This window comes from Akebia trifoliata, chromosome 7 (genome assembly GCF_017979445.1).
Source record: "Akebia trifoliata isolate Shusen 1 chromosome 7, ASM1797944v1, whole genome shotgun sequence".
Lineage (NCBI taxonomy): Eukaryota > Viridiplantae > Streptophyta > Magnoliopsida > Ranunculales > Lardizabalaceae > Akebia > Akebia trifoliata.
In genome coordinates this window covers 27,504,992-27,637,139 of record NC_141381.1, presented here as the reverse complement: position 1 = coordinate 27,637,139, position 132,148 = coordinate 27,504,992, and the positions used below count along the sequence as shown (strand labels likewise).

At 34.7% G+C, this 132,148-nt stretch overlaps 3 protein-coding genes, 1 long non-coding RNA gene and 1 pseudogene across 41 annotated transcripts; 4 read left to right on the top strand and 1 right to left on the bottom strand.

Annotated features, from left to right (window-relative positions):
* The first annotated feature begins 29,244 nt into the window (after positions 1 to 29,244).
* On the top strand, positions 29,245 to 35,653 carry LOC147398719 (uncharacterized). Of its 13 annotated transcripts, XM_086447987.1 has the most exons (10): positions 29,245 to 29,580; positions 29,904 to 30,005; positions 30,362 to 30,536; positions 31,792 to 31,887; positions 32,520 to 32,611; positions 32,700 to 32,936; positions 34,372 to 34,443; positions 34,729 to 34,859; positions 35,224 to 35,280; positions 35,362 to 35,653. In XM_086447987.1, exons 3-10 carry the CDS (start codon positions 30,464 to 30,466, stop codon positions 35,411 to 35,413), a joined length of 810 nt encoding a protein of 269 aa, XP_086304113.1. In that variant the 5' UTR covers positions 29,245 to 29,580; positions 29,904 to 30,005; positions 30,362 to 30,463; the 3' UTR covers positions 35,414 to 35,653. The 13 variants fall into 13 exon arrangements, with proteins under 13 accessions (XP_086304113.1, XP_086304112.1, XP_086304111.1 ...); XM_086447986.1 differs by lacking the exon at positions 29,904 to 30,005 and having other exon boundaries at positions 29,246 to 29,580; XM_086447991.1 differs by lacking the exon at positions 30,362 to 30,536 and having other exon boundaries at positions 29,248 to 29,580; positions 31,797 to 31,887.
* A 9,540-nt stretch (positions 35,654 to 45,193) lies between these two features.
* LOC147398718 (uncharacterized) lies at positions 45,194 to 64,715 on the top strand. 3 transcript variants are annotated; one of them, XM_086447982.1, is made up of 4 exons: positions 45,201 to 45,382; positions 61,727 to 61,859; positions 62,007 to 62,054; positions 64,170 to 64,715. In XM_086447982.1, the coding sequence occupies exons 2-4, from the start codon at positions 61,728 to 61,730 to the stop codon at positions 64,512 to 64,514; spliced, it is 525 nt and encodes a 174-aa protein (XP_086304108.1). In that variant the 5' UTR covers positions 45,201 to 45,382; position 61,727; the 3' UTR covers positions 64,515 to 64,715. The 3 variants fall into 3 exon arrangements, with proteins under 3 accessions (XP_086304110.1, XP_086304108.1, XP_086304109.1); XM_086447983.1 differs by lacking the exon at positions 62,007 to 62,054 and having other exon boundaries at positions 45,202 to 45,382; XM_086447984.1 differs by lacking the exons at positions 61,727 to 61,859; positions 62,007 to 62,054; positions 64,170 to 64,715 and adding an exon at positions 56,571 to 57,827 and having other exon boundaries at positions 45,194 to 45,382.
* On the bottom strand, positions 55,162 to 78,736 carry LOC147398717 (uncharacterized). 13 transcript variants are annotated; one of them, XR_015179983.1, is made up of 5 exons: positions 78,599 to 78,736; positions 74,292 to 74,366; positions 64,870 to 64,944; positions 58,608 to 58,740; positions 55,162 to 55,514 (listed from the first exon to the last, which is right to left on the bottom strand). It is a non-coding gene; the product is annotated as an uncharacterized LOC147398717 (long non-coding RNA). The 13 variants fall into 13 exon arrangements; XR_015179982.1 differs by lacking the exon at positions 55,162 to 55,514 and having other exon boundaries at positions 58,265 to 58,740; XR_015179984.1 differs by lacking the exons at positions 55,162 to 55,514; positions 58,608 to 58,740 and adding an exon at positions 59,431 to 60,631.
* A 9,032-nt stretch (positions 78,737 to 87,768) lies between these two features.
* Positions 87,769 to 114,047, top strand: LOC147398716 (brefeldin A-inhibited guanine nucleotide-exchange protein 5-like). Of its 11 annotated transcripts, none has more exons than XM_086447979.1 (12): positions 87,769 to 88,400; positions 93,653 to 93,774; positions 95,101 to 95,202; positions 106,834 to 107,177; positions 108,308 to 108,474; positions 108,556 to 108,872; positions 108,966 to 109,144; positions 110,964 to 111,080; positions 111,442 to 111,578; positions 111,677 to 112,007; positions 113,085 to 113,180; positions 113,596 to 114,047. In XM_086447979.1, exons 3-12 carry the CDS (start codon positions 95,136 to 95,138, stop codon positions 113,656 to 113,658), a joined length of 1,818 nt encoding a protein of 605 aa, XP_086304105.1. In that variant the 5' UTR covers positions 87,769 to 88,400; positions 93,653 to 93,774; positions 95,101 to 95,135; the 3' UTR covers positions 113,659 to 114,047. The 11 variants fall into 11 exon arrangements, with proteins under 11 accessions (XP_086304105.1, XP_086304106.1, XP_086304098.1 ...); XM_086447980.1 differs by lacking the exon at positions 87,769 to 88,400 and adding an exon at positions 90,402 to 90,539; XM_086447970.1 differs by lacking the exons at positions 87,769 to 88,400; positions 93,653 to 93,774; positions 95,101 to 95,202 and adding exons at positions 105,300 to 105,400; positions 105,501 to 105,605; positions 105,680 to 105,733.
* Positions 114,048 to 116,835: 2,788 nt separating this feature from the next.
* Positions 116,836 to 130,064, top strand: LOC147398715 (eukaryotic translation initiation factor 3 subunit A-like; annotated as a pseudogene). The gene is made up of 14 exons (XR_015179980.1): positions 116,836 to 116,975; positions 122,152 to 122,250; positions 122,705 to 123,186; positions 124,363 to 124,578; positions 124,678 to 125,046; positions 125,136 to 125,165; positions 125,375 to 125,601; positions 125,715 to 125,876; positions 127,316 to 127,537; positions 127,626 to 127,832; positions 127,940 to 128,146; positions 128,518 to 128,598; positions 129,044 to 129,245; positions 129,397 to 130,064. The product of XR_015179980.1 is annotated as a eukaryotic translation initiation factor 3 subunit A-like (transcript).
* Positions 130,065 to 132,148: the final 2,084 nt, after the last annotated feature.

The window sequence follows — 132,148 nt, the reverse complement described above, 5'->3', positions numbered from 1 at the left end:
GCTAAGATAAATCTAGTGCGCTGATGTTGGATTTCTTAGGTCATGTCTTTATTTATCTTTTCAAGTGTATTCTTATTATTCTCTTCATCTATCAAAGTTAACATCCACTCATCTTCTATCACTGTTACATATTATTTTTTCACATCATGTTATTTCGTATTAAGGTCAAGAGTGGATTGAAAGGTGTTTTTGGGTGTGCATGTTCAGTTTGGATTCCAAGTAAGAGAAATACACAATGTGGGTATTTCACGTATAACATGGTTATTAGATAATATTTTTTCTTGACCTACATGTTATTATGTACTTGTCGCATGAGGCATGTAAGATATTGTAAGGTTGGGAGAGAGTTGTTCTCTAATACGTGTGTTGGCATATGAGTGGTGTGTTGGTTGTGTGTGTTGGTGATTCCTTGTCATGGTGCAATGAATGCATGAAATCAAGTTGGATTCGAAGTGAGAGAAATGCATAATGTGTGTGTTTTCACATCCAACTTAAATTTCATAAATAATATCTTTATTAGCAACTATCACAATTTTAAGAAATTTTTCGAGTTCAATTTCATAAATAATATTTTTATTGACAATCATCTCAATTTTATAAAATTTAACTTGAACATGTGCACCTAGGCACATTATCTTATGTCATATATCATATGGGGGAGAGCAAGATTTTAACAACAATAAGATGGGGGAGGGACAATACAAAGGGGCAAGGGGGGAGAGAGAGCCATGCCCATGGCTTACCTATATTTGTACTCTTGGCCATGCCAATGGCCGAGCGGATGCCCAAATGAATGGCCTGGTCCATGACTTGCCCTTATCCATGATAATGACCGTGTCCAATGGCCGAGTGATTGGCATGCCCTTATCTGTGCATATGGTCGTGCCCATGGCCTGCCCAATGGCCAAGAGGATGTTAATAATATATGATATTAAAGATTTTTTTAAATAAAAAATTAGAATTTTTAACTTTTTTAATTATTTTTAATTAATTTCATTAAAAATTATGAATCCTAATTTTCGGATGACTGACTCTTCTAATCCAATCCATATAATGTCCTTTTCAGGAGCTAGAGGAAATGCCTCCCAGGTACACTAATTAGTAGGTATGAGAGGATTAATGTCGGATCCCTAAGGACAAATTATTGATTTATCCATTCAACGCAATTTAAATGAAGGACTCTCTTTAAAAAAATATATTATTTTTTGCTATAGAATAAGAAATCTTTTTTATTCTTTTTTTTTCCCTCTATACATCCATACTTATATGGATAGAATTCTTATCATGATTCGTGAATTAATGACTAATAATATATATTATATATAGAGAATGTCTAATTTTTTTTTGTAATCGAAAAAAATGGATCGAAATATTTGTTGATACAACGAGTATTTTAGTAAATATTGAAGTGTTAAGTATTACATAAAAAAAAAAACTAAAAAATGAAGAAAAATCACAAAAAATTGTCCAATAAATTATGCTAAAATTTTGGGGGAAAATGGAATATTTATATTATATAATTAATAATTTTATATTCATTAAAATTAATAGAAAATTTCCCAAAATTTTTTTTTGTAGTGTCTTATAAAATTTGCTGAAACTATGGACCAAAAATTGGAATATTTGATTATAAAAATAATTAATAATTAATTTTTATATTAATTAAAAATATCATAAATCTCTCAAAAAAATTTAGAATGACCACGCAAATGTCTACATATTATAACAGCGTGAACATAAATATTTAATAATCAAATTTAGTTAAATTGGAACGGTGTTGGAGAATGGCTTTTACTTTGTTGACATTTACGTGGCCGTTCACAAATTTTTTGAGAGATTGTGATATTTTTTTCTCTGATGAATATTTGAGATACCCAGTGTTTTCAAACTGGTGACATGCCCCTTTAGCCTTGTTCTCCTTCTATAGACTAACAATAATAACCTAAATGCTATCATTTTAAACCTAGAATCAAAAACCCTGTTTTTCTTCCAAATAAAAGACATTTTCAACCTTTTCAATCTCTATATCAAATTATATTTAATCTAGTAAAAGAATTCATTTTTTGAACATCGCCTTAATCCCTTTAGAAATTCTATAATTTTCTATGAAAAAATCACATCATTGTTTACTTCAAGAATCCTATCTCGTTTTTAAAATTTTAAAAGATAGGAGTAAATTAATTTTACAGCTAAAGACTCAAACAAATTTTTTCCCTATGATATTTAAGATGACTAATTTTGAGAAGATAATTAACTTTCAAGACCGTATGGGGACGTTAGCATTCTCCAACACTTTTATTTTAATAATATCCCTACCTATTTTGTCTTTTAGTGAAAAAGACATAGGTATATTAGTCTTTTTACATAATAAATGCTTATTTACGTAATAAATACTTGCCTCTCACATAAAGAGATCATCCTCGCCAAAAATGAGTTCATTCTGAAACTTCTAACCTCAGTTTACATATTGAAGAGTCCTGGACCGTCAATTTTTACCGTTATTATGTAAATCTCTTTTGATAGGGTTAGAAGTTTTGAAATGAGCTGATTTTTAATGATGATGATCTCTAGGGTGAGGAGATCATCATCACTAAAAATCAGCCAAATATATATATATAGATATAAGAGTTGCTATTGTCACACCAACTTTTACTAATGCCACACTAGTTCCCATGTAAAGCACCAAAAAATTGATACAGTTGGTGTGGCATTAGTAAAAGTTGGTGTGGCAATAGTGTGTACAAATATATACTATGGTGAGGGGATCATCCTCACAAAAAATCAGCCCATTTCGAAATCTTTTTTTCATATAGGACAAAATGTTGTCCTATATATATGAGTAGCGTCCGATTATCAAAGTCCTAGTACAAGTGTTTTGTCCTACATGAGTTAAAAGTTTCATAATGAGTTGATTTTCCGTAAGGATTGTCTCTATGGTGAGAGTATCATCCTCACAAAAAATCATTTAATTATAAAATTTATATCCCTAATTTACAAGTTGAAGAATTGTAGATTGTTTGGTTTTTATTGTTAGTTTGTAACTATTTTTCATGGGCTTAGAAGTTTAGAAATGAGCTGATGTCGTAGAGATTATCCTCATAAAAAATTAAATTATTCCGAAACTTTAACCTATATAAGACAAAATTTAGTCTAGGGCTTTGATTAGGAATTTGGCTGTTGGACCCGAAACTATATATATTATATTTTCTCCTCAAAATGGGTCATATGCAACCTTTTTAACCTTACCTTATTGTTTTTCCTTCCTAAAAGAAAATCCACTTGAGATTCCCAAGAATAGCCAAAAACTTTTGACAAAAGAAACGTTGGAAAATGCTTGCGAAGTGTAAGTCTTGAGGAGAAAATTAGTCACGGTAGCAAGATTGATAAAGAAAGGTAAGGACGATAAGTCTACAAGATAAATCTCTTTTTTTAATGCTTGAAGAAGTTGACGTCGATGATACGTGAACTTGGCCAATTTTAGTGATGGTTTGTCACATATTCAATCTATCACTTACTATCCTAACCGGGGTGGAATTCATGAATCTATTATTATTATTATTATTTTTTAATTCTTCATTATCGAACCAAATTTTACTAAGAGCACCCCAATTTATATAACTTCAGCCGAGAGTTAACACACAACTCAGGGTGCTCTAAGTAAAAGTGGTGTGGCAATCAACTTTTCGTTTGTTAATTTGGTGTGTAAGTCCATTGAGGAGCGAGAAAATGACTTATTTGAATTTCAATCACATCTATTAAGCCAAAGGAGGCCTATCATGTGGTACCACTCAACATGTCCAAGATCAAAGGCACATGTTAATGATCAAGGGGAAAAGTTTCCTCTTGTTTGAATCATGGTTTAAAATCTCCTTTTGAGGCGATGATTGATCAAGAGAGACGAACATTTCTAAAATATTTGGTTTTTCATTCCATTTTCGACTGAAATCAGAATATTTTATTGAAACATGTTGGAATAGTACAAAAGTTTGAACCATAAGATCAATTTCTTATGTACAATCAAACAAGGGGTGGCAATGGGTCGGATCACGTTGTGTTTGTGTCATGTTAAGGTAAGGGTGTTGAAAATTTATCCAACCCAGATCCAACCCATTTAATAATCATGTCAAAAACTTAAATTCAAACTAAACACATTTATTAAATAGTTAGTCTGACTTGACCTAGGGCTGTCAACGGATAGGTATCCGATCGGGTAATGCTATATCTGAATTTGAATCTGAAAAAATTTAGTGATATCCGAATTCGAATTCGAATTCGAATCTAATCTAATATCACTGACCAATATTCGAATTCGAATTCGAAAAACATATCGAATATCCGATAATATCTGATACGATAAAAATCCTGCGAAAATTAGATTTAGTCTCTACCAACTTTTTCAGTCTGTAAAAAACCCTTTTTGGAATCCAAAACATCATTGAGTCGCATACAAACCCTTATTGAGAGAGAGAGAGAGAGAGAGAGAGAGAGAGAGAGAGAGAGAGAGAGAGAGAGAGAGAGAGAAAGAGAGGGAGATGAAGTATCTACCTGGAATCATAGACGCTCGGTAGATGGAGTAGAAGGTGGTTATGGAGTTCACCGGCCGGAGAAGATGGTGGTCATGGAGTTCGCATAGTGAAAAAAAAAGGGTTTGACTTTGAGAGAGAGAGAGAGGAAGGAAGTATCACCTGGATGTGCTAACCGGTCGGAGAAAATGGTGGTAATGGAGATCGTCCAGTCGAAATCACGAAAATCAAAACGGAGGTCTGGTTCTTGCGTTTGAGTTTAGAGAAGAAAAAGGTTTAAAGTTAAACTTCATTTTATAACACGAAGACATAAGACTATATATATATATATATATATTGATATAGATGAGTTTTGTTATATAACATGAATATATAACATACGTATTTAAATCGGAGCGGATATTATCGAATCAGATTTCGTAACATTCGAATCCGTATCCGAAACTCATTCGAATGTTATAATAACATCTGAATCCGCTATCTGAAAATTTCGGATAATATCTGATTTTTTGAATTCGAATTTGGATTTCGACTATCCATTGACACCCCTAACTTGACCTATGTAACCTGTTTAGTACAATTCTAATCTTAAGTGAAAAAAATAAGTTCATTCCACCATCAAATTTTTTTTCCAACATTCTTAGAATTTTGGATACCATAAGATATTGCCGTTAGGAAACTTTCCATACTAATTTGGCAAGGAAAGTTCAGTACAATATGGACGAACTATTTAAAACATAGATGAACCATTTAATTAGTTCATTCCACCACCCAAAAAAAAAAGTCTATCAAGTAAATCCCTCTTTTCTAATCAGTCTCTGAACCCACTCTAAACATTTCTCACGATTGAAATGTCGAAATTGCACTAACCATTTTCATCTCAAAAAAATGGATTTGCCACATCCCGATCAAGTTTTGGAGATTAATTCCATTCCAATGAAAATGATTTGAGAAGGAAGGAGAAGTCATTTTCAAGCATTTTGAAGATGTATGTAAAAAAAAAAAAACTAGGATTTTTTACATACATTTACTTTGTTCTTTTATCCAAATCGACCAAGGATGATTCTTTTTGTTTGAAATCATTTACACTTGTTGTTATGTTAAGTTTTCAGTTGATATTTCAATGTATTTTAGTTGGAAAAACTAGAAAAAAAATGAAATGAGGTAAATTTTACAGTGCCAAAATCGACAATTTTTAAGTTCAATATTTTTATTGTCGAGGATGATATATTTTTTTTAATTACTATGTGCCTCAGCAATTTTATTTATTGTCGACCTCACCGGTTTTAATTATTGTAGACCTCAACACTGCAAAATTTATCCAATTTCATTTTCTCGAGTTTTTCAACAAAAATACATAGAAAGATTGACTTGAAACTTGACATAACGACTTATGTAGATGATTTCAAACCAAAGAAACCATCTTTGATTGATTTTAATCCAAAAAAGAAGTAAAGGAATTGAAAAACCTTAGCTTCATTTTTTGTTATAAATAGTCGAAATAAAAAAAAAACAAATACATTTAAAAGTTCAAAATAAGAAGTAGATCATTTTCATTCATCAATCATGATAAAAAAAATCATCAAAAATTCTTGGAATCATTGTTGGAAAACCTAAGTATATGAAGAAAAAGAAAAATGGGTAGTTTCAGTATTTCAAAAATATTACGACCTACAAGAACTATGGATTTTTCCCTCTAGATACACAACTACACATCCCTATAAAACATGTGCAGTTGTGTATCCCGAGGGAAAAAATCTACGATTCTTGCACCTTCAGTGAGTTTTGAGTTACCACATTAAGTTGAGTTTTACAGAATCAGCACTCTTGGTGAAAATTGCATTAAAAAGCATTTTTCGGTCCGTGTTTGAATTTTGTAAGGGGACTTTTCTATACATACGTAGTAAACAAACAAAATGCAGATAGGCTAAAAGAGTGTGCCACATGGCATACAAAAATGGGGATTGCGTTGGTAAAAGCTACTCAACATCAGGTGTTGGTAAGAACTGTGATAATCATAGATCATTTGCCTTGGGACACATAAGAAAAATATTTATGATTTTATGTATCTCTAGGCAAATAATCTAGGATTCTATGATGGGAATGTAGTTTGTCAGAAGGGATGTCATATTATCACGACTCGTTGGGTAAAGCTACCTACACAAGTTGTTCGGTAACAATAAATTTTTTGGCACATACTTTTGCTTGGAGCCACGAGGTGGAGATGTAAAGAAAAGAATTGAGTAAGACTATTTTACTAACTTCGTAAGATTTTAAAACTTACTAAGGGTCATTGAGCTCACCTTGTGGTATTCAAAAACATGATCCGATGCCACAAAGATGTGGAGGACAAAATTCTACGAATTTAAAAAAAAACATTACTTAAAAAAAAATATTCTTCGCTGTTAAATTTTATTTTAAAATTTTGGAGTTTAACAGCCGTCCAAGTTCACAATATGGATCAAGCCCAAAATAAAATTTTCTGAATTATTTATTTATTTATTTTTTTATCAGAGTTTTTCCATGTAATCTAGAGGGATGTGTTGTTGGATTGCAATATGGTTATCCATTTAGCTCAACGACTCTGTAAAATTTGAAATTTTATTAAGTTAGTAAGACTAACCTTACTCAGCCAAGTAGAGATTTTGTGTCAATCTTAATTATATGATTCATTGTAGAGTCGTGTTGGAGTGATCTCAAGATTGGACCTCATATCGCACATCTTGACATGAAAGTGGTTAGGAACCATATATGTTTTTTCACTTGTATCTATGGTTCCTGTACACTTTCACATCAGGGTGTGCGATTTGAGGTCCAAGCTTGAGGTCACTTCAGCATTATTTTTCGTGATATTCTGGCTTGAAAATCATTAGTCTAACTATATATATGAGTCACTATAAAGTGACGTGCTAAATTGACATGGCATGTGCACAGATCATAGATATTTTTCTTTGGGATACACAAGGAAAAATCTTTGGTCTGTGCACATGCCACGTAAATCGCATCAGTTTATCACTAGTCTAATTAATTATACTAATATATATATATAGATATATATTTTTTAGTTTTTATTTTTTTTATTTTTTATGGGTATGCTGGACTTGAATTTACGACCTCAAATGTGTTTTGCAATGTGTCAGACACACTGAGCTAAGGGTTTAAGTGCAAAGCATAAAAACTTACTCTCCATAGTTTGATCAAATGGGCCGGTTGGACCAACGTTGTCTTCGACTATGTTCACTCTTAAACTGTTCATTGGCTGTTCGCACGAGAATGTGCTGATGTACACACTCTACGACCAACACAGATTTTGTATTTGGGAATATTCAAATGGTTTAGAAGTTATAGTAAATATTAGAGAAAGCATGTTGTAGTTATTAAAGAGCCTCCACATGACATTCAATTTAACCACAAAACTCAACAAGTGACCAAACAAGATGTAGCATATAGTTTTGAACTTTCAGATTGCGATAATACATGAGGCGATAAAAATCCAATCACTAAACGTGTAGATATGTTAGCAATCATTCCATCTTTCATCGATATGAGTCTGTTTCTTGATTTCCTTCCCACTACATGAAGTAAGGAGAAGGATAGGATTTGGGGCATGAGGCTGTAGTTAATCAATAATTTTTCCTAGGGATAGTTTTCATAGAGAATCCTTAGAGAACATCTTTCCATCTCAGACAAAAGTTTGCTAAATTGAACTAGCGAAAGAAGAACACAGAACTGTCGAATAATCAATTATAAATCATATAGTTGACAATAAACAAAATTTAGAAGAAATTGTAGATGATTTACCTGTTTTTGTTAGATTTGTAGGTAACGAAGAATCACCAAATTCTCCTTCCATACCAACTCAATCTTTGCCAAACAGAGAAATCAAACACCACTCTCAAATTTCATATAAAATAAATTTTTTTTACTGAAATTACACAAAGAACTGATATAAAAGCAAGAAAAACAATAATATGTCAATGGCATTTACTATCAGAAATCTAATTCTTCATCAAATCTTACACTAAGGTTTGAAAGAGATCTTCTCCACACTTTATTGCAAATTACCTTATGTCTTCATTTCTCTCTATTGGATTAAGTACAAAATGAGAAATTTTAGTCATTTCAATGATTTGCAACAGGGAAGATGCAAGATTAGTCCACACACAAAAAATCATGGTTTAGCTTATTAATTTGGATATTGTGGAGGCTATTTTTCTGCAAAACGACACTTGGCAATCTCAAGGAACTTAGGCCGAAGGAACGAATTACATGAAAACCTGACTGAGCATCCGAATTAATAGTGAAGCTGATCAACATTTAACCGAGCTTCAATGGTGTGAAGTTTGATACAAATTCCAAGAAATATGGAGTATGGAGTATAACTGCTTTCGTGGAAATCAAGGCGAATCCCTAAACGGGCGTAACCGCTCGAACAAGAATCATGGAGAAAATTCGAAAGAATCTAAGGGAAAAACCGCCTATAAATATAAAGGTACAACATGCCGAAAAGATATGAGATTTCTCTTTAAAAAATACCCTATCCTACTTCTTATACTAAATCCTAACTTAGGTGTCGGAGTGGTGTTGTTACAGGCCCATCTAGGAGCATAGGAAGGCAAAAAACCTTAACTAAGGAGAATCACAAGATAATGCAAATTTCTGCATCTACAAATATCAATAGATAAAGAAATGGAAAATAGGGAAAGAAAGTGTATGAAGATATTCAACATCAAAGTTAGCTTACTCCCTTCAAAAGGTACTTGAAATTCTTGTCCCCCCCCCCAAAAAAAAAAAAAAAACCAATTTGTATGTAATCTTCTACCTGCAGACATCTCCATTGACATAGTATTCTTCCAATGAGGAAAAGAGATACACAACTTGATAAATCCTATAAATTCATACTCTCATTAAAATGTGCAAAATTTTCTACAAAAAATAAAATCTTAATAACGTACACATCATCAAACATTGAAAGAAATGTTGGATGAAAGTATATTCTGGCTACACGATGTATTTGAGGGTTGTTCACGACTTCCGTAGTATTTATGGAAGAGTTATACATTAAGAGATTTGCAAGTGCATCTTGCTTTAGCTACCTAGCAGTAATTCTATGAGTTACACCTTCAATCTCATTATCTTAACTAACTAAAAAGACCTGAAGTATCATGTAGTGGGGGTTCAAAGAAAGTAATTAACATAAAATAAGTGCATGGCTATGAAGTTCAGATTGGAAATAATTCTATGGCTAAACAATATTTAAGATCAATGTACCCATTTAACCTGCAACAATGCCATTACCATATTAACATAAAATAAGTAACAACTATTTAAATAATTGATCTAAATTATTTGAATGTTCGATCTCAACAATTTGAATTGTCAATTTTGAGAATTTGATTTTGACATTTTATAGAAGTGAGTATTAAGAAATAAAACAATTTACTAATTGGATTATTAAGTGATGTAGGGAGAATAACAATATTCTAATTACTACATTGATTCTCAAAAGAATACCGAATAATAGGGCATCAAAAACTTGTTGATTCACACAAAATACCAAATAATTGAAAAATAAAGAGAAAACTCTCGAAAAATATAAATTTTATTAATCCAAAGTTGTTATTCATATTCGAGCTACAATACTATTTATAGAAAAAAAATCTCATATTCCTAAAAAACGCGAAAATAGCCAAGGTAAGAAAAAAAAATACCAAAAATAGTAAAAATGAATTAAGCATGGAAATAAAACTACTTAACCCTACAAATATGGCAGAATCAACAGTGCATGATTTCGACTTCCAAAACAAAAGTGAGTAACACATTAAAAGTTACCTAAAATAGCAAAAACGCCTAAAAAATAGGCTAAACAAATGAATCGGGCTTAAAAATGAAAACTCAATTGTGAAAGAAATTGATCTTGAAGATCTTGACATTTCCATTCAAGAATGGATCTTCTCGAATGATTCTGAATCTGTCAACCCTTCGAATCCGTGGGCCTAGGCTTTATGCTTGGACACTTGACGATCCAAATGTTACATGAATTCTTCTGTTATGATCTCTCCATCATTATGCTACTGTCCAAAAATTAGGGTGTAGTTAGAAAGAAGTTGGATCCATTAAATAATTTTCCTTCTTTCATAACATGATGGTAAATTAATTTCATTAAAGCTTCTTATCCTTTCTCTCATGGTTGAGGTTACATGTCAAAGCAGATAAAATCTTAAGATTGAAATTTAGGGTAATTTTTTTTTATTGCAAAGATTGAAAATGACTGATTTTTGAAAGAAAAGTCAGGAGATTTTTTTTACTAACTAATTGAAGAAGAGGCCATTTAGGTTACTTTTCATTTATCTATTAGAGAAGACAGATCTCACGTAAAGGAGTATCTCTATTTATTTTTTATTTTTTATTTTTTTTAAGAAGAGGTTATTTTAGTGAATATCATGTTACTAGAAGTTTTTTTTTTTTTTTTTCCAACATCTTATTTTAGTGAATACATGTAAGTGTGAACACGGAAGTGAAAGCATCTTATTTTAGTGTTTAGTGAACGCAGCTGGTCAAAGTGTTGGTGCATTGGTTAATGTTGACTTGACCTGTGAACGGTATAAACTTACATGCCCAAGCCCCAATAATTACGTCGCGCGACTTAGATGCCCAGATGCCCTGGGACCATTTCATGACTTGATAAGTAAGGAAATTTTCTTACCAAAGAAAATTTCCTCACTTCAAAGGTAAAGGGCATTTAAATAAAGTAAGACTAGCCTTACTAGTTTAGTAAGAATTTTCTTACTAAAGGGTATTGAGAAAATCACGGGGCACCAAAAAAAAAAAAAAACACCATCCAACATCACGAGCTTGTGGAGGAAGAAATTCTAAGAGTTTTTAAAGAAAAATTTAGAAGAAAAATTCTTCATTTTGAATTTTAATTTTAAATTTCGATAATTGTCCATTTTCAAAATCTTGGGTCTAAGCTTGAAAAAAGATGAATTTATTTTTGAATTTTATTTTATTTTTCAATTCAAGTTTTTTTCGTGAAACCTAGAAGGTTGTGGTATTGATGTGCCGATGCGATGGTCCATGTGAACCCAATAACCCTTAGTAAGGTTTCAAATCTTACTTAATTGGTTAGGATAGCATAAGTTCTCACTCACAGATTTGGTTGAGTAACAGACTTAATAAAGCAAGGGGATTTTTGTTTATTTTTTGCTAAATGCAACAAGTCTACTTGGTGAAAAAAGGAAGAATTGTTGGTTGTCTTTGTGCCCATGTTCACTTGATGATTGATATTGTTTTTGTGTGCTATCATGATTGATCGATCATCGTTACTTTCTTTTTCATTATCCTAATTGATTGCCTATCTAATATGTTATTATCCTGATTGATATATATCTTTGATGTGTGTGCATTAATCTTGATTGATGTTATGGATATTATTATGCTTTGTGATTATATTTTACTGATATTCATACTTTGGTGATGTGATGTGGCCCATTTATTCGAAAAAAACGCCCTGGGCACACCCCATCCTATTTTGCGCACACTACTAGCACATTTAAATTACTTTATATTACACGCTTGCATGTCCCTTATAGCCAACGTGGCATTAGTGTATGACTCGGTCTCCTTGTGAGATACGACGTCAAACATGAAAATTACAACTCCAGTCACGCACTTTTATGGTATATAAAACTGGGGTATCAGTACCGTTCGATCAGGTGACACTGAAAAGTATATCGATGCATCCATGCTGGAGTGACCTGAGCCTTTGTCCTATTGTAAGCCGCAAAGTCACATGTCCGGATTACCAATGTAGTACTAATATGTGGTCGGTTCCCTTGTGGGATACTAAACCATTTATGAAAATTACAACTCTAGACTCGTATTTATACGGCATATCAAAGCTAATCTAAGTTACACCAATTGCATTTTTTGGTCAAAATCAGTGCCTAAGCGAGATCCTGCCCCACTGTACCTCATATACTAAGGGGATAAATGACGTCTATTTTCGTCATACAAAAAATATTCGATCCTAGGGTCAAATTAATTTGTCTGATCAAAGGTTCAATCCTAATCAGGGTAAACATGTGACAAACCTTTCTCACCTTCTTGGTCACTATAGACTTATAATGCATTTAGATTCGATATTTTCCACCAGACTTGGGCTAATTTATATAAGAAATTTTAATTATGTGATTAAGAGTCAAACCTTTAGAGTCAATGGTTAATCTTAGTCTACTTCCAATCAGGTAATAATTACTCATAAACGTTCTACACCACTATATGTACCACGTTGGATCCGTGAAAAAAGTCATCTTTCTAGAGTACTATTGTCAAGTCCAAGTAATCAACCCTTGCCACAAGAAGAAACAAGTACCATAGATGATTTTGAAATCTTTTCAAGTACAAATTATTACTTTTGTTTAAACACAAATTAAAGTCTTGAAGACTGAAAAAAAAGATAAAGCTATAGAACCTCAAGCTGTGTTTGACCTCTTCGAAGACCAAGAAGATGATCAATTACATATCGACCCTGTCTTAACTCATCGAATAACTTAAGTTGAAACTGTCTTGAAGAATATCAAAGACCCGGACAATCTTGCTCTTAGAATAGGGGCAATGACGCTATTTCCCACGGTCCGTCTGTCAAAGAAGTGCTAGACATGGAGAAGTTTGATATGATTGGATGCCCTAGGACTCACTTGAAAGTATATGTCAGCATCATGCAATCTCAGGGTTTGAGTGAAGAACATATGGCCCAACTTTTTCAAAGAACCCTTACAGGCATTGTCATATGCTGGCCAATGTCATTGGACTTATCTCAGGTAAGAACATGACATGAATTGATAAAGGAGTTTATTGATCGATATTCATTCAACACGGATATTGAACTCACAAGAAGATATTTAGAAACTACCAAATAGAAGTCCGAGGAAACTTTCATTGAGTTCATTGTTCGATGGAGAGTTAAAACCGCTCAATTGTGGGATCGACCTCAAGAGAAGGAACAAGTCAAGATCATCCTCAGGAATCTCACTCCAAACTATGTCAAGTACTTGATCCCTTAGTACCTTCCTATTTTTCAGTCCCTCATTGAGACTGGAAATCAAGTTGAGGATGCCTATTCTTCAGGATTTTTTGGTAACTCGTCTGAATCAAAACTCAAATATTTCAAACCCAGTGTCAATTCCTTACAAGTGGCCAACACCTTTTTCGCACTAGCTCCTCAAGCCACTCAGTCCGCACAAGTGAAGCCTAGGAAACGATTCTCCAATCTTGGAATGTCCCTTAATATTGTCTGTCAAAAATTGATGAAAAGAGGATTGCTGACACCATTACAACTTTAGCCTTTACTTAATTCTCTCCCTCAAAACTTGGATAATGGGCAATTCTGTGAATTCCATCAAATGCCTGATCATGTTTTTGACAAGTGTATTACTCTCCGCCATACTATTCAAGACTTGATTGAACAAGAAAAAGTCACCATACCCGCTCCTACCGTGCCCAATGTTAAAACTAACATTTTGCCTATATTTCAAAATTAACCCCCTCCTGCTCTAAACCTAATATACATATCCAAAGCCGAATCAATTGACCTAATTTTCTTCATTCACTCAATTGGTTTTAACAGTGCATCCTCCCCATGCTAGAATGAGCCCACCTACCCTAAGGCAGTGCCAAAACTAAAGAATAGAGAGATTATTGAAACAACGGATTGTCCAGCATATGACAGGCTTGAATCAGAATATGAAGAGATAGTAAAAATAAACAAGTTCAACTCACGCATCAAAGATATCCAAAGTGGCATAGACCCTAGAATTGTATCCCTCCATTTAGAGTGATGTCCTCGCTTTAAATTTTCTTTTTTAGATTCAGTTGCGTCAGTATTTGAGTTCAGTTAGTCATTTCGATATGTTAAGTTTTTTTAATTTTGGATTTTAATCAAGTTTGTCAGTTTATGTTTTTTTTTTATTCCAATAAATAAATAAGCTTTTGATTATCATGCGCGCAATAATGATGTGAACATAAAATTTGACATGAGGAATGACTTAAGGCTCACTAATCAAGCTTGATAAATATTGGAATTAAAGAGTACACTCAAAAAGTGCAAATGGGTACTACATTATCCTTAGGGGAATATGAGAGAATAATAAACTTACTTGAAAAATTCAACAACGTTCCTGCATGGTCTCATGAGGATATATTGATAGATTACACCAAAATAGATCAAGACATGAAGTTAAGGGTGATTTTCAAAGTCAAAGTTTATCGATAAAGAATGATACAATTGAAACCATTGACAAAGATGTTAAGACGCACAAGAAGATCCATCATACTTCTCATTTAAGTTAGGAAAGTTGTCATTCGTAAAAGAATAAGAGATAATTTGAAGTTCTGAAAGTGTTGAACGAGTCAATGTCAAATACAAAGAACTCAATCACATTCAATTTCGTAGAAGAAGGTTGAAGAATATTCATTCTCAAAAGAAGATCCTACTCGACAAAGCAATCAAGACATCGAATTCCTAAAACCTTGACTAAATCAATTAGTATTTCATCGAAGGAGGCCTCCTTTAGTCGAACTATTTTCCTGTTTTACCAAGAAAAAGATAACCTTTTTAGTCCTGGGAGGGAAATCTTTATATAAACTACGTTTTGACTTGATCCCAAAAAATAAAAGAAATATTTGACGTACGTAGGCAACCTGAGAACTTACTTTAGGCCCAATCATGCAAAAAAATGTATTCTCTTAAAAAACGTGTCATCCAAAAGGAAAATCCCCTATTAAAAGATTCAAAAGAAGTAACAGCAAACTAGGGGCATTAAAAGAAAGAGTCAAAAAAATTGACAGAAAAGAAAAGAACGCCAAACTAGGGGTATTAAAAAAAAAAGAATCAAAAGAATTTACAAAAAGGAAAAAAAATATCAAACTAGGGGCATTACAAAAAAAAAATCAGACTAGGGGTATTTTGGAAAAGTTGAGCCTTATACATTTTCTTTTTAAACCATGTCCTAAGCCCACCTATTAAGTCTTCCTGAATGCAAATTGACTCGGTTAAGGTGCATGGAACTAAGAAGTTGTCGAGTTGAATATTCAAAATCATCAAAAAAAAAAAAAAAAGCCTGCTAAGTTGAAAACTTGAAAGGGCGACTTAGGCAAAAGTTATGGTATAACCATAAAAAAAAAAGCTCACTAAGTTGAAAATTCAAAAGAGCGACTTGGGCAAAAGTTAGGGCATAACCATAAAAAAGAAAGCCTGCTAGGTTGAAAATCTAAAATGTGATCAAGGCAAAAATTAAGGCATCTTTAGAAAAAGAAAAGCAAAATCCACTAGGTTGAAAAGCTGAAAAGGCGACTTAGGCAAAAATTAGGGTATCAAAAAAGGAAAATAAAAATCACATTGAGAAGAAAAATTTAGAAGGAAGTGCAGAAAATTATTTAAGCTTCAACATTCGTTTTTCAACTAAAGGCTCACATTTGATGAAGATAATGTTGAAGTAGATGAAACTCAGAAGTCATCTTAAGCATATTAAATCTTTAAGAGTATGTTTGATTATCCAAGTGTTCGGTAAAAGAAAATAGAACAATCGACCACTTTGAAGAGAAATATCTTCTATTCTAATAATTATTAAGATTTTAAATTCATCTCAAGCATTTCTCAAAAGAAATTTGAAAGAAAATGATCAAATTCTTTATTGCACATATGATAATCTTAAGAGGCTTGAAAATTTAAATGAATGTCAATTCTTCTATCTATCATTTATCAGAGTCCATAGTTTCTCGTCCATATTTTCAAACAACAATCCATTCTATTAATTTCGTAGTCAAGTTCTAATTAAAGCAAACCTTGAAACTAGGGGTATTTTTGAAAGTCATTATGATTCCAAAGTTTCCTTCTTAATCGCATGATAAAAAAAAATTTACTCAAAAATTTAAAAGTCCAGCAAAAGCCAATAATACATGTGAATCCAGATGCATGATAAGACAATAACGACCCAATCTCTCAATCTTTGAGCTCGATAATACCGAGTCTTTAACTAACCCAAGCTTGAGAAGCGTGGCCCCGATAAGTTCAAGTCTGAGAAGCTAGACTCTGACTGTTTTGCATCATGGAATGAGTAGGATTTTTTAAGTTCTTACAAATCTTAGCCAGAAAAGTGTGACTCTAATAAGTTCGAGTCCAAGAAACGAGACTTCAACTTGAATAGGATTTTTTACGTTCCTATAAACCTTAGCTCGAGAAGCGTGACTCCAATGAGTTCGAGTCCGAGAAACGAGACTCCAACTTGAATATGATTTTTTAAGTTCTTACAAACTTTAGCCTGAGAAATGTGACTCTAATAAGTTTAAATTCGAGAAACGAGATTCCAACTTGAATATGATTTTTTAAGTTCCTACAAACCTTAACCCGAGAAGCGTGGCTCAAATGAGTTCGATTCCGAGAAACAAGACTCCAATTTAAATAGGATTTTTTAAGTTCCTACAAATCTTAGATCGAGAAGTGTGGCTCCAATCAGTTCGAGTCTGAGAAACGAGACTCCAACTTGAGTAGGATTTTTTAAGTTCCTACAAACCTTAGCCCGAGAAGCGTGGTTCCAATGAGTTCGAGTCCGAGAAACGAGACTCCAACTTAAATAGGATTTTTTAAGTTCCTACAAACTTTAGCCTGAGAAGCGTGGCTCCAACGAGTTTGAGTCCAAGAAATGAGACTCCAACTTGAATATGATTTTTTAAATTCCTACAATCTAAGCTCGAGAAAAGTGGTTCTAATAAGTTCGAGTCCGAGAAATGAGACTTACTCTTTTTAATCATATAATATGAGTTTAGGTAGGATTTTAATAAGTTCCTACAAATTCAAGCCTGAGAAACGTGACTCCAATAATTCGAGTCAGACTCTAACTTAAATAGGATTTTTTAAGTTCCTGCAAACCTTAGAATGAGAAGCGTGGCTCCAATAAGTTCGAGTCCGATAAACGAGACTCAAATTTTTTTGAACTCTAAAAAAGAATTTGGATAGGATTTCATGAAGTTCCTACATCAACTGATTCTGATAATGTTATGACTCCAATTATTTCGTTGTTTAAATTTGTCATAATTCAATATTGTGTGATTGTCTTCATTGCGTATGTGTATTTTAATTTGAATATTCATTGTCAACGAGAGAAGATCTCTTGGACCTGACATTTGTGGTTATCGATGAGAGTTTATTCTCAATGATCCGATAGAATACTCAATAGGCGTCATCCATTGTACACACGTGCACTTTTGCATTAGTCAGGGTAAATTTTCAAAATTCAAGGATTTGACATCGTCAGTGAGAGTTCAGGCTTAAGGACTTGACAAACTTTTAGTTCGGAGAGAGTTTTACCCTCAAAGATCATAACGCCTCAACGAATTGCTAAATCAGATTGCAAAATGGATTGTCACTAGCTTCAGCATTCAGATATTGTACTATCTACCAAAGTAGATTTGCTATCTAGTTTGCTTCAACCTTTTACCAAAGAGGGGCATTTGTAGACATCCCATTTTTGCACTTGCTTGATTAATCAACTCGTCAACCCGATTGCGACAGTTCCTAATGATGGATGAATATTCCAATGTTTTTTATTTGTTACTTGATATATTTCAGAAATTCAGATAAGGTATCTCAAGCAAGCAAAACTTTAGAAACCACGTTACGCTAGGAAAATATGACCAAAAACATAGAAATCGTCATTTTCAGACAAAAAGAAGATTTACGAGAAAAATCACTAAAAAATGGTTAAATTACCAAAATACCCCTAACATCAAAACATCCTTAAACCTACATTACACTTAGGAAAACCCTTTTCAACACATAAAATAATAAATTAAAATCAAATAAATCGTTTAGCCAATTTTCATAAAATTCAACAAAATTATGAAAACGTCCTCATAGGATCCACGATCATTTCATGCCAAAAACCTATAAGTGACAAATCGATACTCTCATTGAATTCCTTACGAAAACTGATTCCAAAACGTTAAAAATCAACCTCTCAACGCAAAATCCCTCTTTAAGGGTAAAACGATAATTTTTGAAATCTTAAAAATTTTAAAATTTGAAATTAATAATTAAAATATTAATTAACGTAAAGTGAAATATTAATAAATCAAATTAAAATTTTTAAACAAAGAAAATCAATTAATCAAGTCCACGGGTCAAATTTTAAGTAATGGCCCATTTATTTAAGTGGGGCCCACATAATATTTATAAAAGACCCCTCCACCGGGGGTTCCAAAGAATTAAAAATATAATTAGGGGGTTTTTCCAAAAACTAAAAAATTATTTCATTGTACGTAAGATTCAAAATCCTAATTAAACAACTTAACTTTATCTTGAAGAAATCTAGTCAAATTGAAAAACTCCTAAAAAGCTCTATAAAAAGGAGCCTCCACAACCTAATCTCGCAGGTCAAGAAAAATCCTACGAAAGAGAGGCAAAAAACTCTCCCTTAGCCTTCCCAAAAATAAATCTGAAGCCCCAAGTCTCTACCCAACACACAAACCCCATTTTTTACTCAAAAAACACACAAAAATCCTCAAAAAACACCCATAAACCATCCAAAACACCTAGAAAAGTCAAAAAAAAATCAGATCTCAGAGGAGAATACCTCATCTTGGAGATTTAAAGTGAATCTAGTGACAGAGACAAGACAGGAAGACTCACACAAAGAACGTTCTCCACCAATTCTAAGGAAATCGACCGTCACAATCACCTAGGTAAAAGGTATATTTTTTATTTTAATATTTTTTAGGTCATTTTTGCAATGTAAAATTTTTGAAAAAGTAAAGATCGGCGTTCGTTAAGCGAGATTGGTGCCTAACACCTTCCAATCCCGTAACATGATCGTCGGACCCGTTCTTTTTGTAGATCAGTATTTCTTTATCTATTTTGAGTCATGTTTTGATTCCTAGACTGTAAAAATAGGTGGCTACTCCCGAACACAAAAAAGTGGATCCGCACCCACGATATAAACTTACATGCCCAAGCCCCAATAATTACGTTGCGCGCATTAAGGATTTTTTGAACCAATGGTTTAAATCCTTTTTGAGCCCATAGGCCCCTTGCGCGTACGTAGACTTATCCAAGTCTTTCTCTCATATTTACTTAACTATCTGTTTGGATTGAGAGAAAAGAAGGGAAGGGAAGAGAAAATATGCAATTTTATCTTCCTTTCTCCTATTTGGATTGTTAAGTGGGGAGAGAAGAGAAGAAAAATGGAGGGAAGAGAAGGGAAAAAACATAAAATTTTGTTATCTCCAAAAATGGAGAGACGATGAGGGAAGAGAAGAAAACAAATTTTTCTTTCCAAATTTGTCCTCATCATTTTCAAAATTTCCAAAGAAACGTGATATTGGCAGGCCAACTACTACTAGTTACACCCCAAGTAAACAAACAAATTAATCTGATTTCAGAAACCAGAGGTGTAGAACAAAGAAGTCGAACTCAAGTAGGAGACGACCTGAGGTATCCTCTCTTTCTCTCTCATTCTTCTGATTTTCTTCAAGAAACCCTCTTCAATGATACACACCTTTCTCTTCTTCTTTTTTCAAAAACCCTAAAAAATAAATTTATTATGATTTTAGAAATCCTAGAGGTGTAGAACGGAGGAGACGACCTGAGGTATCCTTTCTTTTTCATTCTTCTGGTTTTCTTCAAGAAACCATCTTCAATGGCAAACACATTTCTCTTCTTCTTCTTTTTACAAAAATCCTCACACGCTTTATTTATTTATTTATTTTTTGTAACATTGGGAAGTCATCATCTTCAATTTACAAAAATATTTTTGCTGAAGAATAATTATAATTTTAACACTGCAATCCTCCTGGGATTGACCCTATTCTTTGTGATGCGTTCTAAGGATGCATGTTCAACCTGTCAAGCACAGAATTGAAATCCATGGGTTGTCCACTCTCCTCCATCATGCGAATCACACTCGCAGCATAGTCCCTCGAATACCCCACTCACAACTTTTTTAATAAACTCATCATACGGATGGTTGCGTTTCTCCTGTAGATGGCTCAGTTGACGGATCGGTTGTTGATCTTGAAGAGATGATACATTGGGATTCCAATTTCAAAACCCTCAGCCTTTAGATCTACAACCGATCTCATCGACCTCTCATTCACAAGCTCGCTCGATACATTACTCGAGCACCTAGACGCCATAACCAAATTAGAGCCATTAGAACATGAGATCATACTACTTGAATCTTCCGAAATCACCAAAGAAACCATATTCTCAGACGTAATCACGATACCACGATGACTTTTAACAGGAATACTTGGAGAAAAAATATGTATTTCTCCAGAATACATCTTTCTCCTTTGTGCTCAAAGTCATGGGAGAAACTAGAGGAGTTGCAGAGGTCAGGATTGAACTTGACCTCAACGGAGAGGGATTGAAGCAAAAAAAAAAAAAAAAAAAATTTTAAAACACCATTACCACACATAACAGCTCTTATTAAAAAAAAAAATTTATTTATTTTGGTTGTTACAAACAGCACACCAATTTTCTTTTTCTTTTTGTTTTTTGTTTTTGTTTTTTTTTATTGTCAATGGACAGAGCAACGCCCACCCACCCCCCCCACCCACCCACCCAAAAAAAAAAAATCTTAAAATTGCCCAAAGGATAGATACTCCCAATAAAAACAAATATATATATATTTTACAATACTGTCAACGGACAGATCGACACATAAAAGTAAAAAAGAAAAACAAACTTCATAATCCAACAATTATTATCCCATCTTCAATAAAACCATCTTGAATTATTTACGGTCATTCCAAATGACCCTTGATTGAATCATAAAAAAAGTGTGCCAAGACAAAATATTCAAAAGCCAAACAAATGATCAATAATTGAACCAAAAAGAATAATAGAAACAAAAAAAAAATCAGATAAACAAACAACCAAAAATAAACTAAAAACTAGGTCGCTCTGGCAATGCTTCACGTACTTGGCATTTTTCAAGTCTGATCCTCATATGTCCCCAACGGAGTCGCCACTGAAAGTGCCCCCTGAAAGCGCCCTCGATCCGCAGGGTGCGCGGATCCGCTTTTGACCCTTGAGGTTTGGGAGTCGCCACCTAGTTATTGTGGTCTAGGAACCAAACTGACTCTAACATGGATAAAAAGAACTAATCTACCATAAAAAAATCTGAATTCGGGGATCATGTTACGGGGTTGGAAGGTGTTAGGCACCAACCCCGCCCGGCCAAAGCCGGTCTCTACTAACTTCCCAAATATATCACATTGTTAAAAACCTAGATAAAAATAAAAAAATTACATACCTTTCTGATAGCAAGGATTTTGTTCCCTCAGATCTGACAAAAAGAGCTGCTTGTACTGTACTCCCTTGCTTCGTTCTGTCTCCGGATTTGACTTCGGATCTCCTAGATCAAGGTATCTCCTTATTTTTGGATCTGAACTCTTCAAGTTTGTTACGGATTTGGAGGTGTTTTTAGAGGGATTTTAGGTGTTTTCTAGACTAAAATTGAAGGAGGGATGTTAGGTAAGGAGTTGGGGCTCCAAAACTAGGGTTTATGAGGGGCTAGGGGAGCTTCTAGACCTACTTCTCTTAGGGTTTATGATTTGATACGAAAATAGGGTGTGAGCACCTCTATTTATAGATGTTTTTTAGGGTTGATTTGGATAGAGTTAGTGTTTAATTAGAGATCTTTCAATTAGAGTTGTGTTTTAATTAAAATTGTTTTAGGTAGAATTTTGTTTTAATTAGAATTGTTTTAGGTAGAATTGTGTTTTAATTAGAATTGTTTTAGGTAGAATTGTTTTTAAGTTAGAATTGTTTTAGGTGGAATTGTTTTTAAGTTAGAACTCTATTAGATAGAGTTATTATTTAATTAGAATTCTATTATGACTTTTGGTCTTATTTGATTGACCTTTAATGTTTTGACTTTAGTCTTAATTAATTGACTTTAATTTTGACTTCAGTTTCACTTGATTGACTTTAATACCTTGACTTCAGTCTTGCTTGATTTACTTTTAATTTTTGGAGAACCCCCCTCCATTATTTTTTTAATTCTTTGGCCCCCCAAACGGAGGGGTTCTTAAAGAAATATCCCACGAACCCTCAACAATTTTGCCTGAGAGTCCGATTAATCGATTTTTTAGGTTCAAAATTTTAAATTAATTTCATTAATGTTTCACTTTAATTATTTAATATTTTATTTATTAATTTCGAATTTTTTAATTATAAAAATTATGAAATTACCGTTTTGCCCTCGAAGAGGACTTTTCACGTTTTAAGTCGATTTTTAATGTTCTAGGATGTTTTAGAATCGATTTTTCGTAAGGAATTCAATGAGAATGTTGGTTTATGTCATTTATGAAAATTTTTATGTGAAATGATTGTGAACTTTATGAGGGGCATTTTCGTAATTTTGTCAAATTCTGTTAAAACTGGTGAAATGATTTATTTGGTTCCGATTTGTCATTTTATGTGTTCGAATGGGTTTTCCTAAGCGTAACGTAGGCTCTAGGGTTGTTTTGAGGTTAGGGGTATTTTGATAATTTGGTAATTTTTTAATGATTTTTATCGTGAAGTTTCTTTTTGGTCTGCAAGATGATGATTTCTATGTTTCTGGGGTCGTATTTTCCTAGCGTAGTGTGGTTTCTAAGGTTTTGTCAATTCGAGATACCTCATCCGGATTTCTGAAACACATCTGGTAACAAAATAAAGTAATGGAAATAACATCCATCATTGGGAATCATTGCGATCGGGTTGACGAGTTGATTAATCAGGCGGATGCAAAAATAGGGTGTCTACACTCCCGATCTGCGGGGTGCGCGGATCCACTTTTGACCTTTGAGGTATAGGAGTCGCCACCTAGTTATTACGGTCTAGGAACCGAACACTGACTCTAAAAGGTAAATAATACTAATCTACAAAAGAAAAATACGGGTCCGGGGATCACGTTACGGGGTTGGAAGGTGTTAGGCACCAACCCCACCCGGTAAACGCCGATCTCTACTAATTCTCAAAAATGATTACATTGCTAAAAAGACCTAAATAAAAAAAATAAAAAGAAATTTACCTTCACGAACGCAATGATTTTGTTCCCTCAAATCTGATAGAACAGCTCCTCGTACAACACTCCTTGCTTCGTTCTGTTATCGGATTCGCTACAAATTTCCGAGATGAAATATCTCCTTATATCTAAATTTTTCTGATTTGTTTATGGATTTCTAGGTATTTTTTAAGGGCGTCTCGGTGTTTTTTGAGCTAAAGTTCAGGTATGGATGTTAGGTAAGGAGTTGGGACTTCAAAATTAGGATTTATGGGAGGCTAGGGAAGCTTTTTGACCTACTTTTCTTATGATTTATTTTTCATACGAAAATAGGTTATAGAGACCCCTATTTATAAATTTTTTTAAGTGCTTTTTAGATAGAGTTAGTGTTTAATTAGAATTGTTTTAAATAGAGTTAGTGTTTAATTAGAATTATTTTAAATAGAGTTATTATTTAATTAGAATTCTATTAAATAGAGTTAATGTTTAATTAGAATTCTATTAGGATTTTGACTTTTAGTCTCACTTGATTGACTTTAAGATTGACTTTAGTCTTACTTGATTGATTTTAAGATTTTGACTTTAGTCTTACTGACTTTAATTTTAATTAAGATTTTAATTTATATTAATTAATACTTTAATTATTAATTAAAAAAATTTTAATTATTAAAATTGTAAAATTATCGTTTGACCCTTGGAGATGATTTTTTGCGTTTTAAGTCGTTTTTCGATGTTCCAGAATGTTTTGAAATTGATTTTTCATTAATGAGAATATTGGTTTTTATCATTTATGAAATTTTTTGTGCAAAATGATCGTGAACTTTATGAGGGGCATTTTCATAATTTTGTCAAATTTTGTGAAAGTTGGCGAAATTATTTATTTGATTTCGATTTGTTATTTTATGTGTTTGAAAGAGTTTTCCTAAGCGTAATGTAGGCTCTAAGGATGTTTTGATGTGATGGGTATTTTGGTAATTTGATCATTTTTTAGTGATTTTTATCGTAAAACTTCTTTTTGCCTGCAAGATGATGATTTATATATTTTTGGAATTATATTTTCCTAGCATAACGTGGTTTCTACAGTTTTATTAGTTTGAGATACCTCATCTGAATTTCTGAAACATATCTAGTAACAAATAAAGCATTGGAATAATCTTCCATCATTGGGAATCATTGCAATCGAGTTGACGAGTTGATTAATCAGGCGAATTTAAAAATGTGGTGTCTACACTAATTGCCTCCAGAAAATTATTGTTTTTATTTGTGTTCTATGTATTGAAGAATACATTTATTTTGTTGAAACCACTCTCCTATGTTAGTGTAAATTATGTTTATGTCAATGTTTGGACCGTTAATTATTTTTAATTGTCGGGGATTGTTTGTGTTAAATAAAAATAGCTAGTAGAGAGCCATGAACATGATAGAAATAGGCGTTGCGACCAACTATATCAACATTATTCAGGACTAGAAGGTGGCATGTGCAAACACACGTCTCTAAAGGGCTTATTTGTAATTAAAAATGTCAATTAAAGAGTGGTTTTGAAGATTACATAGTAAAAAGGATAACTTTTTTAATTTTGAAAACTAACCGACGTGATTTTAGAGACATGGGATTGCAATTTTCTAGGATTTTGACCAAAGTGATCTTGATTATATTAAGTTTAAATGTTAAGGTGGGAGCATTTTTGGAATCCAAATTTTGGTGTGTCGAACCACTTCTACTCTGCTTTCTCTCATGTCTGTGATCCAAATTTTGGTGTTGAACGACTTCTACTCCACCTTCTCTCATTATAATAATATAAAGATGTGTATGTCGGAGTTGTAACTACTGATAGAACAATTAGTCGTGAGACGAGAGAGTTTACAATTACGATGAGTTTGCATCTGGACTTCACCTCGGTATGAATGAACTAACTAGTCATAACAAGGAGAGATCCGTTGATGCATGTTATATGCATATGATGTAAAAACTATAGAATGTGTAAACTCAAGACTGGACCTTGGACCAATACATTAGATTTCTACAGATATTAAGATAAGTAGGATCCAGATATAATGTAGAGAGAATTACCAAAATGGCACAGTAAAATTGAAAACTTACCAAAATGGCACACTATTCATTTTAATTCTGACAACATTAAATTACCATTTTTTGGGATTAGATTTTTTTATTAAAAAAATAAAATTTGTGAAATGAATGGTAAAAAAAATCCTAAAAATCCTATTCTATACAATAGTGAATACTTTTCCTGTTTTAGTTTCAGTAAAACAGTTAAAAAAATATCTATTTAATAAGATAATTAATTTTTTTCCACTTCAGCAAAAATATTTTAATTCCGAAAACAGTAAGTTACCGGTTTCAGAATTAAAATGTAAAATGAACATTGTGCCGTTTTGGTAATTTTTCAATTTTCAGTACATGTTTTGGTAAATTACCCTAGAATGTATGTAACTGTAATGAAACTTTACTAAGAACACTCCCAAGATTTCGAGACCACTTCCTTAATTTATATTCAATTATTCAAACAGATGGAGAAAATTGCTAATGATGTGACCCTCAAAATAACTGCCAGGTAAATAAAGTTTAAAAAAAAAAAATTTAATTGAATTTTGAGCTATTAAACTAAGGGAAAATTCTACAAGATTACAATATGATCAACCATTCTTTATGGAGCTGAATGTTGAGCAATCGAGAAACATCATATATATATAATGAGCACAAAAGAGACAAGAATATAAAATCGAATTAGAAAAAAAAAATCCATCTTCAAATTTCTAAATAAGAAGAAGAATTAAAACATAGATTTGAGTTAGCGTTTTGGAGAAACCTGATAAACGGTCGCAGCGAGGACAGCTAAGATGAAGAAGAAGGAGATTAACCATAGAATCAGTTCCCACGACATGATAATGTCCGATCAACAAAGCACACCAGCATCATTTGGTCTCTAAATAAATCAGAGAAACTCAAAACGTCTCATTTGATCTAATCGATTGAAACACAGTAATGGCGGGTCTATTACAGTGTCGTGGCAACTTGTGAGAAAACTGTTAGAGCAAAAAAGTGATGCGTGGCACAATTTTTCGGTCCCACTGCCTCATGAATGTCTGGGCCCAGCAGAGGGTTTATAATGCCACACCACTTCTATTTCTATAACATCCCAACCAATGAATGAATACCGATGACAGGTCGGGTCAATATAAAAGCCTAAGGATATGATTGATTCCGCATGAAAGATAAGGTGAAAAATCAATTTTCATGAAAAATTACATTTTTCATGTGTGTTAATTGCGTTTTTCCATGAAAATTGATTTTCTACCCCAATAAAAAAGTCCATTAAAACATGAATTTCACTTTCCCACTCATATGGGTGGAAAAATGACATCAACTCATATTTTTTATCCTCAAAATATCATCTTCTTCTTCCCCACTAATATCTTCTTCTTTCCTACCACCACCACCACCACCATAGCCATCATTGCATTAACCTTGCTATCATCATCACTGTCGCTGTCATCACCATCTTCGCCCACCTTATCTTTCTCTTCGTCTTCTTATTATTCTCCGTCTTCTTCCCTCACCTCTGCCGCCAGCACCACCATGTTCTCCCTCCTTCTTCCTTAGCATCTTCTTCTTCACTTACCTCCATCGCCACTACCACCACGTCCTCCCCCCTCATCTTCTTTCTCCTCCTCTCCTTCTTTTTCTTTATCTGTCTTAGACAATTTTCTCATGATTTTATCCAAATAAAATCAAATAATGAAATTTAATTTTCCAACCCTCCCTATATTTTCCACCATTATTTTTTCATGGATTTCAAATCCTATGGAAAGCCACTTTCTATGCAATCAAACATACCTTAAGGTGAAAATTCCAAATGAGACTTTTTTCAAGAGGGAACTTCCACAGTGGAGAATGTCCCAATTCTTAATTTTTATATTTTTTTTAAGATAGGGGAGGAGGGGAACTTCTAAAGCAAGAGTCACTTTTTTTTTTTGTGATGTAGACATGACCTTGGATGTTTTGATCAGTAACATTAGAGAAAATCCCTTATGTTTTTAAACTGATGACATGCCTCTTTGATCTAAGTCTTCTTTGAGAGAGTAACATAAATTTTCTGAACACTCTCATCATTGACAAAATTCTTGATTTTTCTCCCAAAAATCAATCATATTTAAGATTTTCAACCTCTATATGTAATTGTTTATTTATGTTCATCTTTTCTCGTTATTAAGATTTGCAAGTTGAACTATGTAGATTTTTTTTTTCTTTTAAAGTTAAAAAATGAAAATGCGGGCAAAGGGTTTGCTGGTAAGGAATTAGGTAACTGATTTTGGGAGCTTAACTTTGTACTCCAAATTTTCTAGCTAGTTCTTAGGGTTGAAAAAGAAAAATTAGTAAGGTTCAATAATGTTAAAAACTTAGTTGAAGATGATTGATTTTGGGAAGAAAATTAAGGGGACCTCCAGAGAAGAGGAGAGCATTTAGGTCATTTATGTAATTTTCTTTGAAAAGGCCTAGGTCCAGGGGCATGACTTGTCATCAGTTTAAAATATAGGGGTATTTTTAGGTTGATCAAAATGTGGAGGGCCGAATGTTTAAGGTCATCTTTTAATCTGAGGGGGCACTTCCACTATGAGAACCTTTTAAGTCTTATGTACTTTATTTTATTTTTCTTTAAGAGGTTTTTTTGAAAGACTTTCCAACAGAGGAGGTTAATTGTAATTGTATTTGATTGTTGAGGGATCTCCTTACATCGTCGGAGTGATGAGTTTTGGTTTGAGAATCATTTTGCTTACTTAATTTGTAAGATTTCAAATCTTACTAATGGTCTTGAACTAAATTGGAATACCAAATTGGCAATCCAATACCACAACCCTCTAGATTTCATGGAAAATTTCTTATAAAAGATAAATGTTCCTTACTCGATGTCCAATGGCTGTTGGAGACTAGAATTTTCCTTTAAATACACTTGTAAAACATTGCAAAATCTTTACATCAATTTGAGCTATGCTTTGTTATTATTTAAGTATTTTAATCTAAAAATCTCTTAGGATATATTTTTCATGTTTTAGTCGTTCATTGGACACTGAGTATTATAGGTGGTTGGACATTAAAAATCCGTTAAATAATTACAAGTTACGCTTTCGGTTACTAAATCACTCCAGTGCAGACACTTGCTTTAGGAAAATGCCAATCACGTACAGGACAGAGCGCGCATCAAACATATTATTGGGATGGGAATCAAAGCACTTCACTCATCACACTCATATCACATAAATAATTAAAGAATTATCCCAACCTGAGGAGAAGGAGAGCTACTACAAACCCATAACCGAATGCAGTCATAATGATAGCAAGCCCAATGGTAGATTTGAGGATTATAACCTTACCCAAAAAGTTGCAATCCTTGATGAAGATCACTATCAGTATCAGTACTACTACTACGCAAACAAAAGATGCACACAATGAAACAGTGCAAACTGTGTAGACAAACTTCATTGTTCCATTGTTTGTTTTGTTGATGCTCAGTTGAAAAAAACCAAATGTCCACTACGTGAAAATCCCAACTTTTTCTAAAAAAATTTGTTGGGCCAGGCCCGTCGAATTTTAAACCCGAAATTCCGCGGCCTGTGGACCACATTTTCGGTCCATCACACTCACTCTCTACCTCTCTCTCTCACTGTTTCTCTTTCTTTCTGCCTCTCTTACTGTTTCTCTCCGTCTCTCTCTCACAGTCGATCGATCGACTTCTTACTCTCTGCCTCTCTTTCTTACTGTTTCTCTCTCTCACATACACTCAATCGATCGACCTCTCCATTACTGTCTCCCTCGATCTCATCTCTAGATCGATCTCATCTCTGGAGTATGGATTGATGTCATCGCTCAATAGCTTGATATCTCCATTTGTGATCTATTTGTCTATTTTGATCTAGTTGTTTCTGTTAATGTGTCTAGTGTGAATTGACCGTGTACCAGGCGTTGGGTCGTTTGATTTACTTTTGGTTTGGTGAGTTTTGTTAATCGATTTGTAGATAAGTTGGTGATTTGGTTGCATTTGATGTTTTTATTTGGTTTTTGTGTGAATCAAGTTGGAAAAAAGGGAAATTGTGTTAATTTGCTTTGTTTTAGTTGGTTTTTTCTGGGATTTGTTTGTGCATTGAGTTGTTCTTGCTGTTCTTAGTGATATTTTTGACGATCTATTACTTGATAAGTGATTTTTCACTGTTTTGTCTCTTTTTTAAAGGATCTGAACTCCTGAAGATGACATTTCCTCGTTTTTTATTTGGTTTTTTGTGTGCTCATTTTGTTCTTTTTTATCTCAATTTCCAGTAAATCAAGTGGAGAGAGAGTGATTTTTCCTTGTTATCTCATGTTGTCTGGCTTCACTTGTTTTCAATTGCGGTCTTTTCTCCAAATCAAATTGGAACCAAGGTGATCATCCTAAAAAACTTCATTTTTCTGCAAATGTGTCTCTTACCTTTCACATTTATGGCTTGTTTGGTTGTTTGAATCGGTTAATTTTAAAGGTGTCTCCAAATGTGTCTCTTACCTTTCACATTTTTTTTGCAAATGTGTTTCTTACCTTCTAAACATTTTAACCAGTAGAAAACCTGAGTTCTGATTTTTTTCCTACTGATGTTATTATCAATATATCTGATTTCAGTTACATTTTGAAACATCACAATAATTTGTATTTCAGAAAAATTTGTTTAAGGTTCTGATATTCTGCCGACATAATAGAAGAAAAAATTAGTCTATTTTCTATTTTTCTTATATTTTGTTTGTAGTCTTTTGTGGACTTGTGTAAATATTTCACAATGGAGAATGGCGACCACTCAGTGAAGAAGGGGTACAAGTTGTGGAAGCTCTGACTAGAAACATTAGTCACAATGTGCATTACACTGAGTGCGGGAGCCAGTCCATTGATATTTTTAAGCAAATGTTGCTATTCTCCTCATAAGGGTATAGTTTGTGGTTCACTTCTTTTCCATTATTTTTCCCATTTGACCTCTGAATCACTTCAGTTAACATGCTTGCTATCTTCCAATCATATATTTATATCCTTTAGTCAATTGATTATTGATGAGACTAGGTTGTATTTTGAACTTCGACTTGTGTTTTGGTGACACTATGTTATTTCTTCATTTATAACTTCAGTTAACATTCATTTTTTCTGCTTAGTCTACTATAAGGATGCAGTTAGATTCATTTTCCCTGCTTTCCGGAATTTAGCTAGATTCTTGCCAATGTTCAAAATAAGTTCTTCTTCCTCTTAGATTTTTTTTTTCATTTCTGAGAAAATGAAATGTTGAACCTGTTTTCAACAGATGACATGCCCTTGACCTTGGTCTTCAATGGAAAGACCTAAGAAGAAATAACCTCAACATGGATAAATGTGTTCCCGATTGAGTGGATCATTTTTTTTACTGGTTTTGGTCAATTGGAACGAATTTTAGTAACGTTGCTGCATGATGTGTGTTTCTTGTTAGTTAACGAATTTGATAGATGTGAAATTAATCTTGGTCAAGCCAAGGTTTTTCTACTCAATATATTAGGATTGATTGTGGGACCATGGGGCAGTGCCAATGGTACCCAGCTCATACATAGCAGCCCCTGGGCCCTTTTTTGGGACCTTGTGAGATTTTGATTGGGCCCTTTGTTTTGGGCCTTGCTCTGCCATGTGCGTCTTTGATTGGGTCCCACATCTTAGTTGGCTAAAGTTCTAAGTCAGGTATGACTGTTTTGGCCCTTTGGGAGATGTAGACCAAGGAACTGCCGCCAAGGAAAATATTCTCCTCAAATAATGACCCACAACGTCATGGATTTATGGCAAATCTTAATTAATCTGAAATTAAGTAACAATGCCCTTTATCGAGGGAAGTATGGTGGCAAAAGAGCTAGAATTCATATTATTTCTTTAAATATACCATACCAACTCAACATTTAGATAAATTTTAAAATAACAGAAACTATTAATTATAGAACAAATAACAACTTTCATTTCCTCTGATCTCACTACATATTCTGCAACCACAAGTCCTTTTTGTCATGTAACGTTGTGAACCATGAGTATTGCCTTGTCAGAAGTTATTGTTCATTAGTAAAATTATTTAGCTAAAAGTCTTCATTAACTGGACTAAAGATATTCATCAATGTTGCTTTTGAGTATCTTAGCCAATTTTGCACTCTTTGATTCTTGAATTCTTGATTATACAAGGAAAGTCGATGTGTATAGCTTTGGGAGCTCATGACAGCTCTACTTCCATTTCAAGGGATGACACCTGTGCAGGCTGCATTTGCTGTGTCAGAGAAGGTTGGTTATTTGATACTTCTCTAGTTATTTTTGGCATATTAACATTTCAGATAATTTTCAGTAACTCCTATCATTTTATATTAGATGATTTGTTTATTCTTTATATATATATCGCCTTGGGATTTTACGAAAGTAAAGTTGTTTTAGAATTAAGTGTTTAGAAAAGGTTCCTAGAGAGAAAGCTAATTTGATTGTATGATTCAAACTATCGATTTGGCTGATTGTCACAAAAATGAGATAGACTTATTTGCATGCTTATGAAGAATTTTTGTATGTCTTTCTAATATTGAAAGAGGGGCCACTTTGGCTTGAAGCCGAAAGTTGTTCTTATTTGATTTTAGACATTTAGTAAGTTCTCCTAGAGTCCCCTTTTAGAAAAATCTAGTCATGGAAGTCCAGGGCCTATTTTGTCTTTTAGTCAGCCTGACACAACCCACTCCTTCATCCCTGCTTGGGACCGGCAATACTAAGTAGCTTGCATAGGTGGAGGATGTTTTGACATAGCTCACCTAAGTGTAAAACTCTTGATCGATGACAAATGCAACACGCCCATCTTATATTTTTCATTTCAAATGGTTACTTTTTTTCATAATAAGTTAAAGACGCATATTAGTTACTTCTTTGGCTTTCAGAACAACTTGATGAGGAAGAATTTGGGGGGGATTCGGCAAACTTGGAATATGATGAAGATTCTATAAATCATGCTGCAGAACTCGGCCTGATGGTTGGTAATTGGATTATTATAAGATCAAATAGTGACACTTTTTACACATAAACCTTGTTTAAATCTTTATGGATGGTGGGTGTGATAGGAGGAAAGTGAAGAAGCAAGGATATTATTTTTTCAGCTACCCACTTCTCTGCCATTGGTTAAGCGATCTGCTAGTGCAAAGGGGAAAGAAATAGCTGAAAGTTTGAGCCCACCAAGAAGAGCGGGTACCGCAGAGAAGGGGTGCAGTTTGGAAGAGTTGCCGGCTGGCTTTGTGGGAAAAATGCTGGTGCACAAGAGTGGTGCCATAAAGCTGAAGCTTGGACAGACCCTTTATGATGTGAGTACATATCATAATTTCTAGGTTGCTTTGTTTCTCTTGGCTTTCTATCAGAGTAGTGTTAACCAACCAACTACTCCAAAAGACCGATCTATTGGAGATGGGGAGAACTATGAATATAAGAGGGTCATGGGGCTTAACTATACACTCAAAACTCCCCCTCAACCATAAGGGTGGAAAAAATCGAACCAGTGAGCTATATGAGCCTAGAGCTCTCATACCTTGTTAAGCAACCAACTATTCCAAAAGACCGATCTATTGGAGAGGGGGAAAACTATGAATATAAGAGGGTCACGGGGCTTAAATGGGGTATGACACACCCGAGAGTGGACAAAAATATACACTTAAAATGTAGGTCATGTCAATGAAAATGAAACATAAAATACATGCTAAAAACTAGAAAACTTAAATCAGTTTATTTGAGAGTAATGCATTGTTGTTTTACTGACATCACCTATGCCCTAACCACTAATGATGTCTTGGATTCACAAATCAAATCTTTAGGGCCAACTGACAATCTGGACGTAGAATGTGACTAGGGGTGACAGTGAAGGGCTGGTACTTCTATTTTCCTCAATTGGTTAAAGACTTATGGTCAAGTTTTAAATCTTATTTCGAGGTAATGTTTCAATTTGGAGAAAAACTGAAACTTTTCAAGACACCCCAAATGGTTTAGTTAGTGAAACTTATAGCTTTAGAAGAATCTGTCATTGGTTTAGATGCTAATCTGTTCCAATCCCCTTGGAATATATTGTTGTTTTTCTTCATTCAACTCTAGAGCCATTGATATTGAGAGAGATTAAATTGGGGCCTCTTGATGCTACAAAGTCAATATCAGTGTATCATAGTGGCCTGATCCTTGGGTTGCAGCAGATATACTTGATCGATGATGGCAGTTTTGAGTTAAAAAAATTGAGTAAGAAGATTTATCCACAAGGGGTTGGATTTAGAAGATTGTGATAAAACCAATTGGGCAAATCAATGGCATTATTAAGAATCAATCCCTCAAAATGGAATGTTTGACTAAAGCTAAATTAGAGATGTCAACTCAGATTTGTCACGAGGATAACTTGTACCACCTCTCCACGTAGAAACTAGTGAAGAACTGCATTTCTATCTTTCCAAGACAAATAAAGATGGATGGGTTTACATACTGAAAATTTATATTCTGTAGTTCAATGGTAAACTAGAATGAAATCCAATTCTTTAGCATGGCTTGGTAGTGTTCCACCTGGTTACTCTGGAATTTATGTTCTATTGACATAAGATCTGTTTTAGTTGGCTCAGCTTAGACTCTCATTTGTGTAGAACTTTGGAATGAAGAAAGATGATACTTGTGTTAGCCTGCACAAGTGTTGTTTTCAAGGAGGTGTGTTTTTTTTATTATCAAGTATCTTTTTTTCTTTTTCTCTTATACTTTTTCTTGTTATTGCAGTATATCTCTTTGTTATTCATTGGGATGTTGGTCGTGATCTCTGTCCGGGGCTTCTTAACAAATCTAATGAAGGTAGACTTGGTTTTTCTGCTGCTTCATTGATTTTATTTATTTCTGTGAATTAGAAGAGTTTTCTTAAGATACAATACCCCATTTTACTCTGTTTTTTAAAGAAGGCTCATTCATCCTATTTGAAATATTAGAAAGAAGAATCACGGGGCAAAAATTATTTTTGAAAAGTTACTTGGTAGGAATTTTAAAAGAGTTTTTTTCCGTGAATTCGATTGTTCTATGTTTTACCTCACAATTATTATTTATATGCAGTTTTTATTTATTTATTGATATGTTTGTATGCAGTTCTTCTTTGCAGTTTGCAGGGTTGGGAGTGGGTCCTCTACCAATGTTGTACTTTTTCTGTCTGAAATAATGGGAATGTATTTTGTATCTTCGATTCTATTGATAAGGAAAAGCTTGGCAAATAATTACAGGTAATCTTCCATATTTTTGTTATTTGTACATCCATGTGTATTATGATAAGTTCAATGATTTAGCTGGCATGATTTTAAAACCTAGGTTTTCGGATCTTCTTAATACTCACCGAGACCTCTTCATGTATCGGACAAGTTAAAACACTTCCAAACCAATTCAAATCATGGCTTTCAATCACAGTTTGTTGTCTTGTTCACGAATAATACATGGAAATGAAGTATAGAAATTTAGTTATTTTTCTCAAAAATTTGCACGTGGATGGCATATATATAATCATGTTTTATGTGCAACTATTGAATTTCATTTTCTAGACAACCTAATTTTGATTTTTAGTTTTACTGAAATCCTTTGTTGTTCATGCAGAAACTCTCACCCTTGGTTACGGAGGCATATATGGAAGCCCACCAGAAGAGTGTACAGGTAAGGATCTTTCCATCTTTTAGAGAAGACAGATTCTATGCCTCTTATTGAATCGGAAGTTTTGGTATCGGATTTTCTCAGGCCATGGAGGAGAGGATGGGTAATCTTGCCCAAAGCCTATGACGTTATCTAATGCGGCCGACGAAAGTGAGCTTCAATTTTGTATTTTAGTTGGATCACTTATATTGTGATCTTGTAATTGTAAACTCATCAATTTAATCCATGGTTTTAACTAACAAAATAGAGATTCAAAACCTGTAATCTTTGTTATTGTGTTAGTTTATTTCCTGAATAATTATGGGCCTACACAATTTTTTATTTTTATTTTACTTTTGATTTTTATGGTCGATATGGATGCCCATCATATTCTTGTTCTATGATTTTTCTTTTGTTTTTTATTTTTCTGATTTTTTTTATATATTATTTCATTCATTGTGATTGGTGAATTAGAGGAACGGCTATTGTTTGTTAAACCTCCAAATTTGACGGTCATACTCTATGGATTTTTTTTTGTTTTTTTTGAAGCCCATTCTCCAATAATTTGATAGTCCAAGGCCGTAAAAAAAAAATTCTTTAAGAGAATATTTGACGGGATAAGACTGTCAAACATGGGCCTTTTTCACATAGTCGTCCCATCTGTAGAGAACAAAATAATCACAAAAGCAACCTTAGAAAATTCTTCGAAAATTGAACGACATTCCCTTGAGCTTCTTCACTTGACTCAACCTAGAGAGGATCATATACATTAGTTTCCATTACTCGCATCAACAATAGTTTAAAATCATTTAAAAGGATATTATAACATTCATGTTAACTGATGTCATGTTAACCAACCAACTACTCCGAAAGGCCAATCTATTGGAGAGGGGGAGAACTTAAATGTAAGAGGATCACGGGGCTTAACTGAGGTATGACACACACGAGAGAGTGGAGGAAAATATACTCTCAACACTGCCCCAAACCCATAAGGGTGGAAAGAATCGAATTGTGACCTATACGAACAAGGGGTTCTGATACCTTGCTAACCAACCTATAAATATAAGAGGGTCACAGGGTTTAATTGTTGTATGATACATGCAAGAGTGGAGTAAAATATACAATTAACAATTCAAATCTTCATTGGGACGACAACATCTTCCACATGTTGTTTCCGGCAAAGTGTATCGTTATAGTAATGACAAAAATAAATCAGATAAATGTACAAAAAATTTAAGAGACTTACTAAGAAAGTTGATGATTATCACTAACAAGTCAAAAAGAAAGATTTTGTAGTTAAATCTGAAAATAAAAGAAGCAGAAACTTATTGATTAGTAGGCCTGGAGACTGAGGCACATGATGTCCTAAGGCAAATACATCCCCTCCATGCGGTTGCTGTGAGGTTTGTTGAAACTCAGCCCACAGGATTCAACAGTCTATGCGGATCAAAGAATACAACACTACAATCTCTGATCTTTTGACGAAAAGACAGCAAGTTTCACCCTTTTGATTTTTAGGAAAATAACACAACAGAGAGAGAGAGAGAGAGAGTTTTGTGATATTTCTGTGTTTGAAACTGAGCATCCAACATGGATTTATAAACGAACTCTAAAGAGTTGTGTCCATTAGAAAGAGGAACAAAACATAGAGAATTACAGTTGAAGACAGAGGGGCGCCCCTACATTTAAAAATTGAAGACACAGTACCCCAAAAATAAAAATTACCAACCATACCTTTTGAAAATACAAGTTTTCTATCAAATAAAAGATTATAAAAGAATAAAATAATTTAAAAAACAAAAGTAAATGAACAAGATGGGATGGATTCTCTGATCCATTCAAACGTTTGTCCCCAAGAGTCTCATCCGCCGTAAAAAGAACCAACTTTTATTTATATATATATATATTTTTAAATCTCCAACACCACAACCATTTTTCTTTCATAAATATCATTAAAAAATACAGGTATATTTTGTTTGCTGTCCAAGAAAAAAAATTCAGGGATTTGGTTATCATTGTTCAATGACTTGAAAAACTTAGTCGGTCTAGAATGACTACACAAGACACTGCATTCGACACTAAGCTGACGTGGAGGTATGCATAGAGCCGTAGATGCTTTTCACTTGTCTGTCGAGGGAAAACATCTACGGTTCCGTGCACACCTCCAAGTTAGCCCAATGTCTTGCGCAGTCACTTTAGCACTTTTCAACCTTAGGTCTCATATTTTAAAGGGTATTTATGAAAACAATATGATCGTACAACACGTTCAAAAAGGCTTTGGACTTTGCATTCCCCTTATTTAAAATGCATGAAACATCACATTTCATTTTAGTGTAAAGATTTCATTAGGATATTTCCAGTTTCAAAGAACATTTGACCTTCTCAATTAAACTTAATTGCCACTAAGATAAAACACAGGTTTAATTCAAGCTTAGCACAGTTTTTTGTTAACAAATTCAAACGCTCTGATGTTTTACCTACACAACAATGGTTAATACAAATTGAAAATTTCTAGTTGTTAGAGATTCATTATTTCTTCTCTTTCCATGGTGAAGTTTATATAAATAATCCCGTGGTATATGGAAATTACTAATCACGCATTTTTTGTTTTGGTGTACAAATTGATAGAACGGTTAACCAAACATTTTTTGTCAAATAGCTATACAATACAAATGAAATTAGGTTTCATGGGACATTGGGACTTACTGATCGAGAAGGTTCTCGAGCTCCAATACCTGAAATTTCCTACATGGTAAAATATAGGACATATTAGTTCTATTTTTTTTTTTTTTTTTTGTACAAAAAAGATATAAGATTAAATTTGATCTAGAAAACAACTGTAGAAATAAATTATAAGCTAGCATACATGTGGATCATGATGATACTGGTGGTGAGGTCGAAGTAGATTCACCACGGAACCGTACCACATCATAAACCATTATGTTATTATTGCAAATACATTTGCAAGATTGTGAAGTGGATTCATTCTGTCACCTAATAGCATAGGAAGTCGAGTAATTAAATCAGAAGACCCATGGGAAGGTTCCTCTATTTATGGTTAAAAGCGCCCTCGATCCGCGAGTGCGGATCCGCTTTTATTTTTTGGGAGTCACCACCTAATTTTATAGTCTAGAAACCAAAAATTGACTCTAAACGGATAAACGATATTGAATCACGAAAAGAACTATGGGTCTAAAGATCACGTTACGGAATTGGAAGGTATTAGGCATCAATCCCGCCTAGCGAACACCGATCTCTACTTTTCCCAAAAATTTTACATTACAAAAAAATGGTCTAAAAAATAAAAAAAAAAATTACTTTCTTCTACTTGAGTGATTACGATGGTCGATTCCCTCAGAAACTAGTAAAGAGTGTTCCTCATGTGAATCTTCCCGCTTTTATCTCCATTACTAGATTTGCTTCCGATCTCCAAGTTAAGGTTTCTCCTCCTAGATCTAAATATTTTATAGCTTTTGGGGTGTTTTAAGAATTTATAGATGTTTTTAGGTGAAAAAATAGGGTTTGGGTGTTAGGTATGGACTTGGGACTTTAGATTTAGGATTTTGAAAAGTCTTGAGAGAGTTTTTGACCTCTCTTTCCTAGGATTTTTCTTGACCTACGAATTTAGGTGGTGGAGGCTACTTTTTAAAGAACTTTTTAGGAGATTAGGGTTTTGGATTAGGTCTCTTTGAGATAAGGTTTGTTTAAATTAGGATTCAATTAGGTTTTATTTGAATTTTGAATTTTGACTTATATAGAATAAGAATTTTTTAAGTTTTTGAAGAATCCCCCAATGAAGGGTTCTCTATTAAATTATATTTTTAATTCTTTAAGACCCCTGATGAAGGTTTCTTTATTAAATATCATGTGAGCCATCACTTAAAATTTGACCTGTGAACTTAATTAATTAATTTTATTTGTTCGATAATTTTAATTTGATTTATTAAAATTTCACTTTACGTCAATTAATATTTTAATTATTAGTTTCAGATTTTTTATTTTTAGGGTTAGAAAAATCATTATTTTGCCCTCAAAGAGTGTTTTTGCGTTGAGATATTGATTTTCGATATTTTGAAAATAGTTTTTCGTAAAGATTTTAATGAAAGTATGGGTTTTCGACGTGAAATGATTGTGGACCCTATGAGGGGCGTTTTCGTAATTTTTGTCAAATTTTGTGAAAATTAGTAAAACAGTTTATTTGATTTTATTTTGTTGTTTTTTGTGTTCGAAAAAGTTTTCCTAAGCGTTATGTAAGCTTTAGGGATGTTTTGATATCAGGGGTATTTTGATAATTTGATCATTTTTTATGATTTTTTTCTCGAAAGGCTTCTTTTTATCTGAAAATGATGATTTATATGTTTTTGGGTTATATTTTCCTAGTGTAACATGATTTCTAAAGTTTGCTTATTTGAAATATCTCATTCGAATTTTGGAAACACATCTAGTAACAATAAAAAATATCAGAATATTAATCCATCATTGGAGAACTGTCGCAATCGGATTGACGAATTGATTAATCAGATGAGTACAAAACTAGGGTGTGGTGTTGAGTAGTCTTACTCAACACTATGCTTAAAATTCACACCTAATAACATAGTGATGAAGTAGCTAGGATGGAAAGAAAAATACAGGTTTCATGGCAAACCATTGAGTCGAGGATCTAACTCAAATCATACCTTTCTGCTTAAAAACAAGGAAATGAAGATGGTTTATCCAAAAAATCAATATTTTAGGATCGATGGCAGGGCCTTCCTCCAAAGAGGGATAGGTCTTGAGTTTAGGTCACCCACAAGGATTTATCCCATCTTGCCTGATATGTGTGGTTTGTGGATTCGCTAGTGCTAATCAGCCTATATGTCTGGACACACATGCCTAGGAATATTTTACCAAAACATGTGCTGAAAATTATAAAGTTACCAACATGGCATATTGTTCTTTTTTATACTAAAATTGATAATTTACCATTTTTGGAATTAAAATATTTTTCGCAAAAGAAGGATGGCCTTAAATGAAGTAGAAAAACCTTCTCTTTTTTTTTTTTGTTGTATTTTTTAGGTTTGAAGAAATGATAGAAAAGTTAAGAACAAAATGAATTATAGTTCAACTTGGAAAATCAAGAAATCTAGACAATAAGCAAGCTAAACTTGAAAAGTTGTGCTTGCTGGAAATTTTTGTGGGCTTAGGACTTGAGTGCAAATCCACTTAGATTTTACTCTTTTGGGTTCTTAAGCACTTTTACGTGCTTATATACACATTTGGGAGTAGTTTTATATGGGTTTAGTCCTTGGGTCATTTCCATGGGTAAGACACAATCTTGATGGATTTAGAACTTCTATGCATGAAGGTGTGTCCCAATGGGACTATTTTTGTTGACTTAGAGAGTTAGGTGTAGGTCTAGGGAGACCTCCACCTTTGACACTTAACCATTTTTAAGCAACAAGCAAAGTAGTGGGTGCTCAAGGTGTATGCATGAATATACCCAATGGGATTTATTATATGGACTTATGAATGAAGATTACCTCAACAAAGAGGGATTATTCTCTTCCTCCTTAGCCATTAAAGAAAAGAAACTAGGTTAAAAACTTGAAAGTCAAGTACTAGAAACATAAAAGAAACTTGAGGTAACTCATAATAATATTAAATACTACTAAAACTTATTGGGGATTTAAAAGGGAAAGATGACTTCTCAAGGGGAAGATGCCTTCTCAAGGAGAAGACTCACTCTCTTCAACCTTATGCCCTTTAAGGAAAGCAAGAGGAATACATAAAGACATTGAACTTAAACAAAATAACAAAAATATTAGACAAGAAAGAAAGAAGCAAATAAACTTAGATAGCTTGAAAAACTAGCACGTAGGTATCCCATCCCTCCCTAATTTTTTCTTTCTTTGCAAATTCTTCCTCTTTTAGCCTTAGGGTTCTTAAAGGGATGGCAGGGATTTGGGCAAAATTTTGGGGTTTAGAAAGGTTCTTGAGAGGATATTTGGACAAAATTTTCTTACCTTAAAATCCTCTACTGCATTTGTCTTGAATAGGCCTCCATTTCACTACAACAAAATTTAGTTTCTATAGCATTTTGTTGTATCATTCATTGATGATAAAATATTTATAACATTTAACTTGTAAAACGATATGGTTTGGGCATGCATAAATTTCAACTATAAATAACACGACGATCTGCCAGAACACGTGATAGCTTCCAACCCCCCAAAAAAATGTGCAAAATTCACAAATGACAAAAGTTGGTGTGGCAATTATAGTTCTAAAAAAAAATTCCATGTATTTGTTTTGGTCTTCGTTTCTTCTTCCTTTAAACTGCTCCAAGACAACAAGTCGATCTTGGCTGCAAGCATCTCTTTTGAGTTTGAGAAGTGATTCAATATGTTCTCTCCTTCCAATTGATTCTCACTGTTACTCGATTGCAGATCTCCAAATCCAATTTTTTGCTAAGTTTGAGAAGTGATTCAACCTAACTAAAATTTTCGAAGGATTCCTCAATCGCAAAACTTCGAATTGAGGTTTTTTCTGAGTTTGAGAAGTGATTTTGACCTAAACATCCTCTGAATCCGAATCATCTGAATCATATTGTTTTGTTAGATTCGATGGCAAATTCGCTTCTTGAAAGCCCTAAACAATCTCGATCTCCTATCATGTTTGCTCTTGTTGGGTTTGGTGATATAAAATCACCATTCTTTTGTTTCTTAGGGTTGATGGGATTTTCTACTTATGTAAGGTATTTTGGCATTTTCCTTGTCATTAACTTATGAGAAATAAAATGGATACTTATATGGTAGTTATGGGCCATAAAAGGGGTTCTTTTAAGATGAGTTTTTCTCTGTTTGTTAGAGAGCTTGAAAAAGCATTGAATTTTTTATGTATGTATCTTTCTCCTCTTGTAAAACCTAGAAGCTCAAGGTTCTTGAGAGTGATCTTTACATTATAGTCATGGGCTTGTGACAACGGGAATATGATCGATTTCTTATTTGAATTCTTACTAGAGTTGGGTATAGAGATTTGATGGATTTCATCGAAGAATTGGAGGTTATAAACTTCTATTCTTGTAATTTCTTCGAGTAGTAGATTTCTACTTGTCGGCTTGCCCATGGATGCAGCCCCATTGTGGGTGAACAACGTAAATCTTAAGTTGTGGTTGCTTTCTTTTCTCCACTTTCTTTATTATTACTTGCATTTGCTTTGTAACACTTTTTTGAGGTTTGGTTGTTGGAATTGATTGTTTTGATGTTAGAAGGGATTAATTTTGATGACCGATTTTTTGTACATGAATTGAGATCTAGCCACAACAAGTGGTATTAGAGCATCCGAGTTGTGTATGCAAGGTGTTTGACAAATTACTTATAAGAGTTTTTTGTAAAAAAAATGACGAGTATTTAATTTAAGGTGGAGAAATTTGATGTAAAAAAAGATTTTGAATTGTGGAAAATGAAGATCCATGATTTGTTAAGGACAACACAAGACTTTGTATGGGAATATAAAAAGCCGAAAATAATGAGTGAAGATGATTGGGAAGAACTTGATTTGAAGGCAGGACAATTATTTGTTTGTGTTTAGCGGATGATGTGCTATTCAATATTATCGAGAAGAAAACGATAAAAGACTTATGAGAGAAGTTAAAAGGCTTGTATAAAACCTAGTCTTTAACTAATCGAATTTTCTTGAAGAAAAAATTATATTCCTTGATAAAGAATGAATGCACAAAGATCTTTGAACATCTAAATGAGTTCAACAACATTATTTGTCAACTTGAAAGAATTGGTGTAAGAATGAAAATGGATGATAAGATAGTGACTTTGTATACATGTTGCTAGAGTCTTATGACTATTTGGTCACTACTTTGAGTTGCACCAAAGAAGATGTAATTGACTTGGACGTGGAGTGTAATGCATTACTTGCCAATGAATTTCAAAAGAATGCATCCTTGGGAAGCTCGGGAGACCTTAATGTGGAAGCTCACATGTCAAGAAGCAAATTAAAGTATCAATCAAAATTTAAAGGTCATTTTGACAAGGAAGGTTGTTGGTATTGTGGCAAAATGGGATACATAGAGAGGGATTGTTGGAAAAGAAAGGAATCGAGTAAAGATTAAAATTCCAACAAAGAGATGGGTAATGAGAAGTAAAGTGCCAAAAGAAAGAAAGAAGTCAATCAAGTTGAGGAGTTTACATCCGGATTTATGGAAGATAAAGTGGTCATGGCTTGAAACAATCCCATGTTCCAACAACAATGAAATTTTGATAGTGGTGCTACTCATCACATGTGCCTCATCAGTCTTGAACCATATGAAGGTGGTTCATTTTTTATGTGAAACAACTCAACTAGCAAAGCGGTTGGAATTAGCATGGTAAAGTTGAGAATGTTTGATGGGATGGTGAGAACACTAGAAGGTGTCAGACATGTGCTGGAGTTAAAAAAGAGTTTGATTTCTCTTTTCGAATTAGACTTGGGTGGTTATAAATTCATCGGACAAGGTGGAGTTCTTAAAATCGCCAAAAGAGCATTGGTTGTCATAAAAGGTGTCCGAGTTGACAACTTATACAAGTTAGTTGGAGAAACAGTGGTTGGAGATGCAAACATGATGGAAGAAAATGATGACTTTCCAATTCGATTATGGTATCAGAAGTTGGGCAACATGAGTGAAGAAAGCATGGCGTGATTGCTAAAGGTGGGAACTAAGGAGAATTTAGTGTATATACCAAGGAAGACATTTCAACTAGAGCTTGACTTCTCTAAGTTTCAAGCCAATGTAGGCTTGGTGGTTTGGCAATGTCATGTAGATAATTTTCTATCAAGGTGAAGATTGTTGGGTTTGGTGATATAAAATCGCCATTCTTTTGTTTCTTAGGATTGATGGGTTTTTCCACTTATGTGGAGTATTTTAGTATTTTTCTTGTCATTAACTTATGAGAAACAAAATGGGTACTTAGATGGTAGTCATAGTTCGTAAAAAAGGTTCCTTTAAAAGGGGTTTTTCTTTCTTTGTTAAAGAGGGTGAGAAAACATTGAGTTTTTATGTATGTACATTTTTTCTCTTATAAAACCTAGAAGTTCAAAGTTTTTAAGGGTGATTTTCACATTGTAGTCACTGACTTGTAACAACGGGAGTGTGATTGATTTCTTGTTTGGGTTCTTACTAGAGTTGGATATAGTGATTTGGTGGGTTTCACCGGAGAGTTAGAGGTAAGTATAAACCTTATTCTTATAATTTCTTCCTTGAGTAATGAATTTCTACTTGTCTACTTGCTTGTGGATGTAACCCCATTGTGGGTGAACCATGTAAATCTTGTGTTGTGGTTGTATTCTTTTATCTACTTTTTTTATTTTACATTATTTTCTTTGCAACACATTTTCAGGGTTTGATTGTTGGAATTGATTACTTTGATGTTAGAATGAATTAATTTTGATAACTAATTTTTCGTGTGTGGCTTGGGATCTAGCCACAACAGCTCATCAAGGGGTGTGTGTGTGTGTCATTCAATCATCTTGATGTATTTGAAGGATTTCTCATTCGTTAATCTAGGAGAATGATGTATCTTTAGATCTTGATCTCAGCCATGGTTTCAAAACTTACCTGAGACCGAGATGCATCGCTCAACAACGAAAAGGACAAACAAGTCAATGTATCGGATGAGATTGAAAACCCATGTTAATTTTCTCATTGTTGAGCGAGATGAATGTATCAGAAAACTTGTTTGAGACGACTCAATCTTGTTCATAGACGAGACAAGATGTCAAAACGAGTTTTAAAACCATGATCTCACCTCAAGGCCAGAACATGGTTTTAAAACTCGTTTGAGACAGAGATGTAAGCCTGAGTCATCTTTGTATCAGGCATGGATGAGATGGACGGTCAAGTCAAATTTTCAAATGAGATATAAACCCCGTTCATTTTTTATTTTTTTTAACTATCCAAAAACTCGTCTGAGACGACGACTCGATATCTGGCATGGACGAGACGCGAAACCGAGTTTTAAAACCATGGGTCAAAGTGCCCCCTCTTTCTAGTTTCTAATTTCTAATAATATGAAATTGAAATTGAAATTGAAACTGAAACTTCACGGATCAAAAGCATCGAGAGCAGCAAAACAGATCGTAAAAATGGAGATTTCAGGTCAATCTCTGCAACTCTACCTTCGTCTCTTTCCATTTATAATCCATCGTTTTGTTTTTGGTTTCGGTAATGGAGATTTCTATACCATTCTATAGTTTTCTTGAGAATCATTCATTTCTGTTTCGTTAGGGTTTTATCTTAGATTCTAGGGTTTGACAGCTGCTTCTTTCCTATTTCAGTGCTATTAATTTTCGTTATCTTCACTGTTTGTTTTGTTTTACTGTCTGAACAAGCTTGTAAGATTCAATGTTCTAGGGTTTTTCAATGCTTAAGATTATACAATATTATGCTTTTAGATATATATCTATACGGTAGAAGTCGGTTCATATTTGGAAATTTATTACTACAATTTTGCGGTCGAGCATCTTTACTGGTTTTGATTTGGGAGTGCTAAGAGTATAATCTATAATCGGTGAACTTAGTGGGATTCAAAACCTCCAGGAATTTTAGAAGCTTTTCTCTAACTCTACACATGATCATGTTCAACGTGCTCTTGAAATTCAACTTGGGTGATTGGAGCCTTCGATTTAGTTTCAGAGTGCAGAACATTTTTTTTCCCTTTTTTTCCTTTTTTTTCCAAGCATTGTGTTGCTTCTGTTTTCTTTCTGCTATTGATTTCAGAGCAGATGCCACATTTTCTCTTCAATACTTCTAGGTGCTAATGTTCGTTAATGGTATGAGGTTTGTGAGGGATGGTACCTCAAACTACTTTCAAAACCCACCTTCACCCAATGACCACTAACCATCTTACAACAATTATAAAAACAAAGTCTTATCCCAAAGATTTGGAGAACCATCAACCCACTTGTCTATCTCAAAAAAAAAAAGGGGGCACATTTTTCATTGTGATCTTGATCAGGTTTTGCCTTTGATATTTATTAAGTGTGATTTGAGGCTGTGATTGTCTTTTACAAGGCACATAGTTACAAGAATTCCATTGAACATATTACAACTGTTTACAATCTAGAAATAAATTCATCACACAATCTATATATATATATATATATATATATATATTGGTAGTTGTTGGATTTTAGTTGGTTTGTGTGGTGTTATACCTGTCTTGAAATAGGTTATAGTCAAAATTGTGTTAGTGTGGTTATTATCCTAAACTTTTGATTTCATCAAATTTCTCATTTGTGCCATCATTGATCATAATTGTGCATGTCCAACTCCAAACAATCTCAACTTCCAAAATGGTTCTCTAAACTCCTTTAAAGATTAGCACCAATGTTGAAGGAACATGGGTCCTCAGGATCCTCTCTTTGCTTAAGAACACTTTATGATCCCACTATTGTTCGATCTTGTTTCTTCTTCCTAAGTAATACTGAATCTGTTAGGTTTTGCATTTTAATATCTAATGACTCATTCAATTCTGTTTCTATGCCTTGCTTGCGTTTTTATTTAATTGCTGTGATAGAGACGGTTGTCTACAAAACTACAAATGCCTCACATAGCTCAGTTGGTTTGACACATTGCGAAAAAACTTTGAGGTCATGGGCTCAAACCTCGGAGTTGGGATTGTCCAATATGTCTGAATTTTAAACTGTAGCTAATCGAGGTGAATTAACCTTTTAGACTATCTACGTTGATAATTAATTATAGATCTATGTTCATAAGAGGCTTTGGATTAGAGGATTAGAATTGTTTGGGTGGTATGCATATAGAGATGATGAGTCATGTACCCAGCCCCACCTATAAGAGATCCAAATAGGTTCAAACAAAGTCCAAACTTGGTTCTTATGAGTTTGAGATATGCTTAAGGTCCTTACTGTTCATTTATAACTTTGAAAGTCTAAAACACTTGATAACTTGTTCCCTTCCCACACCAACCAAGACTCACTTGACCTGTTTTGAGTCCTTTGTTATCATATTTCAATGCTAGGCCTTAATCTCATGTTCTTAGAGTAAAACTTATGGCATAGATCACTATGAATGGCAAAAGTATAGCATATAATTCGTATTGTAGTGTATTGAGTATATTCTTGATTACAATGCAATGGGTATAGAAAGAGATCCAAAAGGAGAGATTGAAAGAGATTCAAAATGAGAGGTAGACAGCTTGCTTATGAAAGCTACTACTAGGAAACCAACGTAACTTTCATTTTACAACTGTCCAATCTCTTTATTCTTCTCTATTGCTGGTTGCTGGTGATTTTACTGCATGTTGATTCAATTGTTTGACTTACGCGAAATGATCATAATAAGTATAACCATAGGTACCTAACGGTTTGAACCTTTGGCTTATATATATAATTCAAAGTTTATAAGATATTTAAGTAGCTTATAGCTTTGAACTTAAATTCTATGTAATAAACCGGAATTATATATATACATTTATTATAATCTAACTCATTAGTGACAAAGAATAGCGCTTTGTAGTCAAACGCTTAAATCCTGATTTTCATGAGTATTTCAGAGAGATGACTAATTCTCTGTTTAAAGTAGTTAAACTTTTATACTTATATAGGTGAATTTGTCATGAGTGCTCTTGTAACTTCTTTAGCACTCAAGCTTAAAACAGCCTACAAATTCATTAAGAGTTTAACTCATCATTTTCACATTACAAGATATGTGCATTGAATAACATCATAGGGATAGTCAATATAAGTATTGTGTGCACTTACAAAGATAGTAAAGTAGTTTCTTATCTCTTTGAACTTAGAAAATGGGATCTCTAAATCTACTAAGTTGAGGTTCTACTACTCTGTATTCATGGATATAGGTCTTAGGCCCATCCCCCTCGATGTTCTCAAGACTACCTCTTTAGGTAGTGCTTTAGTTAACGGATCCGCTAACATTTCTGAAGTTGGTACGTACTCGAGCACGATCACCCCATCTATCAACATCTGTCGAACAATGTTATATCTAAGGCCTATATTCCTTGATTTACCCTTATATTTTCTGTTTCTTGAAATGGCTAACACAACTTTATTATCACAATAAATAGTAATTGAATAATCTCGAATAGGAGTTAATGGAATAAATTTAATAAAACTTCAAAGCCATTCTACTTCTTTTACCGTAGCTGATAATGTTATTTATTCTGATTCCATACTTGATGCAGAAATACAAGTTTGTTTCTTTGACCCCCACGATATAGCTCCTTCTACTAAAGTATAAATCCAACCACTTGTAGATTTTGAATCATGAGAATTAGAGTTCCATATAGCATCTGAGAACCCTTATACTAGTTCAGGTTTACTATTATATTGTAAATAATAATTTTGAGTATCTTTAAATATTTCAGAACCCTTCTAATTGCTTTCCAATATTTAGGTCCTGGGTTACTTGTAAATCTACTCAATACCCCCACTATAAAAGTTATATCGGGTTTTGTACATTGCATTAAATACATAAGACTACCAACTATTTCAGAATATTCTAATTGAGATTTCGTTCTACCTGTATTCTTAAATAATTTCTTACTTGGATCACAAGGAGTAGGAGAAGGTGAACAGTCAAACATATTATATGTTTTCAATATTTTTTCAACATAATGTGCTTGAGATAAACTAATGGTTTTATCTTCTTTTATGATTTTTATTCCAAGAATAAAGTCTACCTTTCCAATATCTTTCATATCAAAAGATGATTTAAGATAATTTTTAGTTTTTACAATTATATCAATATCTGTATCAAAAATTAACATATCATCTATATACAATGACACAATCACATAACTTTGATTTAAAACCTTACTATAAATACATCTATCATACTCATGTGATTTAAAATCAAATTCTTTTATTTTCTTATCAAATTTATCATGCCACTGTTTTGATGATTATTTAAGACCATATAAAGATTTATTCAATTTACAAACCAAATTACTTTTATTTGATTCTACATAACCTTCTGGTTGTTTTAGGTAAATTTCTTCATCTAAATCACCATTTAAAAATGTAGTTTTTACATCCATTTGATGTATATATAAGTTATGAATAGATGTTAATGCTAAAAGAACTTTAATAAAGGTTAATCGAGCAATGAGAGAAAATGTATCAAAATAGTTTATTCATTCTTTTTGCCTAAACCCTTTGACTACTAATCTTACTTTAAATTTTTTTATACTACCATTTAGTTTTAGTTTCTTTTTGAAAATCCACTTATGTCCTATAACTTTACAACCTGAAAGTAAAGATATTAAATCCCAAGTTCTATTAGAGTTAATAGATTTTATTTCATCATCTATAGTTTCTTTCCAAAACACACTATCTAAAGATGTTATGACTTCTTTGTAAGTCTTAGGATTTGCTTCTAAAACATAGGTGTAAAAATCTGGACCAAAATTATAATGTGGATCATTTCTTGGTCTTCTACTTTTCCTAAGTTCTAGTTTTTCATTTTCTTGTCTTTTTCCTAACACTTGTTCAGAATGGGTTTCATTTTTTAAATCAGAAACATTATCTTTATATTGAAGTTTTTCAAAAAATTATATTTCTACAGATTCGATAATAACATTATCATCTAAATTTAAAAATCGATAAGCTTTACTATTTTGAGCATATCTTATGAAAGCACACTTATATGTTCTAAAGCCTAATTTTTTAATTTTATCATCTGGTTTTCTAACATAGGCTAAACAACCCCAAACTCGCATATATTTTAAATTTGATTTTTTATTTTTTCACAGTTCATATGGTGTTTTGTTCACTTTATAATACGATACTCTATTTAAAATATGACATGTAGAATACAAAGCTTCACCTCATAAATTTATAGGTAAATCAAAATTTATTAGTATAGAATTTATCATTTCTATTAATGTCCTATTTTTACGTTCCGCTACACCGTTTTGTTGAGGTGTTCTAGGGGCAGAAGTTTCATGTATAATTCTAAAATTTTCACAATAAACAGTAAAATTATTATCAAAATATTTCCCTCCTCTATCACTTCTTAAAGTTTTAATTTTCTTTTCTAATTGATTTTCTACTTTTGCTTTATATAATTGAAAATGCTTGATATTCAATGTCTTAAAGCCGTCAAATTTTGTACAATTCGATGGCCTTGCATGTCGAATTTTCTTTTCGAAAATATAGTTGACAACCTTAAATCCGTCGAATTTAAAAATTCTACGGCTTCAGGCTATTGAATTGTAAAAACTCGACGACTTTGAACTGTCAAATTCGTAAATTCAATGGCTATTAATTGTAGAATCTGGGATTGATGTGGAATTAAAAGTTTTTAGGCGGTCAAATTTCTGTTGAGCAGAAATAGAATTATTTAATTTCTATTTGTCAAGGCCATGCCCAAAATGGTCTTCGTCCTACACTTGTCACATCCAAATCCTTATATCCACTTATATATAATCACATCCACACTAATTAGCATTCAATCCATACTATGAAAGAACAATAAAAAAAACAACAATCTAATATGTTATATAAAGATTGTCTTCAACCTGTCACATCCACATCATCACATTGAAATTCCTACATCCATATCCAATCTCATCCATACCCATATACAATCACATTTGCACTAATTAACATTCAATCCATATTATTGGTGAAGTTAGTGGGATTCAAAACCTCTAAAATTTTAGAAGCTTTTTTCTAACCAATATTCCATTTTTTAACTCTACACATGATCATGTTCAACGTGTTCTTGAAATTCAACTGGGGTGATGGGAGCCTTTGATTTTGTTTCAGAGTGCAGGACATTTTTTTTTCCATTATTTTTTTCAAGCATTATGTTGCTTCTGTTTTCTTTCTGCAATTGATTTCAGAGCAGATGCCACATTTTCTCTTCAATACTTCCAGGTGCTAATGCTTGTTAATGGTATGAGGTTTGTGAGTGATGATACCTCAAACTAGTTTCAAAACCCACCTTCATCCAATACCACTAAACAACTTACAAAAATTATAAAAACAAAGTCTTATCCCAAAAATTTGGAGAACCATCAACCCACTTGTCTATCTCAAAAAAAGCGGGCACATTTTTCATTGTGATCTTGATCAGGTTTTGCCTTAAATATTTATCAAGTGTGATTTTAGACTGTGATTGTCTTTTACAAGGCACATAGTTACAAGAATTCCATTGAATATATTACAACTGTTTACAATCTAGAAATAAATTCATCACACAAGATATATATATATAAGGTCAGGTTCCGTGTACACATATATCTACTCATATATCTACAACGTGTTTTGTCCTATGTGGCTAAAATTTTTGGATTTAGCTGATTTTTGGTGAGGATGATCTCTACATCATAGAGATCATCCTCACCAAAAATCAGCTCAATCCAAAACTTTTAACCTCATCAAAAGTAGTTTACAAAAAATGGACGGTTCACGGTTCTTCAACTCATAAATACAAGGTTAAAAGTTTCTGATTGAGCTGATTTTTGGTGAGGATGATCTCCTCGTCATTGAGATCATCCTCATCAAAATCAAGTCAATCTGAAATTTTTAGCCCACATAGGACAAAACACGTTGTAGATATATAAGTAGATATGTGTGTACACGGATCCCGATTCATATATATATATATATATAGGGGATGGTTCAGCAGTCCAAAAGTTTGCCAAGTTTTGTGCCAAACATTTTTTAAAATATGGGTTAAAAGCTTTGGAATGAGCTGATTTTTTTTGTGAGGATGATCTCTATGATGAGGAGATCATCCTCACCAAAAATCAACCTATTCCAAAACTTCTAACCGCATCAAAAGTGATTTACAAAGATTGAACGATCCACGATTCTTCAACTTGTAAATTAGGGTTAGAAGTTTCAAAATGAGCTGATTTTTTGTGAGGATGATCTCTTCGCCGTAGAGATCATCCTCACAAAAAATCAGCCTATTCCAAAACTTCTAACCCCATCAAAAGTGATTTACAAAAAATGTTTGGTACAAAACTTGGCAAACTTTAGGGTTGTCGAACCGCTCCCATATATATATATATATATATATATATATATATATAGGGAAATGTTCGGCACAAAACATTTTGACCAACATTTTGGCAAACATTTTTTTACCGTCAGATATGGAGAGATCTGACGGCTCAAACTCGATTTAACATATAACTTATAAGTTATACGATAATTACAGCGCCATCCTTATTGTTTGCCAAAATTAGTGCCTCATCCCTCTCTCTTTAAAACAAAAATAGAAAACCAGAGAGTTTAACTCTCTCGTTCTCTCTCTCTCTCAAACCCTCTCGCTCTCGACAGAACCCCTCTCTCTCACTCTCTCAAACCCTCTCTCTCTCGACAGTTCCATCGACCTCACTGCAACTCCATCTCTCACGCTCTTGCTGTTCGGATTTCCTCGCTGCAACTACCTCGCACGAATGGTTTTCAACTCGACCTCTTCGTGATTTTCCAGCCGTGAACCCTAAGGAAAGCTCAACGGCAGGTAAGCACTCTTTTCTCTCTCGCGATGGGTTTTGATTTCTTGATGTGGTTCTAATGTAATCTTACCCAAATGAAAATACATATTTGATTTCTTGCAATGGGTTTTTTCTTTTTTCTTTTTTTCTTTTTTTTTTTCTCTGAAGAGGAAAGCAGAGAGGAAATCACCTTCGTCGGTCGTGTTTCGTCTATGAAGTTGTAGCAGCGAGGTCAGTAGTTCGTGTTTCGTGCGAGAGAGAATGCGAGAGTAAGAGCGAGAGCGAAAGCAAGAGAGAGAGAGAGAGAGGACGGTTCTGTCAAGAGTGACTGTTTTTTTGCTTCAGTTTTAAAGAGACAAGGAGGACACACTAATTTATAGATTTTTGAGGGATGGCGTTGTAAATAATCGCATAATCCCTCACTTAAACCGATCGACTGAAGTTTTGAATCTCGACCGCCCATTTGGTTTTTATCCAACGGTCCCTAAATGTTTGCCAAAATATTTGTCAAAATGTTTTGTGCCGAACGGGACCCATATATAGGGAAATGTTCAACAACAAACATTTTGGCAAAACATTTTTCAAAACATAGGTTAGAGGTTTTGGAATGAACTGATTTTTGGTGAGGATGATCTCTACGATGAGGAGATCATCATCACCAAAAATCAGCCCATTCTAAAACTTCTAACCCCATCAAAAATGGTTTACAAAAAATGGACGGTCCATGATTTTTCAACTTGTAAACATGGGGCTAGAAGTTTTGGAATGGGCTGATTTTTGGTGAGGATGATCTCCTCACCGTAGAGATCATCCTCACCAAAAATCAGCCCATTCCAAAACCTCTTACCAATGTTTTGCCAAAATGCTTGTTGCTAAACGGGACCCATATATATATATAGGGAAATGTTCAGCAACAAGCATTTTGGCAAAACATTTTTCAAAACATTGGTTAGAGGTTTTGGAATGGGCTGATTTTTGGTGAGGATGAACTCTACGGTGAGGATATCATCATCACCAAAAATCAGCCCATTCCAAAACTTCTAACCCCATCAAAAATGGTTTACGAAAAATGGACGGTCCACGATTTTTCAACTTGTAAACAGGGGCTAGAAGTTTTTGGAATGGGCTTATTTTTGGTGAGGATGATCTCCTCACCATAGAGATCATCCTCACAAAAAATCAGCCCATTCCAAAACCTCTAACCCATGTTTTGCCAAAATGTTTGTTGCTGAACGGGACCCATATATATGCGGTTCAAGGGTCATATGTAAAAACATATGAAAAAACAATGATTTTTCAAAATATGGGTTAGAGGTTTTGGATTGAATTGATTTTTTGCAAGGATGGCCACTATGATGAAAAGATCATCCTCACAAAAAATCAGCTCAATCAGAAACTTCTAAATCCATCAAAAGTGATTTACAAATTATTGACAAAAATTGGCAAAAAATCGACGATCCACATTCTAAATCACTTTTAATGGGGTTAGAAGTTTCAGATTGGACAGATTTTTTTTTTCGGATGATCTTCCCATCATAGAGATCATCCTCACAAAAAATCGACTCAATCCAAAATTTCTAACAATTTTGAAAATTTATAAATGTTATATTGTTTTTACATATGTCCCTTGAACCTGATCCTATATATATACAGGGAAATGTTCAGCAACAAACATTTTGGTAAAACATTTTTCAAAACATGGGTTAGAGGTTTTGGAATGGGCTGATTTTTGATGAGGATGATCTCTACGGTGAGGAGATCATCATCACCAAAAATCAGCCCATTCCAAAACCTCTAACCCATGTTTTGAAAAATGTATTACCAAAATGTTTGTTGCTGAACGGGACCCTATATATATATATATATATATATATATATATATATATATATATATATATATATATATGCGGTTCAAGGGTCATATGTAAAAACATATGAAAAAACAATGATTTTTCAAAATATGGGTTAGAGGTTTTGGATTGAATTGATTTTTTGCAAGGATGGCCACTATGATGAGAAGATCATCCTCACAAAAAAATCAGCTCAATCAATAACTTCTAAATCCATCAAAAGTGATTTACAAATTATTGGCAAAAAATCGACGATCTACATTCTAAATCACTTTTAATGGGGTTAGAAGTTTCAGATTGGATTGATTTTTTTTTTCGGATGATCTTCCCATCATAGAGATCATCCTCACAAAAAATCAGCTCAATCCAAAATTTCTAACCCATATTTTGAAAATTTATTAATGTTACATTGTTTTTACATATGTTTTCTCATATGTCCCTTGAACCTGACTCTATATATATATATATATATATATATCCCCCCCCCCCCCCGACTAGTATATATATATATATATCTCCCCCCCCCCCCCCCCCGACCCCCGACTAGTATACTCAAAAACATGTGTGATTCAATTCTATAACATCAAACACCATAGAATATTTATCCCAACTTGGAAAGAGTGAGAGCTACAGTGAAGACATAGCTCAGTATGGCCATAACGATAGCAAGCCCGACGGTGGATTTGATGATAATGTTGTGTAACTGGTTGGGTTCCATGATATAGGTCACCATCGCCCCTACAACTGCACAAGCAACTGTTGCACACAGTGACATGGTGCAAGCTATGTAGAGAATCTTCATTACTCCAGCGCTTGCATGGTTGATGCTCAGTTGCAATAGACCAAATGTTCCAGCTGTAGCTAACACAATAATCTTAAAAGCTACTTTACGCATCCTCATCTTCCATAAGTGAACTACAGTTCCTCGAGCTTCAACTGGTTCAACCTGGGGAGGATCTCACACATTAGTTTCCATTACTCACATTAATCATGACTTAAAACTATTTAAAGCGATATGCGGATGTTAGACTCCCCCACAATCACGTTAATTTCTCCATAAATATCTTTTAAAAAATCATGTTAGTCTGTCTCTTTAAAAAGTATATCACACTTTTTGAAGAGTATGGAGAAAATGTTTGTAAAAGATACTAACACCCCAATGAAGGCTTGGACATTATCATTTCTTCTATTTGGAATGCCCAAAACATCACATTTCCTATGGTGTAAGGATTTCGTTAGGAATTTTCTCATCTCAAACAACATTTGAGGCTCTCCATCACGCATACAACTAAATATATGAGGAAAAAACATAGGCTTCCTAAATCGCGTCTTCATCTCTATTGCACCTTGTTATTTGTTTCTTGGTACATTTTTTCTTTCATAGTTTCAATTGAAGTGCCAACTTAGCTAAGTGGTAAGAAATGTGTGGAGTGTTGTTCCCACGTTTTAGGTTCAAACTCCCTTGAACCCAACTTCATTTAATAACCCCTAACCTTATACCTATAAATAATAATAAAAAGAATCCCTAAGAGCATATTCTCATGTCTTCCTTGTGTGTGATAGCATTGGCCTACGACCGATTTTTGGGTTTGAGAAAATTCTCTCTACTTCTAGCCCTCTTCTTCATTCTCACATCTTAGGAGGCATTCAATCCTTTGTTTCAGGATTGGTTAATGCTAGGTTGGTTGCTCCGCTAAATGAGCTCGAAGTGTGAGATATAGGGATGGGGATGAGTGGGTATGGTGCACTAGGACCTGATGGTTTTTTAGGTTTATTTTACCAAAAGACTTTGGAGATAATCAAGGAAGACTTATTGAAAGTAGTTGGCAATTTTGTTGACTAGGGAGTCATTCCAAACGAGATAAATGCCACTTTGGCTTTCTTAATACTCAAAGTCAAGGTACTAGAATTGAATTCCTGCCAAGCTGTGAGAAAGAGACTTGACAACTATTCTTCTCAATACTTCTTTCATGAGGGGGCTGCTAACATACAAGTTGTTCAGGAGGTTGCAGGAAAAGGAAAACAGCTTATGATGGAGAAGACGAGCTCTCATTCGGAGATGGTGATGATGTGGCCTATGTCCAACAAGGTGGGGGCCAAATCTTGTTTGCTGGTGGGCCATCCTTGGCCAAGCAAGGAGATGACATGGATGCTGTGAATGATGGGGCATCTGCCTTGAAAGATGGAGGTCCAACCTTGCTGATTGGAGAGCCCTCATTAGCCAAGTCAGGTGCAGAAGTTCTTAGCTTAATTCTTAGCTAAATTCCGTGGGTTATATTATGGTATGTGTGGCTTGCAAGGAGCACTGCTGTGTTTGAGGCTCAAAGTCCGTTGAGTCAAGAGGTTATAAGTCATGTGACGAAGTGGATTATAGAGCTTGATAAAAAATCTGCTTTCAAATCCAAGTGTCCGGTTGAGGAGAGTAGGAGATTGACTCAGCTGGGGTTGTTTTTGAAGCCCTGTAAACCGATTAAACTGCTACCAATTCGTTGGTTACCTCCCCCTCGAAGTTCGTTAAAAAATATACGTTGATGGAACTTTGGCCAGGGATCCTTTGAGAGCTTAAAGGCGACTTGATCAATGCAGGTTTCTGGTTTTTTGGCAACACCATGAATAATGAAGCCAAATGTCTAGCTTTGGCAATGGCTTTGGAGCTTTTTGATCTCTCAGATTTTAGAGACCTAATGGAAATGGATTCTAAGATTTAGTTGATGGTCTCAAAGGTAATAGATTACCCTGGTCATTTAGTCCTTGGATACGTATGACTCAAGGTCATTTGGATAGGATTACTTTGAGGCTTCAGCATGCATTCAGAGAAGGAAACACAGCAGCCAGGGGCGGAGCCAGGATTTTGTTTTCGTGGGGGCAAATTACAAATAGAAAAATTTTCTGATTTTCTATTGGGGCAAAGCAGTAGAATGTTAAAAAATTTTGTGGGTGCAAATTACAAATAGAAAATTTTTCAAAACTTCTGTGGGGGCAAAGCAGTAGAATGTTAAAAAAAAAAATTTAATTATTAGTGCCTCCCCATTGATTTTAGAAATTCTTGTGGGGGCAATTGCCCCCACTGCCCCCACTGTAAATCCGCCCCTGACAGCAGCCGAAGCTTTTGTGAACGCAGAGAGTTTTTGATAGCAATGTGGCCCTCCCTTTGACAGCTAAGAGTTGTCAAATGGGTGATAGGCTCTCTCCCATTGATCCGGGCTGTAAGATAATTGGGATAAATCCCGCTTTATATAAGTTTCTTTCATTAAAACAATCTCACTTACTTGGCAAAAAAATAAAACTATTCATGAAGAATATAAAGGTTAGGGTGTATATAAACTCCACCAACTTCAATCAATCATGCTTTAAATGCAATTTCCTATACTAAGAGTGATATGCTGATAAATGCAACAACAATGAGAGATAACTAGATCCCAAGGATCAAGAGAGGTTGACATCATAGAACGTGACTATTATTGAGTGATGCCATTCTAATTATATAAAAAAAAAATGTGGAAGCAACGTACGAAAGATTGGTTACTAAAGTGTTCAAAGAAATTCTTGGAAGAATTAATTGTGGAAATCTGCATTTGAGTACATGCCTGCCAAGAGTCATAGTCAGGAAAATAACCTATCGGATCAGAAGGATACATTTTATTCTCTAAGGAAATTCAATATGTAGATTAATCCTGTGCAAAGTTAAAGTTTTTAAGTTTTGATAGAAATGTCTTCTCCAATGATTCAACGAGTTTTCTAGTAAGGAGCTCTCAGTAGTTTTTAGAAAAACAGAGTTTCATTTATCAGTGTTAATATTGGCATATGCATGTTTAGGGTAATGAAACACATAACTTAATTTGTCCTTGTGCTGAAGACTTACCGGTGCTGCAGCCTCAACGTTGTAATTTATCTGAATGGTTAAAAAGAAATATGTTTAATTAAGAGTAAAATTTCCATTTCGTAAGCTGAATATGATGGAATTTCAATCTTGGATAATTGTTCATTTTAATTCCCAAAATATGAACAGCTAGATCGCAGGTTTTCTGAGCTAGCTTACCTGTGGATTCTCATGATGCTGGTGGTCACCTCGAACTTGAAATACATTATTCACCAAGGAGCCGTAGCACCGCATCATAAACCATTTGATTTTTGCAAGTCCATTTGCTAGACGAACATAAAGCAAGTCCATCCTGCCACCCAACGTAATAACATAGGTTGTTAATTAAGGAGGCCAATGAGAAGGTTCCCTCTACTTTTGGCGTTAACAAACTTGTTTTTTTTGAGTGAACAGATATTAAGACAATTGGAAAATTGGGCTCCAACATTTAGAAAGAAAATTTTAGTCAGTTTTGAGAAAGAAAGGAAAAATTATATAATGCAAGATAAGCTAATCTATGCTTTTCTTTCTAAATGCCCAATAATTTTATTCAATAACTTAATAATATATAGTTACTAAAATTTTCTTTTAATCTAAATGCCTCCTCACCTTAATAAAAGATTTTACAACCAATTTGAGCTAGCTCGCAAAGTTAGAGAAGGGCAAAAAAAATTTCAAATTGTTAAATCTAGAGTCTAGACTAAACTAGATTAATTTGAAAAGATGCATGAATTTGATATTTTAATAAATGCCCAAGTCCGTTAAGCTTGGACTTGGGTTTAGCTGACTTGGGCCTGATGGGGTTTGGGATTTGTCTAAGTGCCAGCCCACCTCTTAAAGACTAGGTTTGGACATGTCCAAGTCCAGCCCAGCCCGTACGCCCCCATTGACAGTCCTAACGGAAATTCCCAGAGAGAGAGAGAGAGAGAGGCCCTAGGAGCTTGAGCCAAGGGTCTCATCTAAGATCAGATTCCCACAAATCATATGAAATAAGGACCTCTACCATACTTTTAGAACCCAAAGGGTCTCATCAAAACTCGACCAACTCAACTCGATGGAGTTCAATTGGGGGAATATCGGGCATTACAATTACATAGAGTGGGACGCTTGAAGGCATCTTCAAAATAGAATCTAGTGAATTAAAGAGCATGGTTTTACAACAAAGATGTATCACACGAGTCATCTCAGTATCAGGCATGGGTGAGATGGGCGGACAAGTCAATTTTTTGAATGAGATTTAAAATCCCACATTCATTTTTAAAATTTTTGAACGAGACATCTCAAATGTATTAGAAAACTCATCCAAGATGACTTGACATTTGGCATGGTCGAGATGAGACGCGAAACTGGGTTTTAAAAGCATGTTAAAGAGTACAAGAGAGAGCTTACAGTCCCATTTTCCCACCCTATTAATTCCCACAATGTTAGGACTAGCCACAGATTAGTGCCACTCTAATACTTATCCGAATTTTTTAAAAAATGTACTCGATCAAAATGGATTATTGAATATGTGAATCAAATCTGATTTGTTTTATTTCATCTTTAATCTGAAATAGATCCGGTCCAATCCAAACATGCTTTATTTTCAAATTGTCAATGTTAAAAAAAAAATTAGAAATTTAAAATCATATAAAATATTTTAAAAATATATATTTTCCTATTACAAATATAGAGGAAAAACAAAAGACTAAAACATTTTATCTATATTTATTTATAAGAAATTAAGAATAAATAAAATTATTGAAATATGTTTGGATCGGATTAGGGTACATCTGAATCTGATACGAAATTATTTTGGATTTAAGATTTCAATTCGATCTAAAAATTCAATTTTTCATATTTTTTAGATCGTTTGAGACATCGAATATATTTCGGATCATTGCTAACCTTAGGCAATGTAATTTACAATTGACAATCAAAGTGAAGGGAGGATGGGTTAGAGTTTAAACCTGTATTTTGAAGTCCAAGCTTTTTGAAGCACATGGTTGGAGTTGGCTTTTAGAAATTTCCAAAAAGAAATAATAACTTAAAAAAGATTTTCTGACTCGAAAACTTTCTGACGCGACGATGAAAACTGCTTGAAAAACTAGCTTTCATCCTGGACTAGATGGAAAACGCTCGGAAAACTATATTTCTTTCATTACCTCGGATCGTTGATTGTTAACGCGCAAGAGAGAGATAGCTAGAGAGCTTTCAGACAATATCTACACAGAACAGAAGAGATTAGACATTACGCGCAAGAGAGAGATAGCTAGAGCGCCTTCAGACCGGCTTATCCTAAATATAATTAACATCTACACAGAACATAAGAGATTAGACATTAATTAATCCTTCATTACCTTGGATTGGTTTTTCTGATTGATTGTTAGCACTGGCTTCGTGTTTAGCTCTTTGAAGCTCATCAACAGAGATAGGTAGAGTTTATACCACTATTGAGTCGCACGAGACATGGTGTCGGGGGTTCGATAGTTTATACCACTACTGAGATACTTACGCTCTGTTTTGAGGATGCCTTCAAGCAGCTATGAAGATGTAAAAGCGATACTACAGATATTACGAGCTTGTAAGAAAGAAGAAGAGCTTCTCTCTACTATCTACTACCTCTCAATCTCTCTGTCTTTCATCCCCTTTGCTACCGATATGAGACTGTATTTAAAACCAAAGTTAAGCAGTAACCTGGTACGTGGCGAGAGGTGATTGGGTATTTTTTTCAGGTACGTGGCGAGAGGTGATTGGTTATTTTTTTCAGGTACGTGGCGAAAGGTGATTGGGTATTTTTTTCAGGTACGTGGCGGGAGGTGATTGGTTATTTTTTTCAGGTACGTGGCGAGAGGTGATTGGGTAACTTTGGTTATAAATACAGTCTCAAATTCATGCATCTTTTCAAATTAATCTAGTTTAGTCTAACTCTAGATTTAACAATTTGAAAATTTTTTTGCCCTTCTCTAACTTTGCGAGCTAGCTCAAATTGGTTGTAAAATCTTTTATTAAGGTGAGGAGGCATTTAGATTAAAAGAAAATTTTAGTAACTATATATTATTAAGTTATTGAATAAAATTATTGGGCATTTAGAAAGAAAAGCATAGATTAGCTTATCTTGCATTATATAATTTTTCCTTTCTTTCTCAAAACTGACTAAAATTTTCTTTCTAAATGTTGGAGCCAAATTTTCCAATTGGGTGTGATATCTGTACACACAAAAAAAAAAAAACCAGTTTGTTGTTAACACCAAAAGTAGAGGGAACCTTCTCATTGGCCTCCTTAATTAACAACCTATGTGTTATTATGTTGGGTGGCAGGATGGACTTGCTTTATGTTCCTCTAGCAAATGGTCTTGCAAAAATCAAATGGTTTATGATGTGGTGCTACGGCTCCTTGGTGAATAATGTATTTCGAGTTCGAGGTGACCACCAGCATCATGAGAATCCACAGGTAAGCTAGCTCTGAAAACCTGCGATCTAGCTGTTCATATTTTGGGAATTAAAATGAACAATTATCCAAGATTGAAATTCCATCATATTCAGCTTACGAAATGGAAATTTTACCCTTAATTAAACATATTTCTTTTTAACCATTCAGATAAATTATGACATTGAGGCTGCAACATCGGAGGTAGTTGCTTCACGGGTAAGTCTTCAGCACAAGGACAAATTAAGTTATGTGTTTCATTACCCTAAACATGCATATGCCAATATTAACACTGATAAATGAAACTCTGTTTTTCTAAAAACTACTGAGAGCTCCTTACTAGAAAACTCGTTGAATCATTGGAGATGACATTTCTATCAAAACTTAAAAACTTTAACTTTGCACAGGATTAATCTACATATTGAATTTCCTTAGAGAATAAAATGTATCCTTCTGATCCGATAGGTTATTTTCCTGACTATGACTCTTGGCAGGCATGTACTTAATGCAGATTACCATAATTAATTCTTCCAAGAATTTCTTTGAACACTTTAGTAACCAATCGTTCGTACGTTGCTTCCACATTTTTTTTTTTTTAATATAATTAGAATGGCATCACTCGATAATAGTCACGTTCTATGATGTCATCCTCTCTTGATCCTTGGGATCTAGTTCTCTCTCATTGTTGTTGCATTTATCAGCATATCATTCTTAGTATAGGAAATTGCATTTAAAGCATGATTGATTGAAGTTGGTGGAGTTTATATACACCCTAACCTTTATATTCTTCATGAATAGTTTTATTTTTTTGCCAAGTAAGTGAGATTGTATTAATGAAAGAAACTTACATAAAGCGGGATTTATCCCAATTATCTTACAGCCCGGGTCAACAGGAGAGAGCCTATCACCCATTTGACAACTCTTAGCTGTCTAAGGGAGGGCTACATTGCTATCAAAACTCTCTGCGTTCACAAAAGCTTCGGCTGCTGTGTTTCCTTCTCTGAATGCATGCTGAAGCCTTAAAGTAATCCTATCGAAATGACCTTGAGTTATGCGTATCCAAGGACTAAATGACCAGGGTAATCTATTACCTTTGAGACCATCAACTAAATCTTAGAATCCATTTCCATTAGGACTCTAAAATCTGAGAGATCAAAAAGCTCCAAAGCCATTGCCAAAGCTCTACATTTAGCTTCATTATTTGTGGTGTTGCCAAAAAACCAATTTATTTTTAACCAACTTCGAGGGGGAGGTAACCAACAAATTGGTAGCAGTTTAATCGGTTTACAGGGCTTCGAAAACAACCCCAGCTGAGTCAGTCTTCTACTCTCCTCAACCAGACATTTGGATTTGAAAGCAGATTTTTTATCAAGCTCCATAATCCACTTCGTCACATGACTTATAACCTCTTGACTCAATGGACTTTGAGCCTCAAACACAGCAACGTTCCTTGCAAGCCACACACACCATAATATAACCCACGGAATTTAGCTAAGAACTTCTGCACCTGACTTGGCTAATGAGGGCTCTCCAATCAGCAAGGTTGGACCTCCATCTTTCAAGGAAGATGCTCCATCATTCACGGCATCTATGTCATCTCCTTGCTTGGTCAAGGATGGCTCACCAGCAAACAAGATTTGGCCCCCACTTTGTTGGCCAATGTTGACGTAGGCCAATGTTGAAGACATATGAGAGTATGCTCTTAGGGATTCTTTTTTTTTATTTATAGGTATAGGGTTAAGGGTTATTAAATGAAGTTGGGTTTAAGGGGGTTTGAACCTAGGACGTGGGAGCAACACTCCAAACGTCTTACCACTTAACTAAGTTGGCACTTCAATTGAAAATATGAAAGAAAAAATGTATCAGGAAACAAGTAACAAAGTGCAAAAGAGATGAAGACACCATGCTATATTTAATATTGGCAAGATATTATTAATCTATGCTTCTGAAACATCAACATCCCCATTTATTTTGTCCTCCTATATTTAGTGGTATGTGTGATGGAGAGCTTCAAATGTTGTTTAAGATGAGAAAATTCCTAACAGAATCCTTCCACAATAGGAAATGTGATGTTGTGGGCATTCCAAATAGAAGAAATGATAATGTCCAAGCCTTCATTGGGGTGTTGGTCTCTTTTACAAACATTTTCTCCATAAATACTCTTCAAAAAGCGTGATATACTTTTTAAAAAGACAAACTAACACGATTTTTTTAAGGATATTTATGGAGAATTAACATGATTGTGGGGGAGGCTAACATCGGCATATCCCTTTAAATTGTTTTAAGTCATGATTAATGTGAGTAATGGAAACTAATGTGTGAGATACCCTCCAGGTTGAACCAGTTGAAGCTCGAGGGACTGTAGTTCAATTATCGAAGAGGAGGGTGCTTAAAGTAGCTTTTGAGATTATTATGTTAGCTACAGCTGGAACATTTGGTCTATTGCAAATGAGCATCAGCCATGCAAGCGCTGGAACAACGAAGATTCTCTACATAGCTTGCACCATGTCACTGTCTGCAACTTTTGCTTGTGCAGTCGTAGAGGCGACGGTGAACTATATCATGGAACCCAACCTGCTACACAATGTTATCATCAAATCCACCATCGGACTTGCTATCATTATGGCCATACTGGCCCATGTCTTCGCAGTAGCGCTCACTCTTCTCAAGTTGGGATAAATATTCTATAGTGCTGATGTTATAGCATTGAATGTGTTTTGAGTATACTAGACTGCAGCCCATATACTAGTCTACAGGGGTTAAAAGTTTGGGGGTGTTTAAATAAGTTTACTTAAGTCTACTTTTGTTAATTGTTTGTGGGTGTTTAAATAAGTCTACTTGTGTTAATTGTTTGTGGGTGTTTAAATAAGTTTACTTTTGTGGTGATTAATAAGTTTACTTTTATCAGAAGAAGTATTTTAATGGAAATATGGTATTTGTAGTTGATTAGTCATTAAAATTTTCACCATCTCCAAACCAAGCAAAAATAATGAAATTATACAAGTAGAAGCTTTGCTTCAGGATTCACCAATACCTGAAATGCTAGGCCATTTCCCCTCTGGTTAATCAGGTTTGTAGAGCTTGCATATTGGTTTTCTGCATCCCCCATCTGGACAAAGGCAGTTAAAGAAAGAAGAGTAAAAAAACAAAACAGATAAGCTTCAAGTGACAATTGTTGTGTAAATGTCTTGTATTCTGTTGGCGGTACATTGAGTTGTGGGGGTGAAGCCCCCCCCCAACCAATTTTTTTAAGATTATGTAATAATTTCTTAAGGGTTTTACATTTTGGGGAGATAAACATGTTTTAGCAACTGTCGGTTTCATAAATAGAGTTCTCTAACTAGGATTGTAAAACTTGTAATTGTTCTTGATACTTCCAATATGTCACAACTAGGGGTGCACATTGGATTGGGTAAATCCGAGAACCGAACCAATCCGAAGCCTTTTGGATCGGATTGAGCATGATTTGGTTCGGGTACGAATTGTACATAAAAAAATCCGATTCATTTGGTTCGGTTCCGGATTAGGGGTATAATAGAACCGAACCAATCCGAGAACTGAACTAATCCAAAGTATCTATTATAATATATATATATATATATGTGTGTGTGTGTGTGTGTATGTTACGAAGAGGTAACTCATCAAAGTCTTCAACTTTATCTCCTCTATTTTTTTCTAACAAAAACTCATAAAAAAATGTACACAAATCTCTCTCTCAACTCTCAAATGAATCAACCCATCTATGGAAAAACTTTTTCAAAGAGTTTGATTCCTTATTTTTTACGAGAACTTTTATACCGTGTTTGTTAGATGAAATATACTATACGAACATAGGCTTGGATTTGTTAATCTACCATTTATGGATTAGTTTCCTCACTAATCCATCCAAAATACCAATTTTAATATTGTAATTTTTTTTTTTTAGTCTCATTGAGCTTCCTCTAATTTTCAATTTATATAGATTTCAATCAAAATTTAATCATAAAATCATTTTCATTTTATAAATAGGCATTATTTATTATCTGATCCAAAGGGTTCCTCTTTTGAAAGAAAAAAATATTAGTTTTTCTATTTTGAAAGTATGAGAACCGAGAATCGATCCGAACCAAGGTTGGTTTGGATTGGTTCGGTTCCAAATTTGTAAAACCGATCATGTTTGGTTCGGTTCCAATTTTACCAAAATCCAAACCATGTGCACCCCTAGTCACAACTAATTATAGCTATTTTATACATGTATGTACTTGTATGTTTGCTTATTGTTTCTGAAAACCAAAATGCATTTATTATCATTTTGCTTTATGAACAAAAAGGTTAGTAGTTTTGGGACCAACATTGTATGCCTAGTGATTTACAAGGAGTTATTTGTAATGAATTAATTTTGTTGGCCAATTAATGTCATGATAAAATAACAATCAGAACCACATAAGAACATGAAAATGGGTGCAAAGTCCATAACAACCGTCCAAGAAATTACGAGTAATCACGTAAGATTAAAGCATACACAACAAAAAAAACATTAAGGAAAAAATGAAAAGAAAAAGGGAAACAAGGATATCGAAAGGAAAAAAAAAAAAGGCAGCTTCATCAGAACAAGTAACCCATGAAAAATATGAATATTGAATTAAGGAAAATCAAATATTGGTAAGATTGACTCATAAGAACTAAGAACACAGTGTGCTGGTGTTATAGGGAAAATCAAATATTGCTTCAATACGCTAAAGGGAGGGCTACATTGCTATCAAAAACTCTCTGCGTTCACAAAAGCTTCGGCTGCTGTGTTTCCTTCTCTGAATGCATGAGAGGCCTCAAAGTAATCCTATCGAAATGACCTTGAGTTATACGTATCCAAGGACTAAATGACCAGGGTAAATCTATTACCTTTGAGACCATCAACTAAATCTTAGAATCCATTTCCATTAGGACTCTAAAATCTGAGAGATCAAAAAGCTCCAAAGCCATTGCCAAAGCTCTACATTTAGCTTCATTATTTGTGGTGTTGCCAAAAAACCAGTAACCTTCTTTGATCAAGTTGCCTTTAAGCTCTCAAAGGATCCCTGGCCAAACCTGCGTTTCCTCTATAAGTTCCATCAACATTTATTTTTAACCAACTTCAAGGGGGAGGTAACCAACAAATTGGTAGCAGTTTAATCGGTTTACAGGGCTTCGAAAACAACCCCAGCTGAGTCAGTCTTCTACTCTCCTCAACCAGACATTTGGATTTGAAAGCAGATTTTTTATCAAGCTCTATAATCCACTTCGTCACATGACTTATAACCTCTTGACTCAACGGACTTTGAGCTTCAAACACAGCAGTGTTCCTTGCAAGCCACACACACCATAATATAACCCACGGAATTTAGCTAAGAACTTCTGCACCTGACTTGGCTAACGAGGACTCTCCAATCAGCAAGGTTGGACCTCCATCTTTCAAGGAAGATGCCCCATCATTCACAGCATCCCTGTCATCTCCTTGCTTGGTCAAGGATGGCTCACCAGCAAACAAGATTTGGCCCCCACTTTGTCGGACAATGTTGACGTAGGCCAATGTTGAAGACTTACAAGAGTATGCTCTTAGGGATTCTTTTTTTTTATAGGTATAGGGTTAAGGGTTATTAAATGAAGTTGGGTTCAAGGGGGTTTGAACCTAGGACGTGGGAACAACACTCCACACGTCTTACCACTTAACTAAGTTGGCACTTCAATTGAAAATATGAAAGAAAAAATGTATCAGGAAACAAGTAACAAAGTGCAAAAGAGATGAAGACACCATGCTATATTTAATATTGGCAAGATATTATTAATCTATGCTTCTGAAACATCAACATCCCCATTTATTTTGTCCTCCTATATTTAGTGGTATGTGTGATGGAGAGCTTCAAATGTTGTTTAAGATGAGAAAATTCCTAACAAAATCCTTGCACAATAGGAAATGTGATGTTTTGGGCATTCCAAATAGAAGAAATGATAATGTCCAAGCCTTCATTGGGGTGTTGGTCTCTTTTACAAACATTTTCTCCATAAATACTCTTCAAAAAGCGTGATATACTTTTTAAAAAGACAAACTAACACGATTTTTTTAAGGATATTTATGGAGAATTAACATGATTGTGGGAGAGGCTAACATCTGCATATCCCTTTAAATTGTTTTAAGTCATGATTAATGTGAGTAATGGAAACTAATGTGTGAGATACCCTCCAGGTTGAACCAGTTGAAGCTCGAGGGACTGTAGTTCAATTATCGAAGAGGAGGGTGCTTAAAGTAGCTTTTGAGATTATTATGTTAGCTACAGCTGGAACATTTGGTCTATTGCAAATGAGCATCAGCCATGTAAGCGCTGGAACAATGAAGATTCTCTACATAGCTTGCACCATATCACTGTCTGCAACTTTTGCTTGTGCAGTCGTAGGGGCGACGGTGACCTATATCATGGAAACCAACCTGCTACACAATGTTATCATCAAATCCACCATCGGACTTGCTATCATTATGGCCATACTGGCCTATGTCTTCGCAGTAGCTCTCACTTTTCTCAAGTTGGGATAAATATTCTATAGTGCTGATGTTATAGTATTGAATGTGTTTTAAGTATACTAGTCTGCAGCCCGTATACTAGTCTACAGGGGTTAAAAGTTTGGGGGTGTTTAAATAAGTTTACTTTATCAGAAGAAGTATTTTAATGGAAATATGGTATTTGTAGTTGATTAGTCATTAAAATTTTCACCAACTCCAAACCAAGCAAAAATAATGAAATTATACAAGTAGAAGCTTTGCTTCAGGATTCACCTATTGGAAATACTAGGATAGTTAGTTCTAGTTTTATTTTCATTAATTTATTTATATTCTTTCTATGTAAGGGCATTTATGTCCATTCTATTATTATGGATTATAAATATATTCCAAGCTCTCATTATGAGACTTGAAAACTTTTCCCTTTCTAAAATTCTTCTTGGTATCAGAGCTAAAAGAAAAAGAAACCCTAATACGATCTCTATCCCCTCTGGGGGCTCTTTTCTTCTTTGATTCATGTTTTCTTAATCGCATGTTGCGATAAAGAATTTATTGATCCTTCACATGCTGCAATAGAGATTTGCGCTGTGAAAAATAATTTTTTTTTTTAAACCTTTCGATAAGGTTTCTCTTGGCTATCAATCGTTTAATCAGCTCCATTGGTGCTGCGATCAGCCTTCAGGTTCCTATTCTTCTCTTCGACAGCAGTAGCAGATACACTATAGGTTTGAATCTGACTTCCGAACAGCTTCTAAGTCTATATTATTCTCTGCGACAGCAACAATAGATCTGAATCTCACTACCGATCAGATCTACTTGCTCTATACTGCCCTGCGACAGCAGCAGTAGCTCTCTCCAGGCCTCAACCTCACCTACGATCAGATTTACAAACCTAAAGTGACCTACGATCAGATCTACAAGCCTTTATCTCACCTGCGATCAGGTTTCCAGGCCTAAAATTCACCTACGATCAGATCTACAAGCCTCAACCTCACCTACGATCAGGTTTCAAGGCCTAAAGTGACCTGCGATCAGATCTACACGCCTCCACCTCACCTGCGATCAGGTTTCCAAGCCTAAAACTCACCTGCGATCAGATCTACAGGCCCAAACCTTACCTGCGACCTGATCCACAGCAGCAGTAGGTCTCTATCTGTGTTGAGATTCGATTTACATACTTTTAGAGTAACTTGCGACCGCAGCAGCAGACCTCCACAGGTCTGAATCTCACTTACAATCAGTCTATTGGTTCCTATCTGGTTCTACACGACTTACGACAGCAGCACACAGTTGTTGGGTAATTGGTGATCAGCCCTACAACACTTCTAAGGTTGTTTCTGTAACCTACGACATCTCTACTTTGGTTGGTTCATCTTCACGACAGCAGTAGAGGTTATTTTTGGTATTGCTAACAATAATCAGTAGGATTATCTAGCGTTAGACAAGACTAATACGGGAGATCTCCCTTCAATCCAAACTTTTCTTCCTATTCATAGTGTGCAATGACGACTCACGAGCCTAAGGACTCTACCACAAATCTTGGGACCAATTTCTCAGTTCAGCGTATAACCAATGCCCCACTAGATGGTCATAATTTTCAGAGTTGATCTCGATTTGTGCGCCTTTATTTGGGTAATAGAGGAAAATATGGTTGGTTGTCAGGCGTTATTCCTAAACCACCCTTAACTGATCCCAAATCTAAACAATGGGAAATCGATAATTGCACCATTCTTGGATGGCTATTTAATTCCATGGAGCAACGCATTTACACTATGTTTATGTATCATGAGACCGTATCCTCTTTGTGGTCAGCTCTCACTCAGACATATGCACATGCTCGCAATGACTCGAGGATTTATGAACTGTCCCGAGATATTGCTCAGGCTACCCAAGGAAATCAGAGTGTTGCAGATTATTTTGGATTTCTTCAATCCCGTTGGGAGGAGCTCTCACACTATGAGTCTATGGCTGAGTTATCTACAGAGGCAGCTGGGTATGTGGTCAAGAGGATTGCTCGACATCAGACATACCAGTTCCTCATGGGTTTACGCCCTGAGTTTAAGGCACTGCGGATCCAAATCCTTAATACCACTCCTCTACCTTCCTTATTTGAGACATTCGCGACTATTGATAACGATGAGCGTCGTCGTCGTGTTGTTCCCTCTCAGACTCAGTCTTCTGTCATTATCTCTACTCCCGTTACAGATCAGATGGCTCTTGCGACTAATTCGGATTTTTCTAACTCCCGTACTCAAGGATCTGGAAATCGAGGCCGTAGGAGCCATGGGCGTGGTAAAGGAAGTGGCCTTACGTGTAGTCATTGTGGGAAAATTGATCATGAAAAGACCCGTTGCTTTCAGCTCTATCCTCACCTGTTGAGATCTTCTGGGGGTCAGCTCCGTGCTGCTATTGTGGAATCTACCTCAATTGATCATGCTTCTCTTGGTACTATTGATTTGCAACATCTTCAAACACAGATTTCAGCTATTGTACGAGATCAGCTCCAGGCTCAGACTCCCTCATCCTCGACAGTCGCATCTGTTATCACTCCTCCAGGTACTTCTTCTGCATTTCATGCCACTCAATCTGGCTCTGCTCCTCTGACCTGGGTCATTGATTCTGGTGCCTCTGATCACATGACCGGTGAGTCCACTCATTTTATTTCTTCTATTTTTCCTCCTACTCATAAGGAGGTTCGCCTTGCTGATGGGTCCCTTACCCCTGTTCACAGTAAGGGTACTATATCCCTATCCCCTGGTTTTTTTCTTGATTCTGTTCTCCATGTTCCACACTTATCTCTTAACCTTATGTCTGTGAATAGCATTACAAAATCGCTTAATTGTTCTGTAACGTTTTTTCCTACTCACTGTGTCTTTCAGGACCTGACTTCGAGGAGGACTTTTGGCAAGGGATATGAGAGGGATGGGTTGTACCTGTTTGACGCTCCACCCACTGCCGTCCCCGCTTCCGTGCTCCCACTCACTGGAACTCATACTTTTTCTTTTAAGACTTTAGACTTATGACATGCTCGCTTAGGACATGCTCATTTTCAGCACTTATGTTCATTATTTCCTACTTTAAAACAATCTTGTAGTGGACATAAATTTCAGTGCTCTGTGTGTGAGCTTTCTAAACACACTCGTACTTCTTATATTCCTCGCATGCATAGAATTAATGCTATTTTTGATTTAGTTCATTCTGATGTGGGGGGACCTTCCCCTGTTACTGCGTTTAATGGTCATAGATATTATGTTACTTTTATTGATGACTATTCTCGTTGTACTTGGGTTTATTTAATGCGTTCTCGCTCTAAGGTCCTACCTATTTTTGTTAATTTCCTTAAAATGATTCAAACTCCATACAACATTACCGTTAAAGCTCTTAGAACAGATAATGGTGGGGAATATATTTCTGCCGGGATTCGCTCCCATCTCCATGAGCATGGTATGCTTCATCAGTTAACTTGTCCATACACTCCTGAGCAAAACGAGGTGGCGGAACGTAAGAATCGCCACCTCATGAACACCGTTCGTTGCCTCCTGCGAGGGATGCATGTCCCCAAGTCATATTGGAATATGGCAGTTCTTACTGCTACTTTCCTCCTGAATCGTGTTCCAAGTCGCACTTTAGGAGGACGGGTGCCTCTTCATGTTTTTCGACCTGATAGCACTCTCTTCCCAATTACACCTAGAGTTTTTGAGTGTACTTGCTTTGTTCAGGATAGAACTACTCATTGCACCAAACTAGATGACAAGACTACCCGTTGTGTCTTCTTGGGTTACTCTTCCATGTCAAAGGGGTATCGCTATTATGATCCCCTCTCTCATTGTATTATTCATTCCCTGGATGTCACTTTTTTTGAAAATGTTCCATAATTTCGTACTTCATCTTCTTTGCAGGACTCTTCTACTTTGCAGGATTCTTCTCCAATAGTGCTACCCTCTCCAGTTTTCTCTCCGTCTTCATCTTCACCGCCGCCACTGCAAGTTTACCTCGTCGCCCTCCCCCCTCTCAAACTTTGCCAACCTCCTCCTTGGACTCAGGTATATCCCCTTCTACATTTACGCCTATTCCTTCTATTTCTGACTCTCACTTCTATTGCACTTCACAAAGGTAAGCGAGGGTGTGTTACTGATCACCCTATCGCCCAGTTTGTTTCTTATCAGGGTCTTTTTCCTTCCTATCGAACCTATCGAACCTATCTTACCACCACAGACTCTATTCGGGTTCCTCGGTCTGTATCTGAGACTTTACGTGATCCTATGTGGACTAGAGCTATAACTACTGAGATGGATGCATTGCAGAAGAACCACACCTGGGATCTTGTTTCACTTCCTTCTGGGGAGCGGACTGTTGGTTGTAAATGGGTTTTCACAGTCAAGTATCTCACAGATGGTACTGTTGATCGTTACAAGGCTCGACTTGTCGCTAAGGGATTTACGCAAACTCCGGGAAAGGACTTTGGAGCCACATTTGCCCCTGTAGCCAAACTATCTACTGTCCGGTTACTTATCTCTTTAGCGGCCTGTCATTCATGGCCTCTTCACCAACTTGATGTGAAAAATGTATTTCTAAATGGTGATCTGACAGAGGTTATTTATATGGACCCCCCTCTTGGGTTTCGTCCTCAGGGGGAGTATTCTGGGAAAGTATGTCGCCTCCTCAAATCTCTGTATGGTCTGAAGCAATCTCCGCGAGCTTGGTTCCAACATTTCTCTGAGGTCATTCTATCTATGGGATTTTTCAGATGCCACTCTGACCATACTTACTTTACTCGACGAGGAATAGATGGCCGCAATACCATTGTCTAGGTTTATGTGGATGATATTATAGTAACTGGAAATGATACATAATAGATTGACAAAGTTAAAAGACAATTGGACAGTACCTTTGAGGTTAAAGACTTAGGTTCCCTAAAGTACTTTTTAGGATTAGAGGTAGCCCGTTTACGGCATGGTATTTCGTTATCTCAACGTAAATACACATTGGATCTTCTTCAGGACACTGGTATGCTTGGTTGTCGTCCTGCCTCTACCCCAATGGATTAGAATTATCGTTTTCATGCTAAATCTGGGGAACTTTTATCTGATCCTTCATCTTACCAGAGACTCGTAGGCCGTTTGATTTATCTGACTAACACTAGACCGTATTTGACCTTCGCAGTTAGTGTAGTCAGTCAGTTTATGCATGCTCCGCGTACCTCTCATCTCGATGCCGTGTATCGTATTCTTCGCTACTTGAAGTCTCGTCCTGATCTAGGCTTATTTTATTCTACTGCTCAGCCACATCTGTCATGTTTCATTGATGCTGATTATGCGGGTTCTCTTACAGATAGGAGATCTACATCTGATTTTTATACCTTCTATGGTGGTAATCTTATTTCGTGGAAAAGTAAAAAACAGAGTGTGGTTTCTCGTTCCTCTGTTGAAGCAGAGTATCGTGCTATGGCCCTTGGCACATGTGAGCTTCTTTGGCTTCGATCTTTATTAACAGAGTTAGGATTTCCTACTGATGATTCCTCCTCGCTGGTCTGTGACAACAAGTCTGCTATCATGCTTGCATCTGACTCAGTCCTCCACGAAAGAACTAAGCACATCGAGGTTGATGTTCACTTTCTCAGGGAGAAAATTCGATCTGGTGTACTTAAGACAATCTTTGTTCCTTCTTCAGATCAACTGGCCGATATGCTTACAAAGTCTGTTGGATCTTCTGTCACAAACTCTCATCTTGCCAAGCTGGGCCTAGTTGATATATTTACGCCAGCTTGAGGGGGAGTATTGGAAATACTAAGATAGTTAGTTCTAGTTTTATTTTCATTAGTTTATTTATATTCTTTCTATGTAAGAGCATTTATGTCCATTCTATTATTATGGATTATAAATATATATCAAGCTCTCATTATGAGACTTGAAAACTTTTCCCTTTCTAAAATTCTTCTTCACCAATACCTGAAATGCTAGGCCATTTCCCCTCTGGTTAATCAGGTTTGTAGAGCTTGCATATTGGTTTTCTGCATCCCCCATCTGGACAAAGGCAGTTAAAGAAAGAAGAGTAAAAAAAAAAAGATAAGCTTCAAGTGACAATTGTTGTGTAAATGTCTTGTATTCTGTTGGCGGTACATTGAATTGTCGGGGTGAAGCCCCCCGAACCAAATTTTTTAAGATTATGTAATAGTTTCTTAAGGGTTTTATATTTTGGGGAGATAAACATGTTTTAGCAACTGTCGGTTTCATAAATAAAGTTCTCTAACTAGGATTGTAAAACTTGTAATTGTACTTGATACTTTCAATATGTCACAACTAGGGGTGCACATTGGATTGGGTAAATCCGAGAACCGAACCAATCCGAAGCCTTTTGGATCGGATTGAGCATGATTTGGTTCGGGTATGAATTGTACATAAAAAAATCCGATTCATTTGGTTCAGTTCCGGATTAGGGGTATAATAGAACCGAACCAATCCGAGAACCGAACTAATCCAAAGTATCTATTATAATATATATATATATATATATATATATATATATGTGTATATGTTACGAAGAGGTAACTCATCAAAGTCTTCAACTTTATCTCCTCTATTTTTTTCTAACAAAAACTCATAAAAAAATGTACACAAATCTCTCTCTCAACTCTCAAATGAATCAACCCATCTATAGAAAAACTTTTTCAAAGAGTTTGATTCCTTGTTTTTTTACGAGAACCTTTATACCGTGTTTGTTAGATGAAATATACCATACTAACATAGGCTTGGATTCGTTAATCTACCATTTATGAATTAGTTTCCTCACTAATCCATCCAAAATACCAATTTTAAAATTGTAATATTTTTTTTTAGTCTCATTGAGCTTCCTCTAATTTTCAATTTATATAGATTTCAGTCAGAATTTAATCATAAAATCATTTTCATTTTATAAATAGGCATAATTTATTATCTGATCCAAAGGGTTCCTCTTTTGAAAGAAAAAAAATATTAGTTTTTCTATTTTGAAAGTATGAGAACCGAGAACCGATCCGAACCAAGGTTGGTTTGGATTGGTTCGGTTTCGAATTTGTAAAACCAATCATGTTTGGTTTAGTTCCAATTTGCCAAAATCCGAACCAATTCGAACCATGTGCACCCCTAGTCACAACTAATTATAGCTATTTTATACATGTATGTACTTGTATGTTTGCTTATTGTTTCTGAAAACCAAAATGCATTTATTATCATTTTGCTTTATGAACAAAAAGGTTAGTAGTTTTGGGACCAACATTGTATGCCTAGTGATTTACAAGGAGTTATTTGTAATGAACTAATTTTGTTGGCCAATTAATGTCATGATAAAATAACAATCAGAACCACATAAGAACATGAAAATGGGTGCAAAGTCCATAACAACCTTCCAAGAAATTACGAGTAATCACGTGAGATTACAGCATACACAACAAAAAAAACATTAAGGAAAAAATGAAAAGAAAAAGGGAAACAAGGATATCAAAAGGAAAAAAAAAAAGGAAGCTTCATCAAAACAAGTAACCCATGAAAAATATGAATATTGAATTAAGGAAAATCAAATATTGGTAAGATTGACTCATAAGAACTAAGAACACGGTGTGCTGGTGTTATAGGGAAAATCAAATATTGCTTCAGTACGCTAAATGAGTAATTTTTTTATTACTATTATTGGTAGGTAATATATTTATAGGAACTATAACCTACTAATTTGAATCTTTTCCAAAGGGTCAAGTGACTATTGGTTGTGGGTGTATTGGTGTCATAAAATTAATAAGAAAAAAGAAGGAAATGCATCGAACTTTCAAGAAAAAAGGGGGGGAAGAGAAACTAGTATCTACGAAATTCAGCATAGCTAATCAAGGTTCCAGGATCCTTAATATTATGTTTTACAAGATAAAAGGTATAGCATTTTGATGGCACAAAATGCTTTTTATAATTAAAAAAGTAAGAAAGAAAAGAAAAGAAAATCTTGTTTCCAATGGATGTATCCTCTCATTGAAATTGGTTTAATCAACCAAGTGTATAGGGCTTACAAATCAATCAAATTGAAAAGAAAAGATAAAAACGGGTTTCTCAAATAAGAATATTGAATTACTTTCGCGTAAGTCAAATAATTGAATCAACATGCAGTAAAATCACCAGCAACCAGCAATAGAGAAGAATAAAGAGATTGGACAATTGTAAAATAAAAGTTACGTTGGTTTCCTAGTAGCAGCTTTCATAAGCAAGCTGTCTACCTCTCATTTTGAATCTCTTTCAATCTCTTCTTTTGGATCTCTTTCTATACCCATTGCATTGTAATCAAGAATATACTCAATACACTACAATACGAATTATATGCTATACTTTTGCCATTCATTGTGATCTATGCCATAAGTTTTACTCTAAGAACATGAGATTAAGGCCTAGCATTGAAATATGATAACAAAGGACTCAAAACAGGTCAAGTGAGTCTTGGTTGGTGTGGGAAGGGAACAAGTTATCAAGTGTTTTAGACTTTCAAAGTTATAAATGAACAGTAAGGACCTTAAGCAAATCTCAAACTCATAAAAACCAAGTTCGGACTTTGTTTGAACCTATTTGGATCTCTTACAAGTGGGGCTGGGTACATGACTCATCATCTCCATATGCACACCACCCAAACAATTCTAATCCTCTAATCCAAAGCCTCTTATGAACATAGATCTATAATTAATTATCAACGTAGATAGTCTAAAAGGTTAATTCACCTCGATTAGCTACAGTTTAAAATTCAGACATATTGGACAATCCCAACTCCGAGGTTTGAACCCATGACCTCAAAGTTTTTTCACAATGTGTCAAACCAACTGAACTATGTGAGGCATTTGTAGTTTTGTAGACAACCGTCTCTATCACAGCAATTAAATAAAAACGCAAGCAAGGCATAGAAACAGAATTGAATGAGTCATTAGATATTAAAATGCAAAACCTAACAGATTCAGTATTACTTAGGAAGAAGAAACAGGATCGAACAATAGTGGGATCATAGAGTGTTCTTAAGCAAAGAGAGGATCCTGAGGACCCGTGTTCCTTCAACATTGGTGCTAGTCTTTAAAGGAGTTTAGAGAACCATTTTGGAAGTTGAGATTGTTTGGAGTTGGACATGCACAATTATGATCAATGATGGCACAAATGAGAAATTTGATGAAATCAAAAGTTTAGGATAATAACCACACTAACACAATTCTGACTATAACCTATTTCAAGATAGGTATAACACCACACAAACCAACTAAAATCCAACAACTACCAATATATATAGATTGTGTGATGAATTTATTTCTAGATTGTAAACAGTTGTAATATGTTCAATGGAATTCTTGTAACTATGTGCCTTGTAAAAGACAATCACAGCCTCAAATCACACTTAATAAATATCAAAGGCAAAACCTGATCAAGATCACAATGAAAAATGTGCCCCTTTTTTTTTGAGATAGACAAGTGAGATGATGGTTCTCCAAATCTTTGGAATAAGACTTTGTTTATATAATTGTTGTAAGATGGTTAGTGGTCATCGGATGAAGGTGGGTTTTGAAACTAGTTTGAGGTACCATCACTCACAAACCTCATACCGTTAACGAACATTAGCACCTAGAAGTATTGAAGAGAAAATGTGGCATCTGCTCTGAAATCAATAGCAGAAAGAAAACAGAAGCAACACAATGCTTGAAAAAAAAAAGGAAAAAAAAATATCCTGCACTCTGAAACTAAATCGAAGGCTCCAATCACCCAAGTTGAATTTCAAGAGCACGTTGAACATGATCATGTGTAGAGTTAGAGAAAGCTTCTAAAATTCCTGGAGGTTTTGAATCCCACTAAGTTCACCGATTATAGATTATACTCTTAGCACTCCCAAATCAAAACCAGTAAAGATGCTCGACCGCGAAATTGTAGTGATAAATTTCCAAATATGAACCGACTTCTACTATATAGATATATATCTAAAAGCATAATATTGTATAATCTTAAGCATTGAAGAACCCTAGAACATTGAATCTCACAAGCTTGTTCAGACAGTAAAACATAAAAAACAGTGAAGATAACGAAAATTAATAGCACTGAAATAGGAAAGAAGCAGCTGTCAAACCCTAGAACCTAAGATAAAACCCTAACGAAACAGAAATGAATGATTCTCAAGAAAACTATAGAATGGTATAGAAATCTCCATTACCGAAACCAAAAACAAAACGATGGATTTATAAATGGAAAGAGACGAAGGTAGAGTTGCAGAGATTGACCTGAAATCTCCATTTTTACGATCTGTTTTGCTGCTCTCGATGCTTTTGATCCGTGAAGTTTCAGTTTGAATTTCAATTTCAGTTTCATATTATTAGAAATTAGAAACTAGAAAGAGGGGCACCTCCATGGTTTTTAAACTCGGTATTTGGTCTCGTCTCGTTCACCTCTGATACCGAGTTGACTCGAACGATACGTCGAGTCGAGTCGAGTCGTCTCGTTCAACATTGAAACAATGGTTTTTAATCATTTAAAAAATCTGAAAAAATCTGAAAAATTTTGGAAAAATTCAGAATTGATTCCTATTAAAAAATGAACCCCCCAAAAAATATAAAATTAAAAAAAAATTCATAATATACCTATCAATCAAATTCAAGGTAATTCCAACAACCAAATTCTGATGCTCAGATGCTCTAATACTACTTGTTGTGGCTAGATCTCAATTCATGTACGAAAAATCAGTTATCAAAATTAATCCCTTCTAACATCAAAACAATCAATTCCAACAACCAAACCTCAAAAAAGTGTTACAAAGCAAATGCAAGTAATAATAAAGAAAGTGGATAAAAGAAAGCAACCACAACATAAGATTTACGTGGTTCACCCACAATGGGGCTACATCCATGGGCAAACCGACAAGTAGAAATTTACTACTCGAAGAAATTACAAGAATATAAGTTTGTACTTACCTCCAATTTTTCGATGAAATCCATCAAATCTCTATACCCAACTCTAATAAGAATTCAAATAAGAAATTGATCATATTCCCGTTGTCACAAGCCCGTGACTATAATGTAAAGATCACTCTCAAGAACCTTGAGCTTCTAGGTTTTACAAGAGGAGAAAGATACATACATAAAAATTCAATGTTTTCTCACGCTCTCTAACAAAGAGAGAAAAACTCATCTTAAAGGAACCCCTTTTATGGCCCATAACTACCATATAAGTACCCATTTTATTTCTCATAAGTTAATGACAAGGAAAATGCCAAAATACCTCACATAAGTAGAAAATCTCATCAACCCTAAGAAACAAAAGAATGGTGATTTTATATCACCAAACCCAACAAGGGCAAACATGATAGGAGATCGAGATTGTTTAGGGCTTTCAATAAGCGAATTTGCCATCAAATCTAACAAAACAATATGATTCAAACGATTCAAATTCGGAGGATGTTTAGGTCAAAATCACTTCTCAAACTCAGAAAAAAGCTCAATTCGAAGTTTTGCGATTGAGGAATCCTTTGAAAATTTTAGTTAGGTTGAATCACTTCTCAAACTCAGCAAAAATTTGGATTTGGAGATCTGCAATCGAGTAACAGTGAGAATCAATTGGAAGGAGAGAACATGTTGAATCACTTCTCAAACTCAAAAGAGATGCTTGCAGCCAAGATCAACTTGTTGTCTTGGAGCACTTTAAAGGAAGAAGAAACGAAGACCAAAACAAATACATGGAATTTTTTTTAGAACTATAATTGCCACGCCAACTTTTGTCATTTGTGAATTTTGCACATTTTTTTGGGGGGTTGGAAGCTATCACATGTTCTGGCAGAATGTTGTGTTATTTATAGTTGAAATTTATGCATGCCCAAACCATATCGTTTTACAAGTTAAACGTTGTAAATATTTTATCATCAATGAATGCTATAACAAAATGCTATAGAAACTAAATTTTGTTGTAGTGAAATGGATGCCTATTCAAGACAAATGCAGTAGAGGATTTTAAGGTAAGAAAATTTTGTCCAAATATCCTCTCAAAAACCTTTCTAAACCCCAAAATTTTGCCCAAATCCCTGCCACCCCTTTAAGAACCCTAAGGCTAAAAGAGGAAGAATTTGCAAAGAAAGAAAAAATTAGGGAGGGATGGGATACCTATGTGCTAGTTTTTCAAGCTATCTAAGTTTATTTGCTTCTTTCTTTCTTGTCTAATATTTTTGTTATTTTTTTTAAGTTCAATGTCTTTATATATTCTTCTTGCTTTCCTTAGAGGGCATAAGGTTGAAGAGAGTGAGTCTTCTCCTTGAGAAGGCATCATCCTCTTGAGAAGTCATCTTTCCCTTTTAAATCCCCAATAAGTTTTAGTAGTATTTAATATTATTATGAGTTACCTCAAGTTTCGTTTATGTTTCTAGTACTTGACTTTCAAGTTTTTAACTTAGTTTCTTTTCTTTAATGGCTAAGGAGGAAGAGAATAATCCCTCTTTGTTGAGGTAATCTTCATTCATAAGTCCATATAATAAATCTCAGTGGGTATATTTATGCATACACCTTGAGCACCCACTACTTTGCTTGTTGCTTAAAAAGGGTTAAGTGTCAAAGGTGGAGGTCTCCCTAGACCTACACCTAACTTTCTAAGTCAACAAAAATAGTCCCATTGGGACACACCTTCATGCATAGAAGTTCTAATTCCATCAAGATTGTGTCTTACCCATGGAAATGATCCAAGGACTAAACCCATATAAAACTACTCCCAAATGTGTATATAAGCACGTAAAAGTGCTTAACAACCCAAAAGAGTGAAATCTAAGTGGATTTGCACTCAAGTCCTAAGCTCACAAAAATTTCCAGCAAGCACAACTTTTCAAGTTTAGCTTGCTCATTGTCTAGATTTCTCGATTTTCCAAGTTGAACTATAATTCATTTTGTTCTTAACTTTTCTATCATTTCTTCAAACCTAAAAAATACAAAAAAATACAAAAAAAACAAGGTTTTTCTACTTCATTTAAGGCCATCCTTCTTTTGCGAAAAATATTTTAATTCCAAAAATGGTAAATTATCAATTTTGGTATAAAAAAGAACAACATGCCATTTTGGTAACTTTATAATTTTCAGCACATGTTTTGGTAAAATATTCCTAAGCATGTGTGTCCAGACATATAGGCTGACTAGCACAAGCGAATCCACAAACCACACATACCAGGCAAGATGGGATAAATCCTTGTGGGTGACCTAAACTCAAGTCCTATCCCTCTTTGGAGGAAGGCCCTGCCATCGATCCTCAAATATTGATTTTTTGGATAAACCATCTCCATTTCCCTGTTTTTAAGCAGAAAGGTATGATTTGAGTTAGATCCTCGACTCAATGGTCTGCCATGAAACCTATATTTTTCTTTCCATCCTAGCTACTTCATCACCTATGTTATTAGGTGTGAATTTTAAGCATGGTGTTGAGTAAGACTACTAAACACCACACCTTAGTTTTGTATTCATCTGATTAATCAACTTGTCAATCCGATTGCGACAGTTCCCCAATGATGGATAAATACTCTAATATTTTTTATTGTTATTAGATGTGTTTCCAAAATTCGAATGAGATATTTCAAATAGGAAAACTTTAGAAATCATGTTACGCTAGGAAAATATAACTCAAAAACATATAAATCATCATTTTCAGACAAAAAGAAGTCTTTCGAGAAAAAAATCATAAAAAATGATTAAATTATCAAAATACCCCTGATATCAAAACATCTCTAAAGCCTACATTACGCTTAGGAAAACTCTTTCGAACACAAAAAAAAAAAAAAAATCAAATCAAATAAATTGTTTCACTAATTTTTACAAAATTTGATAAAAATTACGAAAACGCCCCTCATAGGGTCCACAACCATTTCACGTCGAAAACCCATACTTTCATTAAAATCTTTACGAAAAACTGTTTTCAAAATATTTCAAAATGTCGAAAATCAACATCTCAACGCAAAAACACTCTTTGAGGGCAAAATAATGATTTTTCAAATTCTAAAAATAAAAAATCTGAAACTAATAATTAAAATATTAATTGACGTAAAGTAAAATTTTAATAAATTAAATTAAAATTATTGAATAAATAAAATTAATTAATTAAGCTCACGGGTCAAATTTTAAGTGATGGCCCATTTACTTAAGTGGGGCCCACATGATATTTAATAAAGAATCCTTCATCGGGGGTCTTAAAGAATTAAAAATATAATTTAATAGAGAACCCTCCATTGGGGGATTCTTCAAAAACTTAAAAAATTATTATTCTATGTAAGTCAAAATTCAAAATTCAAATAAAACCTAATTGAATCTTAATCTAAACAAACCTTATCTCTAAGAGATTTAATCCAAAACCCTAATCTCCTAAAAAGTTCTTTAAAAAGTAGCCTCCACCACCTAAATTCGTAGGTCAAGAAAAATCCTAGGAAAGAGAAGTCAAAAACTCTCCCAAAACTTTTCAAAACCCTAAATCTAAAATCCCAAGTCCATACCTAACACCCAAACCCTATTTTTTCACCTAAAAACATCTATAAATTCTTAAAACACCACAAAAACTAGAAAATATTTAGATCTAGGAAGAGAAACCTTATCTTGAAGATCGGAAGCAGATCTAATGATGGAGATAAAAACGGGAAGATTCACACGAGGAACACTCTCTACTAGTTTCTGAGGGAATCGACCATCGCAATCACTCAAGTAGAAGAAAGTAATTTTTTTTATTTTTAGACCGTTTTTTTGTAATGTAAAATTTTTGGAAAAAGTAGAGACCGGTGTTCGCTAGGTGGGATTGATGCCTAATACCTTCCAATTCCGTAACGTGATCCTTAGACCCATAGTTCTTTTCGTGATTCAATATCGTTTATCCGTTTAGAGTCAATTTTTGGTTCATAGATTATAAAACTTGGTGGCGACTCCCAAAAAATAAAAGCGGATCCGCACTCGCGGATCGAGGACGCTTTTAACCATAAGTAGAAGAACCTTCTCATGGGTCTTCTGATTTAATTACTCGACTTCCTATGTTATTAGGTGACAGAATGAATCCACTTCACAATCTTGCAAATGTATTTGCAATAATAACATAATGGTTTATGATGTGGTACGGTTCCGTGGTGAATCTACTTCGACCTCACCACCAGCATCATCATGATCCACATGTATGCTAGCTTATAATTTATTTCTACAGTTGTTTTCTAGATCAAATTTAATCTTATTTCTTTTTTGTACAAAAAAATAGAACTAATATGTCCTATATTTTACCATGTAGGAAATTTTAGGTATTGGAGCTCGAGAACCTTCTCGATCAGGAAGTCTCAATGTCACATGAAACCTAATTTCATTTGTATTGTATAGCTATTTGACAAAAAATGTTTGGTTCACCGTTCTATCAAATTGTACACCAAAACAAAAAATGCGTGATTAGTAATTTCCATATTCCACGGGATTATTTATATAAACTTCACCATGGAAAGAGAAGAAATAATGAATCTCCAACAACTAGAAATTTTCAATTTGTATTAACCATTGTTATGTAGGTCCAACATCAGAGCATTTGAATTTGTTAACAAAAAACTGTGCTAAGCTTGAATTAAACCTGTGTTTTATCTTAGTGGCAATTAAGTTCAACTGAGAAGGTCAAATGTTCTTTGAAATTGGAAATATCCTAATGAAATCTTTACACTAAAATGAATGTGATGTTTCATACATTTTAAATAAGAGGAATGCAAAGTCCAAAGCCTTTTTCAGACGTGTTGTACGATCATATTGTTTTCATAAATACCCTTTAAAATATGAGACCTAAGGTTGAAAAGTGCTAAAGTGCCTGCACAAGACATTGGACTAACGTGGAGGTGTGCACGGAACCGTAGATGTTTTCCCTCGACAGACAAGTGAAAAGCATCTACGGCTCTATGCATACCTCCACGTCACCTTAGTGTCGAATGCAGTGTCTTGTGTAGTCATTCTAGGATGACTCTAAGTTTTTCAAGTCATTGAATAATGATAACGAAATCCCTGAATTTTTTTTCTTGGACAGCAAACAAAATATACATGTTTTTTTTAATGATATTATGAAAGAAAAATGGTTGTGGTGTTGGAGATTTAAAAAAATATATAAATAAAAGTTGGTTCTTTTTACGGCGGATGAGACTCTTGGGGACAAACGTTTGAATGGATTAGAGAATCCATCCCATCTTGTTCATTTACTTTTGTTTTTTAAATTATTTTATTCTTTTATAATCTTTTATTTGATGGAAAACTTGTATTTTCAAAAGGTTTGGTTGGTTATTTTTATTTTTTGGGTACTGTGTCTTCAATTTTTAAATGTAGGGGCGCCCCTCTGTTTTCAATTGTAATTCTCTATGTTTTGTTCCTCTTTCTAATGGACACAACTCTTTAGAGTTCGTTTATAAATCCATGTTGGATGCTCAGTTTCAAACACAGAAATATCACAAAACTCTCTCTCTCTCTCTGTTGTGTTATTTTCCTAAAAATCAAAAGGGTGAAACTTGCTGTCTTTTAGCCAAAAGATCAGAGATTGTAGTGTTGTCTTCTTTGATCCACATAGACTGTTGAATCCTGTGGGCAGAGTTCCAACAAACCTCACAGCAACCGCATGGAGGGGACGTATTTGCCTTAGGACATCATGTGCCTCAGTCTCCAGGCCTATTAATCAATAAGTTTCTGCTTCTTTTATTTTCATATTTAACTACAAAATCTTTCTTTTTGACTTGTTAGTGATAATCATCAACTTTCTTAGTAAGTCTCTTAAATTTTTTGTACATTTATCTGATTTATTTTTGTCATTACTATAACGATACACTTTGCCGGAAACAACATGTGGAAGATGTTGTCGTCCCAATGAAGATTTGAATTGTTAATTGTATATTTTCCTCTACTCTTGCATGTATCATACAACAATTAAACCCTGTGACCCTCTTATATTTATAGGTTGGTTAGCAAGGTATCAGATCGCCTAGTTCGTATAGGTCACAATTCGATTATTTCCACCCTTATGGGTTAGGGGCCGTGTTGAGGGTATATTTTCCTCCACTCTCTCGTGTGTGTCATACCTCAGTTAAGCCCCGTGACCCTCTTACATTTAAGTTCTCCTCCGCTCCAATAGATTGGTCTTTTGGAGTAGTTGGTTGGTTAACATGGTATCAGTTAACATGAATGTTATAATATCCTTTTAAATGATTTTAAACTATTGTTGATGCGAGTAATGGAAACTAATGTATATGATCCTCTCTAGGTTGAGTCAGGTGAAGAAGCTCAAGGGAATGTAGTTCAATTTTGGAAGACTTTTCTAAGGTTGCTTTTGGGATTATTTTGTTCTCTACAGATGGGACATTTGGTTTTTTTCAACTGAGCATCAACAAAACAAACAATGGAACAATGAAGTTTGTCTACACAATTTGCACTGTTTCATTGTGTGCATCTTTTGTTAGCGTAGTAGTAGTACTGATACTGATAGTGATCTTCATCAAGGATTGCAACTTTCTGGGTAAGGTTATAATCCTCAAATCTACCATTGGGCTTGCTATCGTTATGACTGCATTCGGTTATGGATTTGCAGTAGCTCTCCTTCTCCTCAAGTTGGGATAGTTCTTTAATTATTTATGTGATATGAGTGTCATGAGTGAAGTGCTTTGATTCCCATCCCAATAATATGTTTGATGCGCACTCTGTCTTGTACGTGATTGGCATTTTCCTAAAGCAAGTGTCTGCACTGGAGTGATTTAGTAACTGAAAGCGTAACTTGTAATTATTTAACGGATTTTTAATGTCCAACCACCTATAATACTCAGTGTCCAATGAACGACTAAAAGATGAAAAATATATCCTTAGAGATTTTTAGATTAAAATACTTAAATAATAACAAAGCATAGCTCAAATTAATGTAAAGATTTTGCAATGTTTTACAAGTGTATTTAAAAGGAAAATTCTAGTCTCCAACAGCCATTGGACATCGAGTAAGGAACATTTATTTTTTATCTAAAATTTTCCATGAAATCTATAGGGTTGTGGTATTGGATTGCCAATTTGGTATTCCAATTTAGCTCAAGACCATTAGTAAGATTTGAAATCTTACAAATTAAGTAAGCAAAATGTTTCTCAAACGAAAACTCATCACTTCGACGATGTAAGGAGATCCCTCAACCCTCAAATACAATTACAATTAACCTCCTCTGTTGGAAAGTCTTTCAGAAAAACCTCTTAAAGAAAAATAAAATAAAGTACATAAGACTTAAAAGGTTCTCATAGTGGATGTGCCCCCTCAGATTAAAAGATGACCTTAAACATTCGGCCCACCACATTTTGATCAACCTAAAAATACCCCTATATTTTAAACTGATGACAAGTCATGCCCCTGGACCTAGGCCTTTTCAAAGAAAATTACATAAATGACCTAAATGCCCTCATCTTCTCTGGAGGTCCCCTTAATTTTCTTCCCAAAATCAATCATCTTCAACTAAGTTTTTAACATTATTGAACCTTACTAATTTTTCTTTTTCAACCCCAAGAACTAGATGGAAAATTTGGAGTACAAAGTTAAGCTCTCAAAATCAGTTACCTGATTCCTTACCAGCAAACCCTTTACCCGCATTTTCATTTTTTAACTTAAAAAAGAAAAAGAAAATCTACATAGTTCAACTTGCAAATCTTAATAACGAGAGAAGATGAACATAAATAAACAATTACATATAGAGGTTGAAAATCTTAAAGATGATTGATTTTTGGGAGAAAAATCAAGAATTTTGTCAAGGATGAGAGTGTTCAGAAAATTTATGTTACTCTCTCAAAGAAGACTTAGATCAAAGAGGCATGTCATCAATTTAAAAACATAAGGGATTATCTTTAATGTTATTGATCAAAACATCCAGGGTCATGTCTACATCACAAAAAAAAAAAGTGACTCTTGCTTTAGAAGTTCCCCTCCTCCCCTATCTTAAAAAAAATATGAAAATTAAGAATTGGGACATTCTCCATTGTGGAAGTTCCCTCTCGAAAAAAGTCTCATTTGGAATTTTCGCCTTAAGGTATGTTTGATTGCATGGAAAATGACTTTCCATGGGATTTGAAATTCATGAAAAAATAATGGTAGAAAATATAGGGAGGGTTGGAAAATTAAATTCCATTGTTTGATTTTATTTGGATAAAATCATGAAAAAATTGTCTAAGACAGATGAAGAAGAAGAAGGAAATGAGGAGAAAGAAGATGAGGGGGGAGGACGTGGTGGTAGTGGCGACGGAGGTAAGTGAAGAAAAAGATGCTAAGAAAGAAGGAAGGAGAACATGGTGGTGGTGGCGACAAAGGTGAGGGAAGGAGAAGGAGAATAAGAAGAAGACGAAGAGAAAGAGAAGGTGGGCGAAGATGGTGATGACAGCGATGGTGACAACGACAGCAAGGTTAATGCAATGGTGGCTATGGTGGTGGTGGTGGTGGTAGGAAAGAAGAAGATATTAGTGGAGAAGAAGAAAATGATATTTTGAGGATAAAAAATATAAGTTGATTTCATTTTTCCACCTATATGAGTGGGAAAGTGAAATTCATGTTTTGATAAACTTTTTTATTAGGGTAAAAAATCAATTTTCATGGAAAAACACAATCAACACACATGAAAAATATAATTTTTCATGAAAATTGATTTTTCACCTTATCTTTCATGTGGAATCAATCATATCCTTAGGCTTTTATATTGACCCGGCCTGTCATCAGTATTCATTCATTGGTTGGGATGTTATAGAAAGAGAAGTGGTGCGGCATTATAAACCCTTTGCTGGGCCCAGACATTCATGAGGCAGTGGGACCCAAAAATTCTGCCACGCGTCACTTTTTTGCTCTAACAGTTGTCTCACAAGTTGCCACGACACTGTAATAGACCCGCCATTACTGCGTTTCAATCGATCAGATCAAATGAGACGTTTTGAGTTTCTCTGGTTTATTTAGAGACCAAACGATGCTGGCGTGCTTTGTTGATCGGACATTATCATGGCGTGGGAACTAATTCTATGGTTAATCTCCTTCTTCGTCGTCTTAGCTGTCCTCGCTGCGAACGTTTATCAGGTTTCTCCAAAACGCTAACTCAAATCTAGGTTTTAATTCTTCTTCTTATTTAGAATGTTTGTTTAGAAATTTGAAGATGGATTCTTTTTTTCTAATTCGATTTTATATTCTTGTCTCTTTTGTGCTCATTCTATAGATATGATGTTTCTCGATTGCTCAAGATTCAGCTCCATAAAGAATGGTTGATAATATTGTAATCTTGTAAAATTTTCCCTTTGTTTAATAGCTCAAAATTCAATTTTAATTTTCCTTTTTATTTATTTATTATTATTATTATTATTTTTACTTTATTTACCTGGTAGTTATTTTGAGGGTCACATCATTAGCATTTTTTTCCATCTGTTTGAATAATTGAATATATATTAAGGAAGTGGTCTCAAAATCTTAGGAGTGTTCTTAGTAAAGTTTCATTACAATTACATACATTCTAGGGTGATTTACCAAAACATGTACCGAAAATTGAAAAATTACCAAAACAGCACAATGTTCATTTTACATTTTAATTCTGAAACCGGTAACTTACTGTTTTCGGAATTAAAGTATTTTCGTTAAAGTGGAAAAAAATTAATTATCTTATTAAATAGATATTTTTTTAACTGTTTTACTGAAACTAAACAGGGAAAGTATTTACTGTTGTATAGAATAGGATTTTTTTTACCATTCATTTCACAAATTTTATTGTTTTAATAAAAAAATCTAATCCCAAAAAATGGTAATTTAATGTTTTCGGAATTAAAATGAATAGTGTGTCATTTTGGTAAATTTTCAATTTTACTGCGCTGTTTTGGTAATTCTCTCTACATTATATCTGGATCCTACTTATCTTAAGATCTGTAGAAATCTAATGTATTGGTCCATGGTCCAGTCTTGAGTTTACACATTCTATAGTTTTTACATCATATGCATATGACATGCATCAACGGATCTCTCCTTGTTATGATTAGTCAGTTCATTGAGGTGAAGTCTAGATGCAAACTCATTGTAATTGTAAACTCTCTCGTCTCACGACTAATTGTTCTTTCAGTAGTTACAACTCCGACATACACATCTTTATACTATTATAATGAGAGAAGGTGGAGTAGAAGTGGTTCAACACCAAAATTTGGATCACAGACATGAGAGAAAGTAGAGTAGAAGTGGTTTGACACACCAAAATTTGGATTCCAAAAATGCCCCCACCTTAACATTTAAACTTAATATAATCAAGATCATTTTGGTCAAAATCCTAGAAAATTGCAATCCCACGTCTCTAAAATCACGTCAGTTAGTTTTCAAAATTAAAAAAGTTATCCTTTTTACTATGTAATCTTTAAGACCACCCTTTAATTGACATTTTAATTACAAATAAGCCCTTTAGAGGCGTGTGTTTGCACATGCCACCTTCTAGTCCTGAATAATGTTGATATAGTTGGTCGCAACTCCTATTTCTATCATGTTCATGGCTCTCTACTAGCTATTTTTATTTAACACAAAAATCCCTGACAATTAAAAATAATTAATGGTCCAAACATTGACATAAACATAATTTACACTAACATGTTTCAACAAAATAAATGTATTCTTCAATACATAGAACACAAATAAAAATAATAATTTTCTGGAAGCAATTAGTAGAGGTCCTAAGGTCTTCATATTCTTTTTTGTTTGGTTAACACGACCAGGAATCAGGGAGTTGGTTGAATAGGTTTGGAATACTCGGATTTTAGGAAATCCAATGTATTAGATCTTATATAAATTAAAGGCTATTAAAAATGCATTAAGAGCTTGGAACAGGGAGTGCTTTGGGTTGATAAATTAGTGGAAGATTCAAGCGAAAAAGAATCTAGATAAGATTCAAATCAAAGTAAAAAATTCTGCTTCCGACCCGGGCTTGGCTATTCAAGCAAAATCTGCTAGACCGATATACCTTAAAGAATTGGATAATGAAGAAAAATTTTATCGTCAAAAATCTAGAGTCCAATGGTTAAAGGAAGGAGACCGCATTACTCGTTTTTTCTACAGTTCAGTAGCGGAGAACAATGCGCACAATGGGATATCAGAATTGTTAAATGCGGAGGGAGATTCCATTACAGATGAGCTCAAATGGGGATCTGGGCTACCACTTTCTACTCAAATTTATTCAAGGAACCTGCTCCCATTGTAAGAGAAAATATTCTATTTATTTCGAAATTATCAGAAGTCCAAAGTCGGTCTCTAATCAATCCTGTGACTAAAGAAGAAATAAGGCGAGTTGTTTTTGAATCCCCGAAAAACAAATCCCCCGGACCAAATGGGTTTGGGGTGGAATTCTTCATTTATTTTTGGGATATTGTGGAATACGACCTCTGTGCTACTATATTTAACTTCTTTTGTCATGGGAAGATGTTAAAAGAGTTGAATGCTACATTTTTATGTCTTATCCCAAAGGAAGAGAATGCCAAAACTCTCGATAAATTTCGTCTTATTGCGCTTTGCAATTTTGTCTATAAAATCATTTCCAAAATTCTTTCTAATAGTCTGTCAATTCGTCTTAATCACATTTTAAGCTTTAATTAGTCGACTTTTATTAAAGGTCGAAAGATCCAAGATAATATCCTTCTTGCGCATGAGATGGTCCACAATTTCCATTTAGCTTCGTCTCCTAAAGTCCTTTGTGCTAAATTGGATATCCGTAAGGTGTATGACTGTGTCAATTAGGGGTTCCTTAAGTCTGTTTTAATCCAAGTGGGATGTCCGCTAGTCTTTGTTAGCTTGGTTATGGAATGTGTGCCCTCCTTTAGATTCTCTGTAATCATTAATGGGTCTTCACATGGGTTTTACCCAAGCAAAAGAGGTTTACACCAAATTCTTATTCCTTCTATCCAAGGAGTCCATGGGATTTCACATCTAATCTTGGCAGATGATGTTCTTCTTTTCTTACAAAATGACATTAACTCTATGCGTCAAACTAAAGAGGTTTTAAGTCATTTTCATAGAATTTCGGGGCTGCAAACCAATGTTACCAAGAGTAACATCTATTTCAGTAAATCTTGGACGGAGATCAATTTGATTCTGAGTACTCTTGGCTTTAATGAGGGAAATCTTCTTAACCCTTATTTAGGACTCCTATTTTTTTCTTCTTGTTTGACTTATACTCTTTGCCAACCATTAATTGACAAAATTTCTAAAAGAGTTGCTGGGTGGAAGGGACACTTACTCTCTTATGTGGGGAGAGTTGAGTTGATTAAGTCGGTTCTTTCAAGTTTTCATTTGTATTGATCAACTTCATTTAATATTTCAATTAGTGTCTTGAAAAAATAGGCACTTAGTAGATTTCTGTGGAGTGGTCCAAATCTTGATCCTCCTAATCATCTTGTCAATTGGACTAAAGTGTGTTCTCCTAGAAAATCGGGAGGCATTGGCATTCATCGACTAAGGGATAGAAATAAAATAGGCATGATAGAACTCTTCTGGAATTTGGTAGAGAATACATCCATGTGTGCGAAATGGATGAGACAAAGGTTTGTTGGTAGTTCAGATATTTGGCATTGCCATGTCTCTCAAAATTCATCATGGGTGTGGAAAGGCATCCTAAAGGTGAGAGAGAATTCCATTAATTTTTTCAGAATAAAATTGGGTAATGGAATGCCAACATCTATGTGGAGGGACCCTTGGATAGAAGGGAAATCACTAATTTCCAGGTTTGGTAATAGGATTGTGAGCCTTTTTAACAGTGACTTGGATGCAAAAATTTCTGATTTTATGGAGGATAATAACTGGAAATTATTGGAAGCATCTAATGACCAAATGGAAGAAGTGCGAAATCTTATTCGTTCGCAATGGCTATTGCGTGGGCTATTGAATGATAAAGTGGTTTGGTTACCAACATTGAATGGGAAGTTTACAATGAAGAGTGCATATGAAGCCATTCACAGAGATCATCAAACTCTGTTTTGGAATGATATAGTTTGGCATTTGAAATCTGTTCCGAAACAATATTTTGTAGCTCGGTTAGCAATCCTTAAAAAACTTTCAACGATTGATAACCTACAAAAGAGAGATTTTTACTTTCCATCGAGATGTGTTCTTTGTTTGCGGGATGTGGAAACAATGGACCACCTCTTTTTTAGGTGTCCAGTTAGTAGATGGGTTTGGAGTTTGGCTGTAAGGAGATTTGGAATTACTAGAATGGACATGGTTACTATGGTGGAAGAAATTCTTGTCGTTAAGGGTGTGAGATTTCCTAACAATATCATTTACAAAATGCTTTGTCTTTGCTTTTGTGCAGTGATTTACCATCTTTGGAAGGAAAGGAATCGGTGAATTTTTGAAGAAACTAGATCTCTAAAATCTTTTATTCTTGCCCAAGTGGAGGAGGATATCAAGACTATTTTCCACGATGAAGAAATAGAAGATAGCCTTTTATCTGTGAGTACCCCATTCTTCATTAGCTGGAATTGTTTATGGAAAGTTTTAAAAAAATCTGTGAAGGAATTTTCTTGGAGGCAGCCCGATATTTATAGGATTAAAATTAAAATTAATACGGATGCTTCGAAGAGATATGATTATGCTGGAATTGGCTTCATAGGCAGGGATTCTAACGGATATTTTATCTTTGCGGGATGGTCGAATGTTATTGATGATGATATTGTGAGTATTGAGCTATCGGCCATAAAAGAAAGCCTCACATATGCAGTTCTCAAGGGCTACCAATCCATTATAGTGAGTTCAGATTTGTTATATGCAATAAATGTTAGGAAGTACGAAGATTTAGTCGAGGAGATAAGGAATTTGGCTTCGAGAGTTACAAGATGCAATTTCAAATTTTGGTGGAGGGAGGAGAATAGAGCAGCAGATTATCTTACAAGACTTGGCGCTCATGCTGGGGAATTTAATTTAATTGAGGATGTGTCGCTAATACCTCAAGAACTTGGAAGAATTGTAGTAGAAGATCAAATTTGTTTGTATTCTCGTAGTTTTTTTAATAAAAAGGGTGGGGTCCCTACAACCCCAGCTTACCGATAAAAAAAAAGTATTTGTAAAAACAAAGCATGTAGGCATTAAGTGGGGTGAGTCCCTTCTGGAAGAGGTGGTAGGGATAGATCTAGAGATAGGGACAGTTCCAACAAAAATATAAAAATAATAATAAAAAATGATTTTCATTTAAGAAAAAAGAAAAAGAAAAAGAAAAGAAAAAAGCATCTTATTGTCTTATGATCAGGGTTTTTGGCTGTTTGTTTCAGTTTTACTGATTATTATTTTTTGTCTAACCATCTGTCATTTTCTTGTATCAGGTATATGAGTAAGAAGCATCTTATTGATGTAGCTGAGATCTTTAGGCTACTTGATGTGAGAAAAAGCATCGAATGGTCAAGCTTGGCTTTTATTTGTTTCTCTTCTTCATAGTCATTTACAGGTCTGTTTTAGAATTAATTGTGTAATTAATATTTTAATATGCATGTTGGTCATCTTACACTTTATGCATTATTATTATTATGTGCTAATTGAAGGTCTTCCCTGCTGTTTGTGGGCATAAAAAAATCGGTTTTTTCTTTGATTATGACAGCTTGATGAGATTAAATGCTTAATTTTATCTAAAATTATTGCTATATGTTATTAGATTTGTTTTAAGTTAAAATTTATGAACTGAATAATTACATTTAATCTCCCTTCTTTGGATTTAGCTAATTACATTTGTAGTGATTTACTTTTTTTTTGTTAGCTGCCAAGAACTTAAGGTATTTGCAAGATTGGTTGCGACCTTCATAGGTTTGTTGGGACTCCACCTCAGGCGGATTATCCAATTCAACAAAACTTATTATTGTAGAAATTTTTTGAAGTGGGAATGAATGCTACTTGGAAACAACAATCATCATTAAAGCCTTATACCAAAAATATGGGAATGTATCTTGTTCCATCATTCAATTCTGAATTGAGAATAATGAAAAAAATACTAGAATTTAATGGTGAATTGGCTATTCTGTGTTAAAATAGTTTTCTTTTGTAATAAAGTCCTGGAGGAGCACAAAGATAACCTTATTAATCATGACCCATGAGGTTCCATGTATTTTCCCTGATTTGGCAGTCACATCCCAATAAAACAGAAAGCAAGATTTGGAGCAGTAACCATGTTGGAGAAGGAATCCTTGGAAATTTTTTTTTTACCACTTGAAGTTTTCTGTGATTTCTTTAACAAGTTTCATATTTAACGTAATTGAATTAAAGTGTGCATGAGTATATCATCTAATTTTTTTTATCAATATATCTTTGAGTCGCTTAATTGATGAAAATGAGGAAGAACAGGTTCAAAGATATACATATGTACTATATTATGAAATTCAATTTGATTCAGCATATTTTGAACAAAGTTTTGTTGAATAAGATTATTACCCCAAAAAGTTGCAGTAAACGATTACTTTCAAATGGGAGTAATTTGGAGGAAATAACAATTTTAATTTGGTTTGACTGTAAGTCACCCTGAAATAAATGGAAGAGGTGCCACTTGCTATAGTTGTCATCAAAGAAGTCTACTAATGGGTTTCACTTTTTTGATAAACTAAGGGATTGTGTCATCGAAACAAGACAAAGAAGATAAGCCATGGGTTGATGCTAATTAAGAATAAAATTTAAGGTTAAAGCTTAAGTTTCTAGGATGATTGGCTGTAGATCTTCTCTCACTCTCACTCTCACTCTCTCAGATCAATTCTGTTTCTGAAATGGAAGAATGATTGATCTTTTGCAGGCTTGTGTTGGCAATTGTTACCTCACTTACAGAAGATGATGATGGTTTGCTTGATTCTGGAGTATCTTGAAACCCCATTGCCCAAGCAATGTCGCAATCATTGTAAGTTTTTCCTTTTGTTTGTTGCTGTTATCTATTGGAAGAATCCTGAATTTTTTTAATTAACCAAGCACGTGTGTGTATTATGTTTCTTCTATATGCATACTTGTTTGGCTTGCATTGTTGGTTTTATTTGTTCTCATAGATTGCTTAAGTAACTATATTGATTTTGTGTTGGCAACTACCCCCCACCCCTGCCCCAAAAAAACAGAAAAAAGAAAGAAAAAAGGTTTGGCTAAAGGCGTTGCAAGTGAGGGTGTGCTGTATGTGGAACCCTTGGGATGTTGGTGCCATGTCTCAACGAATTTTGAAATCATAGAAGCCTCCCCATTCTTAAGTGACGTGTCAGAACCTTGTTTAATTTTCAAAAGTTGATAGTAATCTTTTCAGTAAAAATGGGGTTCAAATTGTTTAGGCATTCTCCTTTTCATGTTATTTCTGCATTCTAAAGTCAATTTGTTTGAACAATCAAACCCTAATTGGGTTTATATAGAAAAACAACTCCAACATTTTGTAGATGCAAAAATCTGCTCTACCTCGAGATCCCAACACAAATCAAGATCTCACACCCAATAAACTACAAGAATAATGGGAAAGCATAAAAAAAAAAAGATAACACATGGATTTTTTACGTGATTCGGCAAACATGCCTACATCCACAGGTTCGGAGAGTTATTTCACTACAATGAAGCTCGTGTTACATGATTTCTGTCTCCTTCCTTCCTCTACTTTTCTCCTCCCTTTACAAAGACTTTAGCCCCCTTTAAATAAAAAACCCTAACTCCTAAAAAAAAATCCTAATCCTAATTAGATTACAATTTTCATATTTAATCCCACCCAAATTAGTAATTATCTAAAGGGGAAGAATCTTTCCTAATTAGATAGAATTTTTCCCAAACGTTGCCACGTACCCATCTCGAGATTCTCACTAATTGTTGTAAAACGAACGGTCCAACTGAGAGGATTTTATCCCTCCACATATATTACCTAAATTTTCTTGTGCATGTTAATAGGGTAGGTGAGTTGTATGGAATCGTACTACTGTAATAGTTGAGTAAGTGGGTAGGATCATGAGAGTCTAGTAAAAGGTGGTAGATTCCTCTATCGTAAGGAGTTGGGAAGTAGGAAACATGGATAAGTTTCGTGAGTTTAGAGGGATTCTATTTTGTTTGTTTGTATTATTCTCAGATTTGAGAAGTAATATAAAATATGGAAAAAAATTATTGAGAAGTCCTTAATTGGATTTGGACATTGACCATCCCGAAAGTCCTTCTTCATCATTTTTATTATTTTTTTGTGATCTCTAGAAATTAGGCATGTACTGAGGTCATATCACTAAAGACGTGTTCTATCCAAGAAAATTCCCTTACCATTGTAGCTGCTGCTCTACCTTTTTTATATTTTATATATTTTTATTTTATTGTTTGCCGTTTTACTCTGTTAAGTAACCCCCCACCCCACCACACACACACACACACACACACACAAAGATAATAATAATAATAAAATAAATAAATAAATAAAAATAATCGTTAAACCTGCCCCAAAAAAAAAAAAAAAAACTTTGAAGCTTAAATTCCTATGAAAACAAGCAACAATTTTTCAAAGACCCCATACTCATTTGAAGTGTACACTATTGAAATTCTAATTTGATGATACAAGTAGGATACTAAGTACAAGACCAAAACTATTTTCAAAACTCCGTATCATGTTTTGTTATTATCTTTTGCTGCTCTACTATGTTATGTAACACCCCCCCCCCCCCCCCCCCCCCCCCCCCCCCCCCCCCCCCCCCCCCCCCACCCCCACCCAAAGAAAAAGAATAGAAAAAAATGAAGATACTGTTAGATTTAGAAGTTGAAACATGAAGCTAATCAAGAGAGCTGATATTGGCACCCCAACTTTTACTTATTACATCCCAATTAAAAATAAAGAAAATGAGTGAATGGTTGAGAATAAGTAAAAGTTGGTTGCCAATAGAAGTTCTATTGTACTTGTTTGCTAGATTTTTTTTTTTTTTTGGGGGGGGGGGGAGGGGGGGTGGGTTTAGTATTTTATGAGTCTAATCATAACCGCAAACAACTACTGAAATTGTTTGAATGTGTTATAATTTTTTTTAATGTTGAGATAATAATTTGAACCAAACCTTTGGAATGTTTGAAAAGTGTGGTTTAATCTTTAATTGGAGTGTAATAAGTAAAAGTTGGGGTGTCAATAATAGCTCTCCTAATTAATTATCAATTGCCATGCAAAGTATCCTGCCTCTCAGTTATTCAAATTTCTATTCTTTGAGGAGTGCAAAAGCAGAGGCATCCACCTTATAAAATGGCTGGAATTGAGTTTCTGAATTTTCTTCCAGCATCCTGTCTTAATGGTTCTCACGTGCAGAATTAATTTTTGTATTTCTTCCAATATCAAATTTGATGATTGTGTTATACTCTTGGCTTGGACATTGACATCAAAGGCTTTATTTGTAAAGATAATTCTTATATGTTGATCGGCAGCCCACAAGAACAGAGCTTTTCATCAATAGTCACACGAGGAGTGATGCTAACACTTTGACTATTGAATTAACCAAATCCCTCGTAAGTGATGTCATTTTTTAGTCAAATTTGATATTCTAATTTTTGAATAAATTACTTATCATCTTAATTTGTAGACCATCTCTACAAAGGTGATTACCGTGTTTTTTAGATCATCTAAAAGTTGATATTCTTGTTGGCGAAGTGATTAGATGGCCTAGGAGTCGTTGCCGTGTCTTTTGAGAGACTCTTGTTTTATTAACTTTTATGTAATACATTTTCATATGTAGTCTTAGATAAGCAAACTTTTATGTAACACATTACATTTTTTTTTTCTTTTTCTGATGTCGTATTGTTCTTTCATAGTATGGATTGAATGTTAATTAGTGTAGATGTGATTGTATATGGGTATGGATGAGATTGGATATGGATGTAGAAATTTCAATGCGATGATGTGGATGTGGCAGATTGAAGACAATCTTTATATAACATATTAGATTGTTGGTTTTTTTTTTTTTCTTTTTCTTTCATAGTATGGATTGAATGCTAATTAGTCTGGATGTGATCGTATATAAGTGGATATAGGGATTTGGATGTGACAGGTGCAAGATGAAGACCATTTTGAGCATAGCCCTGCCAAATAGAAATTAAATAATTCTATTTTTGCTCAATAGAAATTTGATCACCTAGAAACTTTTAATTCCACATCAGTCCTAGATTCTACAATTAATAGCCGTTGAATTTACGAATTCAATAGTTCAAAGCCGTAGAGTTATTACAATAGCCCGAAGCCGTAGAATTTTTAAATTCGACGGATTTAAAATTGTTGACTTTATTTTCAAAAAGAAAATTCGACATGCAAAGCCATCGAATTGTACAGAATTCAATGGCTTTCAGACATTGAATATCAAGCATTTTCACATGGTGCTTGGCCTTAACAATATAATGCAAAACGATCACTAATTTTAGTTTCCTTCAGATTGTATGTTTAGCAATAAAAAATTTCATGGGAGAGACAACTACCTAAAAATAATTGGAAACTTAGATTTGAAGCATTGGAAAATATCCAATAAAAGAACTTCAGAAGCATTCATCATATCGGTTCTTTCTATTAATAATGTATTTACTGTGGTTGTTCACATAGACAACAAAAATCTGTTTGGATTGGTCAAGAAGAAAAGAAGCAACCTGCAACATTGTTACAAAAAACACAATATTAAAAATCCCTGTTATGGAAAGATTTTTAGGAAAATAATCTAAGTTAGAATTAATTATTGTAATTATAACTTTTTTTTAATAATGACTTTTGAACCTATTTTATAGCCTAATTATTAACCCAATGACTAAAAAACTATAATTCAATATTTAGAGTAGCAATAATTTTTTTTTAATAATATCATTATAATTTTATTTATTTAAACCTATGTTTTTATTGCGCAAATATATGATCGAGCGTAGCATCACCATATTGATTCTATTCTTATATTAATGATAATAACAACATATTCGACGTGCAAGACACCTGAAATTTACTTAGTTTCTAAACAAAAATGAAATGGGATCTAATATAGTAAAATTGCTTACCTCCTTCGTGAATGTTGATGCCAAATCCAGATTAAAATGATAAACTAACGACCTGATTTTACATCCCTATTTGTCAAAATTATCATGTAATAATATGTTTACCTGGATAAATTCGGATGGAATAAACAAAATAATTCACGCCAACTTAGTGAATCAAGTCTAACAAGAATTCTTAAACTGAAATAAAAGTAAATTTAGCCAACATCCTATTGTTCAGAAAAAATTACTTACTAGTAGTAAACTCATTCAATTCTAACAACCCAAAATCACTTGAAAACATAGTTTTAAACCTGAAAACTCGATTCAACTTGAATGTCCATCGAGTCGAGTCAAATAAAAACCTTGGGTGTTGGGTCAACCAAGTTAAATAAATTTTTTTAATAACTTCAATACCCTCATTTCAAGAATTGCCATTAATTTTTCTTGTTAATATGTCTCTTTTATTCAATCCTAAGATCTTTCTTTTTTACTCACTAAAGATTAGCTGAGATGGTAAGGATGACTGGATTTACTCCTTTGATCACACCTTCAAATCTCTATATGTCCCTCCACATAAAAGTGTCTACACCTATTGTCATGTGACATGGTGGGATGGTGTGTGTGGCCCACCAAGAAAAAGAAGAAGAAGAAAAAAAAAAAGATCTCTCTTTTCTTAAAATATAATCTAGCAAGATTCAAGTCAAATAAATCATGGCGGTGGGTTGTTGTGGTAGTCATCCCCGAGATTAGTCGTGGTACACGCAAACTGGCCAGGACACTCGATTAGCAAAAAAAAAAAAAAAAATTCAAATCAAATACGGATGTAGATTGGGATAAAGAATTTAGACATGGGTATGGATATACTTGGATCCAGCCCGGATCGGCCCATTCTAAGCCCTAATTGATGGATGTCAGATTATTGATAAATTTTGAAATGATAATATCATGCATGACCCTGACAAATAACTAATTGTATGTATCTCGATATGTTTGAATTGATCACTCTAATGAACAATACGATAAGAGATCTAATTAAGATATATATATATATATATATATATATATATATATATATACCGATTATCTATTGATAAGAAGTAGTCATGTTAATCAATATTTCTCAAAAAAGGGGATGGTATATCAAATGTTGCTCCCCTTGAGATCTAACAAGCATTTATCCCACTGTAGCAAACAAATAATTAAGTAATAGAGCTTCTCTTGGCACCCCAACTTTTACTTATTAAACTCCAATTTAAAAAAATATACGAGTAAATGGTTGAATTTTGTGCAAAACCTAACTCGAAATAGGACATTAGGGCTGCGTCGTTGTACACTCGAGAAAGCTCTCAGTCAATCTCCTTCGTTGATACATACCATCATCACCATCAAATGGTTGTATGCTTCCCCTCGACACCGTCAAGGCTAGCGATGACCATCGCTTTCTTCATCACAGGCGTTTCTGTCTTCGCTTTCGGTGCACAGCTATCGTACCGAAACATCGCCCCTCAACAGGCCCGCACCAAAGCTCGAAACGATTTCGTCGAAGAAGAGCTCAAGAAGAAATACGGAGACAAATATCGCAATCCCTATCCCAATCTAAACCCACACTACCAGATGTCTCTGGGCCCACCGATCGACACGAGCCAGAAATCCTCCAACGCACCCCAGGTTCGAGCCGATTTCTGAAGATAACCGATGGTGCCCTCTATAGATAACTTTTCTACCTAGTTGACACTCCCGTGTCATCTCGTTTCTTCGAGTAGAACATTTAGTTTTAACTAGGTTTACAATGTTTAATATATTATAATTATAATGAGAGAAGGTGAAGTAATGTGGTTGGATACCAAAATTACCCCCAGATTTTGTATTTGACCTTAATATTACTAAGGTTATTTTTGTCAAAATATATAAAATTATAATCGATACCAAAATCTTCAATATCTATATTATTAATAGGCAAATTTACCTAAACATGCACAACTTTTCAATTATTTACCAAAATGGTAAACTGTAGCAATTAATTTTTAAAGCGGTAAATTTACCGTTTTCGGAATTAATTTATTTTACCAAAACGGTAAAAACAGTAATCCATTATTTTTTTGTTCCGAAAATACTCTTTTGTTAATTTTGAGTGAAAATACCATTTTGTCCTCGCCTCTTTCATAAAAATTTATGTAATTTCAGTTGTAATTGTTTCCTTCGAACAAGTGCAGCAAGAAATCGAAAACGAAGAAGTATGACCTCCCTCTCTCTCTCTCTCTATATATATATATATATCTCTTTCCGTTGTGAGAACGGGAGAAACTTGCAAGTTTCTCATTCTTTGTCTCTCACTATTGTGGAGATGATGAGAATAGTTTCGATCTATCTCTCACTGTTGTGGAGATCATGAGAATACTTTCAATCTATCTCTCTCTGTTGTGGAGATCGTGAGAAATTTGAATCGAAATTGTTTGTGTATATGTTTTGGGGTATTCGAACCCTAGACTGTAAATTCGATTAGGTACAATTAGGATTTGAATTTTTAAACTATTTAAGATTGATGTAAATTTTATCATTAAATGACTAATTTTTTGGATTGATTTGGATTTGTTAGAGTTTCATGTTTAATGTTGACTTTCTAGAGTTGTATTAGATTTTTAATGTTTAAAGAAATGCAATGATAATTTTTTCATTATTTAGTTTTATTAAAATTTTATAGAATTTTAAATTATAAGATGATATTTTTCTCATGAGTTAGAACTACAATTATTAGTGTCTTAGAACTTGATTATTGTGTTTCATTTAATGTATTCGATGTATTGCTTCTTAAAGGTTCGATAGAATGTGTACCATTTTTTCCTAGTATTTTTATAGATTTTGTATTTTGTCACAAATAATTTCACTCTTAGTATGAAAATACTATATGCAGGGAGAATCTAATAAATGGATAAAAGGAAGATTTCGTTAATATACTTTTATGATGGAGAGATTATAGACCCATTTGACGAGTTTAAGTATAGTGGTAAATGCAAGAATAAGTATGTTGGACGTGATATTTCATTTAAAATATTTACCGACATAATGTATGAAGTCACCGTATGTAGTCGAGATGAGATTATTTTGAAGTTAAAATACTTGTATATAATTAGCCATCTATTGTTGAGATAGATATAGAAAACGATGCAGACGTTAAAGATATGTTGTTTGGAGTACCGGAAGATTCCCAAATCATATATGTTTTCATCATGAAATCATCTCGATACCTTGTTGAAATGAAAAATGATACCAAGCGTATGAACTATGAATTGTATCCTAGTCTTTCATTTTGAGTTCGATCCCAATTCAAATATTTGCCTAGGAAAATATAATGGTCATAATATATGTGAAGATGGTTGATTATTACAAATGAATTTTAGTTTTAAGCTAAGATACCTTTTTAGGGAGAGTAGTTCGTCTTTTAAAAAGGAGAGGGTTTCCTTAGGTTCCCATTTCTTACAATTCCTGTCGTAGATCAGGTTTGTTGATCTATGTTTGGATCAACATCCTGATATTTTTAGCGAGATTAGGTATCTTGTTCTTGATATTGTTAGCGATAGACATTGCTATTGGGTTTTTATCGATATGATTCCCCTTTTGGATGTAAATTTGGCATTCATTGTTGTTGCCACACATTTGCTCTACTTCTCTTACCTCTGTCCATGTTGAAGTTAGAATATTATTTGTTTTAATAAAAATCTGTACGTCAGGAAGAAATAAACATTCACAATGAAATTGGACACTTCGTAGTGTAACTTTGAAGCTTCACTTATTGCTTTAATCTTCCAAAAGTAACCCTACCAAGCTTGTGAGTAGAGGGAAATACGACTGACTTAAGCTGAGCTTGAGCATAAAACTTTTGAAGTCAATGCTTGAGTGTTGTATGAGTGTTGGCACAAATTCATAATCTATTTGGAAGCGAGTATTATCCAAATCTTATGGTCAAACAGAAACAGTAGTAGTGGTTTCTTACTTGTAAACCCGTGCAAACATCCTTAAAATGCTTAATTGCAGTACATACCTCATGTTTTACACTCAAAGTGTCATATATTTAATCGGTTTACGGACAAATTGCTCAGTGGCAATAGTGTGGATTTATTCCCATCTCCTCACCATCGGTGGGGCCTATAAGAATGCATATTTAAATACTCAACAAAGTTACCGTAGTGTTCGTGATGGTCTTGTGGATGGTACTCCATGATAAGGCTTCCGGCCTTTATTTCTGTAACTGCTCTGTTTTTGTTCTCTATAGCTCTAGATTTTGTTAATTTATTGTTGTTTTGGGCAGCACTTGCATTGTTTAATATGTGATTCAGTTGTGTGTCCATATATGATATGTTAAATTTGCAACCAAGATATGAGATCCAGTTGTGTATGGCCGTACATGATTTTTTTTATTATATAACATCCTATGATATGGACGTACGATTACACATTACTAGGACGAATCCTACCCACCAAATTCGTGTAGTATACCTATATGCATGTAAGATAGCAATTTTCTGATTTCTGAAATATGTATAAATCAGTTTTATGTTTCAGTGATTTATTAAGATACATGTATTTTGTCATACAAGTATATCACGCACAAAAAATGGTGACGTAGGAAGATAATGAAAAACCTTTGAATGGTGTCTTCTAATGTACAACTAACATGTAAGGTCTATTCTACCTCAAATTTTCAGCATGTAACCAATAAAAGGTGGTGTTAAATTTTTCTTCAATGCATTTATTTATGAAATGTCGATTTTTCCATTTATACTAGCTTTAAGACATTGACTAAAATAGTTGTGATCTAATGTTAGAAGGAGCCTTCTGACATTGACTAAAATAGTTCTGCTCTAATGTCAGAAGGCTCTTTCTGACATTGATTAAAATAATTCTGATCTAATGTCAAAAGGAGCCTTCTGACATTAAGTAAAATAGTTCTGATCCAATGTCAGAAGGCTCCTTCTGACATTGACTAAAATAGTTCTGATCTAATGTTAGAAGGAGTCTTCTGACATTGAGTAAAATAGTTCTGATCTAATGTCAGAAGGCTCTTTCTGACATTGACTAAAATAGTTCTGATCTATTAGATTTTTAATGTTTAAAGAAATGTAATGATATTTTTGTCATTATTTAATTTTATTGAAATTAATATAATTTTAGATTGTAAGATGATATTTTTCTCATGAGTTAGAACTACAATTGTTAGTGTATTAGAGCTTGATTATCGTGTTGCGTTTAATGTGTTTGATGTATTGCGTCTTAAAGGTTTGATAGAATGTGTATCATTTTTTGCATATATTTTTATAGATTTCCCATTTGGTCATAAATAATCTCACTCTTAGTATGAAAATACCATATGTAGGGAGAATATAATAAATGGATAAAAGGAAGATTTCGTTGATATGTTTTTATGATGGAGAGATCGTAGACCCATTTGGCGGGTTTAAGTATAGTGGTAAATGCAAGAATAAGTATGTTGAACGTGATATTTCATTTAAAATATTTACCGACATGATGTATGAAGTCACCGCATGTAGTCGAGATGAGATAAATTTGAAGTTAAAATACTTGCATAGAATTAGCCCTCCATTCATCGAGATAGATATAGAAAATGATGCAGACGTTAAAGAGATGTTCTTTGGAGTACCGGAAGATTCTCAAATCATATACATTTTCATCATGAAATCTCGACGCCTTGTTGAAATGGAAAATGATACTAACCTTATGCATACACAGAATATGTTTGAAAATAGGTATGAGACATCATGAACTCGTATCTATTATAAAAAAAATTTATTTGTTGTATTTTATTTGTGGTTGATACGAATGATTTACGATTTTACACATGCAGAAGGGAAAAAATGTTAGAGCCGATTGTGGTCCCTTCGAAGTTGTTGAAAATAGAAAGATGTGCAACTAGGTTTGTTATTTCTTTAATTTTATTTTAAATTTAGAACTTGTTGCAGTCTAAGTTATATCGATGCGATTTATCTCTAATTATTCTTTCAATCCTTTTTACAAAAGAATGTTGAAGATGATCATATTTCAACAAATCCAACTAAGGGATGCAATGATACTAGACGAATTCCAGATTCATCACCTATTAGGTTAGTATATGAAACTAGGCATACGCTAAGGCGATTCGAACCTTAAAAAATTATATATAAATTTTTCATGAATTTTTGATTCATATTGTTTTGTCTACAATAAAGTTGAGAGTTCAATTTATCCACCCGCGCATCGAAATGTTCCAGATTCAGATCCCTCCAATCCAGATCTATGCGTCGATATTTCAGGATGTTCAACCCCTATGTATGTCTACTCGTGTTACTTTCTTCAATTAATCCTCTTAGAAATATTTCTAAATTTGACACATATATGTTTAGGTACAATTTTCCTTCACCCAGTTCTGCGAAAAGCCATATCATCTATTGATTTAAGTTTGTTCATACTGTTCTCACTATCTCAATCTGCATCCTTGTTGGTCTTTCTCTCGTTCTTTTAGAACCTTCAACTTGCATGTTCCTTAGAGTTCTTTTTTTTTTTTCCTTTTAGAACTGAGGCATCTTGGCACACGTTTCTTATAGTTGTGCTATTATTGATCTCTATTTCACATGACCTAACTTCTCAATCGACTTTCCCTTAGTTTGTCACCTATTGGGAGTTTGGGACCACTCCTACATTTTGAGGAATGCATTTTTCTGAGTCATTCTTCCCGTTCATCTCAGCATCCTCATCTCTGTTGTGATTGAAAATCAATGCAAAACTAAAATTTGTGGGTGTTGGGGACTTGGTCGCTCCTTTACACACGTAAGCTTTTTAGATTAAAATTTCAGTGCGAATGAATGATTTCGTGGCATTCAGAGGTTTGCACCAATTTGCAAGTATAACAAGAAGAGCCTACATGTCTTTGATGATCAGGATTTTTATAGTAAGAGCTATTCTCCTAAAGAGCTCTTTTTTTGCTAGTGTTACTTTAGCATTGAATGCTTGCTGTGTTGATACTTGTTGCTACTCATACACTCCTGAGCATGGCACAACAGTTTTGGACATGTACAAAAAAATGATATCAAAATATGTCTAATTCCAACACGATAAAATGAGATTCCTTTTGTGAAAATCCATGTAAAGTATCGTGTGAAGTGTGGAACCTCATAAGTGAAAATGTTAAGAATCCTCACAACTATGTTGAATAGTTTACATTAGCCGTTAACATACATAGTAGAACTTCTAATCTTTTCGTGATGTAAGTTTTGCTATCTGCTTTCTAGATTTTCCAGTAGTTTTGTTTCATTAATACATGCTTACATATTCTAAAGTAGGTTTTGGCTTTTATTCATCTGATATTTATTTCTAATATTTTTGTTCAGCCATATTGCCATGTTCAAATTTTCAGAAGTTGATGTGCCTAACACCTGTCAAGTGTCGACACCTTGACTTCTTGGTACCCATGTCAGATGTCTAGGTGACACTACTTTTTTGGTGCTTGGAATGAGAGATTTGATAAAGACTGTTTTCTTTTACTATGGCCTTATACCAGGTGGTGCTCTGAAACCCATCGATGTAAATGCGGATCTGACTTTTGATGTGACTGAGCACTATTGGTTTCCAATGCTTGTGGGCTTATCTGACCTGACATCAGATCCTAGAGCAGAGGTCAGAAATTGTGCCCTTGAGGTGCTTTTCGATTTGTTGAATGAGAGAGGTCGCAAATTCTCGTCAGCATTTTGGGAGAGCATTTTGCACCGTGTCCTTTTCCCCATTTTTGATCATGTGAGACATGCTGGAAGGGAGAACTTGGTTTCTTCTGGTGATGAATGGCTTCGTGAAACCAGTATTCACTCACTTCAGTTGTTGTGCAACCTTTTTAATACTTTCTACAAGGTACACACAACTTGAATTTGGTTCATGGACCTTTTTCTCTTCTGAACTAAGTGCAAGTGTCTTTGATAGAATAAACTTTACCTTGATTGTTTTTAATGTTATGCATGTGAATACTGGCTTTTTATAATTGAACGGAGGAACAAGATTCGCTCAGCTGATCTCAAATTTTTGGGATAAAGCTTTGACGGCAACGCTGATGATAATGATGTTTTGCACTAATATTGAGCTTATCTTGGGATTGGTTGAGCTTATCTAAAGGAATTCTCCTTTTAGATAATTTTGTTTTCCTTTTTCTCTTTCTTCTGTTTATGTATTGTTTGGGGATTTTCCTATTATCTTAATGAATTCATATTCACTTCTGAAAGCCTGCGGACTTTGCTCAAGATAGAGTTGAACGGTGGAATAGGATCCATGTTGTTTCCTCTATATTTGGGATCTGTGTTACCTGGTCCATCGGTTGGCTTGGTTTGAATTCGGGTTCGTGGTTCACCACTCTAGAACAAACCCAGTTAGTAGGGGGAGGCAGAGACAATTTGTTTCGTGGTTCACTTAAGTTCGCTAGTTCAGTTTGCTCATGCACATATAATTCAAGCATGCAAGTTACATGTAAGACTATAATGTTAAAAATTCTTATAGAGTTAAACAGAAACAAATACATATAATGGTCGAAATTCTAAATATAAACAAGGATAAAAATAAAAATAGGGCTAAAATATGCATATATCCAAAAAAGGAACAGATCTAAAAACCATCCCTTATCAAGATCAAATGTCATACTAATTAAACTAAAATCAACAAGCTTTCATGTTCCAGTAGCATGCAGAAATGTTAATGTTCATTGAGATTCAAAGAACAAATGTTTGAAGATGTATTTCCTAATAAACTATTTATTTCACCCTAAAAGATGGGAAGTTATGGCGACTACCAGGTGGCTGGATTGTTCATCATGATCTCTATGCAGTCTGCAACACTAGATGTAATTTTAATTATCAAGTTCCGAACATCAATGAATCCCACCCCAACCCACCCATGCATATGCATGTGTATAGTTCTAACATTTAATATTTTTCGAACTGTCTCAGTATTAATTGTGTTTACAACTTCATTTCTTTTTTCCTTATTATGTGCAGGAGGTCTGCTTTATGCTGCCACCTCTGCTTGGTTTGCTGCTGGATTGTGCCAAAAAGACTGATCGAGCTGTGGTTTCAATCTCTCTTGGTGCTTTGGTGCATCTCATAGAAGTTGGAGGCCACCAATTCAGTGAAAACGACTGGGATACCCTACTTAAAAGCATTAGGTAAAGTATTGCTTCTTACTTGATTATGTGCTGTATCCTTCGAAGTTTTTATTTGCGTCTTCTTCATTTTTTTATTGTCAGGGATGCTTCATACACAACTCAACCTGTTGAGCTCCTCAACTCTTTGGGTTTTGATAGCTCAAAGAGCCAGTCGTTGCTAACCAGAGATACAGAGATTAATACGAGTGACAGTCCTTCCCTTAGGTCTGTTGACAATGGGAAAGTGGACAATCATCAGTTTGGTAGCAGTGAGAATGGGAAAATCTTTGGTTGGGCATCTCCCCGTGTTGGTGTTGACAGCCCTAGAAAGAATCCCAGTGCATCTATCTTTCAGGATGATTATCAAGACATCAAGCCACATCCAAATTTGGAGGAATCTGAAGGTTTACGATTCTTAAGTATATTTTTGCGCTGAATATGGATGCTTAATCTATGTTCTAAACTTTATTGCATTTATTCAAGGTAAGTCTATAAATGGAACCTTTTTGTAGGCCTTCCATCACCATCCGGAAGATCTCAAAAACCTGCTGGAGCTCAAGATTTTCAACGGAGTCAAACATTAGGTCAAAGGATAATGGTTAATATGATGGACAACCTTTTACTCAGAAATCTTACCTCTAAATCAAGAAGCCGTCCTTCAGATGCTTTGATACCATCTTCTCCAGTCAAGGTATTGGAATAGTGGACATCAACTAACTTTTGGCCTGTTAACATTTAAACGAAGCTGATAATTTTCTCACCATAATGGAGTCAAAATCTGAATCTAATTGGGATCCCAGTTCTATGTATTTTCTCTCTTTTATCTAAGCAACTGGTTTGTTTTCTATTCGTTAGCATTTTATATTACAATTTATTCATTGGACACGAAAGTTATATCACAAATATGTTTCCTTGTGGGAAAGCTATTGATTGTGTTCTTCTCCCCTGGTTATCTGGTATTCTGGAAGCCAAAATCTGAATTACCCTCGATGGATTAAGGAGAAGATTTTACCATCATTCTCAGTTTAGATATCTGGAGGTGAAGAATGATATTTGAGATGGATTTATACTAGTGGTCCTTGTCGGAAGAGACTGATAATTCTCTAAATATCAGGTACATAACAATTAGTATCAGAGTGGTTTCCTAAGCTAAAGGTTGTGGGTTCCAGGGAGGCCAAATCCTATGATTAGAGAAGTACGTGGAGTTCAGGTGAAGATTTGAAGACGGCAAAGACTTGAAGAATTGACTGTGATCAACATGAGATTTGAAAATTCTACAATAATTTTATAAATTTCAACCTTAAGGACAAGGTTATTTTTCAAGAAGGGTGGAATCATACGTACCTAAATATATGAGGATAGGAGAAATGTATTTTTAGTATATTTGAGTATGGGATCATTACTAGTTGGGTTTATGGGGGAGATGGGAAGGAGTTATTTCTACATGGGTACTAGGTTGGTAGTCAGATTCCTTGTGTGGGTAGGTTAGTGAGGGAGTTGTTCTATTTTATAGGGAGTGGTAGTTACTTTTGGAGGGAGGACTCTATGTATTTCATCTCCAAGAAGTTGTTATCTCTGAACTTGATTTCATCTTATCTGTATTGTTTAAAGCAGTTCCAAAGGGATTTGATCTCTGTAGCTTTATGCTCAGCCATATGTCACATTTGGAGGGAACATGACAGGAAACTTTTTTATGAAAAAAGAATGGAGGAAGATCAAATTCTTTATCAGATAAGTCTGGACATTCATGGGGTCTTTGATGGGTGGTGGTTGACGATTTGGGTCCCCTAGGTGTAGAGCTGCTGCAACGATGGGGATGTGAAGGAAGGGAGAAACGAGGCCAGTAATGATGGTAAACTGGACGCTCCCTTTGGATGGTTACATCAAATTATATAGCTTAGATCGAACTAGAAGCCATCTATGAAGGTCTGACATATGCGATTCAGAAGGGTTATTCCAATGTGATTGTTTCAGCTGATTCAAAGTATGCAGTGAATTCAATTAATTCTGTTTCGGAGGCCTCGTGGAGCATCATAACATCAGTTGGAGGATTGAGGACATTAGAAGCCAATTTCCAGGTTGTTTGATTGAATTTTCTTGGCGGGAATCACACCAGGCTGCAGATTTTCTTGCAATGAAAGGATCAATTTTAGAGAGTTTTTGGTTGTTTGGTGATGTTTGTTCTATCCCTCATGAACTGAATCTAATCCTTGCAAAGGATTTGATTTCAGATTATCATAGAGTTTAATCCTTCCATTTCTATTAATACGATGGGTGGGGTCCTTCCCCCTTCTTATTGATAAATTTTTTTATAAAAAAAATTGTGTTTTTGAAATTGACCTGTGAATATTAGGTACATAAAACTATTATACTAGTTCACAATTTCTTGGTTTAGAAAAATTACCTTGTGCTTTGAATGGAAATTTTACTACTAGTTGGTCAATATTTGTTATTTTTGTGATACATCTGCAGTTAATTATTTTCTTTTTCTTGATTGAATGCCATTGTAGATTCCTGATGCTGTTGAGCCTGATCTGGTGGATGAGGAGGAAAGTCCCCTATTGGGAACTATTAGGGGTAAATGCATCACTCAACTACTACTTCTAGGGGCAATTGATAGTATTCAGGTATGACTCTCTTTGTTCTGTTTCTTATAGATGTTAAAATAATTTTGCCTGTTGATGGCAGACATTTTACATGTCTCAAAATTTCAAATCTTATAGACATCCAACCTGATCAATTATATATGGATGTTCAGGACATATCACCAATTTACTACATGCAAGAAGGATGTCTAAATGCTCTTTGTTGGGGCTACTGACATTTCCTTTTCTGTTTTATGGTTTCGGTAGAACATAATAGTAAAATTGAGAGCCTGAAAATGAAGAAAAAAATAAACAGGAGAGGTTGTTCATTCTTGTGTCTCTTAATACCACTGAAGGTGTAAGAGATATGTGGTTCAGTATTAATGCGACTTTGATAATGCAGAAAAAATATTGGAGCAAGTTGAAGGCCTCACAGAAGATTACCATAATGGGCATTTTGCTCTCCGTTTTAGAATTTGCTACTTCATATAATTCATATACCAACCTTAGAATGCGTATGCACCATATTCCTGCTGAAAGGTGGCCTACATATACATATTCCAATTCATTTTTGTTTATATTCTTATCTATTAGTTTCGAAAATCCTTTAGTTAAACTAACACATTCATGGTTCACAGGCCGCCATTGAATCTTCTTCGCCAGGAATTATCTGGAACCTGCATTTATTTAGATATATTACAGAAAACAACTACAAAATTTAACACTGACAGTGAGGAACCACTGGCCACTAATGGTTTCCATGAGGTTAATGTAACTTCAGTTGATGACGCAAGCTATAGCGAAAATTCCACTGCAGAAGAGAAACTTGATGGAATAGCAGAAGAGCGGCTGGTATCTTTCTGTGGACAGATGCTGAAGGAGGCATCTGACCTACAGTCTGGCACGGGGGAAGCTGCTAATGTGGATGTTCATCGAGTTCTGGAGTTACGTTCTCCAATTATTGTGAAGGTATGGAAGTCTTTATTTCTGAACCTTATTTACTTGTTCTTGTTGAATGTAGGGTGCTTATATATTTAAATTTCTAAAGAAAAGTGTGAATTGTGAATCATTAAAGAGTTGTTCCGCCCTTTTAATAGCTCCATGTTGGCTTATTCTTATTGTTTCCAAAGGCGATCTTGGAGATCACCTGAGGCAAAAACTGTGATCATCTTGAACGTGCACACCCCAAACATTCAAGGACCCCACCTAGTGTTACTTGCTGCCAGCCTCTACTTTGGTGTGAAGCGATCATTTCCTGTAAACTACCTCACTGTTTCAATGGCGAAATATTTACTATACATTTTTTCCTCTAGTGGGGTGGGAACTGCCGGATTTATTGGTAGATGTTTGTCACAATTACTTCTTTTGCTTATTGAAGGGAAACTACACAAAGATGGGGTTGTATACTTTAATCAATAGATGATCCTTTTATTGATATGTTTCAGAATTTTAGCAGACCATTGGCTTGCACTTTCGGAGAGGTAGTGCCAAGTTCTTGTTGTCTTTCTTCAATATGACTTGACTTTATTTTTCCATGTACCCCAGAATTCTGGGCATTTTTTCATTTTTGATGAATTGGATTTGGATGTAGTACATGTATCTGTCCATTTTTTCCTTCATATATTCTTTAGCTATTTTCCCCCCGTATTTAGATGTGCACTCTGATGTTAGGTGATATACTGCACACCTAATCCGTTGATTTGCCATGTACTAGAGTTAAAAAAACAAAAAACAAAACAGCTGTTAAGGAGGATATGTGGAAAATGTGTGTTCCATGGGATTACTTTGGTGAGGCCCGGATACCCAAGGTATCAACGAAAAAAGGATACGTGGCAGCAAGCCAGGAAACTAACAGCCAGGTTACTTGAACACCTGGTGGCACAGAATCTCATCTCTTTATATCCTAAACTGGTTGACTTGAATCTTTGAGAATTTCAATATTTCTAGTTTAAACATTTTTTCTACGGAATTCATCTCAGTTACTTTCTCTTTGAATTCATGGGTTGCCATGACAAAGAAAGTATACTTACATAACTGGTCTTTCAGGTGCTTAATGGGATGTGCTTTATGAACCCTCAGATTTTCAGAAAGCACCTGAGAGAGTTTTATCCCTTGTTTACTAAGCTTGTGTGCTGCGACCAGGTAATCCTTTCTTCCCTAGGTGTATCTTCGTCAAGTGCATGCATCTATCTCCATTCTCCAACCCAATATTATCCCAACAAATGCTATAAAGACTTGGTCCTCAAGGGCTCAGGATTTATCTTGCTTTCTGGCCTTATTGTGAAGCTACAAACATTTACTTTCTGATTTTAGGGCCAAACACCCTAACCATTGGGTATCCTATTCTTTTTTAGAAAGTGATGGTCCACTTGATCCTCTTCTTACAATGTAAGAATGTGGGAGGCACACATACTCCCCATCAAGACACAGACTATGCACTATTTGGACTGTGTTTCATTTTGCTTTCTTTCTATGTTCTCTCACCCCTGCTTTTCTTTTCATATTTGATAGGCTGTCTACATGTCCATTTTGCTGATTATGTCTTGATTTTTATCAGATGGATGTTCGTGGAGCTCTTGGTGACCTCTTCAGCATGCAATTGACCACGCTCTTGCCATAGTGTTTGTCTCTCTGTATCATCATACCTTACTGCTTTTCTGCAAGGGGAGGGTTTGTTGCTGTTGCTTCCCTTTCAGGAGCTGAACATAGCGATTTCTCAGCCTTCATCCAGGGCACATAATCCGATTTTTGTAGCTAGTTGTGTCTGGACATAGTAAGAATGGTAAATTGGGAAGTTTCTAGCTTTCAAGAACAACTAGCTTGCTTTCTTGACGTTGGTTTTATCTTTTGAAGCTTTACATCTCCTTTGCTGCCTGACCATACCCTAATGGGAATTTATGTCATTACCTCGTTCTTGTTCTCATTGGGCACAACAGGTTAAAACAACACTATTAGTATACATGTTACATGGAATCTTTTTAATCTAGTGATCACTTGGGAGTTTTTGAATTGTTTAACTTGTTTAAATTACTAATAAAAATATAATAATTATTATTATTATGTAATAATATATTGCTTCTGTTCAATGCGGGTGAAAATGAAGAAAGAAGCTATAAGATAAAAAAAAAAAAAAAGAGTTATATGTGGATTGAAGTAACGCCATGTTCAAAACCGAGGCATAGACAGGAAAATAATGAAGGCTCTCATTCCTTCGACGGTGATGATTGATAAAGTAGGGCAAGTTTTAACAACTAAAGTTTTAAAGAAGCAAATAATAGATTGGTGTGTTTAACTCAAATTTGGCAGGGCAATGCAAGGTACACGAAAATGTACGGTTGAGATGAGTGGAAAACAAGTGTTTACTTGGGATCGGTAAAATTTTCTTTCTTCCTAAGAAAATTAGAACCATAAGTACTTCCAAGTTTCACTGCTGATTCTAGAATAAGTGGAATTGGAACCGCCAAGAATCACGGGTATCTGTTGGTTCCATTTATCAAGAATCGAGAAGAAAAAAAAATTCAAAATCCAATAAAAAAATTTACTTCTAAAAAATACCATATATATGATTTAATGTATTTTTTTTCAAGCTCCAATGTTTAGTATATATGAAAATTTTAGGATCTTTGTATAAAATATGTTAATTTTAAAATATAGAAAGTCTTAAATCATTTATAATGTAAAAATAATTGCCAAAATTAATCGATTCTAAGTAACCAAGGGTACCCATTAGGTAGAACCTAATGGTTCAAGTTCTTATCGGTTCGGTTCCATATTAGACTCAATTCTAATTGGTTCCAATAAAAAGGGAACTAAAACCAATATTTTTGGTTTTGATTTTGGGTAAATGGGTACCCATTGACATCCATTCTCCAATGTGTCATCCATCTTCATCTCCAGTTTCGTTTTGGGTTGAATAAAAAATATTAAAATATTTATGAATAATCATTTTAGATAGTATGATTGGAGTGCATACTTGTTAAATATCTAAAATGACTAGTCATTATGGTGTATTTTTATGTTTATTTCTTTTTAAAACTTTCTAAAAATCCATCTACATCTTCAAATCTAGATTATAAAAAGTTGTGGCGGGGATGCAAATCTATGTAGGCTCAAATCTTACCAAATTTAGCTGACTCTAGGCTAGCCTACTCTCATATATATATTGGGCTTTGAATTAAAGCCCATTAGCCTATAGCCAGTATAGAGTTGCTGAGGCAAACAAACCCTAGGGCAAGGAGCGGGTTTGTTTCGTTTATTCTATTATTATCATTGATCTTCACCACTCTCTCCAATGCCGCTGCACTTGAAAACCCCTACCCCATGCCTTACATCTGTAGGGGTTTCAAAGTTGCATCCTTTCTCTATCTATCTATCTCTCTATATGTGTATGTGGATTTGAAAATAAGATCAAAATCGTGCGTGTTTTTGCGTGATTTAGTTGGTAATTTTTTATTTTTATTTTTATTATTTATTTTCGATTGAAGTACGTCAATTAGGATTTTGATATCATAGACTTTTAGGACTTTCGATATTCGAGTAATTTTCTGGTTTTGAATAATCTCCTCCCCATTTCCCTATTCCTTGATCTAGTTTTGATTGATTACGTAATTTATTTATAATACTTTCAATAACGTTTCGTTCCACTGATCTACTTGTAGAAATATTGTCGGTTCAAGTAGATCAAACCTTTGTTCTTTGCAAATTTCATTTTTTTTCTTCACTTTGTATTATTTTTCTAAAACTGGAATTAATTGATCAAAACTACGCATAATAACTAGGAGTGCACATTGGATCGGGTAAATCCGAGAATTGAACTAATCCAAAGCTTTTTGATTGGATTGGTTCGGATTGAACACACTCACGATTAGAGTACGGATCGAAAAAAAATCCGATTAATTTGGTTCGATTCCGGATTAGAGATATATAGAACCGAACGAATCCAAAAACTGAACCAATTATTTATATATATATATATGGGAAATGTTCAGCAACAAACATTTTTCAAAACATGGGTTAGAGGTTTTGGAATGAGCTGATTTTTGGTGAGGATGATCTCTACGGTGAGGAGATCATTATCACCAAAAATTAGCACATTCCAAAACTTCTAACCCCATCAAAAATGGTTTACGAAAAATGGACGGTCCAAGATTTTTCAACTTGTAAATTGGGGCTAAAAGTTTTGGAATGGGCTGATTTTTGGTGAGGATGATCTCCTCACCGTAGAGATCATCATCATAAAAAAATCAGCCCATTCTAAAACCTCTCTAACCCATGTTTTGAAAAATGTTTTGCCAAAATGTTTATTGCTGAACGGGACCATATATATATATATATGGGAGCGGTTCAACAGCCCCTTATGGTGCCCCATATGGTGCCATGCAATTTTTGTAAATCACTTTTGATGGGGTTACAAGTTTTGGAATCGGCTGATTTTTTGTGAAGATGATCTCTACGGTGAAGAGATCATCCTCACAAAAAATCAGCTCATTTTGAAACTTCTAACCCTAGTTTACAAGTTGAAGAATTGTGGACTGTCCAATTTTTGTAATTCACTTTTGACGGGTTAGAAGTCTTGGAATGAGCTGATTTTTGGTGAGGATGATCTCCTCATCATAGAGATCATCCTCACAAAAAATCAGCTCATTCCAAAGCCTGTAACCCATGTAGGACAAAACACGTTTGTTAAAGTGTGTGGTAAAACTTAGGGTGCTGAACATTTCCCATATATATATATATATATATATATATATATATATATATATACATATTTATTTATTTAATTCTTTAAAAATATAATTTTCGTTTTATTTATCTCTTCTTCTTCCTTTTACCTTTTAAAAAGAACGAACTGAAAACAGAAAACCTAGCCACCGTTTCTCATTCGTCTCCTGACTCACCTTGCCTCGCCACGTCGCCACCTCATCGGAAAACGAAGAGGTAACTCTCTCTCTCTCTCTCTCTCTCTCTCTCTTTCTCAACGCTGCAACAGAGTTTGCCATGAATTCTCTGTTTCAAAAGCTTCGATAAATCTCTCAGGCACAACAAGAATTCTAAGCATTGAAAGATTATTTGATTTCCATTACATTGATAGGGTATCCTCGAAGCTTGACCCAAATACTTGGGTTGGATGAACAAATCATGTTCCTCCATTCAATTCGATTCTTGAGCTGGAAAAAAAAAAAGAAGAAAAAAAAGCAGATTTGTAAGATCGATCTGCACACAACGGTGCTCTACAAATTTAGTAAAATCAAAATTACTCACTAGATTATCAAATTTTCACGGAGAAATTGACCACTTTTTTTTTCTTTTTCTGTAATATAACACAACTGAGTTTGCCGTCATGGAAGACAAAAACTGAAATCTCTCATCACTTTCTTCAGACCTGAAGGTGATTTCCTCGCTATTTTGTCCACAAACGGAACTGTTAAGTATGCTCTCTCTCTATTTTGAAAGAGGAAGTGGGGGAGTTAGACATAGACGAAAGAGTGAAAAGAACTGAGCTTAAGTTAGAATTTCAAAGAGTGGCCTTGATGGAGGAGATAAGTTGGCGTCAAAATTCTAGAATCCAGTGACTTAAAGAGGGTGATAATAACACAAAGTTTTTCCATTAGATGGTCAATTATCAAAGAAAAAATAACCAAATTACCAACTTAAGGATCAATGGGAGTATGGTCGAAGGAGAAGAGGGTATTAGAGAGGGTGTAGTGGGTTATTACAAAGAGCTTTATAGGGAAAGAGAGAATAAGAGACCTCGTCCTGACAATCTCGACTTTAATACGTTAACTCATGAGGAGAGAGTGTGGCTGGAAAGGCAGATTGGGAAGGATGAAGTGAGAGTGGTGGTTACTTCCATGGGTGGGAACAAAGCGTTGGGGCCAGATGGCTTTATTATGGAATTTTTCAAGCATTGTTGGGAAATTATAGTCGTAGATTTCATGAAGGTGATATGGGAGTTACAAGAAAGAGATTGCTTGGATTATGGCCTTAATAATACTTTCGTGGCTTTGATTCCCAAAAGAGTGGGGGCAATTGACTTGTGTGAGTTCAGGCCTATTAGTCTGGTGGGGTCGGTGCATAAGATAATCTCCAAGGTGTTGGCAAATAGATCAAAAGAAGTTAGGAAGAAATTAATTGGTCTTGAGTAAGGTGCATTTCTTAGGAGAAAACAAATTTTGGATGGTGTGTTAATAACTAATGAATGTCTAGATTCTAGGATTAAAGATAAAAATGTGGGGCTTATAGGAAAAATCGATATGCAAAAGGCTTATGATCATGTGAGCTGGGATTTTTTGGAATATATGTTAGGCAGAATGGGTTTCGGTTCTAAGTGGATTAGGTGGATTATGAGGTGTGTAACTTCGGTCTCTTTTTCGATCTTAGTTAATGATAGTTTGGCAGGGTATTTTAAGAGTTCCTGGGGTTTGAGACAGGGGGATCCGTTTTCCCCATTTTTATTTCTTATAGTGACAAAGGCCTTGGGAAAGCTTTTCAGGAGGGGGGTTGAGATAGGGAGGTTATTTGGGTTTAGAATGACCATTGAGGGCCCTTTGATTTCGCACTTGCAATTCGCAGATGACACCTTAGTGTTCTTGGATCCTACTAGAGAACATGTGAGAGTTCTTAGGGTTTTATTATGTTGTTTTGAAGCAATTTCAGGTTTACATGTCAATCTGCAGAAAAACAAGTTGTTCAGGGTTGGTGAGGTGCAGAACCTTCCAGTTTTAGCAGCTACTTTGGGGTGCCGCAGTGATACGCTCCCTTCTACCTATTTAGGTTTACCTTTAGGGACTCCGTATTGCAGTAAAACATATGGGAGGGAGTTATCGAGAAAATGGAGAAGAAATTAAGTACTTGGAAGGCTAAATATCTCTCCAAAGGGGGTAAGGTTACGTTGATTAAGAGTACTTTAACGAGTATTCCGATTTACTTCTCATCCCTGGTCTTGTTGCCTAAGTCGGTGGAAGCGAAGATTGAATGGCTCATGAAGAATTTTCTGTGGAATGATAATAATAGTGGTAGAAAGTATCATTTGGTGAAGTGGAAGATGGTTTGCACTCTCTTAAGCAGAATGGAGGATTGAGGATTAAAGGGATAAGATTAACTAATAAAGCTCTCCTAGGCAAGTGGTTTGGAGATTCGGGGAAGAAAGAGACAACTTGTTGAGGAGAGTGATTCAGGCTAAATATGGAGAGAAGAGATTTGATTGGTATAGTGATGAGCCTAGAGGCACTTATAGGTGTAGTGTGTGGAGAGGTATTCTGAAAGGTGTTGATAAGTTTGATAGGGAGACTAGATTCGAAGTTGGGTTGGGGGACAAGGTTGGATTTTGGGAGGATATTTGGTGCGGAACTTCATCCCTGTCTACCCAATTTCCATCCTTGTACGCTTGCTCTTTGAAAAAAAATAACTCGGTAAGGTAGTGTCTGATTCGAGATAGGAACACAAATTCTTGGGATTTAGGATTCAGGAGAAATTTCAATGATTGGAAATTGTTAGAGGTTACATCTCTTCTAGATCTCCTTAATCAAATCCAATTCAGAGAGAACGAGCAGGACAGAAGGGATGGATTAAGGTTAAGGATAAGAAGTTCTCGGTCAAGTCTTTCTATTATTGCTTGTTGCCGTTGGGTGAGGTGCGTTCTCTCCCTTTATCATTTGGTCCGCTCTTGTTTATTCTAAGGTATCTTCCTTTTTATGGCTTGCTTCTTTGGGTAGAATCTTCACTTTGGATAATTTGATTTGTCAGGGGTGGATTATCCCAAATTTTTGCTATCTTTGCACGAAAGATGGGGAGTCTGTCAATCATATTCTTATGCATTGTTCTTTCTCCCGTGTTATTTGAATGTTTTTCTTATCCCGGTTCCAGATAGAATAAGTGTTTCCTTTATCTTTTCTTAAGTTTTTAAAGGGATGGAGTTTCAATATCTTCTCTTCTAGAAAGAGACATCTCTGAGCTATCCTCCCGTCCGCCATTGCTTGGGGTCTCTGGAGAGAATGCAATAAGAAGATATTCCATAACAAAGAGAGCTCATCTCACCCAGTGATTTTAGAGATTTTGGGACTACTTTTCCTTTGGTCAAAGATGAGTAAGGATTTTGAGGGAGTGTGCTTTCAAGATTTTGTATTTAATTGGGGAAACATTTGTGACTCGTAGCTTCCCGCCGGTTGTGTTTTTTTCCCGCTCTTTTTTGTTTCTTTCTTTGTTGCTTTTCGTGTTTGTTGTTTGGGGGCTATCTCAGCCTCCTCCTTTCCTTTTCTTCTTTTATAAGATTTACACTTATTAAAAAAAAAAAAAAAAAAAATTTTGATTCTATTTGCAGAAGTGCACATGTGATATAGTGGTCATCATTGTAAAAAAAAAAAATTGATCTTTTGTTGAAATTTGTTGGCAGAAAAGCAAACCTATGTTTGAAATTAAGGATTTGCTTTCTGGGTTGATTGAAATGATTTTTATTTTTAATGTGTTAAAAATAATAAGTATTTTGGATTGGTTCATTATTTTTTCATGATTTTTATTATTATTGAAAATAATAAGTATGAGAATCGAAAACCGATCCGAATAAAGATTGGATTGGTTCGGTTCTATAGGGTAATTGGATTGGATTGGTTTCAAATTTGTAGAATTGATCATGTTTGGTTCGGTTCCAATTTTGCCAAAATCCGTACCAATCCGAACCATGTGCACCCCTCATAATAACCACCAAATTTGAACTTAGTAACACCTGGAATTGTTCAAACTATGCCGAGGTTTGCTGGTTCTCTACAGATCACCTCATTTGTAAAAGTAAATTTAATCTATACCCTTTCCAATTTAAAATTTCTTCCATATATATGATTTAATATTTTTTTTTCAAGCTCCAATGTTAGTATGTATGAAAATTTTAAGATCTTTGTATAAAATGTGTTAATTTTAAAATATAGAAAATCTTAAATCATTTATAATGTAAAAATAAATGAAAAAATTAATCGATTCCAAGTACCCATGGGTACCCATCAGATAGAACCTAATGGTTCATGTTCTTATCGGTTTGGTTCCATATTAGACCCGGCTCTAATTGGTTCCAATAAAAAGGAAACTGAAATCAATATTTTTGGTTTCGATTTTGGGTAAATGGGTACCCATTGTCATCCATTCTCCAATGTACCATCCATCTTCATCTCCATCTTCATTTAGGGTAGAATAAAAAATATTAAAATATTTATGAATAATCATTTTAGATAGTATGATTGGAGTGCATACTTGTTAAATATCCAAAATGACTAGCCATTATGGTGTATTTTTATGTTTATTTCTTTTTAAAATTTTCTAAAAATCCATCTACATCCTCAAATCTAGATTATAGAAAGCTGTGGCGGGGATGCAAATCCATGTAGGCCCAACAACTCTTATCAGTAAGATTTCAAAAAAAATCTTACCAAATTTAGCGACTCTAGGCTAGCCTAATTCTCTCATATATGTATTGGGTGTGATTTAGTTGGTAATCTTTTATTTCAATCAAGTTTTTTATTTTTATTTTTATTATCTGTTTTCGATTGAAGGACGTCGGCTAGGGTTTTGATTTTATAGAACTTTTAGGACTTTCGATATCCGAGTAATTTTCTGGTTTCGATTAATCTCCTCCCCATTCCCCTATTCCTTGATCTAGTTTTGATTGATTACGTAATTTATTTGTAATACTTTCAATAGCCTTTCGTTCTATTGATTTACTTGCAGAAATATTGTGGGTTCGAGTAGATCAAACCTTTGTTGTTTGCAAATTTCATTTTTTTTCTTCACTTTGTATTGTTTTTCTAAAGCTGGAATTAATCGATCTAAACTACGCATAATAACCACCAAATTTGAACTTAGTAACACCTGGAATTGTTCAAACTATGCTGAGGTCTGCTGGTTCTCTACAGATCACCCTCATTTGTAAAAGTAAATTTAATCTATACCCTTTCCAATTTAAAATTTCTTCAGTATTACTGATTTACATACATATATAGATAGGTTGATTTTCTTTGTTTTCAATCATGTCTTTTGGACTAAAACCCATTAATTAATCACGTAATGTAATAAATGGCCTTGTTGGATTAGAATGACCATAATTTTTTTTTTTTTTTCGATGGATCAGGTTTTTGTTTTGCCTGCTGGGTCTCGGGCAGGCAAAAGAGCTAATTGATAACCATGGCGACTTTCGCAAAACCAGAGAACGCTCTAAAGCGTGCTGAAGGTTAGTGATTTCATCGATTCCTTTCCCAGTTTCTTAATTTTTAATCTTTATTTATAGCCCAGGTATGCTTGGAACAATGAGTTTACGATACAGGGATTTACTTTTCTTTCAATTAATTTTTTTTTTTTCTTCTCATTTTTATATTTTTTGGTCTTAACTGTAAAACATTGAACTAGTTGAGATAGAATGCCTACTTTAATTAGAAATTACCTGTTCTCTTCCTTTTAAGCTTTTTTTTAATCTTTAATATGAGAAGTTCTTTTGGTCTCTTTGCGTACATAGAGGAATTGAAGAAAATATAATTTTTTTTTCTGTCTTCTTAAATGCTTTAAGATTACATCTAGTCCTCCGAATGATCTAGTTCCACTGATCAATAAATTTAATTGCATGAAGTACATCCTTGTTAGTTCATCTGGAACTATTACTCATATTCATTTGAAAAATATGAATGCAGAGTTGATTAATGTTGGACAGAAGCAAGCAGCCTTGCAAGCACTTCATGATCTGATCACCTCAAAGAGGTATCGGGCTTGGCAGAAGACTCTTGAACGGATAATGATGAAGTATGTGGAGCTTTGTGTGGACATGCGGAGGGGTAGATTTGCCAAGGATGGTCTGATTCAATACCGCATCGTATGCCAGCAAGTGAACATTAGTTCATTGGAGGAGGTGATCAAACACTTTCTGCACCTTTCCACTGAAAAAGCTGAGCAAGCTCGAAGTCAGGCGCAGGCCTTAGAGGATGCTCTGGATGTTGATGATTTGGAAGCGGATAAAAGACCAGAAGACTTAATGCTAAGTTATGTCAGTGGAGAGAAGGGAAAAGATAGATCTGATCGTGAGCTTGTAACACCGTGGTTCAAATTTCTTTGGGAAACCTATAGAACAGTGCTTGAAATTCTACGTAACAACTCTAAATTAGAAGCACTTTATGCAGTAAGTGATGTTCATTTCCTTCTAGATCTCTCAACATACAACAAAAGTTGTTAGGACTACATGATTTTATCTTTATACTAAAAGTCTTGGAAAAATGCCATAGTAGACTTGAAAAAATTTAATGTGTTTGAAGCCAAGGAAGTGAGACCAAACATCCCTTACAAAGGAGTAATTAGTTGAAAGATGATCAACCATCAAAGGTTAGAATTCTATCCAAACTGATGATCCAAATAAATAAGGCTATCTCGGACAAAACCTTCAGACTCCAAACTGAGACAGTTGAAAATTCCAAAGATGCTACAAGTACTAAGCTTAAAAAAAGGATTTAACTGAGAAAGACCTCTTCTCGTTGCATATCCATTCCCTTCAGTCCTTCTCCAATGTCATAATAGGAATTTAGGAAATTAGATTGATGTGGTTGGCTAAATCTTTGCTCTCCCAATCATTAAAATCTCTCTTAAAGCCCTTCACTTCCATTTTGAATCATGAAAGCCTCAGTATGCAAGTTCTTTTCTAAGTACCTCTTGTCCTCACATCAATAAAATTTTACAACAAAAAATAAAAAAAATTGTGAAGACAAGGTTATTTTGAACCATTAAAATCTCTGTGCTGGTTCTATATCCAATCCTCCCAAAATCTTACCCTACTCCTGTTGCCAACGTTAGTGAAGTTTTTGTACAGAATTCGGATGAAACATTGGCAATACCTTTTGCTATCCTAAAATATAGGAGGATTCCACCTCTCCAATCTGCCACCAAACTAGTCTAATCTAGCCCAAACTTCCAGAGCAATTTCCTTAGTAATGTCGGGTTCATCTTTCTAAACCCCCCTGATTCCTAAACCTCCATTCTTCTTTTTGAGAGTCAAATCAATTTTCACCTTACTAGATGAAACTATGGTTTAACACCCTACCCTATCATCCTAAAGGCAGATTCCTATTCAGCCAACTTTACAGTTCGTTTATATGTAAAAGTTAAAAATCTGTTAAGATGAAAAAGTCAATTCATTTGGGTTCTCAGAAATGAAAGATATGTCTGGGATATCATGTTAACATGGCCTGGTGATGGTCAATGTGAAAATTTCTACTCTGCCAGAGTGAATAGTAATGTTGATGTCATAGGTATTCCTTATATGACAGAAGGATTGGACTTAACTCTACTTTCTTATAATGTGTAGATGACAGCACACCGGGCCTTCCAGTTCTGTAAGCAATACAAACGAACGACTGAGTTTCGCAGGCTATGTGAAATAATCAGAAACCATCTGGCCAATCTTAACAAATATAGGGACCAGAGGGACAGGCCTGACCTGTCATCTCCTGAAAGCTTGCAGCTGTATCTTGACACGAGATTTGAGCAACTTAAAATTGCAACTGATCTAGAACTATGGCAGGTTTGTTTATGAGTTTTGAGTAGAGCTCTCTCTCATAAATCTATTTGAGTTCTATGAACGTCTTCTGACTTCATTATTGCTTTATCTTATGTTACACAGGAAGCTTTCCGCTCTGTGGAAGATGTCCACGGTTTGATGTGCATGGTTAAAAAGACCCCCAAGGCATCCCTTATGGTCATTTATTATGCTAAGCTAACAGAGATATTCTGGGTTTCGGACAGTCATCTGTATCATGCCTACGCATGGTTCAAACTTTTTGCACTTCAAAAAAGTTACAATAAGAACTTAACGCAAAAGGATTTGCAATTGATCGCATCATCTGTTATGTTAGCTGCTCTTTCAGTGACTCCCTATGATCACATGCATGGTGCATCTCATTTGGAGCTTGAAAATGAGAAAGAGCGCAATTTGAGAATGGCTAGCCTTATTGGGTTTGGCATTGACCCTAAACGTGATAGTAGGGATGGGGTAATGTGATTCGTTTCCATTAGTTTGTTTTTCATGATACTTTCTAAGTAGTTCAATTTATTCATTCTGACAAATAGTTTATTTTCCAGCTTTCGCGGTCATCACTTCTCTCGGAACTGGTAAGATTCAAATATTCATCTCTATTTACATTCTCTTTATTGGGATTGCCTTTGCTTAACTTGGACTTTCCATCTCTCAATACATTACCTTGAACCACACAACGAGAACTAAAAGATCGAATTAACAGATCAAGTTATTTTGGTACAATTTGTATTGAGTAGTATTCATTATCCTTCTAAACATTTGATAATCTAGGTACTATCTACAGGTCTCCAAGGGTGTAATGACATGTGTATCTCAGGAAGTAAAAGATCTTTTTATCTTTTAGAAAATGAGTTTCTTCCTTTGGATCTTGCTTCAAAAGCCCAGCCTTTGTTAACCAAGATTTCCAAACTTGGGGGAAAGCTCTCTTCTGCTTCTTCGGTCCCAGAAGTACATCTATCACAGTATGTTCCTGCCCTGGAAAAGCTTGCTACCTTGAGATTGCTACAACAGGTCTGCTTGATTATGTTCCTCTTAATATTTCTGGTGTATTTTTTCTCTTTTTAACTTAAGTTGTTGGTACACTCTTCATGGGTTTTTTGTTGAGCTGTTTTCTGCTTTACCAGGTTTCACAGGTGTATCAGACACTGAAGATTGAGGTGCTCTCAAGGATGATCCCATTTTTTAACTTTTCGGTCATTGAAAAGATTTCCGTTGATGCTGTGAAATGTAATTTCATTGCCATGAAAGTTGACCATCAGAAGGGTGCCATTCTCTTTGGTAGTTTGGTAAGTTGAAAGCGTATCGTCATGCACTTATTTGATTAGAAGCATTCAAGAATTGCTTATATTTGTAAATTTGCCGACATTTTAGTTGGTATGCCCCCAGCTTGGCCCAGAAAAAAGAAACATATGCGTATTTGTTTTTGGATTGGTCTAAGTTCTTGATAACACATAATCATGGCTAGACATATGCTTTCCATATCTGTGCTAGAGATGCCTCTGTGAATGGTCACCCACTTTGAGGAAGAAAGACTAGGGGTGAGCAAGCCAGTCTAGACTCTTATTGATTTGTTTTGCTAGTACAAGTGTCTTAGCTTGGTTTGAGAATGGCTAGTCAATCCAAATCTATAATAATCCTTGGTAGGCTACAACTGATACAAATTTGGATTGAACTATAAATGACACCAATGATTTTAACTTAACAGTTGATTTTAACCTGTTGTCATGGTAAGTTTCTTCAAGAGTTCTTTGCCTGTGCTTTTACTGATTTGCAACTGCTGATGTGTAAATTATAATCCTGGCATCTGGAAAGAAAACTTGGTGCGTATGTGGTTCTGGACATAATGGAATGGAGGAACAGGATTCATTTTGCTAAACCCCAAATCATTGGAATGAGGCTTCAATGATGATGATGGCGGTGGTGGGTAGGTTTGAGAGAATGTCATTGATGTGCATATCAGCTGAATGACAATGCTGTCATGACCCCTGGGGTCATTGAATATTCAATGACCTCCTACTCCGAAAAAGCCACCTGGCACTCTTCTGGTCCATTGACCCCACACTTTTTTGTATCACCCATTTTTGGGACTACAATCCAAGTAAGCCCGATTTGGTTGGTTCTAGTCGTTTCATTCTAGCAATTTTTGTTAAGGGCGTCTTGGCCCATGAGGAGATTCCGAGTCCATGATGAAAACCAATAGTACTTAATGGCTATAAAATAAATATGGGAATACCAAAGGTTGAGCCAGAATCAATGTGCTCAGTAGGCTCAAAGGAGTGTGCCATATGGCATATTTGATGTGTGGTCCTTTCCAATTTCTGGTGTCATTGGAGTATTTAAGAACCATATCTCACTTTTTTTGTATGTTATGTATACTTACTGATTTTTCTAGTCCCAAGTTTGATCAACTGGGATGTGTTGGCCATTATGGTCTGGTGCTAAATTCTGTCTGGAACATCCTTTGTTATTTTTTGAAGTACAAAACATGTTTTGATTGTGTGAAGGAATAGTGTTTCTATTGAGTGTTTGGACTTTTTGTTGTGCTTTTTTCCTTCTATATCGAATCTTCATCTGATTACATTGAGTTCAGCTACATTCAGCTAAGGTTTTCCATATCTGTGCTTTGATTTTATATGCCAGGGGCATGCAGACATAATCATGAAAGACCATCACTTCTGCAGTTTTATCTTATGTGGTAGGCATTTTTTTGGTTTTTGTTTTGCAGGATCTTGAATCTGACAGGCTTCGGGATCACCTTACCACCTTTGCTGAATCTTTGAATAGAGCAAGAGGCCTGATTTATCCTTTAGTAAAGAGAACATCAAAACTCAGTAAGACTCTTCCTGGTTTGGCAGAGATTGTAGATAAGGAACACAAGAGGCTTCTTGCTCGGAAGTCAATAATTGAAAAACGCAAGGAAGAACAAGAGCGCCAAATGTTGGAAATGGTAATTCTGTGCTAATTGCTATCTGTTGAATAGAGTGATGATTCCTCTGATTAGCAAATGATTTATCCTTTTTTTGTTCTTTCCGAAGGAATCTGAGGAAGAGTCAAAGAGGCTAAAACTGCAGAAAATAACTGAGGAAGTAGAACAGAAGAGACTTGCCTACGAGTATTCACGGAGGGAAGAACAAAGGATACGAAGAGAAATAGAGGAGAGGGAACTTGAAGAAGCACAAGCTTTACTCCAGGAAGCCGAGAAACGCAATAAAAAGAAAGGAAAGAAGCCCATCATAGAGGGAGTAAGCATAATTTCAGTGTCATCCATTTGTTTTGAAAATTGTATTTTTCTTCAAAGGTGCAATTGTTTTGGTTTTTTCTGATAATTCTAGGAAAATTGTCTTTGCAGGATAAAGTCACCAAGCAGACATTAATTGAGTTGGCTTTGAGTGAGCAACTAAGAGAGCGTCAAGAAATGGAGAAGAAATTGCAGAAACTTGCTAAAACAATGGATTATATGGAAAGAGCAAAAAGAGAAGAAGAGGCACCTTTGATTGAGGCTGTGTTCCAGCAGCGTCTGGTTGAAGAAAAAGTGCTTCATGAACGTGAACAGCAGGTATGGTTTGTGCCCTTTCTGATTGAACTCATTGCTTAATTTACCCCATATACTTCATAAATGAAGAAGAATGATCTTTTTGTCCATAAGATTTTCATTGTTTGGTTGAAATTTTGCCTGTGTTCTTGTTTTGTCAAAATCACCCCTTTGTATTATATTCTTAATCAATTTAGACATCTTTCATTTTTTTTGTCCTGAATTTATTCTCATGTGTTACGCTATCTTTACGCATGTACCATCTTTCACTGCTATGATATTTACCTATGATGTCCTGAAAACACGTACTTTGAACTTTCTTCTTAATTTGTTTGCCATATTGGCTACTACATGTATATATTATGTTTACTGGAATGTTTTAAACTATTCTGCAGCAAGAGGTTGAGCTTAGCAGGCAGCGCCATGCCGGAGACCTTCAGGAGAAAAATAGATTGGTGCGGATGTTGGACAATAAGGTTAGTGGATCCTACAGTTATCTAATGGCAATGGCAATCTGTTGAAAATCATTGCTAAGTCCATTGTTTTGTTGCTGTTTGAATTCAAGTCAAGGTCTGTTAAATATTGGGTATTGTAGTGGGTTTTTTAACTTCGAGCAAAATCTTGGTTTTAGCAATATTTAGATTAGGTCTTAAGTCTTATTCGCAAAAGGGGTATGGGAAGTCTGGCTTTGTCATGCCTGAAGCAGTTCTCATGTTGTGTGAATTATTCTTCCCACCAATACCTTGTTGGTTATTGTGACATGATGGATTTTCTCGCTTCAAATGGTCTTTGGTGTTGACCTGGGGAGGACCATGTTTAATACTTGGAAGTGGATTGAACCATAGACTGCCAACGTGATCAACTAATTTAAATAAATTTTATTTTGGCTGCTTTTAGTGATCATGTTTTTTGTTATTACAGATATTATTCCAGAATAAAATTGTTAGCCGTCGTGAAGCTGAATTCAGCAGATTGAAGTCAGAGAGAGAGGAAAGGATTGGCCAGCTTCTCCGGGTTCGGGCGCAAGAGAGGGAGGCTAAGAGGAAGATGTTATTTTATCTGAGGACAGAGGAGGAGAGGCAGAAGAAATTGGAAGAGGAAGAAAAAATTCGGAAGCATGAGGGTATGTATTCTTTTGGATTTCGAATCTTTATTTTAGTTTTGCTTGCAAGGTTAAATTGGATAAAACAAAAACTTTACACAAGGGAAAGCTTTCTGTTGGGTTGCCACAAATGATGGTTTGGTTTTAGTATATACTTTGTTTTGATTTGCAGAGGATGAAAGGCGAAGGAGGGAAGAGGCTGAGCGCAAAGCGAAGTTGGATGAGATTGCTGAAAAACAGAGGCAAAGGGAGAAGGAGGTGGAAGAGAGGATGAGGAAGGAGAAGGAGGCTCAGTTAGGAAGATCCTTTGAACCACTTCCAAGGCCTACTGCTGCTGCTGTTGAGCTTCCTGCTGCGGCTGCTGCTGCTGCTCGGCCAACAGCAGAGCCTATAGGTGCTGCTCCGCCTACCTCTGGGAAATATGTGCCGAAGTTCCGGCGTGAGAAGACTGAGGGCCCTGGAGGAATGGCCCCAACCCCTGAACCTGAACGATGGGGCAGACAGGATGATCGTGGTGACAAGTGGCGCAGTGATGAGCGAAGGCCATCATTTTCTGGGAGCTCAAGAGCATCCACCTGGTCATCCAGACGTTGACACACCTATTTTATATATTATTATTATTATGTCCTCCTCGAGTTACTACTAGTCACTGGAGGCAAACCAGACTTCCATATGTAGGATTGAGGCCTGAATGTGTTCTGTGGTTGGTTGAGAAATTAGAGGTGTTTCTTTCTGGGCGAGTTCTTGTTAACTAGTAATTTTGAGGGATTTATTGCCTGAATTCTTTCCTGAATCATAATAACTTAGTCTTAATTTTAAGAGGTCCATGAGATTATTTTTGGTTTGCTTGCAGCAGGTTAGTCCTGCGATGTTGAGAAGAGAAGCTTCACCGTGAAAGACCGTGTTCAACGCACAGATAACCATAGATTAGTCAAACTGTCAAATGTAGTTTGCTTGCTGCGGCATTATATTTTCTCAAACACCGTGTTCAACGCACAGATAACCATAGATTTATTTCCTCAAGATACAAGTTAAAAAAATCAACCGTTCTGTATACGCTGCCATCTTTTAACACAAAGCAGTCCAGCATTTTCTAAAAAGTAACTAAAATCGTATTTATAGGACCAATTATAACCTTCGTATTTAACTTATTGGTCTTAAAAAAGGAAGGAATTATAGAGGGGGGCAATTAGGTCATTTCGTTTAGTCTAAGAGAAGACCTATGTCAAGAATCAATGTCATTAATTTTAAAACTAAGGATATCTCAAGTATTTACCAAAATGCTTATATGCCTTCCTCTTACCTCAGTCTGCACTATAAAATTACCACAATACCATCCTAAAATAATAATAATAAAAAACCTCTTAATTTCTTTTCCCAAAATTAGTCATCTTCAAACCTAAACAATTAAGTAGAATTTTTGAAGTATAATATGAGGGGGGTGATGATAATAAAATTAACTACAAGAAATAACCTTTTTACCGGAGCTTAAAATCTGTTGGAAAATCTACAAAAAAAATGTTGTTGAAGGTGAGTAGTTTTTGGAAAACGCATGTAATTCTTGTGTTGCTAATTCCTACATCGATGATTTTTTTTGCATTTTTGAAATCGCCGCTATTTCATATCATTCATTGACATTTATTAGTCGCCGTTATTTATTCATTTATTGGTGTTTTTTGGAATCAAAGGCATAAAATGATCACCACTAATAATATTATAAATTCATTAATAATATTTAAATGCTGCTAATTCTATTTAATTTTCTAAAAAAAATGTCATTCATTGAAGTTGGATGAGATTGTTGAAAAAAGAGGCAAAGGGAGAGAGAAGTGGAGGAGAGGATGAGGAAGGAGAAGTAGGCTCAATTATATATATATTTTTTATATTGACAATTTATAACAAACAATGAAGATGGTAGTTAAGATTCTAAAACTTTTATTTAGTGTCGAGCTCACCACTTTTTATTGTTGAGTTCGACATTTTTTATTATTGAATTCAACAATTTTTAAAAAATATCGAAATTGACAATAAAAATATTGAACTCAACACTATAAATGTGATCCAATTTATTATTATTATTATTCATTTTTTCTACTACAATACTAAATAGATCATCTCAAACTACCTAAAATGCACATATTATATTTGTGATATGGACAATCAAATCAAAAGTAACGATGAAATCTTCAAAAAGTTTAGAATCTCAACTTCACTCATCATTTTTATTAATAATAATAATAATAATAAATACATCTAAATGTTCAAAATTAAAAATATATCATTCTCTAATTTTTTTTTTTTTTTTTTGATAACTGGGTATCCCTATAGACAGTGGACCGGGACTGTATCTAGACTTTGCTCAATCCATAGACCATGGTTTTGTTCAAGGACTAGTCCCGGGGCATCCATTCTTCATTCATGGCAAGAACTCATACGAATTGATTTCAATCCCCGTTGGAAAATCTAGGTATGCAAAAAAAAAAAAAAATGATAGTTTGGGTATTTCAAAAATATTATGAGATGGCCATTAAGAAAAGAAAATTTTACTGAATGGACTATCAGGTTAATGCCCAAAACTTAGGGACTAATTAGAAAGAAATCCATCTACTACGGTCCTTCAAGTAATTTTACCAAAAAAGAAAAGCTAATAAGAAGTACATCATGGGATGAAAGGGATCTCGTCGAGACAAGTATCTTTCTTGATCGAGTTGGGGGAGTGAGAGACTCTTATCCATTCTGTATAATGTCTCTCTCAAAGATAGTAGTAATGCTACTTATTTGGCTGTATTTTGTTTGCCCATCTCTCCACATTTCACGTTCACACGGTTCACCTCTCTCTCTCTCACTCAATATATATCACTTATTATTATTAATTTCCAAGTGGGGTGGGGGTGGGGCCAAATAGTGAAAATGAGAGAGAAGCA

Bases quoted from the DNA above. Each gene is read 5' to 3' on its own strand.
- LOC147398719 (XM_086447987.1), top strand. From the start codon at position 30,464: ATGTGCATTACACTGAGTGCGGGAGCCAGTCCATTGATATTTTTAAGC. The intron at 32,612-32,699 runs GTTGGTAATTGG...TGGGTGTGATAG, and splicing joins CTGCAGAACTCGGCCTGATG to GAGGAAAGTGAAGAAGCAAG. The intron at 35,281-35,361 runs GTAAGGATCTTT...GGATTTTCTCAG, and splicing joins CCCACCAGAAGAGTGTACAG to GCCATGGAGGAGAGGATGGG.
- LOC147398718 (XM_086447982.1), top strand. From the start codon at position 61,728: ATGGACTTGCTTTATGTTCCTCTAGCAAATGGTCTTGCAAAAATCAAA. The intron at 61,860-62,006 runs GTAAGCTAGCTC...TTAACCATTCAG, and splicing joins AGCATCATGAGAATCCACAG to ATAAATTATGACATTGAGGC. The intron at 62,055-64,169 runs GTAAGTCTTCAG...GATACCCTCCAG, and splicing joins CGGAGGTAGTTGCTTCACGG to GTTGAACCAGTTGAAGCTCG.
- LOC147398716 (XM_086447972.1), top strand. From the start codon at position 100,682: ATGCTTCCCCTCGACACCGTCAAGGCTAGCGATGACCATCGCTTTCTT. The intron at 107,178-108,307 runs GTACACACAACT...TATTATGTGCAG, and splicing joins TTTTTAATACTTTCTACAAG to GAGGTCTGCTTTATGCTGCC. The intron at 111,579-111,676 runs GTGGCCTACATA...CATGGTTCACAG, and splicing joins CACCATATTCCTGCTGAAAG to GCCGCCATTGAATCTTCTTC.